The following is a 144,179-nucleotide window of genomic DNA, read 5'->3' on the forward strand; positions in this document are numbered from 1 at the left end:
CCCCAAGCCTGACCCTCACCACCTTCCACGCAGTGCCACCAGTCTGATGTTCACTGCCGTCCACACACCACACCCTGCCTGAACCTCACTACCGTCCACACACCGCCCCCAGACTGACCCTCACTCCCGTCCACACGCCTCTTCCAGCCTGACCCTCACCGCCATCCACACAGTGCCCCGAGCCTGTCCCTCAAATCCGTCCACACACCGCGCTCAGCCTGACCCTCACCGCCGTCCACATACCGCCCCCAGCCTGATTCTCATTGCCTTACACACACCGCACCCAGCCTGACCCTCACTGTCGGCCACACACCAACCGCGGAGTGACACTCACCGCCGTCCACTTACAGCCCGCAGTTTGACCCGAACTGCTGCCCACATACTGACCCCAGCCTCGCCCTCACCACCTTCCACACATTGCCCCCGTCTATTTTTCCCCGCCGTCCACACACCACTCCCAGCCTGACTCTCTCCAACGCCACGCACCGCCACCAGCCTGACCCTCAGCAATGTCCACACACCGCCCCCAGCCTGACCCTCACTGCTGTCCACACGCCACCTCAGTCTATTTTTCCCTGCCGTCCCAACACAGCCCTGAGCCTGACCCTCACCGACGTCCTGAAACAACCCCCTGCCTGACCCTCAATGCCGTCCACACACCGCGCACAACCTGACCTTCACCATTGCCCCCACACCGCCTGCCGCCTGACCCACACTGCCGTTCACACACCGCCCCCATTCTGACTCTCACCAACGTCCACGAACCGCCCCCAGCCGGACCATCGCCGATGTCCATACACCGCCCCCACCCTGACCATCATCGACGTCCACGCACCGTTCCCAGCCTGGCCGTCATCGACATCCACGCACCACCCGCGGCATGACCATCAGCGACGTCCACGCACTGTCCCCAGCCTGACCCCCACCGATGTGCACGCACCGCCCCCGTCTGGCCCTTCCCGACGTCCACGCATCGTCCCCAGTCTGACTCTCGCCGGCATCCACGCACTGTCCTCAATCTGACTGTGAACGATGTCCACTCGCCGCCCACAGTCTGATCCTCTCCGCCGCCAACATTCCGCCCGCAGCGTGACCCTCACTGGATTCCGCATACCTCCCTCAGCCTGACCTTCACCAAAGTAATGCACTGCCCAAACCTGACCCTCACTGCCGTGAGCACTCCGCCCCAGCCTGACCCTCATTGCCATCAACACATCGTCTCCAGCCTGACCCTCACCGACATACACGCACTGCCACCAACCTGACCATCACCCATGTCCACACTCTGCCCCCAGCCTGACCCTCACCACCCGCCACACACTGCCCCCAACCAGACCCTCACCGCTGTCCACACACTGCCCCAGACTATTTTTCTCCGCCGTCCAAACACCTTCCCCAGACTGACTCTCTCCGACGTCCAAACACCTTCCCCAGACTGACTCTCTCCGACGTCCATACACCACCTCCAGACTGACCCTCAGCGATGTCCACATACTGCCCCGAGCCTGACCCACACCGACATCCTCACACCACCTCCTGCCTGACCATCAACGCCGACCACACACCACCCCCAGCCTGACCCTCACCGCCATTCACACACCGACCCCAATCTGACCCCCACTGCCATCCGCACACCGCCCCCAACCTCACCCTCATTGGCGTCAACACATCGCCCCCAGCCTGACCTTCGCTGATGTGCACGCACTGCCCCAGCCTGAATCTCAACACCGTCTATACACCGTGCCCAGCCTATCCCTCACCGCCGTTCACAAAACGCCACCAGCTTGACCCTCAACACCGTACACACACCGCCCCCAGCCTGACCCTCTTCGCCATACACACACCGCACCCAGCCTGATCCTCACCGCCGTCCAACACCATCCCTTGAGTGATCCTAACCGCCGTTCACACTCCATTCTGACCCTCACCGACGTCCACACACCACCCTCAGCCTGACCCTCACCGATGTCCACACACTGTCCCCAGCCTGACCCACACTGCCGTCTGCACAATGTCCCGGTCTAATCTACACTGCCGTCCACGCACCACCCCCAGCCTGACTCTCGCTGCCGTCCACGCACCACCCCCAACCTGACTATCACTGACGTCCACACACCACCCCCAGCCTGACCCTCAGTGACGTCCACAAACTGCCCCCAGCCTGACCCACACTGCCGTCAACACACTGCCCCCAGCCTGACCGTCACCATTGCCCACACTGCCGTCAAAACACGCCCATAGACTGGTGTCACTGACGTCCACACAATACCCCCAGCCTGACCCTCAGTGACGTCCACAAACTGCCCACAGCCTGACCCACACTGCCGTCAACACACTGCCCCCAGCCTGACCGTCACCATTGCCCACACTGCCGTCAAAACACGCCCATAGACTGGTGTCACTGACGTTCACGGACCCACCCGCCTTGCGAGCATCGACGTCCACACACCGCCCGCAGCCTGACCATCACCGCCATTCACGCATTGTCCCCAGTCTGACCCTCACCAATGTGCACGCACCGACCACAGGCTGACCCTCCCCGCTGTCCACGCACCGCCGCGAGCCTGGCCCTCACTGACATCCATGCACTGTCCCCAATCCGACACTCACCGACCTCCAAGCACTGTCCCCAATCTGACACTCACCGACATCCAAGCACTGTCCCCAATCTGACCCTCACTGACATCCAAGCACTGTCCCCAATCTGACCCTCACTGACATCCAAGCACTGTCCCCAATCTGACTGTCACTGACCTTCACACTCCGTCCCCAGTCTGACTCCCATCGCCGTCAAAAAACGCCCCAGTCTGACACTCAAATCCGTGCGCTCACCACGCCCAGCCTGCCCCTCACAACCGTCCACACAACATCCCCAGTGATATCCTCACCTCCGTCCACTAATCCCCCACAGTCTGACCCTCACTGCCATCCACATACCGTCCCCAGCCTGACCCTAACTGCTGTCCACACCGCCCCCAGCCTGACCCTCACCGACGTTCATGCACCGTCCCTATTCCGACACTCTCCGTTGTCCACACACCGTCCCCAGTCTGACTCTCGCCGGCATCCACGCACTGTCCTCAATCTGACTGTGAACGATGTCCACTCGCCGCCCACAGTCTGATCCTCTCCGCCGCCAACATTCCACCCGCAGCGTGACCCTCACTGGATTCCGCATACCTCCCTCAGCCTGACCTTCACCAAAGTAATGCACTGCCCAAACCTGACCCTCACTGCCGTGAGCACTCCGCCCCAGCCTGACCCTCATTGCCATCAACACATCGTCTCCAGCCTGACCCTCACCGACATACACGCACTGCCACCAACCTGACCATCACCCATGTCCACACTCTGCCCCCAGCCTGACCCTCACCACCCGCCACACACTGCCCCCAACCAGACCCTCACCGCTGTCCACACACTGCCCCAGACTATTTTTCTCCGCCGTCCAAACACCTTCCCCAGACTGACTCTCTCCGACGTCCATACACCGCCTCCAGACTGACCCTCAGCGATGTCCACATACTGCCCCGAGCCTGACCCACACCGACATCCTCACACCACCCCCTGCCTGACCATCAACGCCGACCACACACCACCCCCAGCCTGACCCTCACCGCCATTCACACACCGATCCCAATCTGACCCCCACTGCCATCCGCACACCGCCCCCAACCTCACCCTCATTGGCGTCAACACACCGCCCCCAGCCTGACCTTCACTGACGTGCATGCACTGCCCCCAGCCTGAACCTCAACATCGTCTACACACCGTACCCAGGCTGTCCCTCACCGCCGTTCACAAAACGCCACCAGCCTGACCCTCAACACCGTACACACACCGCCTCCAGCCTGACCCTCTTCGCCATACACACACCGCACCCAGGCTGATCCTCACCGCCGTCCACACACCATCCCTTGAGTGACCTTCACCGCCGTTCACACACCACCCTCAGCCTGACCCTCACCGATGTCCAACACTGTCCCCAGCCTGACACACACTGCCGTCTGCACAATGTCACGGTCTAATCTACACTGCCGTCCACGCACCACCCCCAGCCTGACTCTCACTGCCGTCCATGCATCACCCCCAGCCTGACTCTTACTGACGTCCACACATCGCCCCCAGCCTGACCCTAACTGCTGTCCACACCGCCCCCAGCCTGACCCTCATCGACGTTCATGCACCGTCCCTATTCCGACACCCTCTGTTGTCCACACACCGCCCCCAGCCTGACCCTCAGTGACGTCCACAAACTGCCCCCAGCCTGACCCACACTGCCGTCAACACACTGCCCCCAGCCTGACCGTCACCATTCCCCCACACTGCCGTGAAAACAACGCCCATAGACTGGTGTCACTGACGTTCACGGACCTACCCGCCTTGCGATCATCGACGTCCACACACCGCCCGCAGCCTGACCATCACCGCCATTCACGCATTGTCCCCAGTCTGACCCTCACCAATGTGCACGCACCGACCACAGGCTGACCCTCCTAGCTGTCCACGCACCGCCGCGAGCCTGGCCCTCACTGACATCCATGCACCGTCCCCAATCTGACACTCACTGACATCCAAGCACTGTCCCCAATCTGACCCTCACTGACATCCAAGCACTGTCCCCAATCTGACTGTCACTGACCTTCACACTCCGTCCCCAGTCTGACTCCCATCGCCGTCAAAAAACGCCCCTGTCTGACACTCAAATCCGTGCGCTCACCACGCCCAGCCTGCCCCTCACAACCGTCCACACAACATCCCCAGTGATATCCTCACCTCCGTCCACTAATCCCCCACAGTCTGACCCTCACTGCCATCCACATACCGTCCCCAGCCTGACCCTAACTGCTGTCCACACCGCCCCCAGCCTGACCCTCACCGACGTTCATGCACCGTCCCTATTCCGACACTCTCCGTTGTCCACACACCGTCCCCAGTCTGACTCTCACCGACGTCCATGCACCGTCGCCAGTCTGACTCACACCGACATACATGCACTGTCCCCAATCTGACCCTCATTGACGTCCACGCTCTGTCCCCAATCTGACCCTCACCGACGTCCATACTCTGTCCCCAGTCTGACTCCCATCGCCGTCCAAGAACGCCCCACTCTGACCCTCAAATCCGTCCATAAACTAAGCCCAGCCTGACCTTCAACGCCAGCCACACAACATCCCCAGGGAGATCCTCACCCCCGTCCACTATCCGCCCGCATTCTGACCCTCACTGCCGTCCACACACCGCCCCCAGCATGACCATCACTGACGTCCATGCGCCGCCCCCAGCCTGACCCTCAATGACATGCTTGCACCGCCCTCAGCCTGACCCTCTCTGCCGCCCACGCACTGTCCCCAGCCTGGCCCTTCCCGATGTCCACGCACCGTCCCCAATCTGACACTCACCAACGTCCACCCACCGTCCCCAGTCAGAATCTCACCGGCATCCACGCAGTGTCCTCAATCTGACTTTGAACGACGTCCACTCGCCGCCCACAGTCTGATCCTCTCCGCCGCCAACATACTGCCCGCAGCGTGACCCTCACTGGATTCCGCACACGGACCTCAGCCTGACCCTCACCGAAGTGCATGCACTGCCCCAACCTGGCCCTCAGTGCCGTCCACACAACATCCCCAGGGAGATCCTCACCTCTGTCCACTAATCGCCCCCAGTCTGACCCTCACTGCCGTCCACACACCGCCCTCTCCCTACCCTCACCGCCATACACACACCGTCCCCAGCCTAACCCTCACTGCCGTCCACACACCGCACCCAGCCTGACCCTCACCGCCATCCACACACCAACCCTAGAATGACCCTCACTGCCGTCCACTTGCTGCCCGCAGTTTGACCCTAACTGCTGTCTACACACCGCCCACAGCCTGATACTCGCCACCCTCCACACACTGTCCCCAGCCTGACCCTCACCGACGTCCACACTCCGTCCCAGTCTATTTCTCCCCGCCGTCCACACACTACCCCCAGCCTGACTCTCTCTGACGTCCACACACCGCCCCCAGCCTGACCTCACCGACGTCCACACACCGCCCAAAGCCTGACTTTCACTGACATCTGCACAGCGCCCCAGCCTGACCCTCACCACCGTCCACGCAGTGCCCCCAGTCTGATGTTCAACATCGTCCACACACCACACCCCGCCTGACCCTCACTACCGTCCACACAACTCCCCCAGCCTGACTCTCTCCAACGTCCACATACCGCCCTCAGCCTGACCCTCAGCAATGTCCACATACTGCCCAGAGCCTGACCCACACCGACGTCCTCACACCACCCCCTGCCTGACCATCAACGCCGACCAAACTCCGACCCCAATCTGACCCTCACTGCAATCCGCACACCGCCCCCAGCTTCACCCTCATTGGCGTCAACACACCGTCCCAGGCCTGACCTTCACTGACGTGCATGCACTGTCCCCAACCTGAACCTCACCACCGTTTACACAGCGTACCCAGCCTGTCCCTCACCGCCGTTCACAAAACGCCACCAACCTGACCCTCAACACCGTACACACAACATCCCCAGCCTGGCACTCTTCGCCGTACACTCTTCGCCTGACCCTCACTGCCGTCCACACACCATCGTCTGATTGACCCTAACCGCCATACACACACCGCTCCCATTCTGACCCTCACCGACGTCCACAAACCGCCCCCAGCCTGACCCTCACCGACGTCCACACACCACCCCCAGCCTGACCCTCACCGACGTCCACACACCGCCCCCAGCCTGACCCTCACCGACGTCCACACACTACCCCCAGCCTGACCCACACTGCCATCCGCACAATGCCCCGGTCTAATCTTCACTGCCGTCCACGCACCACCCACAGCCTGACTCTCACTGACGTCCACACACCGCTCCCAGCCTGACCCGCAGTGACGTCCACCAATGTCGCCAGCCTGATCATCAACGCCGTACGCACACTGCCCCCAGCCTGACCCTCAGTGACATCCACACACCACTCCCAGCCTGACCCATACTGCCGTCAACACACCGCCCCCAGCCTGACCGTCACCATTGCCCCACACCGCTGTCCAAAAACCGCCCCCAGACCGCTCTCACTGACGTACCTGTTCCCCCGCCTGACCATCATCGACGTCCATGCACCGTCCCAGCCTGACCCTCACCAATGTGCATGCACCGCCCAGAGCCTGACCCTCCCCTCTGTCCATGCACCGCCCCCAGCCTGGCCCTCACCAACGTCCATGCACCATCCCCAATCTGACACTCACCGACGTCCAAGCCACCGTCCCCAGTCTGACTCTCACTGACGTCCACACTCCGTCCCCAGTCTGACTCCCATCGCCGTCCAAGAACACCCCACTCTGACCCTCACATCCATCCATGCACCACGCCCAGCCTGACCCTCAACTCCCTCCACGAACCGCCTGAAGCCTAACCCTCACTGCTATCCACACACTGCCCCCAGCCTGACCCTCACCGCCAACCACACACCAACCCTAGAATGACCATCACCGCCGTCCACTTACTGTCGGCAGTTTGACCCTAACTGCTATCCACACCGCCCACAGCCTGACACTCGCCACCCTCCACACACTGTCCCCAGCTGGACCCTCACCGCCGTCCATACTCTGCCCCAGTCTGTTTCTCCCCGCCGTCCACACACTACCCCCAGCCTGTCTCTCTGACGTCCACACACTGCCCCCAGCCTGACCCTCTGCGACGTCCACACACAACCCCGAGCCTGACTCTCACCGACGACCTCACACCACCCCTTGCCTAACCCTCAACGCCGTCCACACACCGCCCCAAGCGTGACCCTCACTGCCATCCACACACTGCGCACAGCCTAACCATCACCATTGCCCCACACCGCCTGCAGCCTGACCCACACCGCCGTCCTCACACCACCCTCTGCCTGATCCTCAACGCAGTCCACACACCACCCTCAGCTTGACCCTGACCAACGTTACACACTGCCCCGAGCCTGACCCACACCACCGTTGAACTCCACCCCCAGCCTGTCGCTCACCGTGATCCACGAAACGCCCCGAGCCTGTCCCTGAACTCCGTCCACACACCGCGCCCAGCCAGACCCTCACTGCCTTCCTCTCACAACTCCCAGCCTGACCCTCACATGCATCCACACACCTCCCACAGTCTGACCGTCACCGTTGCACCCACACCGCCCCCACGCTAACCCACACGGCAATCCGCATACCGCCCCCAGCCTGACCATCATTGCTGTCCACACACCGCCCCCAGCCTGACCCTCACCACCGTCCAAGCAGCGCCACCAGTCTGATGTTCACCACCGCCCCCAACTTAAACCTCACTCCCGTCCATACACCACCCCCAGCCTGACCCTCACTGCCGTCCACATACTGCCCGGCGTTTGACCCGAACTGCTGTCCACACACCTTCCCCAGCCTCACCCTCACCATCCTCCACACACTGCCCCCAACCAGATCCTCACCGCCGTCCACAGACCGCCCCAGTCTATTTTTCCCTGCCGTCCACACACCAGCCCCAGTCTGACCCTCAGCGATGTCCACACACCGCCCTGAGCCTGACCCTCACCGATGTCCTCACACCACCCCCTGCCTGACCCTCAATGCCGTCCACACACCGCCCCCAGCCTGACCCTCACTGCCATCCACACACTGGGCACAGCCTGACATTCACCGTTGCCCCCACACCGCCTGCCGCCTGACCCACACCGCTGTCCACACACCACCACCCCATTCTGACTCTCACTGATGTCCATGCACCGCCCCCAGCCAGAACATCACCGACGTCCACGCACCGACCCAGCCGGACCATCACCGACATCCACGCATCGCCTACAGACTGACCCTCAATGACATGCATGCACCGCCCCAGCCTGACCCTCACCACCGTCCAAGCAGCGCCACCAGTCTGATGGTCACCACCGTCTACACACCACACCCCGCCTGACCCTCACTACGGTCCACACACCGCCCCCAACCTAAACCTCACTCCAGTCCACACACCTCCTCCAGCCTGACCCTCACTGCCATCCACACAATGCCCGGAGCCTGTCCTTCAAATCCGTCCATACACCACCCCCAGCCTGACCCTCACTGCCGTCCACATACTGCCTGGATTTTGACCCGAACTGCTGTCCACACACCTTCTCCAGCCCTACCCTCACCATCCTCCACACACTGCGCCCAACCAGATCCTCACCGCCGTCCACAGACCGCCCCAGTCTATTTTTCCCTGCCGTCCACACACCAGCCCCAGTCTGACCCTCAGCGATGTCCACACACCGCCCTGAGCCTGACCCTCACCGATGTCCTCACACCACCCCCTGCCTGACCCTCAATGCCGTCCACACACCGCGCCCAGCCTGACCCTCACTGCCATCCACACACTGGGCACAGCCTGACATTCACCGTTGCCCCCACACCGCCTGCCGCCTGACCCACACCGCTGTCCACACACCACCCCCCCATTCTGACTCTCACCGACGTCCATGCACCGCCCCCAGCCAGAACATCACCGACGTCCACGCACCGACCCAGCCGGACCATCACCGACATCCACGCATCGCCGACAGACTGACCCTCAATGACATGCATGCACCGCCCCCAGCCTGACCCTCACCACTGTCCATACACCACCCTACCCTGACCATCATCGATGTCCACACACCGCACCCAGCCTGGCGCTCACCTACGTCCACGCACCACCCCCAGCATGATCATCACAATGTCCACGCACTGCCCCCAGCCTGACCCTCAATGACTTGAATGCACCGCCCCCAGCCTGATCCTCTCTGCCGCCCACGCACAGTCCCCAGCCTGACCCTCACCAATGTGCACGCACCGCCCCAGCCTGGCCCTCCACGACGTCTACGCACCGTCCCCAGTCTGACAGTCACCAAGGTCCACGCACCGCCCCCAGCCAGAACATCACCGACGTCCACGCATCGCCCACAGCCTGACCCTCAATGACATGCATGCACCGCCCCCAGCCTGACCGTCAACACACTGCTCCCAGGCTGACTCGCAATGACGTTCAATACCGCCCCAGCCCGACCCTCACTGCTGTTCACACTCCTCCCCCAGCCTGACCCTCACTGTCGTCCACACACTGCCCCCAGTCTGACCGTCAACGTTGCCCCCACACCCCTCTGCCTAACCCATGCCACCGTGCACACACCGACCCCAGCCTGACTCTCATCACCACCCATGCACCAGCCCCAGTCTGAACCTCACAGAAGTCCACACACGGCCCCCAGCCTGACCTTCACTCCAGTCCACACACCGCCCCTAGACTGACCCTCACTGCCATCAACACACCATCCCCAGCCTGACCCTCACCACCGTCCACACACCGCCCCCAGCCTGATGCTCTTTGCCATTCACACACCACCCCAGCCTGACCCTCATAAACGTTCACACACCGCCCCTACCCTGTCCCACACCGCCGTCCACACACCGCCCCAGTCAAATCTTCAACGACATCCGCACACCACCCCAGTCTGACTCTCACCGACGTCCACTCACCATTCCCAGCCTGACACTCAGAGATGTCCACACACCTGCCCCATCCTTACCCTCACTGACATTAACACTCCGTCCCCAGTCTGATGGTCACCGCCGTCCACACACTGTCCCCAGTCTGACCCTCACTACTGTCCACACACGACCCCAACCTGACCCTCATCGCCGTCCATGCACCGCCCACAGCCTGACCCTCACCAACATCCACACACTGCCCCCAGCCTGATGCTCTCAGCCATCCACACAACGCCCCAGCCTGACCCTCACTGACCACACGCATCGTCCCCAGCGTGACCATCACCGACTTCCACGCTGCACCCCCAGTCTCACCCTCACTGCCGGCCATACACCACCCCCAGCCTGACCCTCACCAATGTCCACGCATTGTCCCCAGAGTGACTCTCACTGATATCCAAACACAACATCCCCTGCCTGCCCCTCACTGCCGTCTACACACCACCGCCAGCCTGACCCTCACCGCTGTCCACACACTGCCCGCAGGCGGGCCCTCAACCTTTCCCCCCGACCGACTGCAACCTGACCCACACTGCTGCCCACACACCGCCCCCAGCCTGAACGTCACTGTTGCCGCCACACTACCCCAGCCTAACCCACACCGCCGTTGACACACCGCCACCAGTCTGATTCTGACTGACGTCCACGCACGGTCCCCAGCCTGACCATCACCGACTTCCACGCAGCACCCCCAGTCTGAACCTCACTGCCGGCCACACACCGCCCCCAGCCTGACCCTCATTGCCATCAACACAACGCCCTCAGCCAGACCATAACTGCCATCCACACACCACCCCCAGCCTGAACATCACTGCCGTCCTCACACTGCCCCCAGCCTGACCCTCACTGCCGTCCACACACGACCCCAGCCTGGCCCTCGTCGCCGTCCATGCATCGCCCACAGCCTGACCCTCACCACCATCCACACACTGCCCCCAGCCTGATGCTCTCAGCCATCCACACTACGCCCCAGCCTGATTTTCACTGACGTCCACACACCGCCCCCAACCTGACCCACACCACCATCCACACACTGCCCACTGCCCCCAGCCTGACCCTCACCGCTGTCCACACACTGCCCGCAGACGGATCCTCACCTTTCGCCCCCACCGCCTGCAACCTGACCTATACTGCTGCCCCACACACCGCCCCCAGCCGGAACGTCACTGTTGCCCCCACACTACCCCCAGCCTAACCCACACTACCGTAGACACACTGCCACCAGTCTGACTCTCACTGACGTCCAAGCACGGTCCCCTGCCTGACCATCACCGACTTCCACGCAGCACCCCCAGTCTGACCCTCACTGCAGGCCATACACCGCCCCCAACCTGACCCTCACCGATGTCCACGTACTGTCCCTAGTGTGACCCTCACTGATGTCCACTTACTGTCCCCTGCCTGCCCCTCACTGCCATCCACACACCCGCCAGCCTGACCCTCACTGCTGTCCACGCTTCGCCCCCAGCCTTGCCCTCACTCCCTTCCACACACTGCCCCCACTCTGACCATCACCGCCATCCAAAAACGCCCCATACTGTCTCTCACCGCCGACCGCAAACCGAGCCCAGCCTGACCCTCACCGCCGTCCACACACCACCCCCAGCCTGACCTTCACCACCATCCACACCGCCCCAGTCTGATGTTCACCGCCATCCACACACCACCCCCAGCCTGACCCTCACCACCGTCCACACCCCCCCCAGCCTGATTCTCTCAGTCATCCACACAATGCTCGAAACCTGACCCTCACCGTCATCCACACATCTTCACCAGTCTGATTCTCTCAGCCATCTACACACCGTTCAAAGCCTGACCCTCACAATCATCCACTCACCACCCCTATTCTGACCCATACCACCGTCCACATACCGCTCCCAGGCTGACTCGCAACGACATTCAACTTTGCCCCAGCCTCATCGCTGCCCACACTCCATCCACAGCCTGACCTTCACCGCTGTCAACACAATGCCCCAAGACTGATCCTCACCGCCATTCACACACCGACACAAGCCGGACTCTCACCTCCGTCCACACATCATCCCCATCCCGATCCAAACAACTATACACACACCGCTCCCAGGCTGACTAACAACGCCGTTCAACACCGTCCCCAGCCTGACCCTCACCGACATCCATACATCGCACACAGTCTGACCATCACCGTTGCCCCAACACCGCCCCCAGACAAACTCTCACCGACGTCCACGGACCACCCACAGACTGACCCTCACTGCCCACAGACTGACCCTCACCGCCGTCCACACAACGACCACAGACTGACCCTAACTGATGTGCACCCACTGCCACCAAACTGACCCTCACCACCGTCCACACACCGCCCCCAGCCTGACCGTCATTGCCGTCAACACACCGCCCCCAGCCTGACCCTCACCGACGTGCACGCACTGCCCCCATTTTGACCTTCACCAACGTCTACATTCCGTCTCCAGCCTGATCCTCACCGCCATCCACAGACCGGCCCCTGCCTGATCTTCACTGCCGTACACACACTGCACCCAGCCTGACACTCACCGCCATCCACACACATTCCCCACAGTGACCCTCACCGCTGTCCACTAACCGCCCCCAAGACTGCCCTTCACTGCCGTCCACACACCAACCCCAGCCTGACCCTCACTGACGTCCACACACCGCCCCCAGCCTGACCCTCACCGACGTCTACACACTAACCCAAGCCTGACCCTCACCAACGTCCACATACCGCCCCCAGCCTGACCCTCACCGACGTCTGCACACGGCCCCCAGCCTGACCCTCACCGACGTCTGCACACTACCCCAAGCCTGACCCTCACCGACGTCCACAAACCGCCCCAGTCTAATCTTCAGTGACGTCTGCACAACATCCCCAGCCTGAGTCTCACCGACGCCCACACACCATCCCCAGCCTGACGCTCACCGATGTCCACACACCGCCCACTGCATGACCCTCACAGACGTCCACACACCGCTCCGAGTCTGATGTTCACCGCGGTCCACAAACGACTCCTAGCCTGACCCACACCACCATCCACACACTGCCCCAGTCTGACTCTCACCAATGTCCATGCACCACCCCCAGCCTGACCAACAACGACTTCCACGCACCGCCCCCAGCCTGACCCTGACCGGCATACATTCACCGCCCCCAGCCTGACCATCACTGCCACCCACTCACCGTCCCAAGCCTGACCCTTTCTGCCGTCCACGCAACGTCCACAGCCTGGCCCTCACCGATGTCCACGCACTGTCCCCAATCTGACCCTCACTGACGTCCACGCACTGTCCCCAATCTGACCCTCACTGACGTCCACACACCGTCCCCAATCTGACTCCCACAGGCGTCCACGCACCGCTCCCAGCCAGAACCTCACCACCGTCCACACACACTGCCCCCACCCTGACTCACAAAACCTTTCAACACTGCCCCCAGCCTGACCCTCACCACTGTCCACACACCGCCCCCAGCCTTACTCACAAAGCCTTTCAACACTGCCCCCAGCCTGACCCTCACCAGCGGCCACACACTGCGCCACATCTGAGCCTCACAGCTATCCACAAAACGCCCCCAGATTACCATCACCGTTGCTCCAACAACGGATCGAGCCTGACCCTCACCAATGTCCACGCACCGCCTCAGTCTGACTTTCGCCGACGTCCGCACACTGCCCCCAGCCTGACACTCACCAATGTTGACACACCGACCCCAGCCTGACCCTCACCGCCATCCACTCACCAACCCCATCGTGACCCATACCACTGTCCACACACTGCTCTCAGGCTGACTCGCAACGACGTTCAATACCGCCCCAGCCTGACCCTCACCACTGCCCACACTCCACCCCCAGCCTGACCCTCACCACCGTCCACACACTGTCCCAAACCTGATTCTCACTGCCATCCACCCACCCACCCAAGCTTGACTCTCACCTCCATCCAGACACCACCCTGATCCTGACCCATATCAACGTCCCCACACCACCTCCAGCCTGTCCAATACCACCATGCACACACCGCCCCAAGCCTCACTCCTAACACCATTCAACACCGCACCCAGCCTGTCCCTTACGGCCGTCCACACACCGCCCCCCAGCCTGACTCGAAAAGCTGTTCAACACCACCCCCAGCCTGACGCTCGATGCCATCCACACACAGCCCCCAGCCTGACCCTCACCGCACCACACATACCGTCCCCAGCCTGAAACCTAACGCTGGCCATACACCGTCCCCAGCCTGACACTCACTGCTGTCCACACACCGCCCACAAACTGACTCTCACTGCTGTCCACACATCATCCCCAGGCTGACAATCACCACCTTTCAAATACCACCCCCAGCTTGTCCCTCACCGCCGTCCACACACCATCCCCAGACAGACCCTCACCGCTATTCATGCACTGACCCAACCTGACCCTCACTGTCAACCACACACCGCACCCAGCCTGACCCTCAGCGCACCCCACATACCGCCCCCAGCCTGACCCTCACCACCGTCCAATACTGTCCCAACATGACCCTCACCCCCTTCCGCACACCATCCCCAGCCTGTCCCATATCACCATGCACACACTGCCACCATCCTGACTCCCAACTCCATTCAACACCGCCCCAGCCTGTCCCTTACGGCTGTCCACACACCGCACCCAGACTGGGCCTCACTGCCGTCCACACATCGCATTCAGACTGGGCCTCACCAGTATCCAACACTCTCCCGAGCCTGTCCCTCAGCACCGTGCACACACCGCCCTCAGCCTGACCCTAACCAAAGTCCAAAACATCCCTCCCAGCCTGACCCTCAACGCCATCCACACACCGCCCCAGTCTGTCCCTCACCGTCGTTCACACACCACCCCCAACCTGAACCTCACCAAACCCCACATACCGCCCCCAGCCCGCCCCTCACCACCGTCCACAAACCGCCCGCAGCCTGACACTCACTTCTGTTCAACACTGCTCCCAGCCTGACCCTCACCGCCGTCCGCTCGCCACCCATAGCCTGTACCTCACTGTACCCCAAATACTGCCCCCAGCCTGACCCTCACTGCCGTCTACACACAATCCCCAGCCTGATATTCACTGCTGTTGAGACACCACCCCCTGCCTGACCCTCACCGCCGTTTACACACCGCCCCCAGCCTGACCCTCACTGGTGTTCAGCACTGCTCCCAGCCTGAGCCGAACTAAGTCCACACAACAACCCCAGCCTGACCCTCACCGCCGTCCACACATCACCCTCAGGCTGACCCTCATCAGCTTTCAAAGACCGCCCCCAGCCTGTCCCTCACCGCCGTCCACACACCACCCCAAGTCTGACCCTCACCGCTATTCACGCACCGTCCCAAGCCCGAGGCTCACTGCCGTCCACACACCGCACCCAACCTGACCCTCAGTGCACCGCACATACCACCCCAAGCCTGAACCTCACCACTGTCCACACACTGCCCCCAATCTGACCCTCACCACCTTCCAGCGCTAAGCCCAGCCTGAACATCACTGCTGGACATATACTGTCCCCAGCCTGAAACATAACGCCGTCCATACACCGATCCCAGCTGACCCTCACCGCTGTACAATACCGCCCCCAGTCTGACCCTCATTGCCGTCCCCACACCACCCCCAGCCTGACCGCCACCGCCGTCCACACGCCAACCCAGCCTGAACCTCTGCCATCCATACACCGCCCCAAGCCTGACCCTCCCCGCCGTCCATGGACCACCCCCAGCCTGACCCTTACCGCCATCCACACACCAACCCCAGCCTGACCCGCACCGCCACCCAATACCGTTCCAACCTGACGGTCAACGCCGTCCACACACCGGCCCAAGCCTAACACTCACCACCGTCCATGCACTGCCCCTAGCCTGACCCTCACCGCCATCCAACATGGCCCCCATCCTGATCGTCAATTACGTCTACACACCACCCCCAGCTTGACCCACACCATCGTCCACACATCGCCCCCAGCCAGACCCTCACTTCTGCCCCAAACCTGACCCACACCGCCAGCCGCACACCTCCACCAGACTGACACTCACAGCTATCCAACACCGCCGCCCGCCCTACCCTTACCGCCGCCCACGCACCACCCCCAGACTGATCCTCAATGGTGTACACTATCATACCAACCTGACTGCATACTGTCCGCATACTGTCCCCAGCCTGGCCCTCACGCCATCCACACACCGCCCCTAATCTGATCCTCACCGCCGTCCAGCACTGCCCCAAACCTGACCCTCACTGCCGCCCACAACCTGATCGTCACCGCTGTCCAGCATCGGCCCCAGCTTGACCTTCACTGCCGTCCTCACATCGCCCTCAGCCTGAATCTCACCGCACCACACATCCTATCCCCAGCCTGAAACTTAATGCTGCCCATACACCGCCCCCAGCCTGACTCTCACCACCGTCCAATACTGTCCCAACCTGACCCTCACCACCTTCCCCACACCGCCCCCAGCTTGACCCTCAACGCCGTCCACTATCATACCAACCAGACACTCACTGCCGTCCACACACCACCCCCAACCTGACCCATGCCACTGTTCACACGCAGCCTCCAGCCTGACACCCAGTGCCATTCAACATCGTCCCCAGCCTCACCTACACCAGCATCCACACTCCGCCCCCAGCCTGACTCGTAAAGCTGTTCAATACCGCCCCCAGCCTGACACTCAACGCTGTACACACACCGCCCACAGCCTGACATTCACGGCCGTCCACAACCGCCCCCAGCCTGACACATTCCGCCGTTCACCCACCATCCCCTGACCCTCACTGCCATTCAACACTTCCCCCAGCATGACCCACAACGCCGTCCAATACAAGCCTAGCTTGAACCTCACTGCCGTCCACACACTGCCCCCAGTCTGACCCTCGCTGCCATTCACCCACCACCCCCAGCTTGACCCTCACCGCCATTCAACATCGCCCCAGCATGACCCTAAACGCCGTCCAATACCACCCCAGCTTGACCCTCACTGTCGTCCACACACGTCCCCAGCCTGACCCTCTCCGCCGTTCACCCACCACCCCCCGCCTGACCCTCACCGCCATTCAACACCGCCCCAGCATGACCCTCAACGCCGTCTAATACCACCCCAGCTTGACCCTCACTGTCGTCCACACACGTCCCCAGCCTGACCCTCTCCGCCGTTCAACACCGCCCCAGCATGACCCTCAACGCTGTCCAATACCACCCCAGCTTGACCCTCACTGCCGTCCACACACTGCCCCCAGTCAGACCCTCACTGCCGCTCACACACTGCACCAAGCCTGACCCCCGCCGCCATACAACACCGACCCCTACCTGACCCTCACCGCTGCGAAAAAACCGCCGCCAGCCTGACCCTCCCTGCCGTTCAACACCACCTCCAGCATGACCCTCACTGCCGTCCACTCACTGCTCCCAGCCCGACCTTCATTACCATCCGCACACCGTCCCCAGCGTGACCACTACCGCCTCCCACACACCATCCCCAACCTGACACCGCCACAGCCTTACCTTTACTGCTGTTCAACGTTGGCCCAAACCTGACCCTTATTGCTGTCCGCACACCACCCCCAGCCTGACCCTCACGGCCATCCACACACTGCCCACAGCCTGACCGTCACCGCCATCCACACACTGCCCACAACCTGACCCTCACAGCCAACCACACACCGCCCACAGCCTGACCCTCACCGACGTCCACACACTACCCACAGCCTGACCCTCACCACACCCCATACCACCGTCCATACACCGTCTCCAGCCTGAACCTCACTAACATCCACACACCACCCACAGCCTGACCCTCACCGACGTCCATACACTGCGCACAGCCTGACCCTCCCTGCACCCCATACCGCCGTCCACAGACCGCCCCAGCCTGAACCTCAATAACGTCCACACACCGCCCCCAGCCTGACCCTCACCACCATCCACACATCGGCCCCAGCCTGACATTCACCGACATCCACACACTGCCCATAACCTGACTCTCACCGCATCCCACACACTGCCCCGAGCCTGACCCTCACTGCTGTCCACGCACTGCCCTCAACCTGACCCTCACTGCTGTCCAGAACTGCCCCTAGCCTCACCTTCACTACCGTCCACAAACTGGCCCCAGCCTGACCCTCACCGCCGTCCAATACCATCCCAGCATGATCCTTACTGCTATCCCCATACAGTCCCCTCCTGACCTTCACCTCTGCCCACACACCGCCCCCGGCCTGATCCTCACTCTCCCCGCGCACCTCCCCCAGCCTGACCCTCACCGGCCCCCCTCTCCCTCTCTCTTGACCCCTCACCCTCCTACACCCACTCTCGCTCTGTCGCTACCACCCCACCATTTCGCCCCTCTGTATCTCTCTCTATCTCTCTGTCTCTCGCTCTGGACCCAACCCTCTAGCTCACTCACTCTCTCTCGAGTCACTGTCGCCTCATCTCCCTCTCTCTCCTCCCTCTCTCTCTTGTTCTTGTCCCCTATCTCTCTCTCTCTCTCTCTTGCAGCCATCTACCTCCCTCTCTTGCCCCCTCTATCGTTTTGTCTCTCAACCTCATCCCTCTCTCCTCTCTCTCTCTCTTTTACTCAGCTCCACTCTTTCTCTCGCTCAGCATCTCTCTCTCTCTCTGCTGCTCTGCCCTCTGTCACTCTCTCTCTCTCCTCGTCTCTCTCTCTCTCTATCTCCCACTCTCACCTTCTCTCTCTCGCTCCCTCGCTCTCATCCTCTGTCGCTCCAGCCACCCTCTTCGTTCCCCCTCTCTCTCTTTCGACAACCCTCTCACTCAGCCTTCTCTACTTCTCACCCCTCCTTTCTCTTTCCATCTCTCCATCTCTCTCCCACTCGCGCTCTCTCTCTCTCTCTCACTGTTTCGCTCACTCACGCGCGCCCTCCATCTATCTCTCTCTCTATATATATATATTGCTCTCGCCGACTCTCTCCTCTCCCCTTTTTCTCTGTCTCCCATTTCTTTTCTCCCTCCCTCCCTCTCATTCACTGTCTGTCTCTCTCTCTCTTTCTGTCTCGCTTTCTCTTGCCACTGCACTCTCGCTGTCAACCCCCTCTCTCCCGACCCCTCTCTCACGCACCTCACTCTCCCGCCCCCTCTCTGTCAAAGCCTTCATCTCTCTCTCGTCTTCTCACCATGCGTCTCTCTCTCTCTCGCCCTCGCGCTCTCTCTCCGCCCATCACACACACTCTATCGAGCTCCTTCTCTTTCTTGCCCTCACTCTCTTTCTTGCCTTCTCTCTCTCTCTCTCTTCCATCTTCCTACCTCTCTCTCTCTCTCTCTCATCCCCTTTCCCTCTCCCTCGCCCTCACTCTCTCACCCCCTCTATCTGTCTTTTGCTTCCCTCTCTCTCTGGAACCCTCTTTCGCTCTCTTTTGCTCCCTCACCCTCGCGTCCCCCTCAATCTCTCTTGCCCATCCCTCTTTCTTGTTCTCTTACCACCTCACTCTCCCACTCCTTCTTTCTCTCACGCCTCTCTCCTTGCCCCTCCTTCTCTCTCTCTTGCCCTCCTCTCGCTCACACCCTCTCTCTCACCTCTATGTCTCTCTCGTCCCGTCTTTCTCTCTCTCTATTACCTTATCACTCTCTCACACACTCTAACTCTCTCTTGCCAACTCGCTGTCGCCCTCTCTCTCTCACTCGCCCTCTCTCTCTCACTCGCCTTTTCACTCACTCTCTCACTCTTTCCCTTGCCTCTTTCTTTCTTTCGTTGTTTCTTTATTTGGTTCTTTTTTCTTTCGTTCTTTCATTTATTCTTCCTTTCGTTCTTCCTTCCTTCCTTCCCTTTTTTATTCTCTTTTCTTTTTTGTGTTCTCTTTTCTTTTTCTTTTCTTCTCTTTTCTTTTCTTTACGCTCTCTCGCTCTTCGCCCCCCTCTCTCTCTCTCTCGACTCTCTCTCTCTTTCTCGACCCTCTCTCTCCCTCGACCCTATCTCTCGGGCCTCCTCTATCTCTCTCTTGACCCCTCATTCTCTTTATCTCTTCCTTCTCTCCTCTACTCTCTTTTTCTCGCCTCCCTATCTCTCTCGTTCCCTTTCTCTCTCCTTGTCCCTCTCTCTCCTCTCTGTCTCACTCTCTCTCGTCTCTGTCTCTCTTTATCTCCTCCCCTGTCTGTCTCTCTCTCTCCCACCCTCACTCTATATCTCTCCCTTGTTGCCTCTCTCTCTCCCCGCTCCTTCTCCCTCTCCACATTCTCTAACTCTCCTACCCTCTCCATCGGTGTCTCTCTCTCTCCCCACCTCGCTGCGTTTCTCTCTGCCTGAATCTCTCTCCCTCCTGTTCCTCCCTCCCTCTCCGACACACACTGTCTCCCTGATCCTTCCTTCTCCCTCTGACCCAGAGACTGGGTGGGGGACGGTTGGTGGTGAGGCTGCGTGTGGGGGGTGAGGGTGGGGGTGAGAGGATAGAGATATGTCGGAGGTAAGAGGAGGGGAAAATGGGGTAGAGACGGAATTGCGGGAGGGAGGCAGAGACGGCAGATTGAGGGGGAAGGAGCGAGGAAAGGATGGAGGCAGATGAAGAAACAGGGGTTGGGGTGTGTGTGTGAGAGAGAGAGGGGGAGTGAAAGGGAGAGGTGGCGAGAAAGAGTGAGTGTGCAGAAAGAGAGAGAGAGGGAGAGAAGTGATGAGAAAGAGTAGGGGAGTGGAAATCAGGAGGCCAGGCTGCACTGGGGGGACAGAGGGAGTTACACCCACCTCCTGAGGTCAGGGCGTGGTCCCCTCCCCTTGTCTGAGGACCAGGCCTTGAGGCTGAGTCTGTCTCTCTCCTGCTCAGCTTCTCCAACACAAAGATACACAAAAACATCGGTCACTCTGCTGATCGGCACACTTTAATGAACATTTTTATTGTTTACAAATGGAAGTGATGGATACAGTCAGTTGGATGGTGCCTTTTCTCATTGAGTTGTGAAAGGTTCCCTCCATCCTCCCTGTGGGATATGGATGGACAAACCAGCGTTACCCTCAGTCTGTTACCATAGCAACAGGCTGCTCCATCGCTGAAACGCTGAACTGAAATGAGAAAATCCCGGATGGATTGATTAATGAGGGAATTTGATTGATGGATGGATTTGGGTGAAGGGATCTTTAAGCACATTCTTCAGCTGCTGCCTAAACTTTGTCTGGGTCACGACATAAATTGCAGTGTTTGTGCAGCAACTGAGGAGCTGCAGCATGAAGCCCAATTCCCGTACAAAGTAATGGAGAAACACAGACTGATGCCCAATCCAATACATCCGGTACCATATAGTATACATCATTAACGTTGACCATAACAGGATGAAATTGGACGAGATTACAAACAGTAAAATGATGGATTTTTTTCGGTTTCTCATTTCTGTGTCAGACTGTGCGTCCCCATTGGTGTGAGCGCAGAGTCTCCTGCGGGCTCTGCTGGTCACTAAAATGTGTCTGACGGTGAAAACATTGAGCAGCAGAATCAGGAGAAATGGGACACACGGGGTTAGAATGTGATGGAGGAACTCGATTGTGCCCCAGACACTGGACAATCGAACAGCTTCTGTTACCTCACAAAACCAGGGGGCGTTCACCAGCCAATACCGAGCCGTGAGCATAAAATACCAGAAAATGTTCTTTAAACAGCTCAGCACAGTCACTGCTCCCAGAACCACAGCCGCCGTTTTCTCACTGCAATATTTACTTTTCAGCTTCTGGCAACAAATGGCCACAAACCGATCAAAGGTGAAAGTGACGGTGAACCAGACAGAGCAGTCAGTGGCTGCATAAAGCAGGACGGCGTGGATATTACATACACGGACGTAGTACTTCAGGAAATAAAACTGTTCCTCATAAACAAGGGGAATGTGTCTAAGTATCAGGTCGAGGATAATGACCAGGAGATCCGCCGCTGCCATGGCCCCCAGGTAACGTCTGACACATGGAGACAATCCACAATCTTTATAAAGCAGGACGTAGATGGTCACTACGTTAACTGTGAGGAAGGAAAACAAACCCATTACCATTAGCCTGGAGGCAAAGGGACCCGTTTGATTGGGGACCCAGTGAGATTTTCAAATATGTCCCTGTATTCATGGATTTATTAAAATAATTGGAGCTGGAATAACAAATGGGAAGGTCTGAATTACTGACAAAAATGTGAAATAAACCACAAGAAACCCTCCCTCTCCAAACACACAGACGCAACCGTAAGGACAGATGGTTTCTGGAACATTCCCACACACTGGATCACTCGAGAGCAGACACAGGTCACTCCTTCCCAGTTCCTAATATGGAGGGTGGAATCGTTGCTGTCCTGAAGGATTCTCTCTCAGTTTCCTGAAGACAAACGGAGTTTGGATTTTCTGTATTTTGGTCTAAATTATGGTCGATCCTATGTCGTGAAGAAATGTGAACGCAGAGAAAACGTATTCACCCCTTCTGCGAGCTGAGGGGCCTTCGAAACAGTGTCTCCTTCTCCCTGGAACAGCATCTCTTCCCTCGGGATCTTATCGTTTGTTCAATTCACTGACATCCGGCCGTTCACAAACAACGTCAGGGACAGAACGTTCCGGGGAATTTCAGTTATAGAATCTTGGGGACAGAACGATCCGGGGAATGTCAGTTATAGAATGTTGGGGACAGAACGATCCGGGGAACTCCTTGACCCCTCCCCCCAACCCACCCCACCAACATGATAAACTGTGCCTGGACACACTGTAAAATTAATGGAGTGAGAGACAGAGGGACAAATCACAGGAATGGGAACTAAAGGCATTGCCAGATTAGCTGAAATGGCTCGATATACCACATTCTCAATCCACCTCACAGAACCAGCCCAGACACCATCAACCCAGAGGAGATATCTGTTCGCCGTGGTTCACTGTGCAGACCAGGCCAGTGTACTGCTCAGTACAACCCACCAATCTGTCCAGTTTAATCCATTGCACTGGTCAATATAATCCAGGAATATGTCCAGATTAAAACACAGCACAGATCATACCAGGGCACTTATCTTCAAACGCAGACTAGACATCTGTCCAGTACGGGAAGCCGGGATAGAAACAGAAATGCTGCAGATGCTGAAATCCAAAGTAGACAGGCAGGAAGCTGGGAGAACACAGCAAGCCAGGGCAGCATCAGGAGGTGGAGAAGTTGACGTTTCGGGTGTAACTGGGATAGAGACAGAAATGCTGCAAGAATCCTGAAGGAGGGCTGCACACAAAAAAAAAATAACAAATTATGCACCTGCTGATGCTGCCTGGGTTGCGTTGTTCCAACAGCAAGTATTCAGCAGGGGAATCAGTGCAACCCACACCCTGCATTGATCTATAAACCCGGGCTAGATATCTGTCCAGCACGGGGAGCTGTGCAGACCGCAGCAGTGCATCGATCTATAAACTCGGACGAGATATCTGTCCAGCACTGGGGGCTATGCAGACCACCGCAGGGCATTAATGTGTGAAAATGAAACAAATATCCATTCAGCATGGGAGCAGCAGAGACTGCATCAACCAGAGAGTCTGACCAGCATAGCGAACTGTGCAGTGATCACTGGTGAATTAATCTGTAAACCAGGAACAGTTACCCTCCCAGCATGTAGAACTGTGTACTCCACCCCAGTGCATTGATCTGTAAACCAGGAGCAGTTACCACCCAGCATGTAGGACTGTCTACGCCACCCCAGTGCATTGATCCGTAAATCAGGAGCGGTTACCCTCTCAGCATTTAGGGCTGTGTACATCCCCCCAGTGCATTGATCTGTAAACCAGGAGCAGTTACCCTCCCAGCATGTCGGACTGTGTGCACTACCCCAGTGCATTGATCTGTAACCCTGGAGCAGTTATTCTCCCAGCATGGAAGACTGTGTACACCACCCCAATGCATTGATCTGTAAACCAGGAGCAGTTACCCTCCCAGCATGTAGGACTGTGTACACCACCCCAGTGCATTGATCTGTAAACCAGGAGCAGTTACCCTCCCAGCATGGAGGACTTTGTACACCACCCCAATACATTGATCTGTAGCACTGTGATAGATCGCTGCCCAGCGTGGGGAAACCTGCAGCCCATGCTGGGAGTGACAGGTTGTGCAACTCCCACCCATTTCAGCTTTATATCTCCACTGTGTCATGACAAGGGGGTGCTGTGGGTGTGAACATCACTGCCAGAGAGAGATGGCGGTGCAATCAGGTTAAGTATCACCACATGGGATGGGTTTGATGTATAGACAGAGAAGGGTAGACTGAGAGACAGTGTCATGGAAGGATGTGTTCGCAGATTTCAGAATGCTGAAATGTGGACACTTTAATAGCATCCTGTGACATGAGCCAGTCTTCCCAGGAAAGATGGGTAAAAGGGATATTGGTGTGAGGTCAGATATGCATTCGTTTTGCATCTTTGTAACTGGAAGTGGTTTCAACAGAATCTATGACTCATTGGGCTGAATCTAACAATAATTTGTCTCAGTGACATTTTTACTGAGTGTGACAGAGGGATTGTCTGCAAGAGGCTGAGCTAATTTCCTGGTACTATTTATCGAACTCACCTCATCAACTACTCAGCCCACCCCATCGTGTCCCTCTCATTCAATGCCAGCCCGATTCTCCCACCCATCATGGCTGGAGGTACTCACCATCGCCCGGATACCCCTGGATATTCCGTGATCCTTGGCACTGGCGCCAGCTTTAACAAGCCAATGGGCACATGGTTGAGCTTTCTCTTTTACGAGCTTCACTGCAGTTTATCCTGAGCATGGCAGATATGGGGCAATTACACCATGGGCACGGAGGTCCTGGTGGATAGGCTAATACAGAGGGGGACCATTCTCTTCCCAGTGAGGGCCGCACCACCAGACCCACCGAGCATGGTCTGACCTCCCCACCCAGCTCAGTGCAGTATCTGCGGTCTGAAGAAATGTCCAGTAATACAGAAAAAGCATCAATTACGTTCCCCTCTCTGTCAGGATAAGGGTCACTGTATTCTCTCTGCTCCCTCACACTCACTGTATATCTGTTATGAGACCTATCCCCGAACAAGGCTCATGCTCGACCACTCTCATTGCCGCATGCAGAACTTTCTCTCTCTCCCCCTCTCTAACCCTCTCTCTCTGCCCCTCTACCTCTCCTTCCCTCCACTACACCCCCCACACTAATAACACTACATTGATACAACACTGTGGACTGACTCCCTCCGGACACCTCACCATGTCCCCCCCTCCCCACCTTCCTTCTCTCTCTCTCTCCCCCTCTCTCCCTCCCTCTCTCTCTCTGTCTCTGTCACCCCGTCCACTTTACCCCCCCCCACATTAATAACACTGCATGGATACAACACTGTGCACTGACTCCTTCCGGACACCTTACCATGACCCCGTCCACCACCTACACCAGCACTAACAGCAGGGCCACCCACTCCCACCCTCAGTCCCTCCGTCTCTTCTTCCCATTCCAGGAGAAAGAGCCTGGAATAGGACAGGAAGTGCCAAGCCAGGTTGTGGAGTGCCCGATATTCATTCCCTTATACCCCCTTCCCCCGCCATGTGGGGAGGACCCTGGTACGAGCCGGAGAGGACCGGGATGCCTCGTGTAGAAATTCTGAAGCATCCACGTCCCACCGACCGAGTCAGGAGCAATGTTCAGTGAAGGATAATTCTCACTTTAAACCCACTGGCAGCTCCGTTTCCCCTCGGCACAACTTAGAAGCCGTGGCCCTGATGCCATCTCCCTTTTGTGTCGAGCTGGCACAAATGGAATCCCCCCCGGTCTCGGTGGGCAGGAGGGTGGGCTCACAACACATCATCACCACCACCTCCCAGGAAGGGAGCACGGTGACGCCCTCCTATACCTCCCGCTGTAAACAGCTCAGCTCCTGAAACTAATCTGCTCTCCTCACTTGTCCTGACATCTTCAACAATCTGTGCTCATATACACCCAGGACCCTCTCCTCCTGTACCCCCATTATAATGGCACAGCCTGTTTTATATTGTCGTTCATTGTTTTTCCGATCAAAGTGCATCACCTTACACAGCTCTGCATTGATCCACAACTGCCATACACCTGAACACTACACCAACGTGTGATTGTCCTGTTAGAGTTCCACACTGTCCTCTACAATTCTTCCGGGTTTGGTGCCATCTACAAACACTAGAATTGTCATAGCATCACAGTCGCCATGAAACAACTGAAATCCTGCCATACTCACGACTGTGAGAAAGTGAAATACTGATATATTCCCACGGACGGAGTCGAATAATGACGTGTTGTCAATGGAGCAACAAAAGTCCTGACACACACCAGACGGAGCGAATGAAATATTGACAAACCACAAAGCAAGAGAAATCCGGATAGATTCCACTTATCTATATTCATCAGGGTATAATGTGATGAAGTTGAAAGCAAGTACTGTACCTTTAAGAGAGGGTGAATGCTGTTCTGAACTGAGAGCTTACAAGCACCTGTGATATGAGAGGTTGGCAGACCCAGAAACAGTATATTGCTATAGAGCTGGAGTCAGGTAATAAGCAGTTAAGAGAAAGGGGGCCTCAGAGTTGTGAAAAATTCATGTAAAATATTCACTTTCAGAGTTAAAAAATAAATTGATGTTTTTTATTTAAACAGTGGAATTTGGAAGTTCTCTGTCACTCATATTTTAACACTTTACGAGGCGAATTGAGCATTTCTTTATGTTTAGTTTAAATTACCAGGTGAGCTTCACGCAGTGCCCGAACAATTGCTGTGTGTGTATCTGTGTGGGGCAGATAAGCAGTCTCTGTGGTGTTTAAAGTGATGCAATGCCACGCTCTGCTGGCCACCACACGTCACTGCGCAGGCATTGGCAGAGGGTGAAAACCAACAGGGATTCATTCAGAGAGGGGGAGGGAGAGGGCAGCTGCTCACAGCACCATCCAAACTGATGTCTTATCCATGTACTGATCTAAATGCCCTTTAAATGTTGTAATTGTCCCTTTTTTCACCACTTCCTCTGGAAGTTCATTCTACTCCCAAGTCAGCGTCTGTCTAAAGTAATTACCTCTAATGACTTTTGTAAACATTTCTCCTCTGACCTTAAAATATCTCTCAGTCTTGAACCCTCGACTCTAGGGAAAAGATATTGGCCCTTCAGCTTTTCTGGACCCCTCATGATGTTATAAACCTCCGTAACGTCAAACCCTCAATCTCATACTCCCCAGTGAAAAAAAGTCCCAGCCTACCCAGCCTCCCCTTATAGCTCACTCCCTCCATTCCCAGCAAAATCTAGGTTAATCTCTTCTGAACCCTCTCCAACTTAATAATATCAAAGTCAATAGTATCAAAGTGAATAGCGACGGTATTTTCTAAGGTTAGGGAAGACCAAAACTAGAGGGCATAGTTTTAAAGCGAGTGGAGAAAAAATTACATGTGACCTCAGGAGCAACGTTTTTACATAAAGGTTGGTGTGAATACAGAATGAGCAGGAAGGATGATTAGAGTGGACCCAGTATTCCAGAAGAGGCCTCACCAATATCCTGTATACCCTCAACATGACATCCAAATTTCGATATTGAAAAATCTGACCAATGAAGACAAGTGCGCTAAATATCTTCTTAACCACACTATGTATATGAGATGCAAATTTTAATTAATTATATCTAACGGCCTAGGTCTCCTTTCTACAACACTGCCAATGGCCCTACTTTTAATTGAATAGGTCCTGCTGTTGTTTGATATACCAAATCCAATACCTCACATTAATCCAAATTAAACTCCATCTGCCACCCCTCAGCGTAGTGAGTGATATTATTGCCTCCTCACTCACTCTCTTCAATTTTCAAATACCCTCACCCTCTCCACGAAGCCTGCACACTCTGGCCTTGATTTTCACAAAGACCCTGAGCTTGGTTTGCCTTGTGTGGTTAGGGGGTGGTGGGACAGATTGCAGACACAGTCAGTGGGGAGGAGAGGCTGGACAGTAATCAGCAGCCTGGTATCATTTTATGGTTTTAGGAAGAGGTCAGTCGCACATGTTATTGGTGTTTGGGGGCAGAAATTATGGTCTTTCTTTGTCTTTGGTGTTTCGTAATAAATATCTATTTAAGACCCGTCATTGTGCAGAGTGTGTCTGCAGGATTAATTTCCGTAATATTGCAGACTGCAGACATTACCAGTTAACGATGCTTATGGTTTATCTCGATGGCCCAGTACGTGAACTCAACATCTGACAATTGAAACAAATACCTTGCATTCGTTTAACAATGAAAAACATTTTGTGTAGTTCAGTAATGTTAACCAGATTTTAAGAAATCCCATACCGAGCTGGAAGCTGGCACATAAAGTGTGACCCAAAGTCTGGGAATAGGTTAGATCTTGTGGCATGGGCAGTACCCGTGGTGCTGAGCCAGAACCCTGGATTTGATTCCAAATCCTAAACTTCTGTGGTAGTGTCCCTAGCTCTGGACCAAACGGTCTGAATTCAAGTCCTGCCTGTGTGGAGATGGATCAGCATGTCAGAACAGTCTGATGAACAGACACACAGAGGAATCATGTTGCAGCTTTACAGAGTATTGCTGAGTGGTGCTAGTGTCCCTATCTCCGGACACAAAGTTTCAGGTACAAATCCCACAGAGATGCTTCATAATACGTCTAGACAAATTGATGAAAATGGTGTTAGAATTGAGTCTTGATGGCGAAGGAAGAGGTGTCAGTATTGAATTTCTGAATTTAGGCCCAGGGAAGAATGACAGCACAGCCATTCGTTCTGGTTGAAATCACATTTCGCAACAATAGAGGTTTATCAAATCATAACAGCCATGGATAGGGTGAATAGTCAAGGTTCCTTCCCAGGGTAGGGGGTCCAAACGCAGAGGCCATTGGTTGAAAGAGAGAGAGGGGAAGGATTTGGAAGAGGCCGAAGCGGCACCATTTCACGCAGAGGAATGAGTTATCAGAGGGAGTGGTGGAAGCTGGTCCAATTACAGCATTTGAAAGGCATCTGGATGCTGACAGATCTGCTGAGTTGTTGCAGTAATTTCTGCATTTGTTAAAAAAATAAGGTTGCTTCATTTTAACGCAGGTGCTTTGAATGCATAAACATTTAAACATTTTTATATGATGCAGGGACATATAAACACATGTCAAATTGACTATTTTCTGCTAAGGAAAAAGCAGCAACGATGTACCTACATGGAGCAGGGAATTTGTTGTAGACATAGTTTGGACAACGTTCAAGGAAACCTGATATGGTCCAGTTTGGGCGAGGATGATATGATTGTGTGACTCAACTCAAAGAGGAAGAAAATGCAATCTGCCCGAGAAGGAGTGGCCTATACTGCACTCTCTCTCCCTCATTGTTTCTCATCACAGCAATGTATGCAACCTAAATAAAAAGTGTGCATGAATAGTCTGAATAGTTACAGACTGTTTCCCAAGATAAGGAGTCCAAAGTAAGAGGGCATAGTTTGAAGGTAAGAGAGGAATAATTTAGAAGGGACATGAGGGGCAAATGTTTCATGCAGAGTGTGTTGTGTGTACAGAAGGTGCTGTCAGAGGAAGTGACGAAGGGGGTACAATTGCACATTTAAGAAGTGTCTGAAAGACGAGGGATACTGGCCACATGCTAGCAAATGGGACTAGATAAGATTTGGTTATCTGTCCGAGTGGATAAATTGGACTAACGGGTCTATTTCCATGCTGCATGGCTCTCTGATTCTATAAGAGGGTTGAGAAGGAATTGTGAAATGACCTTTCAAGTCAGAATTCTCTTCACTGGAAGTTTATGGTGCTTCTATGTTCACATTGATTCAAGGCCGAGTTAGTTAAACACATGACAGGGAATTGCATCACGGATAATAGGATACAGACACGAAAGTAAGGCTGAGACCACAACCTGATCAGCTACAATCTTAATGCCGGGTGGAGAAGGGTCAAAGTGTCTAATGACCCACTCCTGCACTTTATTTACATGTTTTTGCGTTCCATTTAGCCCCTCAAACCTGCTAGATAGGAGCAGTTGGAGGCTACTTACTGCTATCACCTGGTGCACAGAAACAGGGAAGACCATTCAGCCCCTCAGTATTGTCACACATGGTTTGAGGTGATTTGCGAAGTCTAATTTGAATACCCAGGCTAGGTATGAAAGAGGACCCTTATCTCTCTTTACAGAGCTTCCCCTCACTGCAACTTGTGCTTCGTTTGTTTGTCATGTTGTAGACCCAGATTAATGTGAATACAGCCCCCATACCTCACCCAGAGATCGTTCACATTGCTGACTGCAACATTCAATAACAGACCTTCCAGGAAAATAACACCCACTAACCGTCCAATAACAGAATGTGAGAACAGTAGAAACAGGGCAGGACGCTCATCCCCCTGAAGCCTGCCTTGCCCTTCACTAAGAGCATGGCTGATCTGCTCTAGGTCCGAAATCCTCTTCAATATCCACATCTTCATAAGCCCTTAACTCTGTCAGGTCAAATCCATCTACACCTTCTTTAAATACTTTGTCATCTAGCTCTCCTAACCTGATGGAAAAGCAAATTGCAGACATTCAATACCCTCTGTTTGAAATAAGCACTCCCTGCTCCTAAACCATGACCTATAGCTATGAACATATGATTGAACACGAAGTTTCAGATAACACTGACTGGTATCAAGGCAGTGTTTGACTGAGGATGACATCAAGGCGTTAAAAAAATTGGATTTGTTTGGGAATCAGCGTAAATACCCCACTGGTTGGAGTCAATCACAGCAAAATGTTTGTGGTGTGTGGATATCTATTATCTCAGTCCAGGGACATCTCTGTGGGAGATCCACAGGTTAGCTTCCTCTTCACAAACATCTTCAGCTGCTTCGTCAATGTCATTCCCCCAACATAAGATCAGAAGAGGGGATGTTTCTTGAAGAGTATTCAATGTTCACAATAATGTGTCCCCCCGTCGGCTCCTGAAGCAGTCTGTGTCCATGTGCAGCGAGACCTGGGAAACATTCAGGCTTGTGTTGTCTAAGTATATGTAGCATTCATGTAACAGCACTGGGAGATGCTGCTTAATTCCACACGAAACGGAGGGACTCATTCAGCATCACGAGCTCACTTCACAGCCACATGAGGAAGCCATTCAGTCCATTGAAACTACTGAACAAAAAGGTGGATTGCCCATTCAGACCCTCCTGCCTATACACAGGAAGCAAGGAGTCCACTGTTGTGGACCAGGCCAGAGCCCCTTAAAAATATTTTGAGGTGGTCGTTTAAACTCAACCATTATGTTATTCTAAAGGCAAATATAACAACTGGTTCAGATGTAATGTGATTGGTAAAACTACTCGATGTTAAACAAAACAGTTTATTTGAGCACTGTCATTAATATATAATCAAAGAAAGAGAAAATTAGAACAACATGATTCAAAAATACTAAACAGAATAGTAGATACAATCTTATTACTAACTAACTGTACCAATATAGTCAGATCCCATAAACACAACCACTTGGCAAAAAAAAGCAAATTCTCTCATACAGTTCTCCAGGAGGGGGAAGAAAGAGCAGCATCCAGTAAAGAAAACGGTCAGAGAGAGTATTAGCCAGGAGATAGTCACTGAAGTCTGTGGAGACCCCAATAGTTTCTGATGCTATTGAGAAACCAAAACCCAGATATCCTAATCTGTGAGAGCTGGCCACACCCACTCAGGCTGCATTAAAATAAACACAAGGCCTCCCTCGCTGTTTACTCGGAGGCCTTAACTAACCATTTTGGTAACGATCGTTGAATCTGTCTCTTAAAAGAAACCAGTACAAAATAACTTCTGAAAGCTACAGCATCATCACACTTGTCAGCACATCGAGTTAGTAAAAGAACCAGGGATAACTCAGTCAAGCCATTAGCCCTGTCCAATCGGACGAGGAAGAAGCAATTCAGCCCCTTGAGTCCATTATACAGGATCAGGAGAAGGCCATTCTGCCCTTTGAGTCACTTACACAGTAAAAGGAGGAAGACATTCAGCCCTTTAAGTAACTAACAGAGGAACAGGAGGAGGCCATTCAGTCATATACACAGGGACAGCAGGAGGACATTCTACCCCATGAGTCACTTACGCAGGGACAGCAGGAGGAGACCATTCAGACCCTCAATGCTCTTACATAGAGATAGAATGAGGTAATCAATGCTGATTCCTGATGAAAAGCTTATGCCCGAAACATCGATTCTCCAGGACCCTCGTATGTTGCGTGACCTGCTGTGCTTTTCCAGCATCAGACGCCCGCCTCTGATTTCCAGCATCTGCAGTCCTTACTGTCTCCGAATTGATGCTCTAACATGATGAACAAGTGGAGCCGAGGCTGCACAGACTGCTCCATGTTGTTCCAGGTGGCTCCGTTGCTTATGATACCCACGTGGGACTTTCACATGGTTATCGTGCAATGAAGAGGGAAGCGAACACTTTGTGTGAAATCTCAAGGAGGAACCTTTCATTTCCGAGAAGACAGCATGGTGTTCTCTATGGAGGGCAGAAGCTGGTGGGAATGCCTACCTGTTTCAGAAAGAAGGTATTGTGGCTGCTGTTGGGGATTGTGAACAATATGACGATCAGTGCAGGGTCACACACTGACTGCTTATTAATGTGGGGAGAGTTAATTAAGGTTTTGAAACAATTAGGAAAGCCATATTAGACTGATGAATGGACTCTCTTGTTCATGTTGATCTTGTCGAGTGCATGTCTTGTGCAGTGTAATTTGTTTGCCTTATGCTCTACATGTCTATTTTCACCCTACGATCTGTCTGGCCATGCTTACTATGATCTGCCTCCACTACTCATAAATAAAGTGTTTCCATGTACTGATGTATACATAACAATAAATCAAACCAATTAAACCTGGGTAAAGTATGGAATTTCTTACTCAATCAATGTCTCTTCTGGAAATAAGTGATCGCAACCGTCTCTATTCTCTCACAGCTCTACAGATTAAACACTCAGTTTCTTCCCTCTCATTTCATTGTACAAACATCTGTGTCTGGGGAAAGGAGATTATTCCTTACAAAGGAGATCAAATCCGTAGATATTGCCCCAAATACTCTCTCGGCAAGGATTCATAATTGTAGGAACATGGCTTAATTAGATTCTTGAATAAGTAGATATAGAGAGCAGTAGACATCGTCTATATAGATTTCAGTAAGGCCTTTGATTAGTTCCACATGATAGGCTGCTCTGGAAGATTCTATTGCACAGAATGCAGTGGGAGCAGGCAAATCGGATACATAATTCGTTTGGTGTTAGGAAGGAGAGAGTAATAGTGGAAGGATGCTTGTAGGACTGGAATCCTGTACCTTTTTTATTCATTCTCTGGATGAGGGCATTGCTGGATAGGCAGCATTTATTGCCCATCTTAATTGCCCACAGGGCAGATAAGGGTCAAGCACATTGTTGTGAGTCTGGAGTCACATAGAGGCCAGACCAGGTAAGGATGGAAATTTCCTTACCTGAAGGATATTACTGAACTAGCGGAGAATCTCAGGCGTTAGTGCTGGGCCCATTACTGTTTGTTATTTCTTATCAATGATTGGAATGAAATTGTAACAAGCATGATGATTAAATTTACAGATGACACTAAAATATTCAGTATCGTGGACAGTGAGGAAGGTTATCAAAAAATACAACAAGACCCTGATCAAATGGGGAAGTGGGCCCAGAACTGGCAAATGTAGTTTAACATCGATAAGTGTGAGGTCTTGCATTTTGGAAAGTCAAATCAAGGTACGTGTTTCATGGTGAATGGGAGGACATTAAGGCGGGTTCTGGACAGAGAAACTTTGAAGTTCAGGTTCACGGTTCTCTGAAATTGGAGTCACAGGTGGACAGAAGGCTTTGGCACACTGGCCTTCATCAGTCAGGGCATTACGTATAGAAGTTGGGAAGTTATGTTGCAGATATACAAGGCTTTGGCGAGGCCACACTTGATAGTATTGCTTTCAGTTTTTGTCACTTTGTTAGAGGAAGGATGTTATTAAACTGGAAAGAATGCAGAAGAAACTTACAAGGATGTTGCCACAACCCATTGGTCTGATTAAAGGGAGAGTTTGGACATTCTCGGACTTCTTCATTAGAGCAGAAGAGACTGAATGGGGAACTTATAGAGGTATATAAGATCATGAGGGGCATGGGTATGGTGAATGCTCTCAGTCATTTTCCAAGGTTTAGAGAATCTAGGACGAGAGGACATCAGTTTAAGGTTAGATGGAAGGGAAAAAAAGAACCTGAGGGGCAAAGCTTTTACACAGAGGCTGGTACGCAGATAGAAAGAGCTGCTAGCGGATGCGTTTGAGGGGGGTACATACATTAACAACATTTAAAATGCATTCGGACAAATAAATGGATAGGAATGGACTCAAAGGATATGGACCAAGTGCAAGGAAATGGGGTTATTGTGGATGGACATTTACAACGTGGAAGTCGAAACCCTCTGTTAATTAAAGCAAACACCCAGAAAAGCTCGCTTTGCTGCGCAATTTCTCATAATATGAGTAACAAAAATTCTGACATTCCACTATTTAAAGAAAAATAACAATTTAATTTCTTAACTTTAATAGTGATCACTAACAGCAACTATTCACAAATACAATACCCCTTTTCTTAACTGCTGACTATTTGACTTCAACTCAAAAATAAATGCTGTTCCTATAACCCACCTATGAAAAATTATATTCACTTAATCTAAAGATCACACAGTCTCTGTCTCCTCTGCTGTCTCACTCTTCCAGCTGCTGATATCCATGTGTCATCTTCCTTTTTTTTAACAGCAACTAGGTTTTACATGAAACGGTATCTTTGGTAGAGAGTGTCTTAGATGGCCAGTTACACTCCTGCTCTACAGCAGTTGCTCTGCGGTCCAATAGCAGTTACTCTCCGTCTAGTGTTCAAACTGCCAGATGCATATACTCCCCATGACACATTAAATTCTCATAATTTGATTGGTTTCCACGTGTAAAAACAATGATATTCAAATTCCATTGGCATCTGGTATCCTGGGCATTATTTAAACTAATTGTTATCACATTAGCAACCAAAACCCCGGTATCCATTTACCAACCAATTGTTACATTTGGGAAAACCTGGCAGCTCTGGCTATATATTATATTCAGCAAACCCGTTCTATCTTAAAGTGACCAGACATGCTTTCAGCTACTTAATACCTCACCCCTTCAGGGAAAAAGAAATGAAGCCATCTTTTAATTCTGATGCTTCATTTCTTTTCCTGTAATTCTAAATCCCAAAACTACGAAATGCAAAAGTAATTAATCGAACTTATACTTTTCATATTAATTCTACACACATATGTAACATTGGAATATGTCAAACGTTGTCGTTGAGCGGCACGATGGCACAGTGGTTAGCACTGTTGCCACACAGCGCCAGCGGCAAAGGTTCAATCCCCACCTCAGGCGACTGACTATGTGGCGTTTGCACATTCTCCCTGTGTCTGCTTGGGTTTCTTCCGGGTGCTCTAGTTTCCTCCCGGAGTCCAAAACAATTTGCAGGTTAGATAAATTGGCCGTTGTGTTAGAGACCGGGATAAATGTAGTGGAATGAGTCTGGGTGGATTGCGCTTCGGTGTGGACTTGTTGGGCCGAAGGGCATATTTCCACACACTAATCTTATCTGCACGTTTTCCTTTAAGTCTGCGATAACACGTCTGCTGTCACAATTTTACAGCCTACAAAATGTGTATTCTGGCAGTTAAAAGTGGGTAACATAAGACTCGAATGAAATATTCTCATATTTAATCTTTAAATCTTGTAAAAAATGCAAAATGATTTGTCACATATTGGCGGGCCAGTACCAATCTCACTAATCCCTTTTCAATAGTGGAGCATTTTCTTTCCTGTGGGTGTTCGTTTTTTTTTTTACAAGTAGCCAATTGACCATTCCATTCCATTATCATGATCCTGCATCAATACATCTCCAACCCCTAGATCGCTAGCAACAATCGCAATTTTGAAGCGTTTCAAAATATTTGGTGTCGCTAAAACTGATGTGATGGTTAATGCTGCTTCTGAATTCTCAAATGCCTGCTGGAACTGTTCTATACACCAAAATTTTGTGTCCTTTTTTTTAGTAAATCTATCAGTGGTTCCACGACGCTGCTGAAGTTTGGAACAAACTTCCAATGGAAAAAACACAGTCCCAAAATATCTAAACCCTTCTTTCATCGAGGATGGTTGTGGAAATATCTAAAAGCCCTTCGTCTTTGTGTTCCATGAGGTCAACCTTCCATGTCCAATGTATTGTCTCAAGAACGTCACTTCTGCTTTCACAAATTCTGTTTTCTTTTCATTTATTATCAGTTTTCTTTCTTGTAATCGTTCAATGAGCTCTGCCAACTATAACATGCTAAAGATCACTGCATCTAACAGATAAACTGCGCAATTTGTTAATCTGGCCACAAATCGGTTCCCGAGTCTTTGGAATGTGGCTGGTGCGTTATTCATTCCAAAGAGCATCACTTTGAATTGGTGTAGCCCTTTTAAGGTTACAAACTTCTCTGATAAATTTGCTTGCCAATAACCATGCGTAAGTCCAACTTTGTGATGTGTGTGGCTTGTCAAACTTTAGGTATGTAGTCTTTGAATATTGGTATTGGATAGGATCTGATTTTGTTTTTGGGTTGACGTTCTGATAGTCCACACAAAATCACTGAGCCCCATCAGGTTTAGCAACTAACAGAATCAGCGTACTCCACTCGCTCTGACTCGGTTCAAAGATATCTTCGTTGAGCATCGCATCCACTTCCTTCTGGGCCTCGGTGGCTTTGTGAGGATTAAGCCTGCAGGAGTGTTGTTTATCAGAACAGCATTCACTACTTCCACCCCACACACAAAAGCGTAAGTCCTACCATCATGGTTCTGCAAATGTCCTCATACTGCTGCAATGAACAATCAATGGGCTCATTGTTCTTGCAACAGACAGGTCGCTATCCTATCCCACCCCTCAAGGACTTCCTTGTTATTAAAAGTATTTTGAGGCACATCTGTATTGATTCCTCACTCTGCGGGGCAGTAACTAACAGCTGTTTCCCGAGTTCCCTGTCTCTATATTAGTAAGATTACAACATATTCACATGACATACCTGCTACCTTTTTTTATATCCAGCATCTTTACCAGATAGTTTGCCTGAATATACTTTTTTCTTCATATCGAAGCGGGCACTAAACCCGGCTTTGAATGGATTTCCTACCATTGGTGGCATCCCCACGAAAAAAAAACATCAACGTCATAGATTTTACCTGCCACTTTCTTCATTCTATGTTTTGCCGTCTTCAGGTGCTGTTTAGCTAACTGACATACTCTATTTAATCTCTCCCTCACCTCAGATACATAATCTAAGTGTGAGATCTCCGACCTCCGTCCTGTTAATTGCTCTTTAATTAATTCCAAAAGATCTTTCACTTCATATCCGTATATTAACTCAAACGGAGTAAACTGAGTAGATTCGTTTGGGGCATCTCTAATGGCAAACAATTTAATGGGACACTTTAATCCCAATCATTTGGCCAATCCTGACTGTACGCTGTTAACATGGTCTTCAGCATCTGATGCTAACTTGCCTCTGCTCCCTGCGATTCAGGATGGGACGCACTTGATTTGAAATGCTGTATGCCTAAGCTATCCATGATTTACTTCAACAGCTGAGCGGTACAACGATTCCCTTGGACTGATGGAAACTCTCTGGGTAGCCTGTACTGAGTAAAGAAAGCTACCAACCCCTCCATCACCCTTGTTACCTTAATATTATGTAATGAAATTGCCTCTGGTAATCTGACAGACACATCCATGATGGTCAGCAAATATTGGTTTCCACTTTTATTTTAGAAAGGGGGCCTACACCACGAATCAGAACCCTCGCGAAAGGTCTGTCAAACGCAGGAATTGGCAACAAATGTTCTGGGTTTAGTCCTGCCTGTTGCCTACTTACCATTCGGTATGTATGACACATACGGTAAAAAAATAAACACGTCCTTATCCATTCCAGGCCAATAGAACTGCTTTTGTACCTTAGCCTGAGTCTTCAAGGTGACCTCCTGCAGGTATAGCGAGATGACCTTCTGCAGGTAGGTCATGTGATACCCATAACACTTCCTGTCTGTATGCGACCGTCAACATAATCTAGTTAACTTTGGCCCATTTCTCCTCTGCACTAACCAGCCGTGGTCTCTATTTTTGTTTAGGATTCTATCTTTAAGTTGCTAACGCTCGACAATATATTCTGATTCCTTTTCTGTTTATGCATCAATTTATGTAAATTTCTGTTGTAAGGCCATTAGCTTTTCAGGACTAAACACCTCTGCCTGACCCTCTGCCTGTTCAGGTTTTTCCTGCATCATTACATGAAACAGCGGGCCAGCAAATTACACTTCCGCTCCTTTGTCTTTCTCTTTAAGTTTTTGCTTCTTGCTTTAACCTATGACAGTAAGACCTTGTTATTTCACCAAATTTCCTGGGTATTTGTCTTTTAACTTCTCGATTTCCTGGTCGTCTTTTGACTACTCCACCACATAAGATGTCACTCCCACCTTGGATCCTGCTAAATTGTTCTCAAGAATAAAACGGTATTTCTGAAACTGACGGTCTGTCACTCATTCCCACTGTCACGTTCCCCATCCTGATTTGGATCTCCAACTCGATCTTACACAGGGGAGTACTACATTTCTGTTCCCATTTCACAAATGATCACTCTCTTAGATGACATGTCAGAAAGAGTGGAAATACTTTCATCACTTACTTTTAGAGGCTCAGAGAATATGAGGATTACAGATGCTGGAGATCACAGTTGAAAGGTGTGGCGCTGGAAAAGCACAGCAGGTCAGGAGCAGCCCAGGAGCAGGGGAATCCATGTTTCAGGCATAATCCCTTCATAAGGCAACTGGGGGATGGGGAAATGGGATCTGAGACATACATAGATGGGTGGGGGTGGAGCTGGGCAGAAGGTAGCTTGGAAAGCAATAGGTAGATGCAGGTGGGGGGTGATGGTGAGAGTTCAGAGGGCAGGGTGAAGCGGATAGGTGGTATGATAGCTGGGACCCTCCAACCACACGGCATAAATGTCTACGTCACCAGTTTCCAATTCTCACCTCTCCCAACCTCTTTCCGGATCCAACCCTTCAACTCAGCATTGCCCTCTTCAACTCTCCTGACTGTCCACCTTCCTTCCCACATGTCCACTCCACCCTCCTCTCCCGCCTATCACAATCACTCACACCTTAATTTTCCTATTGCCTTCCCACTGACCTGCCTCCCAGCCTCACCTCTTCCCTCCTATTTATCTTTTACCCCCTTCTCCCCCCTCCCCTCCACTTTCCAGATCAAGGGCTTGTGCCTGATATGTCGATGGTCAGATGCTCCCTGACCTGTTGTGCATTTCCAGCGCCACACTTTTCGAATATTAGAGACTGAGCAGATCCCGTATCTCTCAAAATTATATACCATGTTGTCTTTCTCTCCCTGTTCTTTCTGAGTAAACTTTACCGACAGAGGTGAATTCTTTATAGAAATCAGGTGCTAACTCCATACCCAGCCCCTGCCTAGGCTGTGCACTCTCCTGTAGCTCCTCAACTTTGCTTGGGGTTTCCTTTACTACTTCCACTAATGACACTGACTTAGGCTCTTTTACCACATCTTTTCACAACGTGCCTTTCTTCAACGACTAGCACTGTTTCTTTGTATTATGGCAGTGAAGAGATCTTTTCTCAATGCCGTTCTTCAACCACATTCACTGTAATTCTATGTGTTCCACTCTGGTGTTGTGAAAACACCTGAGGCTTTTCACCTCCTTTCAACCTCTTGGCCTTCTTTATTAACCAAAAGTAAACTATTCCCAGTGTGCTCTTAATATTTGTTTTGTAGAGTAGGATCTTCCCTTCTCCCAATTTCTATCCCTCACAGGAGTGAGATCCTATTGGATGTAAATTGAAGCTCATCCACCAATGCGTATTTACCTGCCATCTCTGCCACTCTTCTCACTTCTTGAACTTCCTGTTCACTCGCTTGAACTCTGATCATTTCAGGAAGGGAGTGTTTAAATTCCTCCAACAGAATGAGCTGTCTCAGAGCCTTATATGTCTTGTCTATTTTTCAGGCCCATGCCCATCTATCAAAACGTCTATGTTTAACTCTTTCAAACTCAACATAATTCTGACCTGGTTCCATCATTATGTTTCTGAACCCCTCTCTATATACTTCTGGTACCAATTCATTGACATTCAAAATAGTCTGTTTGACATCTGCATAACCTCTTGACCCCTCATCGGACAGCGCTGCACATACCTCACGAGCTCTGCCTACCAGCTTAGTCTGAACTAGCATTACCCACATGTTCTCTGACCACTCCATCCATCTATTCAATTTTTCAAATGAAGTAACAAAGGCAACCGCATTTTACTTCACAAAATATGGCAATGTTTTAACATAGTTATATATATCAGTGTGTGTATCCCTACCTTCTATTTTAATCTCTATCCTGTTAACTTGACTTTGTTGACTAATTCGCAACTTCTCAAGTGCAAATTCTCTCTTTCTTTTTCCTCTCTCTCTCTCTTTCTATTTTACCTCTCTTTCTCTTTCTTCTCTCTTTCTTTTTGTCTCACTTTTTAATCTTCTAACTCCAGTTACTGCATTTTCAATCCTTTCTTTTTTCTAACTCTACTGCACTCACTGTCAGTTTCTCCGGTACACCAAAGTGCTTGACCAACTCCATTGCAATTTCAGCTTTCCTTTTGTCCCTGGTTAAACCCAATTTTAACATATTTGCTAATTCTAAATATACGCCCTTCCTCTGTGTTTCGAAACTTTCTTGGCAAATTGGAAATCATTTTGAAACCCCAGAACCTCTTTAGCAATGTTAAGACCAATTTCTCTCACTTTTCATTTAATCATCCACAAGTAACCAAAATTAAACATATTTTCTGACCTACGTTTTATTTAAAGATCTCTGACGATAATGGCCAAGTGTTGGAATCTGCTGAGACGTTTTTTTTTTACCCCTAATCTGTTCACATCCAATCAAATTCTGAATGACAAGCCTCCAAACTGTTATGACATCGATGTCGAACCCCTCTGTTAATAAACACCAAACATCAAAAAAACTTACCCCGCCTAGTAATCTGTTAAAACATGAGTGACAGAGAACTCCCAAATTCCACCATTGAAAGAAAAATAACAATATATTTTATGAACCCGAATAGTGAAAACTAAACAACAACTATTCACAAGTTCAACATCCCCTTTTCTTAACTGCTTACTATCTGACTACAACACTAAAAAAAATGCTGTTCCATTAACCAACTTATTAAACGTTACGTTAACTTAATCTCAACACCGCTGTGTGTCTGTCTTCCCCGCTGTCTTCAGTCTTCCAGCTGCTGATCTCCCTGGGTCACCTTCTTTCTGATTTTTTATACTGTAAGTAGGGTTTACATGAAAAAAAGTATATTGGATAGAATGTTTTTTTCCTAATTTGAGACCAAGATGTTAGATGGCCAGTGAGCTTTCCCACTAATTTTGAAAATACCAGATTTATATACTTCCCATGACACATTAAATTCTCATAGCTTGATTGGGTTCCAGGTATTAAAACAATAAACTTCAGCTTCCAGTGGTTTCTGGTATCCTGGACATGATCAAAATTAATTGGTTACATTCGAAAGTAAGTTTTGGCATCACAAGTAAGAGTCGTAGCACTCTCTTTAATGGATGTGATAGATTGGGGGCATTCTTCTTTCTGGCCATGTATGTTAGATAACTACCTCGTTTATCAGCATACTCAAATAATCACTGTTTCGCAAAGGAGATTTCCCTCTTTGCTCTCTGGGTGAGCCCAGCATTCAAAGTAGCCCTGAGGGCTGTAATCTGCTGCAACTTGGTTACAGACGGTCTGGCAAGGTATACTGTTTCAGCTGCATTCAGGCAAGCCTTAAGCATATGCAGCTGCTCTGCCTTCTTCCGCTTCTGCGACGCCGAGTAAGAAATAATCAAACTCCTCGCATAGGCATTGGCAGTCTCCCAGAGCACCGATGGATTACTAGCCATACCCAAATTAATGTCCCAAAAAAGTTTAAATACCCCCAAAAAATATTCAATAAACTTGCTCTCCTTCAGGAAGAAAGGGGCCATGCGCCAGTTTCGTGAGCCTGCCCCATCACCACCGAACTTAACCTTCATGTATACTGCTGCACGATCAGAAATGGCTGTCTTCACAATTCTGCAGGACAGCACAGAATTCGAAAAGGTCAACAGGGTAAAAAATTCCAATCCTCGAAAAATACTTACGTGGCTGAGAGACAAAGGTGAAGTCCCTCTCCTCAGAGTGGGGACAACTCCACACAGACACCAACCCCCGCTCCCTGTTCAGGTCGACCAATTGCATGGATTGCGGTGACATACCCGCAAGACCCCGAGGCATTATGTCCACTTCGGTGTTAATAAGTCGGTTAAAGTCTCTTACTATTACTGCATGACGTGCCCCAAAGGCCAGCAACCTGGAAAGGGCATCTGTTAAAAATTCGAGGAAATGTGCCGGGGGCAGCATACATTCATATTCCCATACATATCTCCAAGTATAAAAGCTTTAAGACTTATAAACCACCCATATTCATCCTTAATTTTGTCTCACGGATGAAATGGAAGATACCTCTTGTTGAGTTAGTAACACCTCTGTTTTTCGAATGAAAGAATAAGAAAAAAATCACACGTCTGAACACTCAGATCGGTGAGGAGAGAAGGTGGAGTGAAGCAAGGGCTGCCGGGAAGGTAAGGGTTTAAGTTATATTTGGGCAATGTCTAAACCCGAGATACTACACGTGTAGTATCACCCTCCCGCCCCCATCCTCGAATCGGAAGAAGAAGACTCAGTAAGCCATGGCTTTTATTTTTTTCTTTATCTTGCTTTTTCTTATATTTAAGTGCATTGTTTGTGTTTAGTTAGTTCATATAAAGCTAAGCTTACAATGCCAGGCGACCTCAGACCCGGGGCATGTGCCTCTTGCTTGATGTCGGAGCTTAGAAACATGTCTGACATTCCTGACTCTTTCACTTGCCAGAAGCATGTCCAGCTGCAGCTCTCGTTTGACCACATGACGGCTCTTGAGCTGCGGATGGATTCACTGTGGAGCATCCGCGATGCTGAGGAGGTAGTGGATAGCATGCTTAGTGAACTGGTCACACCGCAGGCTAGACAGTGAGACAGTAAATGGGTGACCAAAAGACAGAAAAACAGTAGGAAGGCAGTGTAGGTGTCCCCTGCGGTCATCTCCCTCCAAAACAGGTGTCCCATTTTGGAAACTGTTGTGGAGGTGGCTCACCAGGAGAGGGCAACAGTTATCAAAAGCATGGCACCGTGTCGGGCACTGCTGTTCAGAAGGGTGGGAAAAAGACTCGTAGGACCATAGTCAGAGGCGATTCTATTGTGAGGGGAGTAGATAGGCGGTTCAGTGGCCGAAAAAGGAACTCCCACATAGTATGTTGCCTCAGAGGTGTTCGTGTCAGAGGGGGCTATACAACTCTGCATGCTGGGAGGGCAACTGCTCCTGGTTTACCGATCAATGCAATGGGGTGGTGTGCACAGCTCTACATGTTAAGAGGGTAACTGCTCCTGGTTTACAGGTGCTCCTGGTGCTCCTGATTGGCTGCAGAGCATTCTAAAAGGGGAGGTTGAACAGCCAGTTGTCTTGGTGCATCTATGTACCAACGAAATAAGTAGAAAGCGAGATGAGGTCCTGAAAGAAGAATTCAGGGAGCTCGGAGAGAAGTTAAAAAGAAGGTCCTCAAAGGTAGTGATCTCGGGATTACTAGCAGTGCCACGTGCAAGCCAGCTTAGAAATAAAAAAAAGGCAGGATGAACATGTGGCTTGAAAGATGGTTTAGGAGGGAGGGGTCAGATGTTTTGGACATTGGGACCGGTACTGGGGAAGGTGGGACTATTACAAAAGGGACGGTCTACATCTGAACCAGACCAAAACCAATGTCCATGGGGGAGTTTTTGCTACTGCTTTTGGGGAGTTTTTAAACAAATGTGGCAGGGGGCTGGGACCCAGAAGAGACAACACGTAGGCAGTGAGGTGGAGACTGGAGACTGTTAGAATTATGAAGATAGCATTCATAAAGGGAAGTGTAGGCTGAGAGCAGATGAGCGCAAAAACATAGTGGCCTGAAATGCACCTACTTTAACGCAAGGAGTATGGTGTGTAAGGCAGATGAACTTATGGCTTGGATTGGCGCCTGAGTGTATGATGTTATTGCAATCACAGAGACTTGGCTGAAGGAAGAGCGTGGCGATTGGCAATTAAATGTTTCAAGATATACAATAGAACAATAGAACAATACAGCACAGAACAGGCCCTTCGGCCCACGATGTTGTGCCGAACTTCTAACCTAGATTAAGTACCCATCCATGTACCTATCCAAATGCCGCTTAAAGGTCGCCAATGATTCCGACTCTACCACTCCCACGGGCAGCGCATTCCATGCCCCCACCACTCTCTGGGTAAAGAACCCACCCCTGACATCTCCCCTATACCTTCCACCCTTCACCTTAAATTTATGTCCCCTTGTAACACTCTGTTGTACCCGGGGAAAAAGTTTCTGACTGTCTACTCTATCTATTCCTCTGATCATCTTATAAACCTCTATCAAGTCACCCCTCATCCTTCGCCGTTCCAACGAGAAAAGGCCGAGAACTCTCAACCTATCCTCGTACGACTTCCTCTCCATTCCAGGCAACATCCTGGTAAATCTTCTCTGCACCCTCTCCAAAGCTTCCACATCTTTCCTAAAGTGAGGCGACCAGAACTGCACACAGTACTCCAACTGTGGCCTAACCAAAGTCCTGTATAGCTGCAACATCACTTCACGACTCTTGAATTCAATCCCTCTGCTAATGAACGATAATACTCCATAGGCCTTCTTACAAACTCTATCCACCTGAGTGGCAACCTTCAAAGATCTATGTACATAGACCCCAAGATCCCTCTGTTCCTCCACCTGACTAAGAACCCTACCATTAACCCTGTATTCCGCATTCTTATTTGTTCTTCCAAAATGGACAACCTCACACTTGGCAGGGTTGAACTCCATCTGCCACTCCTCAGCCCAGCTCTGCATCATATCTAAGTCCCTCTGCAGCCGACAACAGCCCTCCTCACTGTCCACAACTCCACCTATCTTCGTATCATCTGCAAATTTACTGACCCACCCTTAGACTCCCTCATCTAAGTCATTAATAAAAATTACAAACAGCAGAGGACCCAGAACTGATCCCTGCGGAACTCCACTTGTAACTGGGCTCCAGGCTGAATATTTACCATCTACCACCACTCTCTGCCTTCGACCAGTTAGCCAGTTTTCTATCCAATTGGCCAAATTTCCCTCTATCCCATGCCTCCTGACTTTCCGCATAAGCCTACCATGGGGAACCTTATCAAATGCCTTACTAAACTCCATGTACACTACATCCACTGCTCTTCCCTCATCCACATGCTTGGTCACCTCCTCGAAGAATTCAATAAGACTTGTAAGGCAAGACCTACCCTTCACAAATCCGTGCTGGCTGTCCCTAATCAAGCAGTGTCTTTCCAGATACTCATAAATCCTATCCCTCAGTACCCTTTCCATCACTTTGCCTACCACAGAAGTAAGACTAACAGGCCTGTCATTCCCGGGGTTATCCCTATTCCCTTTTTTGAACAGGGGCACAACATTCGCTACTCTCCAGTCCCCTGGTACCACCCCCGTTGCCAGTGAAGACGAGAAGATCATTGCCAACGGTACTGCAATTTCCTCTCTTGCTTCCCACATAATCCTAGGATATATCCCGTCAGGCCCGGGGGACTTGTCTATCCTCAAGTTGTTCAAAATGTCCAACACATCTTCCTTCCTAACAGGTATCTCTTCTAGCTTACCAGTCCATTTCACACTCTCCTCTTCTACAATACGGTCCCTCTCGTAGAAGCTACAGACAGGATAGGGAGGGACTTAAAAGAGGTTGTGGAGTTGCATTGCCTGTCAAGGGACTATATCACGGCTGTGCTAAAGGAGCAAACTATGGAGGTCTTGGTTAGTGAAGCATTGTCGGTAGAGCTGAGAAATAAGAAGGGTGCAGTACACTGTTGGGTTTGTCTTACAGATCTCCCAACAGTGAACGTGTGTTAGAAGAACAAATAGGTAAACAGATTATGAAAAGATGCAATAGGGTAGTGGTGATGGGAGATTTTAATTTTCCCAACATTGACAGGAATACGCTTAACGTCAGAAGTGTGGATGGGATAGAATTTGTAAGAAGCGTCTAGGAGAATTTTCTAGAGCAGTATGTCAATAGTCCAATGAGGGAAAGGGCCATATTGGACCTGGTACTGGGGAACGAGCCAGGACATGTTGTAGAAATTGCAGTGTGAGATTTTTTGGGAACAGTGACCACAATTCTGTAAGCTTCAGAATACTCGTAGATAAAGATGAGAATGGTCTTAACAGAAGATTACTAAACTGGGCCAAGGCTAATTATATCAAAATTAGGCAGAGCTCGAAAATGTGGATTGGACACAACTATGTGAAGGGAAGTCCAAATTTGAGATATGGGAGGCTTTCATAGATAGGTTAAAGATAGTGCAGGATAGGCATGTCCCGTTGAAGGCAAAGGATAGGAAGGGCAAGATTCATGAACCGTGGATGACAGGAGAAATTGTACGACGAGCCATGAGGAAAAGAGAAGCATACATAAGGTCTATGCAGCTAACAACAGAACGGGCCCTGGCAAACAAGGAGCGACACGGTGGCGCAGTGGATAGGACTTCTGTCTTACAGCACCAGGATTCCAGGTTCGGTTCTAGCCTTGGGCAACTGTCTGTGTAGAGTTGGTGCATTCTCCCCGTGCCTGCCTGGGTTTCCTCAGGGTGCTCCGGTTTCCTCTCGCGGTCTAAAGATGTGCGGGTTAGATGAATTGGTCATGCTAAATTTCCCATAGTGTTAGGTGCATCAGTCAGAGGGAAATGCGTCTGGGTGGGTTACTCGTCAGAGGGTCGGTGTGAACTTGTTGTTTCCGCGCTGCAGGGCATCAAATCTCAAGAATATCGGAAGTGTAGGGCCAGTCTTTAACGAGGAATCAAGCGGGCTAAAACGGGTCATGAAATACCTTTAGCGAGCAGAATTAAGGAGAATCCTAAAGCATTTTATTCTTGTTTAAGAAGCAAGCGAGTAGGTAGTGAAAGGATTGGTCCACTAAAGGATAACGAAGGAAGGCTGTGTCGAACCTGACAGAATGGGTGAGATTCTGAATGATTACTTTGCATCAGTGTTCACCGAGGAGAGGGACATGATGAATCTTGAGATTAGAGATAGAAGATTGATTAGTCTGGATCCCGTTAACACAAGTATGGAAGGTGTGTTGGGTAGGCTAGAGGTTATTAAGGTGGACAAAACCCCGGGACCGGGTGGGGTCTATCCCAGGTTGCTGAGGGACGTGAGAGAGGAAATAGCTGGGGTCCAGTCAGATATCTTTGTGGCATCCTTAAATACAGATGAGATGCCAGAAGACTGGAGTGTAGCTCATGTTGTCCCCCTGTACAAGAATGGCAGTAGGGATACTCCGGGTAACCACAGACCAGTGAGCCTGATGTCAGTAGTGGGAAAGTTGCTGAAGAAGATACTGAGGGATAGGATCTATTTATATTTTGAAAAAAATGGGCTTATCAGTGATAGACAACATGGATTTGTGCGGGGGAGATCGTGCCTTATCAATGTAATACAGTTTTTCGGGGAAGTGACCAAGTTGATAGTTGAAGGACGGGCTGTTGATGTCATATACATGAAATTTAGTAAGGCATTTGATAAGTTTCTTCATGGTAGACTAATGGAGAAAGTGAAGACATATAGAGTGCAAGGTGTTCTTGCTAGGTGGATAAAGAACTGGTTGAGCAACAGGAGACAGAAAGTGGTAGTTGAAGAGAGTTTCTTGAAATGGAGAAAGGTGACCAGTGGTGTTCCACAGGGATCAGTATTGGTGCTGCTGTTGTTTGTAATATACATAAATAATCTGGGAGAGGGCACTGTTGAAATGATCAGCAATTTTGCAAATGACACGAAGATTGGTGGAGTGGGAGAAAGCATAAGGGACTGTCAGAGAATACAGGGGGATATAGATAGACTGGAGAGCTGGGTGGAAAAGTGGCAGATGGATTTCAATCCAGACAAATGTGAGGTGATACATTGAGGCAAGACTAATTCTAAAGCGAATTATACAATGAACGGAAAAGCCTTGGGAAAAGTTGATGGGCGGTGAGATCTGGGAGTGCAGGTCCATTGTACCCTGAAGGTGGCTGCACAGGTGAACAGAGTGGTCAAGAAGGCATATAGTATGCTTGTCTTCATTGGACGGTGTAGACAATAGATAATAGACAATAGCTGCAGGAGTAGGCCATTCAGCCCTTCAAGCCTGCACCGCCATTAAATATAATCATGGCTGATCATTCCGAATCAGTATCTGGTCCCTGCCTTATCTCCATAACCCTTGATTCCACTATCTTTGAGAGCTCTATCCAACTCTTTCTGAAATGAATCCAGAGAGTGGGCCTCCACTGCCCTCTGGGGCAGAGCATTCCACACAGCCACCACTCTCTGGGAGAAGAAGTTTCTCCTGAGCTCTGTCCTAAATGGTCTACCCCATATTTTTAAGCTGTGTCCTCTGGTTCGGCACTCACCCATCAGTGGAAAAATGTTTCCTACTGCCAGAGTGTCCAATCCTTTCATAATCTTATACGTCTCAATCAGATCCCCTCTCAGTCTTCTAAACTCAAGGGTATACAAGCCCAGTCGGTTCAGTCTTTCAGTGTAAGGTAATCCTGCCATTCCAGGAATTGACCTCGTGAATCTACGCTGCATTCCCTCAATAGCCATAATGTCTTTTCTCAAATTTGGAGACCAGAACTGCACACAGTACTCCAGGTGTGGTCTCACCAGGGCCCTGTACAGCTGCAGAAGCACCTCTTTGCTTCTATATTCAATTCCTCTTGTAATGAAGGCCAGCATGCTATTAGCCTCCTTCACTACCTGCTGTACCTGCATGCTTGCCTTCATTGACTGGTGTACAAGAACACCCAGATCTCTCTGTACTGCCCCTTTATATAAATTGATTTCATTGAGGTAGTAGTCTGCCTTCCTGTTTTTGCCACCAATGTGGATAACCATACATTTATCCACATTAAACTGCATCTGCCATGCATCTGCCCACTCACTTAACTTGTCCAGGTCACCCTGTAATCTCCTAACATCCTCATCAGATTTCACCCTGCCACCCAGCTTTGTATCATCAGCAAATTTGCTAATGTTATTGCTGATACCATCTTCTATATCATTAACATATATTGTAAAAAGCTGCAGTCCCAGCACGGATCTCTGCGGTACCCTCCTGGTCATTGCCTGCCATTCCGAAAAGGAGCCGTTTATCACCTCCCTATGTTTCCTATTAGCCAAGCAATTTTCAATCCAATCTAGTACTTTACCCCCAATACCATGCGCTCTGACAGTGACATGGTATGGGCTGGTGTTGAATGCGAGTGTTCCTCTGAGAGTGGCATGGTATGGGCTGGCGTAGCCCAGAGTGTCTCTCATTGACAGTGACATGGTGTGGCATGGTGTAAACCATAGTGAGCCCCTGACAGTGACATGGTGTGGGCTGGTGTAACCCGGGCGTCCCTCTGACAATGCTATGGTGTGGGCTGGTGTAAATCAGGCTGTTCCTCTGACAGTGACATGGTGTGGGCTGGTGAAAATAGGAGTGTCCCCCTGACAGTGTCATGGTGTGTGATGGTGCAACCCGGAGGGACCCCTGTCAGTGACATGGTGTGGGCTTGGTTAGCCTGGAGTGTCCCTCTGAAAAAGGCATGGTGTGGGCTGGTGTAAACCAGGGTGTCGCTTTAACAGTGACACAGTGTGGGCTGGTGCAGCCAGGGTTGTCGCTCTGATATTGACATGGTGTGGCATGGTGTAGCCCGGAGTGACCCCTGACAGTGACATGGTGTGGGTTGGTGAATCCCAGAGTGTCCCTGTGATAGTGACATGGTGTGGGCTGATGTAGCCTGCAGAGTGCCCATGGCAATGAGATGGTGTGAGCTGGTGGATTCTGGAGAGTGTCCCTGAAAATGACATGGTGTGGGCTGGTGCAGCCCGGAGTGTCGCTCTGACAGTGACATGGTATGGGCTGGTGTAACCCGGAGTGTCCCTCTGACAATGGTATGGTGTGGGCTGGTGTAAACCAGGCTGTTCCTCTGACATTGACATGGTGTGTGCTGGTGAAAACAGGAGTGTCCCCCTGACAGTGTCATGCTGTGTGCTGGTGCAGCCTGGAGGGACCCCTGTCAGTGACATGGTGTGCGCTGGGTTAGCCTGGAGTGTCCCTCTGACATTGACATGGTGTGGGCTGGTGAAAACAGGAGTGTACCCTTGACAGTGTCATGGTGTGTGCTGGTGCAGCCAGGGGTGTCCCTCTGACATTGACATGGTGTGGACTGGTGTAGTCCGGAATGACCCTTGACAGTGACATGGTGTGGGTTGGTGATTCTCGGTGTGTACCCCTGACATTGACATGGTGTGGGCTGGTATAGCGCAGAGTGTCCCCTTGACAGTGACATGGTGTGGGCTGGTGTAGCCCGGTGTGATCCACTGACAGTGACATGGTGTGGGCTGGTCTACCCGGAGCGTACCCCTGATTATGACATGATGTGGGCCTGTGTAATGCAGAGTATCCCTCTGACAGTGATATGGTGTGGGGTGGTGTAGCCCGGATGTCCCTCTGACAGTGAAATGGCGTGGTCAGGTGTAACCTGGAATGTCCCTCCGACATTGTCATGGTGTGGGCTGGTATAATCGGAGGTGTTCCTCTGACCCTGACATGATGTGGGCTGGTGAAAACAGGAATGTCCCCATGACAGTGGCATGGTGTGGGCTCGTGTAACCCACAGTGTCCCTCTGACAGTGACATGGTGTGGGCTGATGTAGCCCGGAGTGTCCCACTGACAGTGACATGCTGTGGGCTTATGTAGTCCGGGGTTTCCCCCTTACAGTGACATGGTATGGTCTGGAGTAGCCCCAAGTGTCCCCCTGACAGTGGCATGGTCTGCTGGTGCAAACCGGAATGTCTCCCTAACAGTGATATGGTGTTGGCTGGTGCAGCACGGAGTGTCTCCCTGATGGTAACATTGTTTGGGCTGATGTAGCCCGGAGTGACCCCCTTAGAGTGACATGGTGTGGTCTAGAGTAGCCCCAAGTGTCCTCCTGACCGTGCCATGCTGTGCTGGTGTAACCCAGAGTGTCTCCCTGACAGTGACATGGTGTGGGCTGGTGAAGCACGGAGTGTCCCCTGACAGTGACATGGAGTGGGCTGGTGTATCCCGGAATGTCTCCCTTCCAGTGACATGGTATGGACTGATGTAGCCAGGAGTATCTCCCTGAGAGTGTCATGGTGTGGGCTGGTGTATCCCGGAGTGTCCCCCTGACATTCACATGGTGTGGGCTGGTGTAGCCCGGAGTGTCCCCCTGAGAGTGACATGCTGTGGGTTGGTGTAGCCCGGAATGTCCCTTGAGAGTGACATGATGGTGGCCGCTGTAGTTTGGAGTGTCCCCCTGACAGTGACGTGATGGGAGCTTGTGTAACCCGGAGTGTCCTCCTGACAGTGACGTGGGGTGCTCTGGAGTAGCTCGGACTGTCTCCCTAACAATTACATGATACAGTATGGTGTAGCCCGGAGTGTCCCCCTGAGAGTGATATGGTGTGGGCTGGTGTAGTCCGGAGTGTTTCCCTGACAGTTATATGGTGTGGGCTGCTGTAGCGCAGAGTGTCGCCCTGAGAGTGACATGGTGAGGGCTGGTGTAACCCGGAGTGCCCGCTGACAGTGACATGTTGTGGGCTGACGTAGACTTGAGTGTCTCCCTTACAGTGACATGGTGCCGTCTGGAGTAGCCTGGAGTGTCCCCTGATAGTGACATGGTTGTGCTGGTGCAACCTGGAATGTCTCCCTGACAGTGATATGGTGTTGGCTGGTGTACGCCAGAGTGCCCGCTAGCAGTGACATGGTGTGGGCTGGTGTAACCCGGAGTGTCCCCTGACAGTGACATGGTGTGGGCTGCTGCAGCCAGGAGTATCTCCCTGACAGTGACATCGTGTGGGCTGGTATATCCCGGAGTGTCTCCCTGACCGTGACATGGTGTGGGTTTGTGTAGCCCGGAGTATCCCCTGAGAGTGACATGGTGTGGGATGGAGTAGCCCGAAGTGTCCCCCTGACAATGACATAGTGTGGGTTGGTGTAGCCCAGAGTGTCCCCCTGATACTGACATGGGTTGCTCTGGAGTAGCTCGGAGGGTCCCTCTGACAGTAACATCTTTTGGGCTGGTGTAGCCCGTAGTGTCTCCCTGACAGTGACATGGTGTGGGCTGATGTAACCCAGAGTGTCCTCTGACAGTGACATGATGTGAGCTGGTGTAACCCGGAGTGTCCTCCTGACAGAAACATGGTATGGGCTGGTGTTGTTCGGAGTATCACCCTGCGAGTGACATTTTATGGGCTAGTGTAGCCCGGAGTGTCGCCCTGAGAGTGACATGATGTAGGCTGGTGTAACCCGGAGTGTCCTGTTGACAGTGACATGATGTGAGCTGCTGGAGCCGGGAGTGTTCCCTGATAGTGATATGGTGTGGGCTGGTGTAACCCGGAGTGTCCCCTGATAGTGATATGGTGTGGGCTGGTGTAACCCGGAGTGTCCCCTGATAGTGATATGGTGTGGGCTGGTGTAACCCGGAATGCCTCCTGACAGAAACATGGTATGGGCTGGTGTGGCTCGGAGTATCCTCCTGTGAGTGACAAGTTATGGGCTAGTGTAGCCCGGAGTGTCCCTCTAACCGTGACATGGTGTGTGTTGGTGTAACCTGGCGTACTACCCAGACAGTGACATGGTGTGAGCTGGTGTGGCCCAGAGCGTTGCACTGAGAATGACATGTTGTGGGCTGGTGTAGCGTGGAGTGTCCCCCTGACCATGGCATGGTGTGGGCTGGTGTATGCCAGAGTGTCCCGCTGACAGTGACGTGGTGTGGACTTGCGTAACCCGGAGTGTACTCCTGGCAGTGGTGTGGTGTGGACTAGTGTCATCCGGAGTGTCCCCCTGACAGTGACATGGTGTGGGCTGGTGTAAGCCGGAGCGTTCTCCTGACAGTGGCATTGTATGGGCAAGTGTAGCCCGGAGTTTCCCACTGACAGTATCATGGTATGGGCTGGTGTAGCCCAGAGTGTCGCCCTGTGAGTGACATAGCTTAGGCTGATGTAACCTGGAGTGTCCTCCTGACAGTGACATGGTGTGGACTGGTGTCACCCGGAGTGTCTTCTTCACAGTGACATGGTGTGGGCTGGTGTTGCCCGGAGTGTCCTCTTGACGGTTACATGATGTGAGCTGGTGTAGCCGGGCCTGTCCCCTGACAGTGACTTGGTGGGGGCTGATGTAGCCCGGAGTGTCGACCTGAGAGTGACATGGTGTGGGCTGGTGTAACCCGGAGTGTCCTCGTGACAGTAAACTGGTATGGGCTGGTGTTGCCCAGAGTGTCCCCCTGAGAGTGACATGTTATGGGCTGGTGTAGCCTGGAGCGTCCCCCTGACTATGACATCCTGTGATCTGGAGGAGCCCGGAGTGTCCCCCTGATGGTGAAATAGTGTGGGCTGGTATAACCCGAAGTGTCCTACTGACAGTGACATGGTGTGGCCTGGTGTAGCCTGGAGAGTCCCTCTGAGAGTGACATGGTGTGGGCTGATGTAACCCGGAGTGTACACCTGGCAGTGACATGATGTGAGCGGGTGTAACCCGAGTGTCCCCCTGACAGTGACAAGGTGTGGGCTGATGTAGCCCGGTGTGTAGCCCTGAGAGTGAGATGGTGTGCGCTGGTGTAACCCGGAGTGTCCTCCTGACAGAAACATGGTATAAACTTGTAGTGCTCGGAGTGTCCCCCTGACCGTGACATATTATATGCTGGTGTAGCCCGGAGTGTCCCCCTGACAGTGACATGGCGTGGACTGGTGTAGCCCAGACTGTCACTCTGTGAGTGTGGGCTTTTGTAACGCTGAGTGTCGTCCTGAGAGTGACATGGGGGATGTTAAGTAGCCCGGAGTGTCCTCCTGATAGTGAAACGATGTGGGCTGGTGTTGCCAGGTGTGTCCTCTTGACGGTTACAAGATTTAAGCTGGTGTAGTCGGGTCTGTCCCCCTGACAGTGACATGGTGTGAATTGCATAACCCGGAGTGTCCTCCTGACAGTAACATGGTATGGGCTGGTGTTGCCCTTCTTCAGGAAGGGCTTATGCCAGAAACGTCGATTCTCCTGTTCCCTGGATGCTGCCTGACCTGCTGCGCTTTTCCAGCAACACATTTTCAGCTCTGATCTCCAGCATCTGCAGACCTCACTTTCTCCTCAATGACATGGTGTGGGCTGGTGTAGCCCTGTGTGTCGCCGTGACAGTGACATGGTGTGGGCTAGTGTAGCCCGGTGTGTCCCCATGACAGTGTCATGGTTTGGGCTGGTGTCGCCCAGAGAGTCCCTTGACAGTTACATGGTGTGGTCTGGTGTAACACGGAGTGTGAGCTGGAAATGTGTTGCTGGAAAAGCGCAGCAGGTCAGGCAGCATCCAGGGAACAGGAGAATCGACGTTTCGGGCATAAGCCCTTCTTCAGGAATGAGGAAAGTTTGTCCAGCAGGCTAAGATAAAAGGTAGGGAGGAGGGACTTGGGGTAGGGGCGTCGGAAATGTGATAGGTGGAAAGAGGTCAAGGTGAGGGTGATAGGTCAGACTGGGGTGGGGGCGGAGAGGTCGGGAAGAAGATTGCAGGTTAGGAAGGCGGTGCTGAATTCGATGGATTTGACTGAGACAGGGTGGGGGGAGGGGAAATGAGGAAACTGGTGAAATCCGAGTTCATCCCTTGTGGTTGGAGGGTTCCTAGGCGGAAGATGAGGCGTTCTTCCTCCAACCGTCGTTTTGTTGTGGTCTGACGATGGAGGAGTCCAAAGACCTGCATATCCTTGGTGGAGTGGGAGGGGGAATTGAAATGTTGAGCTACAGGGTGGTTGGGTTGGTTGGTCCGGGTGTCCCAGAGGTGTTCTCTGAAACGCTCCGCAAGTAGCCGGCCTGTCTCCCCAATATAGAGGAGGCCACATCGGGTGCAGAGGATGCAGTAGATGATGTGTGTGGAGGTGCAGGTGAATCTGTGGCGGATATGGAAGTTTCCTTTGGGGCCTTGGAGGGAGGTGAGGGAGGAGGTGTGGGCGCAAGTCTTGCACCTCCTGCGGTTGCAGGGGAAGGTGCCGGGAGTGGAGGTTGGGTTGGTGGGGTGTGTGGATCTGACGAGGGAGTCACGGAGGGAGTGGTCTTTACGGAATGCTGATAGGGGAGGGGAGGGAAATATATCCTTGGTGGTGGGGTCCGTTTGGAGGTAGCGGAAATGACGGCGGATTATGCGCTGTACATGGAGGTTGGTGGGGTGGTAGGTGAGGACCAGTGGGGTTCTGTCCTGGTGGCGGTTGGAGGGGCGGGGCTCAAGCGCGGAGGAGCGGGAAGTGGAAGACATGCGGTGGAGGGCATCGTCGACCACGTCGGGGGGGAAATTGCGGTCCTTGAAGAAGGAAACCACCTGGGTTGTGCGTTTTTGGAACTGGTCCTCCTGGGAGCAGATGCGGCGGTGTCGAAGGAATTGGGAGAATGGGATGGCGTTTTTACAGGGGACAGGATGGGAGGAGGTGTAGTCTAGGTAGCTGTGGGAGTCGGTCGGTTTGTAGTAGATGTCCGTGTTGATTCGGTCGCCTGAGATAGAGATAGAAAGGTCGAGGAAGGGGAGGGAGGAATCTGAGACTGTCCAGGTGAATTTGAGTTCGGGGTGGAAGGTGTTGGTGAAGTGGATGAACTGTTCAACCTCCTCGTGGGAGCACGAGGCGGCGCCGATACAGTCATCGATGTAGCGGAGGAAAAGGTGGGGGGTGAGGCCAGTGTAGTTGCGGAAGATGGATTGTTCCACATATCCTACGAAGAGGCAGGCATAGCTGGGGCCCATGCGGGTGCCCATGGCTACTCCTTTCGTTTGGAGGAAGTGGGAGGATTGGAAAGAGAAGTTGTTCAGAGTGAGGACCAGTTCAGTCAGTCGAAGGAGGGTGTCAGTGGAAGGGTACTGGTCGGTACGGCGGGAAAGAAAGAAGCGGAGGGCTTTGAGTCCTTCGTGATAGGGGATGGAGGTGTACAGGGACTGGATGTCCATGGTGAAAATAAGGCGTTGTGGACCGGGGAAGCGAAAATCATGGAGCAGGTGGAGGGCATGGGTGGTGTCCCGAACGTAGGTGGGGAGTTCTTGGACTAAGGGGGACAGGACGGTGTCAAGGTATGCGGAGATGAGTTCGGTGGGGCAGGAGCAGGCGGAGACAATGGGTCGGCCGGGGCAGTCAGGTTTGTGGATTTTGGGCAGGAGATAGAAGCGGGAGGTGCGGGGTTGTGGGACTATGAGGTTGGAGGCGGTGGATGGGAGATCCCCCGATGTGATGAGGTTATGGACAGTCTGGGAGATGATGGTTAATATCGCCAACTGCCGGCACGATATTAACCGCCACCTGAACTCCCCCACCCCTCTCACCCATTCCAACCTCTCACCCTCGGAACGCGCAGCCCTCCACTCACTCCGTTGCCTGACCTGCTGCGCTTTTCCAGCAACACATTTCCAGCTCTGATCTCCAGCATCTGCAGACCTCACTTTCTCCTCAAAGGTAACACGGAGTGTGCCCCTGACAGGGACTTGGTGTGGGTTGGTGTAACCTGGAGTGTCGCCCTGACAGTGACACGGTGTGGGCTGGTGTAAACCAGTGTGTATCCCTGACAGTGACATGGTGTGGGCTGCTGTAGCCAGACGTGCCCCCCTGACAGTGACAGTTTTTGGGCTAGTGTAGCCCGGAGTGTCACCCTAACAGTGTCATGGCGTGAGCTGGTTTAACCCGGAGTGTCGTGCTGACAGTGACATGGTTTGTTATGTGTATCCCGGAGTGTCCCCCTCACAGCGACATGGTGTGGCCTGATGTAACCCGGAGTGTTCCCCTGAGAGTGACATGGCGTGGGCTGGTGTAACCTGGATTATCGTACTGACAGTGACATGGTGTTGTAGGTATATCCCGGTGTGTCCCACTGAGAGTGACATGGTGCGAGCTGGTGTAGCCTGGTGTCCCACTAACAGTGACATTGCATGTGCTGGGGTAACCTGGAGTGTCCCCCTAACAGTGACGTGGTGTGGGCTGGTGAAAGCCGTCGTGTCCCCCTAACAGTGACATGATGCGAGCTGGTGTCGCCCGGACTGTCCCCCTGGCAGTGACATGGTGTTGTGCTGTTATAGCCTCGGATGTCCTATTGAAATTCACATAGTGTTGGCTGCTGTAGCGCCGTGTTTCCCACTGACAGTCACATGGTGTGGGCTGTTGTAACCCGGAGTGTTCCCCCTAACAGTGACGTGATGCGAGCTGCTGTCGCCCGGAGAGTCCCCCTGACAGTGACCTGATGTGGGGTGGTATAACCCGGAGTGTCCCGCTGAGAGTGACATAGTGTGGGTGGTGTAACCCGGAGTGTCCCGCTGAGAGTGACATGGTGAGGGCTGGTGTAACCCGGTGTGTCCCGCTGACAGTGACATGGTGTGGGGTGGTATAACCCGGAGTGTCCCGCTGACAGTGACATGGTGTGGGGTGGTTTAACCCGGTGTGTCCCGCTCAGAGTGACATGGTGAGGGCTGGTGTAACCCGGTGTGTCCCGCTGAGAGTGACATGGTGTGGGGTGGTATAATCCGGTGTGTCCCGCTGAGAGTGACATGGTGTGGGGTGGTATAACCCGGTGTGTCACTCTGACAGTGACATGGTGTGGGGTGGTATAACCCGGTGTGTCACTCTGACAGTGACATGGTGTGGGGTGGTATAACCCGGTGTGTCACTCTGACAGTGACATGGTGTGGGGTGGTATAACCCGGAGTGTCCCGCTGAGAGTGACATGGTGAGGGCTGGTGTAACCCGGTGTGTCCCGCTGACAGTGACATGGTGTGGGCTGCTGTAGCGCCGTGTTTCCCTCTGACAGTCACATGGTGTGGGCTGCTGTAGCCCCAGATGACCCACTGACAGTCACATGGTGTGGGCTGGTATAGGTCCGGTCTGTACCCTGACTATGACATGGTGTGGGCTTGTGTAGCCCGGAGTGTCCCTCTGACAGTGACATGGCATGGGCTGGTGTAGCCCGGACTGTTCCTCTGGCATTGATTCGGTCTGGGTGGTGTCGTCCGTATATAGACTGTAGCAATGGAGAAAGAAAAAGTGAATGCATTTTTAGTTTTCTTTTTGTGTATTTTAAGTAAAGTTGAATGGCGCCTGTGCTCTGCAACTGTACATATTTTATATTGTATTTTATGTTGACCATAAATGAACAAATAAAAATAATCGCAAACAATACGACAAAGAAGCACCCACACACTGACAGGCACAGTCGTTTCTTTAAAACGGAGATAGATACATTTTTCAGTAATAAGGTGACCAATGGTCAGTAGGAGAAAGCTCGTGAATATTTCAGCGGTGATCAACTAGCACAGCAGACTTTGTGTTCCAGTGGATTAATTCTCTTCATTTTCCAATCCTCTTAATATCTTGTGTTGTCTGATATTGCCTTCCTGCGTGTTCAGTGGAGGTTGAATTTGGTAGGCATTTCTTTGAAGGAAGTTAATGGAAAGGTGGACAGGTTATAGGGGTTGTAGGTTTGATGTCTTCTCCTAATTGTTGTAACCTTACGTTCCAAAAGAGTGGTGATTGGTTTGAGGTGAACAGACTTTCAGAATAAGGCATTCCCACTTCCGACTGAGATAAAGATGGCCCTTTCTGTTTATGGTTGTGCGATCCATGGTGTTCTCATTCCTAATGTGCAGTGAGGACTGGGTTACTGAAAACATTCAAGACTGGGTTCCAGATGGTTTTGATGAACAGGAAAACAGACAGGAAAGGGATAATCAGCCACACTTACATAAACGATAAGCATTCGGAATGGTGCAGCAGGCTCAAAGGGCTGAATGGCCACCGGCTGCTCCTAACTCATGTGTTCCTCTCTCACGCAACCCAGCAACGCTTTTACAGCGGAAGAGGAAGATCCCATTCAGCTAGTCAGGATCGGTACATCGAGATAGCAGAAGGGCATTCTGCCCTTCTCCAGAGCCACATAGAAATAGGATGAAATCATTCGGCCCCTTGAGGACATTACACGGTACAGGATGAGGTCATGCAACCATTTGAGGCTACTTCACAGGAACAGGGGATCCTTCTGAAACTATCAGCAAATAGAAAGCAGTAAATAAATAGCATTTGTTTTCAGGTTGGAAAGCTGTAAATTGGTGAAGTGCCTGTGGGGTCAGTGTGAGGTCATCAAGTATTTCCAAGCTATGTCAATGCTTTTGGATGAAGGGACTCACTGGATTGACGCTCAGAACCAAGATAATTGCCAAGTGTTGGTAGAAAGTCTGCAATGTGATACAGACAGGGTACGTCAGTGTGCAAACTTTCATCAGAAACAGTATTTCGTTCGTCATGAGAAGGTTGTGACAGAAGGATAAACAACAGTAATCTACTTAACTGGAGTGTCATTGAATCATAGAGTGACCGAGCATGAGAACTGCCCACATTTGAACCATATCGCTCTAAACTCTTCCCATCTATTTACCTTTTCATTTTTTTTACATGTTGCTAGTGTATCTGCCTCACCCACTCTCTCTGGCAACCCATTCCATTCCAAAAACACTCTCTGCATGACGAGTTGACTCCTCAGGTCTTCTTAAATCTGCACCTTCTCACCTTAAACCTATGCTCTGTAGTTTTCAATGCCTCATTGCTGGGAAATGACTATCTGCATTCATCCTATCCATGTCCCTCGTGATATTACACATCTCCAGAAGGTCACCCCCTCATTCTCCTACATTCTAAGGGATGATATCCGAACCTGGCCCACCCCTCTCTATAAATGAGGCCTATTACTCCTGACAATATCCTTGTCAAACTTCTTTGCACTCTCTTCAGGTTAACACGTTGACCAAAACTGTACACAAGTGTGGCCTCACCAATGACTTATAGAATGGTAGCATAATGTGCCAACTCCTACATTCAATGTCAAGAATGATGAAGGTCAGCATGCTAAATGCCTTCTTCACCACCCTGTCTACACGTGATGCCACTTTTAATGAAATATGGACTTGTGGTCCTGTGTGCCACAACACTCCTCAGAACCTAACCACTTACTGTCTAATTCCTATCTTTGTTTTACTTTCCAAAACGTAACACTTCACACTTTTCTGTACTGAATTGCAGTTGCCAATCTTCAGATCAGTTCCTCATCAGATGAAAATCATTCTATAATTTCTGATAATGTTCATTGCTATCAAAAATACCTTCTAATTTTGTACCATCTGTAAATGTAGTAACCTTCTTGAGAGTACTTGGAGTATGTTGTGCAGTTTTGGGCCGCATATCTCAGAACAATGTGCTGGCCTTGGAACGTGTTCAAAGGAGTTTCACGAGAATGGTCCCAGGAATGAAAAACTTAACATATGAGGAACCTGTGAAGACTCTGGATCTATACACAATGGATTTTAGAAGGATGAAGGGAGATCTAATTGAAACATACTGAATACTGAATAGTCTGGACAGAATGAATGTTGTGAAGATGTTCCCATTTGTAGGAGAGACTAGAACCCGAAGGCACAGCCTTCGAGTAAAAGGAACAGCTTTTAGAATGGAGATAAAGAGAAACGTCTTCAGCCAGAAAGTGGGGAATCCATGGAATTCAATGCCACAGAAGGCTGTGGAGGCCAGGTTACTGAGTATATATAAGACTGAGATGGACAGGTTTTTGATTGTCAAGGGGGTCAAGGGTTATGGCGAGAAAGCAGAAGAATGGGGTTGAGAAACTTAACAGCCATGACTGAATCGTGGAGCAGACTCGATGGGCTGAATATTTCAATTTCTGCTCCTATGCCTTATGGTCCTCATCATACCTTGTACATTCACATTCAGGTCATTTATATAAATAACAAATAACAAAGGTCTCAGCACCGACACCTTTGGCACACCATTAGCCACACCAGGCCTTCAGTCTGAGAAGTAATATTCAATCATCACCCTCTGCTTCCTACCATGGAGTCAAACTTTGGATCTAATTAGCTAGCTCTCTCTGGATCCCATGTCACCTAAACACACTGACTAACCTGCCGCATGGGACCTTGACAAAAGTCTTACTAAAGTCCATATACAGATCATCCATTGGCCTACCTTATCTATTCTCGCGGTTACCTCATTGAAACACTTTAAAAGATTTGTCAGACATGAGTTCCCGCACACAAATCAATGCTGATTATTCCTAATCAGACCTTGAATTTCCAAATGTTGCTTCATCCTGTCTCTCATTATCCACTCCAATAACTTGCCTAACACTGATATTACACTCACTGACCAAGAGCTCCCTGGTTTGTCTTTGCTACATTTCTTAAGCAATGGAACCTCTCCAGTTTAAACATGAAGCAAAAATCTCTGCAAGGGCCTCTACAATTTCATCACTGGCCTCCCATAACATCCGAGGATGGACATGTTCTTACCCAGAGGACGTATTCACCTTATTGTGCTTTAAGGTAGCAAATACCTCCACTCTGGTAACATGTATGTGGACCAAAACATTCCCACTTGTTTCCCTTATTTCCTTAGTATGCATGACTTTCTCTTTAGTAAACATGGAGGAGAAATATTCATTAAACAATTCCCCCACATCCTGGTGATTCCACACAAGGACGACCATGCTGATCGTTAAGGGGACCAATTCTCTCCCGAGCCACGCTTCAACACTTAATGTAGTTAGAGAACCTCTTGGGGTTATATTTAACCTTTTCTGAGATATCCATCGCATGCCCTTGTTCTGGGCTTCTGATTCCCATCTTAAGGATACTTCTACACTGTGTATAGTCATCTAAGGGTTGACTTGAGCACGATATCTTAACCCCAATGTATACCTTCTTGATTTTCCTTATCAGAGCCTCAATACTCCTTGCCATCCAGGGATCAGGTCCCCCCTTAACAACCGTCTTTCGAATGAAAATAATCCTAATTTATTTAAACTCTCTTCATGGCTGGCACCCTCCATACCAGGCAACATTATGGTGAACCTCCTCTCACCCTCTCCAAAGCATTCACATAGTTTGGCTAATGTGGCGACCAGACTGTATGCAGTATTCCAAATGTGGCTGAACTAAAGTCTTATACAGCTGTAACATGATCCGCCAGCTCTTATATTAAATACCCCATCCAATGAAGGAAAGCAAGCCGTATGCCTTCTTGACCACTCTGCTGATCTGGCTTGCTACCTTCAGGGAACAATGGACCTGAACACCTGGATATCTTTGTACATCAATTTTCCCCAGGACGTTTCCATTTACTGTATAGTTCGCTCTTGAATTGGATCTTGCAAAATGTGTCCCTTTCACTGTCTGCTACTCCACCACTCTTATTGTCCTACTTTGTCCTTGAGTGGGTCCACGCTTTCTCTAGTCATCCTCTTGCTCTTGATATATGAACAAAAAGCGTTGAGGTTTTCCTTAATCCTACTCGCTAAAGATATCTCATGACCCCTTTTAGCCCTCCTGATTCCTCATTTCAGATTGGTTCTACACTCACAATATTCGTCTAAGGCTTCCTCTGTCTTCATTCGCCCAGACATTATGTGCACATCCTTTTTCCGCTTAGCTAGTCTCACAATATCACTTGCCACCCATGGTTTCCTAACCTTGCTATTTCTATCCATCATTTTCACAGGAACATATCTCTCCTGAACACTAATTAACCTCTCTACAAAAGCCTCCCACATATCAAATGTGGATTTCCCTTGAAACAGCTATTCCCGAACTACGTTTCCAAGCTCCTGCCGAATTTTGATGTAGTTGGCCTTCCTCCAGTGTAACACTCTTTCTTTAGGACCACTCTCATCTTTGTCCATGACTATTGTAAAATTAATGGAATTGTGATCATTATTCCCAAAGCAATGCTCCATCTAGACCTCTAACAATAAGTGAATTCCTGTCTATGTTGGGAAAATTAAAGTCTCCTATCACCACCATCCTGTTGCTCCTACATCTTTCTGTGATCTATCTGCATATTCGTACCTCTGTCTCATGCTCGGTGTTGGGAGGCCTGTAGTCCAATCCCAGCATTGTTACCGCACTCTTTCTATTTCTGAGCTCTGCCCACATTGCCTCACTGCTCGAATCTTCCATGTTGCACTCCTTCAGCACAGCTGTGATATGTTCTTTGGCCAGTAACGCTTCTCTTCCACCCCCTTTACCTTCCTATCTACCCCGCCTGAAACATTAATGTCCTGGAGTATTTAATTGCCAATCACGACCTTCCCTCAACCAAGTCTCAGTAATAGCAATAACATTACATTCCCAGTACTATTCCAAACCCTAAGTTCATCTGCCTTATCTGCTGTACTTCGTGCATTAAAACTGCCAGTCCCTCTGTGTTCATTCTCCGCTTCTTGCTTCCTCTTCCCCTCAGCCAAGCTGATTTCATCATCGAGTTCCTTCGGCTTTAGTTACTACCTCCTTTCTGTTCACCAACCTCCTCACTTGTTTTCCGATCCCCTGCCACATTAGTTTAAACCTCCTCAACAGCGTTAGCAAAAGCACCCCCTAGGACATTTGCTCCAGTCCTACCCAGATGTAGACCGTCCAATTTGTAATTGTCCCACCTCCCCCAGAACCGGTCGCAATATCCCAAATATCTGGACCCCTCCCTCCTGCCCTATCTCTCAATCCACACATTCTTCCTGATTATTCGATCATTCCTATTCTGACTAGCACTTGACACCGGTAGCAATCCTGATATTACTACCTCTGAGGTCCTATTTTTTAAACTTGGTTCCTAACTCCCTCAATTCTTCTTTTATGACCTCAATCCGACGGCACATTAATTTGGGGAGAGTTCATTGACGCATATAATGTATTAGGAATACTATAATAGACTGACGAATGGGCTATTTAACTCCAAATAATGTTGATCTTTTTCATGTTGATCGTGTTTTTGAATGTCCTGCGCATTGTAACCTGTACGTCTTACTCCGTCCAAGTTTATTTTTCACCCCTTAATCTGGGTGTCCTTGCTTACTGTCATCTGCCTGTACTGCTCGCAAATATAGCTTTCACTGGACTTAGGCACATGTGACAATAAATCTAATAAGTTAATTATTTCTCACCCAGCAGTGTCTCTTTTGCAAATATGTGATCGTCGATAACCCTCACGTTTCAACATAATCATCCTTCCTTGTCTCATAGCACCACAGATTAAATACTCAGTTCCATAACTGTCTCCTCATGGTGTCTTCATCTCATGGGTTAGACTGGTAATATTGTTTGAGCTGTGTCTGTGTTAATGAGATCATGCCTTACAAAGGAGATCATACCTGTTCACAACGCCCCAAATACTCTCTCACGAAGGCCCTACAAATACAGGAAGACGGCTTTACTTATGCACTTGAATCATATTACAATGAAGAGCAACATACCATATAAGATGCTCAATACTTAACGCCCTTGGAGGTGCTTTTTTTGTGATTCACGATCAAAGACATTCAGGTCCTTTTGAAAAACAACACTTCTCAACCTTGTACCATTTCATCAATGCAAAATGAGATACATGCTGTTTAATTCTCGCATCCAAATCATTTCTATGCCTTGCAAATTGTTGTGGTTCAAACACCGAAACATGTGATATTTCATGAGTAACTACCTTCGGTACATACAGTGCAAGAAGCTCAGTATTGCTTCCACTAACCGATCCTCAATCCATGTGGTGTATCCAGCTTCCCCGTCCGCAACTTATCAATGTACTCTAACTTTCTTCGATCACTTGTTAGCAACAATGTAAAAAAACATTCTGCAAATTCAAGTACGCCACTCTCACTGGTTCCCTTTTGTGGATGCATCAACTAATACAAACTCCACAGGTTTCCCAACGATGATTTCCGGTTTCTAAATCTAAGCTGACTCTACCAAGTCACACCATGATTTCCCAAGTGTCGAGTTATAAAATTTCTCGCAGAAGGTTCTAATATTTTTCTCAGACGTGACAGCAACGTACACGTTCTTTTTTGTTTCCCCCACCACTCCGGTTTTAAATATTTAGGATTGCAATAGCTACTTTCCCGTCTGCAGGAACCATAATTTCCAGAGTTTAAAGAATTTTGAAAGCTAATCAATACTTCTTCCTTGTCATTATAACATTTAAAAGACATTTGGATACGTACATGAAAAGGAAAGGTTTGGAGGGATATGGGCCAAGTGCGGGCAGGTGGGACTAAGTTAGTTTGGATTGGAATAGTCAACATGGACTGGTTAGACCGAAGGGCCTGTTTCTGTCCTGTATGACTCTATAACTCTTTCACTTGCTGTATTGCCACTTCCCTGAAAACTCTGGGATGGAACTCATTTGGTGCAGTAACTTGCCAACCTTCAATTTACTTAGTGTTTATGTAGTCGAATCAAGCACGGTTTCTTATTTTCACCGGTCAGTCTGTCCCATAGTATTTCTGGAAGATTTTCTGTAACTTCCGTTGTTGAGACAGCATGAAGGTATTACCCTCAGCAGGAGGCAGAGATGCTCCGTCACTGTGTGAATAAATTGGAACAATGCAATTGGGAGATGTTGGACGTGACACCCACTCCTGCTCAGAAAGTTCTAGAATCAAAACAATTCAATGAACTGTCACTTCCTGATCACTGACAGCATAGTCCTCTCTCTCGTGCGAAGTTACAGGTTATGCTGAAACAGATGATACAAAGCTGTGACCAACTCATTTTAAAATCAAACTGACTTCACACCTTGCACCTGGTTTAGGACAGGTCGAGGGTAGAAAAAGTTTGCAATCAAAATATGTGTAACAAGAAGAGTTGCCAGAAGAGAATTGTAACTGGAAAGGTGCGGATGATGGTTTATTCAGAAACAGGGATGAGGCAGAGTGGGGATATTGTGAAGGTGGGAGTGGACAGGGTTTGTGGTAGACGGAATTTGAGATAGAAATCAGCTCAGGACAATATGGGGTAATCGTGGTTTTGAACACTTTTGTTTCTCCTCAGATGTTTGTAAGTGAAGGATATAAAATTCATGGAATAGAAATGGAGTTTGTGATTGAAAGCGAAGACAGTAGTTTGGATCTTTGCCAAATATACATTACAGAGAAAACAAGGACATTCACAACAGGTTAGAGAATTAGTAAATGGGCAGAGATAGGCTCACCAGGAACACTAACAATAGCGAGGATAGGATAGTAACCTGCCTGAATAATCATCAGTACACTGCGCCATTGAGATGTTGTTACTAAAGTGAAGTCTCCTCCACCACAATAACTTTCAATATAAAAACTGTCTCTGGGTATAACTGCCCAGAACATACACAAGAAATACGGATTTCGCTGGATTTTACTCTCAGAGCTCTTTCAGTTAATTGTTTATCATTTCACAATGCAATTAAGTAATTTGCTTGTAATGATGCAAACATCTTACTGCAGTTTGTATGCCTTTTTAAAGTTTTTTTAGCCTTAGCCCAAAAGTAAATGTTCTGTTTAAAATTGACCTGTTTATTGGGATTCAAGGGTCAGACACAATTTGTATTTTTCATGGGTTAAGAAACAGAAAGGAATAGAAGACAGCGGCTGTGGAGACTGGTGAAGGGTAAAGTGACATCCCCCCAATCCCCAATGTCTTCTTGACAGACAGAATAAAATAAAATGTGTAGTGGGCGGCACGGTGGCACAGTGGTTAGCACTGCTGCCTCGCAGCGCCAGAGACCCGGGTTCAATTCCCGACTCAGGCGACTGACTGTGTGGAGTTTGCACGTTCTCCCCGTGTCTGCGTGGGTTTCCTCCGGGGGCTCCGGTTTCCTCCCACAGTCCAAAGATGTGCAAGTCAGGTGAATTGGCCATGCTAAATTGCCCGTAGTGTTAGGTAAAGGGGTAAATGTAGGGGTATGGGTGGGTTACGCTTCGGCGGGTCGGTGTGGACTTGTTGGGCCGAAGGGCCTGTTTCCACATTGTAAGTAATCTAATCTAAAATGTAGAGAATGACACAGAATATATTCAGAATAAGGAATGACTAGTGACAGTGTAAACAAATCAGGATAATTTGAAATGGAATGACCGAACAATGATTGGTGTGTGTGTGTGTGTGTGTGTGTGTGTAGATTGATAAGATTGTTCAGATGTGTGCAACATAAGCAGAATGAACAAGAGAGACATAGTTAACAAACATGATGAATGCGATGTACAAAATTTATAAAACATTAATATGTTTCTTCAGCTGATATGTAATGTTGCCCTTCTCTCAACGTACCCTCTGCCTCGTGCCCCTTTCTTGCATTCCCAGACCTAATCTCTAATTCTTATCACGATGTATGTCATAAATCCCTGCTTCGGGTGTTCCAATTTATTTCAGTTAATCTATTTTCTATCGGGAAACATATTCATTCGCCTGCTGGGTTCTGTCGACAGCTGATGCCTGTCTTATTTATGGAGATAAAAGTTCTGGCATCAGAGCCAGCATTTCAACATATTAAACTGTTGCACATACTCTTTACAAAGGACCACAGCACACAGGAATTGTCAAACCAAATACAGAAGTACATCTACTTCTATCAATCATGTAGACTTCTCTATTTTTACATCTCCATGTCTATATTCACTCTCTCTCTCTCTCTTTTGATCTAGTTAATAACTCTTCCAATTGTTCTTCGTGCTCATGTCTCAAATCTCCCTCCTTAAGTTTACATCTGTTGCTCACTTTTGGATGAGATGTCTTATAATTGAGTAATGTAACTAAAAAGAAATGAGGGAGGAGTTGGCCAGAGTTAATTGGAAGGGGAGCTGAGCACGGGAATATGGTGAAGCAGCAATGACAGGAGTTTCTGGAGATAATTCAGCTGCACCTCAAAAATTCAAGTAAGAAGAAAGATATTCAGCGGAAGACAAGGCAGCTGTGAGTGATAACGAACTCAGGGACAGCATATGAAGCCTACTAATTCCGGCATAGACAACTAATAACGGCAAATTGGAGGAGAGGGTGAAATATGATATTACGCTTGTTAATCATATAAAACAACATTGAAAGATTTTTATATATAACAAGGAAGGCAGGGAGTAAAGAACAAACAAAGAACTGTTGGAAAATGAAGCTTGAATAGTTACAGGAAGCAATGGAACGGCAGAGGAATTGAACAGATACTTCGCATCAGTCCTCACGGTGGAAGACACCAGCAAAATACCAGAACTTCAAGACAGTCAGGGGATAGTGGTGAGTATAGTGACCACGAGAAAGGAGAAGGTGCTGGGGAAGGTGAAGTTGGATCAATCACCGAGACCAGTCGGACAACACCCCGTCGTTCTAAAGAGATATCGAAGGTGATTGTGGAGGCATTGCTGGTGAGCTTTCAGGAAACTTTGGAGTGAGGGAGGACTGGTAAATGTAACCTCCCAGTTTACGGAGAGAGGTACACAGAAGTCAGGAAATTATAAATGGCCAGGCAAGTTGAAACTGTTTGTAGAATGACTTAATGGATCCTCAGATTTATGAATAGATGTGTGGAATGTAAAAACAAGGAAGTTGTGACGTATATTGGACGTGGTGTGATTAAGCTACAGCATAACAAGAGTTACATTTTCAATGCTATTGTGAACAGCAGACCTGAAAATACGGTTGAAACAAAGGAAATCAGTTCGAAGGAGACAGGAACATACGTGACAAAGAGACTGCTTCCTTGATCCTGTAGTGGGAATGTTGAGATAAGCTTGTCAGTAAACAGACTAAACTAAATGTATAAAAAGCACAATAAAATCTGTTGCTGCGGAGGTCTCAACGTGCAACTATGTCGCCAATACAAATGAAGCTGAAAAAGCACAGCAGGTCAGACAGCATCCTCGGAACAGGAAAGTCAATGTATCAGGTTGAAAGACCTCATCAAGATTGGGGAGGGGAAAGGGGAACCGGGGAGTAAATAGAGGGAGGGGCGTGGGGTTAGTGGAAGGGTAGGTGGGATGGTGATAAGGGTTGCAAGTAGGGGAATATTGTGATTGGTCAGTGGGAAGGGATAAGCAAATATGCAAATGGAAGATGGACAGCTTAGGTCAAATCAGGGAAGGTGAACATGCAATAAGGCTGTGGTTGGAGAGGTCTTGAAGCCAGTGAAGTCAATATTAAGACCATTGAACTGTAAGCTCTCCAGCTGAAAGATCAGCTTGTGTTCCCCAGTTGCTGTTTTGCCTCACTCTGACGGTAGAGGAGGCCAAGGATGGACCTGTCGATGGATGAGTGGGGTGGGGATGGGTGGAGTAATTGAAATGAATGGCAACTGGAATGTAGGGTTGGTTAAAGCGTGCAGACAGCAAATGCTCCATGAATATGTCCCTGAATCTCTCTTTGGTCTACACCACATAGAGGACACCACATCGGGAATTGGAGACGAGCTCGGTGGGCCAGGATCAGGCTCTGTGTGGGGCATCAATGCTCTGCATGCAACAATCAATCCGACTTTCCAGTTCCCATCCATTTTAATTCCCCCTCCCACTCGTCAGGTGACATGCCCATCCATAGCCTGTCCATTGTCAGGGAGCACCACCTGAGAGTTTACCTTTGAAGCTGATAGCCCAATTGCCTCAATGTTGACTGCAGCAGCTTCAAAATCCCTCCACCTGCAGCCTTATCCCATGTCCCTTCTCCCTGATCAGACACACCTGTCCATCTTCTCATTCGCATATCCGCTCCACCCTTCCCACTGACCAATCACAGTAACCTCATACCTGCATGTACCTACCACCACCATACATACCCTTCGCCCTTCCATATCCCATCACTACATTTCTGGGCTCCCCTTCCCCTCGCCAGTCCTGATGGAAGGTCCAAGATCAAAATATTGCCTTTGTTTCTGTCTGGTCTGCTGTGTTTATCCAGCTCCAGGTTTATTAACTCTGGCCTCCCGCACCTGTAGTACTTACTCTCTCCAAGTTGTGGAACAATGTAGTCTACATATAAGAAGAAATACATTTATACATTTGAAAAGATCGCTGACTCATTCATCAATTCTTAACAACCCAATACACACCTTCCAGATGAAGCACCATTTCACTTATACTCTTTCAATCCGATCTCCTGTCATTGCTGCTCACACTGCAATATCCTTCACATTGGCGAGACTAACCAGAACACTTCCACTCTGTCTGTGGTAATAACCCTGGCTCTCTCCTTGCTTCGTTTTTCATTAACTTACCTTGCTCTCATGCTGACATTTAAACCCTGGGCTGCTGCAATGTTCCAATGAAACACAGCCCATCTCGATTAACATCTCACTTTGCACTTTGTTACATTGCAGCCTGAAGGAGTTGTAATTAAATCCCATACTTCCACAGCCTGACCCCATTATTCCTTCTCCTAGTCTCCCAATGACATTACCCTGTTTGTGAATCATTTGTCTTGCACTCAATTAAGGAAACCATTTCCCCCTTCACAATGTAATTGATATTGATTTCGCATTTGATACGCTTTTACCACAACCAAAGTCCATTCGTCAGTGGCATTTCGCCTCCACACATTCTGTTTCCCATCACCCCTCCTCTACCTTTGTCAAGGGATTAAAAAGCTCATTTTCCAATCCTTTTCTATTCTGAAGAAGAGTAACATTGGACTTGAAATGCTAACTCTGTTTCTCTGTCTTCGTAGATGCTGCCAGATCTGCTGCGTTTCTCCAGAAATTAACAAAACACATTTTCAATAAAGCAAATAACTATGGATACTGGAAATATGAAACCAGAACGAAAAAAGAAACTGTGAGTCTTGAAGAACGATCACTGGACCCAAACGATTAAGTCCACTTTCACTCAACTCCAGCAATTTCTGTTTTTCAAGACGTTTCAAAGATGTGTGTCAACATTGCTCAAACCCCCTGTTTAACATGGAGCGCCATATACCAGGAAGTGAATGATAACACAAGATGCACATATTCATTGGTTCTGAAACTACATGAGGCTGGCATCACTGACACTTACGGAGCTCTTACTCTCAGTCAGGGAGAGAAACAGAGGGATATGCATTCAATCTAATCACAGAAGGTAGCACATACTGGAAAGGCAAGTATTCAGATGAATATGTTAAAGTGTGTTGAAGAATTGTAAGTGTGACACCATGAAGAAACCCTCGGTGCAATGCGAATATAAAATTGGACGTGTACCATATCAGAAACCAGAATAGGTCACTGAGTGCAGGGCTGATGGGTGAATAGGTCTCGGTGTGAACTGGGGGACAGGCAGCAGGACTGCATTGGAGATATTGCAGCTCAAACCATGTGGTGCTGTAAACCACAGCAACAACATAAGCAGAATTATATAAAACTATAATATGTAACTTCATGCCCGGGATAATCCCTCAGTCTACCATTATCAGTAAGCTGATCTATGGTTCAATGACGAGTGTGGGTAAACATGCCAGGGTCAAAACCATGTGAACCAAAAACTGATGGGAAACAATAAAGCTACCGCACTTGACTGGTTACATTCCAAACTGCAGAACCGACATCTGATAGGGCACAATGATCCCAAGACTAACAGATCAGATCGAAGCTATGCAGTCCTGCCACATCTAGTCATAAATGGATAAAGCAACTCACTGCAGGAGAGTGTCATACACATGTTCCCATCCTAAATAATGGAACAGACCTGCACATCAGTGGAAAAGACAATGATGTAGTATTCACACCGTACTCAGCCAGAAGTGGTGAGACTATGATCCACTTCACGTCATCAGGATGCCCACAGATGGCAGTTTTCAAACAATCTCATTCGCACTATGTGACATGAAGAAAGATCTGAACATAGTAGATACGACAAAGACAACGTACAACAAATCATGTCCCTCGAGAAGCTGTTTCATTCAAGTTCCAAATCTGATATCTATCTGCAATGTGGAAAATTACTATGACAAGCCCCTTAAGAGGAGAATAATTATAGTATGACCAATATCACTCCCTCAATTCCATCACGACAGTCAAATGGGTGGGAGTTCTTTTTGGCATAGCTGTCAAGCAGCACAAAAATTACCTGTTCAGTGTGATTTCCGATAGCTCCCCATGTGCAGATGGTGCTGTTGTGGGAATGTCACTGGATTACTAATCCAGACCAGGCTAATGCTCTGGCAGCGGGTGGAAGTAAAAAGCAATTAACAAAATGTCGAGATCTAAAATTTGGTGTCAGTAACAGTGACCTTGAAGCCAATGTCGATTGTAAACACCAATTTGCTTCCCAAATGTACGTTCAGGAAGTGAATCTCCCGTGCTTCCCTGGTCTGGCTTCAAAGTGACTCCAGACACACAGACATGTGGTAAACTCTTCAATGGTCTCTGAAACAGCCAAACAAGACCATCAATTGTATCAAATTACTTCGAGGTCTTAAAGGATAACCCGGACAGAAGAGCTGGCACCAGCCTCGTTATCAGAAAAGGGAATGGGAAACACAGTCCTGTCGACCCTGCAATGACCTCCTTCCTAACATCTGAGAGATTGTGACAACATTGACACAGTTTTCCCACAGACTGCACAGAAACATCTTGATAGGAGTAGGTCATTCAACACAGTGAGCCTTCTCATCAAGGCCGAGAAACCCCTCATTGAATTTCTCCTACAGCAGACTGAGATATATTGCAATTTGTTCCGTCAACCAAATGTTTGAGACGTTTGCGAATAGCTGGGACCCAAAAACATATTCCTAAGATACTCCACGAACCTTCATCTCCAATAAAAGGATCCTTTTATTCCAGTGTTTCCGGTCCAACGGCTCCTTTGCTGGAGCTTGTACACTCTCACCTGCTTCTTTTTCCTTATTTTCTCCCCCACTTTTCTCTCTGTAATTTAGTGGCCTCAAAATGGACCTCGGGTTTGGTCCTCAAGCTGAGCCCAGTGCGGAGGAGAGTGAGTCCTTACTTACTTCTCCGTAGCAAGCACAGTATGTGGAATTGGCAACTGCTACATCAGCAGAGTCAACGTGGATGAGATAGGGCCTAGCAGCAAAAGGTGATGTCTGAGGATTGGAGACTTGTTGCTGATTGGATCCTGCACTGGTGGTGATGAAGCGGATAGTGGAAGGCCATCGTGGTAACATAGATGAGTGGGTCTATCAGTAAGAGACATGTCTCTGACATTGGAATGGTCTGACACAGTGGGCAATGAGCCGGTAATGGAGGAGTATCTGCCCAGTGGCAAAGATGGTGCCTGAGGATCAGCATCTTCAATGTTGCTGAGGTCTGGTGTAGATGGTGATGTAGCTACCATCGAGGGATTGGGTTGCAGGGGTGGTCCATGGTGAGGAGCTGGCTCACAACCCATCAACTCTCTTCAAGCTGTATCCTCTGTCTATTCCATTTTCTTCAATTATTCAAAATGTCACCACTTTGTGGCAACACGTGAAAGCTTTTCGCTGTATTTTGTTGTATTTATCCTGTAAAATACACCTGCTCATAAAATCAAAATCAAAAAACTTTTACGCACTCTTTTCTGCCAGCTGTTCCATTCTGAAACCATGTCCAAATATTCGCTACAATCCCATAAGATTCCAATCCCAGCAAAAATCTTTCTGAAAATCTCCCTCGTAATCTTCTCCTTCTGAATCACCTCTCCCTCAGCCTTTTCTGATCCAAAGTAAACAACCCAAGCTTACCAAGCCTCTCTCCATAGCTGATATTCTCCATCCCAGGTTACATCCTGGTGAATCTGCTCTTCACCCGTCCACTACAATTACATCCTTCCTGTAATCAGGTTCCCAGAACTACACACAGTATTCCATCTTGGCCTAACCATAGACTTGTATAGCTCTGACAATGTAAATGTTGGTGAATGAAGGCTGTGCCTACGATTCCCTCTGCCTTCTTAACAAACCTATTAACCTCAGTCAAAAAGTGTGTTGCTGGAAAAGCACAGCAGATCAGCCAGCATCCGAGAAGCAGGAACGTCGATGTTTCGCGAATAAGCTCTTCATCAGGAATGTGGCCATTATTCCTTAATGAAAAGCTTATGCTCGAAACGTCGACTCTCCTGTTCTTTGGATTCTACCTGGCCGACTCCTTTTCCAGAACCACACTTCGTGATTCTGATCTCAAACATCTGCAATCCTCACTTTTTCCCTAACTTGTTAACCTGTGCAGTCACATGCAGGGATCTGTAGAGAAACACCCTCTGAGCTTCCCAGTGTGCTGCCGTTCATTGCATACCCCTATTTTTGTTTCCTTCTTCCAAAGTACATCACCTCATATTTATCAGGATTACTTTCCATCTGACCATTCCATCTGTATACATCTGTAACATAAGGCCTTCTTCTTCACTGCCAACCACCCGGCTAATCTTTGTGTCAAACACAAACTTAATTATCACACTCCCCAACAGCACCCCCACCCACACGCACACACACACATTCACATCTAGATCATTTATAAATGGCACAAATAATAAGGGACAGAACACTGATCCCTGTGGTACACCAGCAGACTCTGGTCTCCTGTTACACAAACAGCCTTCCACCACCACCCTCTGTCTCTTGCCACAAAGATTTTTGTTTTGATGTAACACACTAAGTTACCCTTGATTCATGACTATTTTTAATAACCAGTTTCCCACATGGGGCTTTGTCAATGGCCTTGTTGAATAACCATATAAACAACATGCTCGAAACTAAACAATAAATTTCATTCAGAGTGGCTTCCCCGATGACGTCATGCTGACTATCCCTGATCAAACCTTGCTTCTCGAAATGAAGATCAATTTTCTCCTTTCCTATTTTCTCCAATACTTGGCCTAACACTGATCTACTACTGACTGGTCTACAATTCCGCGGTCTATTTCCACCATCTTCCCATAAAGTGGGACCAAATTAGTTGTCCTCCAGTCATCAGGCATCTCCAACTTCCCTGTGGCCAGATTCGACTTAAATATTTCAGTCAGGGCCTTTTGTCCTTTCCCCCAGACAGATGATACTGCTCTAAACTGAGTGGGAACCTTATAACAGATTGGTAAAGTTTTGTTGCTACTGTACACTATCCTAGTGAGATCACATCTGGAGTCTGGTGTACACATTTAGTCTCTTCACTGTAGAAAGGATATTATTATATTGGAAGCAGCTCAGAGATGGTTCCCTCAACTGATTCCTTCAATGAAGGTGTTAACTTACAAGAAAAGGATAATTAGGTTGATCCAATACCCATTGGAGTTTATGAGAATGAAAGATGATCATATTTTTACATAGAGCACTGGAAGGAGTCAGCAAAAGAAGACAATTACACAGCCAATAGAGGAATCGATTCCACTTCTCCAGCCTGTTACACAGGAACAGCAGAAGGATATTCAAGCCATCGAACCTATTACGCCAGAACAGGATGAGGCTATTCAGCCCCTGGAGTCTGATATACAGTTACAGGAGGAGACCAATCAGCTCCTCGATCCTTTAACAGAGTGCAGCACCAGTATACTGTTATACAGCAATAGGATCAGTCCATTCAGCCTCCTCAAGTCTGTAACACAGGAACTGGAAGATACTGGAAGAGGTCATTCAGCATGAGAATCAGAGAAGGGGATAAAATTATTTGAGACTTGTTGTGGAAAAGAAGAGTTCATTCACACATGTATCTGTTATATGGCAAACTGTTGGGAATTAAAGGAAATTGTGAGAATCCAGTATTAATTAATTAACAACAGGGGATTTGCAAAGTCAAAATGGAATATATCAGAATCAACATTGTCTTTTAAAGAATTTATTTGTTCTAGTTCTTTAAATATGTGACAGGCAAAGTAGGCAATAGGGATTCTGGAGGCATAAAGTATCTGGAATTTGAGAAAACATTGATTAAAGCGCTGCACAAAAGATTAAGCTGAAAAATAAGGGGACATGGATTTCGGAGGAAGTTATTAGCTTGGATAGAGGGCTAGTGAGCCAACAAAATACAGAGAGATGGAATAGTTGTTTCGTTTAATGGTTGGCACCTTTTGGGATTCTATCAAGTTCAGACCACATGACCCGACTATTTCACATCTTTGTATTACTTGGATGAGGAGATAGAAAACACGACAGCCACATTTTCAGCTGATACTAAAACAGGTGGCAAAGTACAGGATGCAATGATGATGTAGAAAATTTACAAATGGAAATGAACAGTTTAGATGAATGGGCCAACATCGTGCAGATAAAATTTAATGTGGATCATTACGGGATTATCCATTTCGATCAGAGGAATCGAACTTGTTTTGGAAATGGAAAGCAACTTCAGAGTGCTTATGTGCAGAGGGATCGGGGTGCACTTGTGCATATCACAGAAGACTCACATGCAGTTAAAGCAGGGAATGAGAAAGGCAAGTACAATTTCAGCACTTACTTCTAACCGAATCGAATGTAAAGGAAGGGAAGAATTGCTGCATTTCTGCAAGGTATTAGTGAGACTATAACTGGCGTACTGTGTACACTTCTCGCGCCCTGACTGCAGACGGATGTGGTTACAATGAAGGCAGTTCAGAACAAATTCATTAGATTGATTCCAGAGATGCATTGGTCTTTTGAAGAGCGTTTGAGCAGTTCAAGCCTATACACTCTGGGTTTAGAAGAATGAGAGGAGACCTTATTGAGGTCTGGAGGATGTTAAAATTGATTGACAATGACGGTGTGGAGTGGATATTTCCTCATGTGGGGCAAACTAGAACAAGAGATCATAGTTTTAGGATTAGGCCGAACAGATTTAAAACAGGAGTGAGGAGAACTTACTTCTCACAAAGGCTTGTGAATCTGTGTAATTCACTGTCCCGAGTGCAGTGAATGCTGGGACATTGGGAGAGGGAGAGCGGCAAGAATGTGGGACTGAGGCCACATTGACGTCAGCCATGACTGCATTGAATGGCGGAGCAGGCCCGCAGGACTGGATTGCCGACTGAAGCTCCTCGTTCTTATTCAGTCCTTCAACTGTGGAAACCGGAATGGGGGAGAACTGGTTATCAAGCAGCAAGCAGACACTCCGGATAAATCAGTCTCAATCAACTCGACAAAGTGTAGTGAGTGGAGTCACAATGTGACCAGCGCTGATTACTCAGCTCTTTACAATCTATATCAATGATCAGGAGGAGTTGAACAGATGTACTGCTACTAAGTTTGGTGATGACACTAAGTTGGCAAGAAATTACGTTATCAAGAGAATGCGGACAGTCTCAAAATTGATATAGACAGGTAAAGTCAATGAATAATAGTTTACCAGGTGGAATATAACTGAATATGCAACCTGCAATCTGTTTCAGGAAGTTTGAAACGCAGTATGATCCTGTAATGGAGATGGATTACAGGGCTGAGTGAAACAGTGTGTTCTGGAGGTTTCACTCTGGCCCGTTCAGACCTGGGAAGTGTTGATCCATCTGATGTTCACAGTGGCACCTATGCTGTCAGTACAAACGGAATGTTTTAATGCAGTTGGTGGGTGGTGCGGAGTGCTGAGGGGGAGGGTGTTTCAACCGTGTACAAAGTGCCTTTATCTGAGATTCCATCCTTTCTTTCCAAATGGACATCCGAGGACTATGAGAATGGCTGTTTCTGAATGAAGAGGCTGTGGCTGCACAGTACATCATGTGGGCATTCACCAACATAATGTACTGTGCATGGGCACACTGCAACATTAATGAGGTGAGAGTTCCATCAGTTCCTCTAGCTCTCTTCATTGACATGGGACCCCACACAGCTATGTACACCATCGGGAATCCCATGATACTAGGAAAACAAGAATACACGCTGCTGAGGAGAAAACGTTCACCTCATCCATCACATATATCCTCCATCACAGAACGGTGACACTGATGCTGAGATACTGGGAGATGATAGATATGTCACCCACTCCTGCCTGGAACGTTCCGGATCATAGAAGCTGAATAAAGCAGTGACCCTAACAGCCACTGGCAGCACCGTCCTCCCCCTGGTGTGAAGATGCAGGTCGTGTTGAAAGAGTTAACACCTCTGTGACCAGCTCCTTGTTCAGACATGGTCCCCTCACACTCTGCTCCTGGGTTAAGTGTCCCTTGGGAAGCTGGTCTTGGAAAACCCGGAGAGGATACAGCAGATCTCTTTCCCCATACACACTCACTCCGTGGTTTCAGAGCTTCCCCTCTCTGCAGCCTCTGCTACATTTTTTTGTTGGTGTTACACAACCAGATGCTATAAATGCAGTACCCATGTTCCATCCAGATTTGGATCACAAAATACTCAGGTGTCCCTGAATGTCTGAGGCAGCTCACAGCTCAACCTCCTGCAAACTATCCCCAGCATCTCCACTAACTTTTCAATAACAGGACACAAACAGAAGCCCCTCCGCTGCACGTGTTATGGACCAGACCAGCCCCCCTCAACATATTATCCTTTTTTTAAACATAGATGTGAACTGGGTGCTCCAGATGTGTTGTGACTGGTCAACACTCTCCACATTAAGCAAAATGCATCCAATTCAAACGCTCAAATTAAAACACAATCAAAGAGAAGAACAAATGGGGAGAGCTTGTCTACTGGAACACTTACGCAAACAATAGATACATTACCTTCTACTAATTAACTGTTCTAATACAGGAACATCCTATAAAGATGCCTCTTGACAAAAAGGTAAATTCATACACAAATCTTACGTGCAGTTCTCCAATCCAGGAGGAAGAAACTTCAAGAGAGTTTTCAGAAGGAAGAGCAGATTGGGATCACGTATTGAAACTTCCAACCCTTCTGTGATCACCAGCAGCTTTTGAGTGCTGCAACTAAAAACAAAACGAGAAGACCTGTTCTGCGAGGGCTGGCCACTGCCCTTCTATTGTTAACACCGTTTTAATAAAACCTAAAGGCCTCCTCAGTTATTTACTTCTGCCATTCCCAGGCGGCAGTTCGGCATGTATGTCTTTAAGACCTCTGTTAAAAAAAAACACGAGAAAATTACCTTTTTAAAGTGACAGTATAGTCATACTCACGCTTTGAAAAAAATTGAACCATCAATATACAACGATAGGCTCATTTTAAATCCCTTATTCTTATTGTTACAGTGAACTGCAATACATATATATTGCATTGACACTAAACATGCAAACATTCACAACTCCATTCTATTTCAGTCAGTTTACTTCAGTCACAAAACGCCTCCGTCTTTCTTCATCCAAGTCTTGACACCATATCAGCAAGTACGGTTTCTCTTCCTGTCACCTGTATAACTTCTACATTGAATGGCAACAACAATAAATGCTATCTGAACAGCCTGGAAGTTTTCTCCTTAAATTTCTCCAAAAATATTTAGGTGTTATGATCAGTATTTCGATTTGTCTCAGACAAGTTGTTTGCAACTTAAATACTGAAATGTTGTAATGCCAACACCAAGCTCAAGGCCTTCTTCCCAATTGTGAAATATTTCTGTTGATGGTTTCAACGACACGTTACATAATTGAGCAATCATCGCTCCAATCATCCTTCTGAATGACATATCTCCTCATGTCTCAGCTTAAAAGGTTTACATGTTTATGTACGTCTTAATGCTGTAACCTTAAATGTACGTTTAACCAGGGATGCTAGTTTAGATTCCTAAAACGCTGTCTGTGGGCTTCTGGCCCAAGCGCATATACACTTCAGATATGTTTCTTCACCGCCTCATTCTGGTCAGATTCCTCCTCTGATAATGATACAAATACCTCACTCCTTATATCTACCAGCTTTGTTTGGATCAACGAAATTGATATGGTCATTGGTCAGTGCATTGGTTTAGCCACTTTCTCAAATGAAATTAAAAAGGCTTTCGCATCCTTCTCATCAAATGTAGACAATGCCTGCATGTATTTAACCAGATCCACATCAGACCTTGGGCGGCACGGTGGCACAGTGGTTAGCACTGCTGCCTCACAGCGCCAGAGACCCGGGTTCAATTCCCGCCTCAGGCGACTGACTGTGTGGAGTTTGCACATTCTCCCCGTGTCTGCGTGGGTTTCCTCCGGGTGCTCCGGTTTCCTCCCACAGTCCAAAGATGTGCGGGTCAGGTGAATTGGCCATGCTAAATTGCCCATAGTGTTAGGTTAAAGGGGTAAATGTAGGGGTATGGGTGGGTTGCGCTTCGGCGGGTCGGTGTGGACTTGTTGGGCCGAAGGGCCTGTTTCCACACTGTAAGTAATCTAATCTAATCTAAAAAAAAACCTTTGGCTACCATAGGTTTGCTCCTCCTCACTATCCTCCCGTGTCAGCCTACCATCTACCTTCACCTCTGCCTTCTAAGTCGACTTTCCTGTCAAATTGTTAACTTTTGACGTTGAAAGTCTCCCTCTTTCTACTTTTCTTCTTTTTTCCTGTCTTTCTTCTTCCTCTCCTTTTCTTTTAATTCTACGTTTAATCATATTTCAAACTGTTTCAATTCCTATTAGTGTTCAAGCTGCTTCATCTGCAATTGAATTCTACCCATTTCCAAAGATTCTGATGGTGTTTCCACAAAAATTAAAATGCCAAGCTAAAGCTGTATCATCTCTCCTTTTCTCACAGAGGGTTATTGTGGATTGATGGGACAAATGGCCTATTTCCACACTGTAGGAATTAACGTTCTGAACCCAATTTGGAATTACCGATTTCGAATCAGGCAAGAGTGCCCAGTTTGCTATGGATCAGACCAGACAGCCTTAAAATACTTTAAGATGGTAGCCTGGACGCTAACCTTGTCTTATAGTAAAGGTAGATTATGAAATGGGTGTTCCAGATGTGATTCGGCTGGTCAAAGCACACAGGTTAAAAGAAAACATAATTTATTTAAGCACTCTAATAAAAACACATACAAAAAAGAAGAGGGATGTGGATTAACTTAACTACTGGGAATCTTAACAGAATAATAGATACAGTACCTTCTACTAATGGACTGTTCCAATGTACTAACATCCCATAAACTCATCCCTTGGCAAAAAGACACGTCCAAAGTCAGTCAGTCTTGCATGCAGTTCTCCAATCCAGGAGGAAACAGCATCAAGACAGATTTCAGAGAGAATAGCAGCTCGGGATCATTTGCTGAAGCATCCAACCCTGCTCCCACCCCAGGCACCTGGTGATTGTTACAACTCAGAAAAAATGGAAAGCCTGATCTGTGCGAGCTGACCATTGTTATCACGATTTAAAACTAAATCCTAAAAGCATCCTACGTTATTTACTTCAGCAGGTCGCAGTGGGAATTTCGACCATTAAGATCTCCCTTTAAAGAAAAGGAGCAAATAACCTTTCTAAAGTGACAGCATTGTCAGAGATGTAAGACTCCTGGTCCTTTAAAATAATACTCAAGGGGCTTCCTCGTGTTACTGACCACACGATCAACTCAGAGGGACAAACACAGACGTCATACGTTCAGTGGACAGGCACAGATCATCTTTCAAAGACGTGAGTCAATAATACTGAAACCCCTATCCAACATGGAGCACCACATGGGACATACCGGGAAGTATGTGATCCTCACAAAGCGCAGCCCTCCACTCCCTCCACTCCAACCCCAACCTCACCATCAAACCGGCAGACAAGGGAGGCGCAGTGGTAATTTGGCGCCTGGATCTTTACACCGCTGAAGCAAGACGCCAACTCACGGAGACCTCCTCCTACTGCCCCCTTGACCATGACCCCACCTCCCACCACCAAATCATCATTTCCCAGACCATCCATAACCTCATCATGTCAGGGGATCTCCCATCCACCGCCTCCAACCTCATAGTCCCACAACCCCGCACTGCCCGTTTCTACATCCTTCCCAAAATCCACAAACCCGACTGCCCCGACCGATCCATTGTCTCAGTCTGCTCCTGCCCCACCGAACTCATCCCTGCATACCTCGACACTGTCCTGTCCCCCTTAGTCCAAGAGCACCCCACCTACATTCGGAACACCTCCCACGCCTTCCACCTCCTCCAAGATTTTTGCTTCCCCGGTCCCCAACGCTTTATCTTCACGATGGACATCGAGTCCGTATACACTTCCATCCGCCATCACGAAGGCCTCCAAGCCATCAGCTTCTTCCTCTCCCGCCGACCTAACCAGTACTCTTCCACTGATGCCCTCCTTCGACTGACTGAACTGGTCCTCACTCTTAACAACTTCTCCTTCCAATCCTCCCAGTTCTTCCAAACCAAAGGAGGAGCCATGGGCACCTGCATGGGCCCCAGCTATGCCTGCCTCTTCGTTGGATATGTGGAACAGTCCATCTTCTGCAGCTACACTGTCACCAACACCCACCTTTTCCTCCGCTACATTGATGATTGTATTGGCGCTAACTCGTGCTCCCATGAGGAGGCTGAACAGTGCAGCCACTTTACTAACACCTTCAGCCCCGACCTTAAATTTACCTGGACCGTCTCAGAATCCACTCTCCCCTTCCGAGACCTCTCCATTTCTATCTCGGGCATTCGACTCAACACAGATATTTACTACAAACCGACCGACTCCCACAGCTAACTAGATTACACCTCCTCCCACCCTGCCCCCTAAAAAAACAACATCCCATTCTCCCAATTCCTTCGCCTCCACCGCATCTGCTCCCAGGAGGACCAATTCCACTACAGAACAGCCCAAATGGCCTCCTTCTTCAAAGACCGCAATTTCACCTCTGACGTGGTCGACGATACTCTCCACCGCATCTCGTCCACTTCCCGCACCTCCGCCCTTGAACCCCGCCCCTCCAATCGCCACCAGTACAGAACTCCACTGGTTCTCGCTTTCCACCCCACCAGATACATCGTATCATCCTCCGTTATTTCCACCACCTCCAAACAGACCCGACCACCAAGGATATATTTCCCTCCCTACACCTATCAGTGTTCTGGAGAGACCACTCCCTCTGCGACTCCCTCGTCAGGTCTTCCCCACCAACCCAAGGTCCACTCCCGGCACCTTCCCCTGAAACCGCAAGAAGTGCAAACCCTGCGCCCACACCTCCCCCTCAGCTCCCACTAAGGCCCCAGTGGATCCTTCCATATCCATCGCAAATTCACCTGCACCTCCACACACATCATTTGCTGTATCCACTGCAGCCGATGTGGTCTCCTCTACTTTGGGGAGACAGGCCGCCTACTTGCGGAACATTTCAGGGAAAACCTCTGAGACAGCCGCACCAACCAACCCAACCGTCCCGTGGATGAACACTTTAACCCCGCCTTCCACTCCACCAAGGACATGCTTTGTCTCCTCTAGCGCCAGACCCCGGCCACACGACGCTGGGAGGAAAAGAGCCTCATCTTCCGCCTAGGAACCTCCAACCACACAGGATGAATGTTGAATTCTCCAGCTTCCTCATTTCCACTCTCCCCACCTTATCTCAGTCCCAACCACCGGATTCAGCATCGCCCTCTTGAGCTGCAATCTTCTTCCCGACCTCACCACCCCAACCCCCTCTCCGGCCTATCACCCTCACCCTCACTTCCTTGGGATCACCAATCTCGGGATTCATAGCAGAGGCAGTTATGCAAAGATTAGAATAAACAGTCCTACCACAAATTCAACCCAAACCCTGGGTCAGATATGTCGATGACACGTTCGTAATCATTAAAAACAAGGAAATAGAAAAAACACACCGGATCATCAACGCCACACTCACAGGAATCGGATTCACGAGAGAAGAAGAAAAGGATAGCCAACTCCCATTCCTAGACGTGATGGTACAGAGAACACAGAACGGAGAATTCACCACAAGGGTATACAGGAAAGCCACACACACAGACCAAGTCCTAAACTATGAAAGTAACCACCCCAACACACACGAACGAAGCTGCATCAGGACACTATTCAAAAGGACCACAACACACTGCAGTACACCAGAACTGCAACCAGAAGAAATGGAACACCTATACAAGGTATTCGCCAAAAACGGATACCCGCGCAACTTCATTAACAGATGCCTAAGAGAAAGACCACGGAACGAGGACATACCACAACCAAAAGGACTAGCCACACTACCATACATCAAGAGCATCTCGAAACTGACAGCCAGACTACTGCGACCCCTAGGACTCATAACGGCACACAAACCAACAGCTACGCTCAGACAACAACTCACCAGAACGAAGGACCCGATACCCAACATGAGCAAGACGAATGTAGTGTACAAAATACCATGCAAGGACTGCACTAAACACTATATAGGACAAACAGGAAGACAGCTAACAATCCGCATACATGAACATCAACGAGCCACGAAACGACACGACCAGCTATCCTTAGTAGCCACACACACAGACAACAAGCAACATGAATTCGTCTGGGACAACACTACTATCATAGGGCAAGCCAGACAGAGAACAGCCAGGGAATTCCTAGAGGCATGGCATTCATCCACAAACTCCATCAACAAACACATCGACCTGGACTCAATATACTGGCCACTACAGCGGACAGCTGAAACTGACAACCGGAAGCGGCAGGGACAGACCATTATAAACACTGGAGGAAACATCAAAGAAGCGCTTCGCAAGAGGCTCCCAAGCACTGTAGAGCTGTGTCCATCACACCAGTGCATTGATCTGTAAACAAGGTGCAGTTACCCAGCCAGCATGTAGGACTGTGTACACTACCCTAGGGCACTCAGTAACACTGTGTTACATCAATGACCTGCTTGGGTAAACTTGTAGGAGAAAGTGAGGTCTGCAGATGCTGGAGATCAAAGTTGAAACTTTATTGCTGGAACAGCACAGCAGGTCAGGCAGCATCCAGGGAACAGGAGATTCGACGTTTCGGGCACAGGCCCTTCTTCAGGAATGAGCAGAGAGTGTTCAGCAGGAGAAGATAAAAGGTAGGGAGGAGGGACTTGGAGGAGGGGAGTTGGAAATGTGATAGGTGGAAAGAGGTCAAGGTGAGGGTGTTAGGTCGGAGTAGGATGGAGGCGGAGAGGTCAAGAAGAAGACTGCAGGTCAGGAAGGCGGTGCCGGGCTGGAGGGATCCGGCTGAGACAAGGTGGGGGGAGGGGGGATGAAGAAACTGGTGAAGTCCAAGTTCATCCCCTGCGGTTGGAGGGTTCCCAGTCGGAAGATAAGACGCTCCTCCTCCGACCGTCGGGTTGTTGTGGTTTGGCGGTGGATGAGCCAAACCACAACAACCCGACGGTCGGAGGAGGAGCGTCTTATCTTCCGACTGGGAACCCTCCAACCGCAGGGGATGAACTTGGACTTCACCAGTTTCTTCATCCCCCCTCCCCCCACCTTGTCTCAGCCGGATCCCTCCAGCCCGGCACCGCCTTCCTGACCTGCAGTCTTCTTCTTGACCTCTCCGCCTCCATCCTACTCCGACCTATCACCCTCACCTTGACCTCTTTCCACCTATCACATTTCCAACTCCCCTCCTCCAAGTCCCTCCTCCCTACCTTTTATCTTCTCCTGCTGAACACTCTCTGCTCATTCCTGAAGAAGGGCCTGTGCCCGAAACGTCGAATCTCCTGTTCCCTGGATGCTGCCTGACCTGCTGTGCTGTTCCAGCAATAAAGTTTCAACTTTGGGTAAACTTGTAGCCCATTCTGGAACTGACAGGATGTGCAGCTCCCATGCATTTACAACTCCATATCTCCATTGTGCCATGACAAGGGGGTGCTGTGGGTCTGAACATCACCGCCAGAGAGAGAGACGGCGGGCGAATCAGTTTAAATACCAACAAAAAAAGGATTTTGGGAAAAAGAGAAAGGGAGATGAGACAATTTCATGGAAAATCACAGGTTTCATAATGCTGAAATGAAGATATTTCCACATAACCCTGCAACATGAGCCAATATTCTCAGGAATGAATTGTGAATGGGATATTGGAGTGAGTTCAAAGATGGAGTTTTGGATGAACATTTGTCCTGCAGCTTTGTGACTAGGAGCGAAGTCATCAGATTCTTCACCTCATTGGGCTGAATCTAACAATAATTTGTCTCAGTTACATTTTCATTGAGTGTGACAGGGATCGTCTGCACGAGGCCGAACTAGATTCCTGGTGCTATCTTATCGAACTCACCTCATTAACTACCCTCCACCCCATGGTGTCCCTCTCTTTCAATGCCAGCCGATTCTCCCAACCATCATGTTTGGAGGTGCTAAATATTGCTCGGATGCCCTGGAAATTTTATGATCCCGGGCACTGGTGCCAGCTTTAAAAGGCCAATAGGCACACGGTTGAGCTTTGTCAGTTCAGAGCTGCTCTGCACAGTTTACCCTGAGCATGGCAGATATGGAGAAATTACACCACGATTTGCCGAAAGCAGCACGAAGATCCTGGTGGATGGCCTAGTAGAGAGGGGGGCCATTCTCTTCCCAGAGTGGGCCACACCACCAGACCCACCGCGCATGGTCTGACCTCACCACCCAGCTCAGTGCAGTGTCTGCGGTCTGAAGAAATGTCCTGCAATCCTGGGCAAGCATCAATAACCTTCCCCACTCTGTCAGGATAAGTGTCACTGTATTCTCTCTGCTCCCTCACATTCACTGTATATCTGTTATAGCACCGACCTCTGAACAAGGTTCATGCTCCACCACTCTTACAACTCTCTCTCTCTCTCGCTCTCTCTCTCTCTCGCTTTCACAACACCCCCACACAATGATAGAATGTTGTGGATAATGCCGATTATGGAATATTCCAGATAAGGTTCCAAATAATTCCCAATTTCAGGCAATTTTCAATGCCCCTGTATACACCAAAAAAGGGGAAGGAGTTGATATGTACGTTTTTTCTTTTCAGATCAATACAATTCGAATCCATCGTGAGGCTCTACAGTCATACAAACGTGTTCTAGCATTTAATAAGATCGTGGTTGATCTGATAGTTTTCTCAGCTCCATTTAACAGGAATTTTCAGTCATTCAACCCCCTGGTTTCCTGTCAGTGAGCACTTTTATCCTGGTTTTCTCCAAGCGCGTGTTTGAGGGTATTTCCCAATGGAACGGACTCTCCTAACAATATATTCCATTAGCTTTATACATTTAGGTAATGATAAGCACATTTTACATAGGCCAATCAAAAATATGCACTTATATTATTTTATAGATATCCAATCACAATTAGTAATTCTGTTTATTTCACTTGTCTCACCTTGTTGTATTCACCCAAAGGCTGCTTCTAAACACTGCTTTCTTTATAAAACATAATTTCCAGCAGATAACATTTTTGTCCTCATCCGTTATCTTGACCGTTATCTGAATTGTACCTTTTTCCTTGTTATGCAAGTTTCTCTTGCGCTTTGTCTGTGCCTGTTTCTGTCTGTAACAGCTATACTTTCTCCCACTCAGTTGGCTGGACGGCTGGTTTGTGATGCAGAGGGAGGCCAACAAGGCAGGTTCAATTCCCCACACTGATAGAGATTCCCATGAAGGGGACGCTCTCTCACCCTCAACCCATCACCTGAGGTGTGGTGAACCCCAGGTTAAACCACACGAGTAGTCTCGCTAATGGCAGAAGAGCTGCATGGTCCTTTGGGACATTATCCTATCACTGTTAGTATTTTAAAATTTTATCTATATCATCATTTCGTTTTGCATTATATTCCTGGTTGTTCTGGAGCAGTGTGATCATTTCCCCCACACTGTGCATTCCTGCCCATTCCCCGATAATCCTAGATTCTGTTGTTATTTATGAACCTTCTGTCTGTGCCTCAAAAGTATTCAATATCTCTGCCTCCAATACTCTGTGGGGAAGAGAGTTCCAAAGACTCACAACACTGAGAAAGCAATTTAATCTCAACTGCGTGTGAGCTTTTTTGTCTCCTTAACTGAGCAAGGAGATAATTGCATTGGAAGCTTTTCAGAGATGTTTCACTTCACGTATTCCTTGGGGTGAAGGGCTGATATTATCGAGGCTTTAACAGGTTACTCTTGGAATTAGAGATGATCTGATACAAAAACTTGACGACAGTGCATCAGGTAGATACCCACTGGGTTTTTATATATCCAAACTTGTTGCCGTTGTCATTGATCGTCGACAATGTGGAAACAAGACACTCTGCCCATCGAGTCTACACTGACTCACCGAACAGCATCCCACCCAGTCCTGTCCCCTGACTCTATTCATGTAACCCTGTATTTCCCATGGCAACCCACCTAACCTACACATCCCTGGGCACTATGGGCAATCTAGCATGGCCAATCCACTCTAAGCTCCTCATCCTTGTGGGAGGAAACCCACACAGACGTTTGGAGAATGTTCATATTTCACATAGAAGGTTGTCCGAGGTTCGAATAGAACACAGCTCCTTGGTGATTGAGGCAGCAGTGTTAACCACAGATCCACCATACTCCTCCATTAGTTCTATTAGTTAGTTGTGGCTCAGTAAAGATATCTGCCTTGGTCTGACTTGCTCCTGTCATTGACGCAGTCTGAGACCTTTATCATCAGCCATATCACCAACCTGGTTACATTTAAAATTTGTTGCAAGGTTTGTGAAGGTTTGTAGCTCAAGTTAAGGTTTAGGGTGTAGGTTTGCTCGTTGAGCTGTAGGTTTGATATCCAGATTTTTCATTACCTAGATAGGTAACATCATCAGTGACGACCTCCAAGTGAAGCGAAGCTGTTGTCTTCTGCTTTCTCTTTATATCTTTCTCCTAGATGGGTTTCCTGGGGTTTGTGGTGATGTCATTTCCTATTCAGTTTCTGAGGGGTTGATAGATGGTATCTAGATATATGTGTTTGTTTATGGCATTGTGGTTGGAGTGCCAGGCCTCGAGGAATTCTCTGGTATGTCTTTGCTTAGCCTGTCCCAGGATAGATGTGTTGTCCCAGTCGAAATGATTTTTTTTTCATCCGTGTATAGGGCTATGAGGGAGAGAGGGTCGTGTCTTTTTGTGGCTAGCTGGTGTTCGTGTATCCTGGTGTCTAACTTTCTTCCTGTTTGTCCTATGTTGTGTTTGTAGTCGACCTTGCATGGAATTTTGTAGATGACGTTGGTAAAAAAATGTGTTGTGAGCAATGGAGGAATGGGACTAGAAAAGGAAACAGTGACACACTCCAACCTCAGTCAGAATAGACATGAGGAGAAATTCTCCAAGTGGGAATTCATTCAAGTGGGAATTCTCTTTCGCAGAAGTTTGTGGTCATTTTATCTTTATATTATATCGAGGCTGGTTTCATCTGATTTTCCATAGACAGGTCAGTCAGGACTAATGCTGCATGGAGACAAAAGTGTAGCTGGGACCACAAGAGGTGAGCCACGACCTTACTTACTGGTGGAGTAGTGTCAAAGGGCCGACTGGTCTACTTGTGTCCGTCAGCCCTATGTTCTGATGTTCCATTCAGCCCTCCAGATTTGCTACACAGGAGCAGGTCAAGGCCACTTCGCTGGTTAGGTGTATTTTTGGAAATGTACTTGGAAAATCCAGGCTGAATCAGGAAGTGAGCCCCACCACCCAATCCCTTTTTCCAGGTTCCCCCTCTCTGTAATTCTCTGGGTTAAGGAATTCCAGACTTTCACTATCTTCTGAAAGAAGACATTTATTTGCATTCAGTTTGAAATCGATATCCCTTATTCTGTATCAATATCCCTGAGTTCGAGACTCTGCCCTGGGGTCGAAAAACATGCGCAAAATCTACCTTGTCAAGACCCGTCTTTGTCTTGTATGTCACATTAATATCACCCTCATTCATTTCAAACACAATGAATAATCGTCTCACCATTTTAGATGTTCTCAATAATTCAACCCTTTCATCCCAGGAACCCGCCTAATGAACAAAACTAGTTGCTTTCTGCACCAGCATGCTGACGTTATGATTCATACGCAGGAACACTCCAATCCCTTTGTACTGCTCCTTTTTTGGGAATCTTCCTCATTAAATAAAAACCTGCGTTTTGGTTCTCTGTGTCATTCCCAAACTCGGATGTATATTGTACTCAGCTCCCGCCATCAAGCTATCAGTGTAGATTGTAAACAAGTGAAGCCGTTGGACTGATGTTTGTGTAAATCCAGTAGTTATGTCTTTGTCATAAGGTTCGATTAATCCTGAATCTCCGATTTCTATGTGTTAACCAACCGTCATCCCATGCTAATACGTTACCCGTCATTCTATGAGCTTCTATCCTGTGTAAGAACCTTTATTTTGTGATACCTTGTGGAAAATCTCTGGAAAGTCTCGTGTCTACCATTCCCCCTTCATCACGTCCGCACGTTGCATTCTCAGGGATCTCCAGACAAACGTTGCATGACTTTACAGGCAAAATATAGTTTCACTTTCACAAAACCATGCTATTTCTTCGTCACCTGATTATGCACTTAGAAAACTAATGCCTACGAATAAACCTGTTGGATTATAACCTGGAGGTGTATGATTTTTAACCTTATCATTTGTGGTAATCATAGACGTACAACTGTGAATATGGAGGGGGTGGGGAGAGAGTGATAAATAAATTTGTGTTTGACACAACAAATGGCCGAGTGTTTGGCAGTGAGGAGGAAGGTGTTAAGTATAGACTGTAAATAACTCTTGCCATCGGACTGATATTTGTTGTACTCCAGTTATTTTTACTCCAGTACATTTTATCACAAACATCAATTCATCCTGACTCTCGAATTTCGATGTGTTAACTAACCATCATCCCATGCTAATATATTACCAGTCATATTATGGGCTTCCTCCTTGTGTAAGAACCTTTATCTTGGAACACCTTGCGGAAAATCTCTGGAAAGCCTCGTGTCTAACAGTTCCCTTTATCAAGTCTGCTTGTTACATTCTCAATGATCTGCAAAAAGACTTTGCATGATTTTACTGGGCAAAATATAGTTTCCCTTTCACAAAACCACACTGACTCTGCGTGAAACTTTTCTAACTGCCCTGCAATTCCTTTCTAAATAACAGACTCTTGCAGATTCCCAGCAATAATGGTGAGGCTAAATGGTTCCTGCATTCGTCTCGCTCCTTTCTTGAAGACAGTTGCCACATTGGAGATTCTTCAGTTTGGCAGGAACTCTCCTGTAACCCTGCTATATTACACACATTTCCACCAGTCACTCTGTACTCACTTCTTTTAAAACCAGCTATGAATTACTGCGGACCTGCCTACCCTTAGTGTTATCTGTTTGTTTAAAAGCGTGTTCCTTTTGTTAGAGCCAGTTCAAGAACTTCCCGCCTATTACCATCTTGTTTATATTACTGAAATACTTACAGTGCCTTCTCCTGTGAGGAATAATGTAAAATACTGGTGTAAATTATCTGCCTGTCCCCCGTAGCCAGTTTCCCAGTCACACTCTCCAAATTTCCTTAATATACTTTCCTCACTTCCTTTCTTCCAAAGGTCACACACTCATCTTGAACTCTCTTCATATATTCGGAATAGCTCGAGATGCTTGTTTTTATATTTCTTGCCAATTTACTTACATCATGACTTTTCTTCCCTTTCTCTCACTTTCTATATTCATACAGGCATATCACACACAAACAGACCATTTGATTCAACTTGTCCATGCGGACCAAGTTTCCCAAAGTAAACGAGTCCCATTTGCTTGCACGTGCCCCATATGCCTCTAAACATTTCTGATTCATATGCTTGTCCAAATGTCTTTGTAATGTTTTAGCTGTACTTGCATCTACCACAATTCCTCTGGCAGCTCATTCCAGACACACATCATTCTCTGTGAGAAAACATTGGCCATTTGTCACTTTTAAATCTTCCCCCTTTGACCTGAACGCTATGTACTCATGTTTGAACTCCCCTATCCTGTGGAAAAGACCTTGGTAATTCACCGTATCCATGCCTCTCATGATTGTATAAACTTCTATAATGTAACCCCCCCAGCCTCCTACAATCCACTTGATACTAATCTCAAGAACAAGCATTTAAAGGGAAGCTCTGCAAATTTGAAACAGTATTCAAAACGACAAGTAAGCAATCTTCATACTGTGGTTTGTTTTTCTCCATGTTACAATACTAAGGCAGCATGAAACTCTTACTAGTGCCAATAAGAAATCAAACACCTGAATTTGCTTGTCTAAAGTGGGTGATGATCTCGACAGTGAAAACGTATCTCTGGCCAGATCTGTGTCAGAAACAAAATTATAATACCACACGGACAGCATGCAGTTGCCTTCAGCAGAGTGAGATGAAGGCTGAGTATACACTTGGAAATTTTAATTAACTGTGAATTCAGTGCGAAGGGGGAGAGGTGTTATCTATAAGTTTTACAACAAGACGGAAACTTCCTGGAATGAGATGTGAGTGGGAGGTGTAAAATGGCATAAATGGAGAGCCCGAGCCGCACTGAGACCAGAGGCAAAGTGGCTACACAAAACGCAGCTTTGTACTAGCGCAGAGAATGTAGACTTGATCAAAAGGCTTCGGTTGAAGTGGGTAGGGACCATAAGGTGAGAGGGAAAGCTGGAATCAGGAAGGGGAGCCTCGTAGGGAAGAGGATGGAACAGCTATGGAAGGGGTTTCTGGCAGTAATTCAGGAAGCACAGCTGAAAGTCATGCCTAGTTTTGCTAATAGTACCTGAAATAAACATCCTAAAGCTGGCCTTACATAAAACGCATCAAATTGTGATTGAATAGTATCCTTGATAGCTTTTGCCAACCATGTATGGTTCATCTCCTTATCGAGTCCTTCGTTTTGAACAGAAACAATAAGTTCTGAGCATTATGGGATATCTGTGTGAATATCTGTCCATATATACCCACTGATCTTCCTCTGGGTCTATATCCACGCCCCACGCTTGAGATCAGTTCTGAGGCAGAAATCCTCAATTTACATGCCTGGTTTTTGTTCAATTATTCAGGGGGAGCTTATGCATGTGGCTGAACACATGGAAAATGAAGGCTGAATCCATTCTCCCAGTTTCTCCGTCTCTGTTGTTTCTGTTCAATGATGTCACATTCCAGTGAGCAGCCTCTGGCGTGACCTCCTTTTCCTTCAAACCAGAAATCCCCTAACTCCGGTGGACAGGGCCTTCAGCTGTGAATATCCCATCTCCCGAAGCATCACCCTCACTCCGTCCCCTCCTTCCCAGAACAATGATAGACCTCCCCTTGTCCTCACTTCCTATTGCACTCGAATCCACATTCACAGAATCATCCTCCACCGCTTCCACCTCCTCAGTGGGACTGCACCATCAAACACATCTTCCGCTCCCGTCCAATGTCAGTATCTCACAGGGACCATCCCCTCTGTGACACCCTCTGTGACACCCTCCATCATCCTGAACACTTTCCCACTTCCCAATTACACCTTCCCATGCAAATGCAGAAACTGCAACACTTGCCCATTCACCTCTTCCCTTCTCACTTTCCAAGGCCCCAAACACACCTCCCAGATGAAGCAGCATTTCATTTGCACACTTTCAATCCAGTGTCCTGTCATTGCTGCTCACAGTGCAGTCTCCTTTACACTGGGGAGATCAAACAGACTGCATTGAGGAAAACTCCCGCTCTAGAGGAGTAATCCTGACCGTTTCACTGCTTCCCATTTCAATAATCTGCCTTGCTTTCATGCTAACATTTCAGTCATGAGTTGCTGTAGTGTCTCAATGAAGCATAACCCAAGCTTGAGTAACATCTCACCTTACACTTTGGTACTTTAGAGCCTGTAGGCGTTAGTATTCAATTCCATAACTTCACAGCCTAAACACCATTACGGCTGTTCTATAATTTTCATGCATTTTCCCTCCTGGCCTCCCTATGACCTTGTGTGTTTATGCCTTCTTTAGTTTGCACTCAATAGAGAGAAACCCTTTCCCCATTCATATCTTAAGTTAAAGCAATTTCACATCGTCTGCTCGTTCACCACTGCTAAAAGCCCATTTTATCTTTTTGCCATGCCCTCTTTTCCCCGCCATCCACCCCCTCACCTCTGTCAAGGGATTAAAAAGCCCAATTTCCAATCCTTTTCAGTTCTGAAGAATTGTCACACGAGTCTTATAACGCTAACTCTGTTTCTCTGTCTCTGCAGATGCTGCCACACCTGTTGAGTTTCGCCAGAAATGAATAGGCACTGAATAAATTTTCAATTAAACAAATAACTATGGATACTGGAAATAAAAGTGCAAATATAACGGGAAAAACTGGGAGATTTGTAGAAGGGTCACTGGACCTGGAATATCAACTTTACAGTCATTCAACAATATGTTGCCAGACCTGGTTAATTTCTTCAGCAATTTCTGTTTTTGAACAAGTTCCACAGACGTGTGTCAAAATTGCTCGAACGCCCTGTCCTACATGAAGCACTGTACACCGGGAAGTGGACAATAACACAAGGTGCACACGTTCATTGGCTCTGAAACAACATAAGTCTGGGATCACTGACACTACAAAGCTCTTACTCATGGCCAGGGAGAGTGAAAGACACTCATATCAAACACAGATGATGATATTATGGGAATGGAAAAAAAAATCAGGTGAATATGTTAAAGGGTTTAAGAGAGGTAATAAATCGGAGAGAATGACATTAACGAGAGACCGTCAACGGAATTAGAATATGGAAATGGAAGTGGTACCACAGCAGAAACCAGAGTAGGTCACAGAGTACGGGCTGATGTGTGAATGAGTCTCGGTGTGAATTGGGGGACAGTCAGTAGAATTGAATTGCAGATATTGCAACTCAAAAGGGGCATTCATGTGGTTCTGTAGGCCACAGCTGCAGCAGAATTATATTCAATCATAATCTGTAACTTTTCCCTCAGGATAATCCCCCAGACTACAATTACCGTCAAGATGATCTATGGTTCAGTGACGAGTGGGTGAACATGCCAGGGTCAAAACCATGTGTAGCTAAAGCTAGTGACAAACCAAAGTCCTGTACAGTTACAGTGACACACCCTTATTCCTCTACACAAATCCTTCTAAAATGAAGGATCTTCCTAACTGCTTTTTCTTCCACAACGAAGCAATCACAGAAGCATAGACTCTGTTCCGTCAAAAAAAAAACAGCATGATCTACATTAGTCCTACTTTCTTTATTAAGATCCATAGCCATGAATGTTATGATACTTCAAGTGTTGGTCCAATTATTATTTAACGGTTGTGAGGTTTCCTGGCACAACTACCCTGTCAGGAAGTTTATTCCTGACCCCAACACCCTCTGGGTGAAAAGCAACCTTCAAATCCTCTCTAAACCACGAACCCTTCACTTTAAAAGTCTGCCTCTTCTTCTTGGTCCTTTGACTAAAAGGAAGAGCTACCGTCTATCCACTCTGTCCATGCTCCTCGTAATCTTATCCTTCTGAACCACGTCCCCTCAGCCTTCTCTGCTCCAAAGTAAACAACCTGAGTTTATCCAGCCTCTCTCCATAGCTGATATGCTCCATTCCAGGGAACATCCTGGTGAATTTTCACTGCACCCCTCCAGTGCAATCACATATTTCCTGTAATATGGCTCGCAGAACTGTACACAGTATTCCATCTTGGTCTACCCACAATCCTGTATAACTCTTACAATCTATGTCTCGATTAATAAAAGCTATGTTAACAGTCGCATGTGACTTCTTAACTAACCTTTTACCCTGTCCTGTCCCATTCAGGAATTTGTGGTGAAGCACCGTCTGAGCTTCCTAGTGTGCTACCATTCATTGAGTACTCCCCTGTCTCGTTCCTTCCTCCAAAGTGCATTACTTCATATTTATCAGGGTGACATTCCATCTGCCATTGATCCACCCATCTGACCATTCCATCTGTATCTTCCTTTAACATAAGACCTTCCTCCTCACTGGCAACCACCCGGCCAATCATTGTATCAACACTTATTCATCGCACTCCCCACAACCCGCCACATTCACATGTATATCATTTATGAATACCACAAATAATCAAGGACACAGCACTGATCCTTGTGGTACACCAGGGGACACTGGTCTCCAGACACACAAATAGCCTTCTCCCACCACCCTTTGTCTCCTGCCACTAAAACAATTTGAATGCCAATTACCAAGTTACCATTGATTCCATGGGATTGTGCTTTCTTTATCAGTTTCCCCCGGCCTTGTCAAAGGCCTGGCTGAAAAACCATATAAATGACTCTCCGAAGTAAATCAATAAAATTCGTTCGGTATGACTTCCCTCTGATGACTTCACGCTGACGATCCCTGATCAAACATTGAACAGAATGAGTCCAATCAGCCACTCATGGCTCTTACACAGCAATTGGAGCAGATCATTTACAGCTTTTTGCCTGTATTACAGGAATTGAAAGAGAATGTGCGAGTTATAGAAAGGGAAGAACTTAGAATAACCAATTTCACTAGGGAATGGAAAATATTGGGAAAATTATTGGGAATTAAGGCAAATTATTAGAATCTGGCATGAAAGAATTCATAACGGGAAATGTTCAAAGTCAATCCACGATCCATCACAGTTAAAATGATTTTATTAAGGGTAAATCATGTTTGAATGATTTGACTAACACTTAAAAAAATGTGACAAGCAAGGTGGATAAAGGGGATCCTGTAGATGTATTATATCTGGATTCAAAGTTTGGGAGAAGATTTGTAGCTCGGGGCTCGTTGTTGTGGTTCTGTTCGCCAAGCTGGGAATTTGTGTTGCAGACGTTTCGTCCCCTGTCTAGGTGACATCCTCAGTGCTTTGGAGCCTCCTCTGAAGCACTTCTGTGATGTTTCCTCTGGCATTTATAGTGATTTGTATCTGCCGCAGATACAAATCACTATAAATGCCGGAGGAAACATGACAGAAACGCTTCACAGGAGGCTCCCAAACACTGCGGATGTCACCTGGACAGGGGACGAAACGTCAACAACACAAATTCGCAGATCGGCGAACAGAACCACAACATTATATCTGGATTTCCAGAAGCAATTGCAAAACGTGACTCATAAAAGATGAATATGCAAGACAAGAGCACATTGTGTTAGGAAAAAAAGTGCTCGGAGAGAGGATTGGCAAACTATTAAAAGCCATGATGTGAAGGTGCTGGTTTTGGACTGAGTTGGACAAGGATAAAATCCAAACGGCACCAGATTATAGTCCAATAGCTTTACTAGAAAACACTTGCTTTTGTGAGCTGCTTCTTCAACAGGTGTTAGGGAGAGAGGAAGAACTTAGAGACAGGATTTATAAGGAAAAGATCAAAGGGTGTACAACTCATGCGCTTCAATTGAACACACCTAAGATGGCTCTTAAACCTTTAATCAATTAGAATGGAGAGATAGGTTTTGCTTGATTAATATGCAAGTTTCCACTTTGCTTTCATGTCGTTGCCTAGAGATACCTTCAGGTATTATCGATGAAAAGGAGTTGACCCCTCCAGTCAGACAATGTATTTTAGGCGTGAGGTCTTATTTGGGGTCTGTCTGTTTCTTCACCTGGGATCAGAGCGGGTTCATTTCCAAAGTAGGAGGTGATAAATACAACATTGCCCAATTGTCTACAAATTGTATGTTTTTGGAACAAAATAGATTATAAATGCAAATATAAATGTGCAAGTGCAAATTCACCCCACAAATTCATATGTATACGCATGCGTGTGTGTTTGTATGTGGGCGTCTGCATGTGTGTGTTGGTGCGTATGAAAGAGGGAGGGGGTGTGTTTGTGTGAAGGTTAGAGAGAGAGAGACAGTATGTGTATGCGAGAGAGAGTGAGGGGCAGTGTATGTGTGAGTGTAGAAGGAAGAGAGAGGGTATGTGTATGCATGCGTGCGATACAGCGGAATATGTATGTGTGCATGTGATAGAAGGGGAGTGTGACTATGTCCATGGGGCAGACAGGGAGAGTGTACTTCGGTGTGTGTAAGGGGGAGAGTGTGTGCTTGTCCAGGCTAAGACCCAGACAGATACGACAGATTCTTTTCCCCAAATACACTCACTCCGTGGTTTCAGAGCATCCCCTCTCTGCAGCCTCTGCTCCATTTGTTGTTCATGTTGCAGAACCAGATGCTGTAACTACAGTTCCCATGCTCTGTTCAGAATTGGGTCACCAAATCCTCAGGTCTCCCTGAATGTCTGAGGCTGCTCACAGCACAACCTCCAGCAAACCATCCCCAAACCAAACTTTTCAATAGCAGGAGTCAGTCAGAAGTTCCCCGTTGCAAGTGTTTAAAGAAGCCAGCCTAGACCCTAACGTTTCCTTATTTTAAATGTAGACATGAATTGGATGATCCAGATGTGTTGTGACTAGTCCAACCACTCATCTTTGAGCAAATTGTGATCCAATCAAACGCTCTAGTTAAAACACAATCAAAGAGAAGAACAATTGGGGATAGCTTCTCTATTGGAACACTTGTGCAAACAATATGTATAGTGTCTTCTACTAATTAACTGTGCTAATACAGGAACATGCCATAAACATCCACCTTGGCGAAAACGTAAATTCAAACACAAAATCTTACGTGCAGTTCTCCAGTCAAGGAGCAAGCGCTTCAAGGGAGTTTTCAGAGAGAATAGCAGCTGGGAATCATGTATTGAAACATCCAACCCATCTAGGACCCGTAGCAGCTTCTGAATGCTGCAGCTAAAAACAAAACGAGAAAACCTGGTGTGGGAGAGCTGGCCAGTGCCGTGTCATTATTACCACTGTTTTAATAAAATCTAAAAGCCTCCTCAGCTATTTACTTTAGCCGCTTTCAGGTGGCAGTTCGGCTTCTCTGCCTCTAAGACCTCTCCTCAAAAAAACCTCAAGAGAAAATAATCTTTTAGAACGACAGTATTGTCACAACTCCCCCTTTGAAAAAAATAAACCATCAACATACAAAGACGGCCTCATTTTAAACCCTTTATTCCCACTGTTTTAGTAGACTACAATACATATATATTGCATTGACACTAAGCACGCAAAGATTCACAACTCCATTCTATTTCAGTCAGTTTCCTCCGGCCACAGAACACCTCCGTCTTTCTTCATCCAAGTCTTGACAACGTTTTAGCAAGAACGGTTTGTGGTCCTGTCATCTGTATAACTTCCAAATTGAATGCCAACAATAATAACTATATCTGAACAGATTATTAGTTTTCTCCCTAAATTTCTCCAAAGCCTTTAAGAACGTACCTCGATGCCAATGGTCTTTTTGCAGCAGAGAGCGGCGGGTGCTGGGCGGAAGTGAAGTTGGAGCGCAAAGCCGGTTGGGAAGGTAAGTGATTGTTATTTGAGTGGGAGTGTTCTAGACCACAGATCCTACAAAGTAGGGCCCCCTCTAACCTAAATTAAAAGTCCACAGACTTGCCCCAAAATGAGGGTCCAAGGAAGTTCCTGTGGAGTGAAGAGTGAGGCTTTAACTCAGGGGTCTTTGACAAGGAGGTTGACTGACGCGACAGTTGAAGAGGGTGAAGACATGACTGCCCAGCTGGTTCAGTGTACTACGTGCTTGATGTGGCAGGTCAACGACTCTGGTGTGTCTGGCTCGTATAAGTGTGGAAAGTGTATGCACGTTCAGCTACTGACAGAGCATATTGCAGCACTGATGAAAGAACTCGAGGACCTTAGGCTCATCCGAGAGAACGAGATCTTTCTGGACAAGACCTTCAGCGAGGTTATGACACCGACCATACCAGAAGAGAGCAGAAGTGAACAGACGATGAGGAAAGCAGAGAGGAGACAGGTGCAAGAGACCCCGGGGGAAGTATCTGTCAGGAACAAGCAGAATCTTTTGGAAACACTACAGGCAGATGACACTGCCAGTCCGCGAGGCAGCCAGGTCTCTCAATCAACAGTTGACGTAAAGGCAAAGCGGAAGAGTCAGACATCGCACAGAGCCGTGGTAATAGGGGACTCCATAATGAGAGGAACTGACCGGGGTTTTTGTGGCAGCATGCGGGACTTTAGGATGGCGTGTTACCTTCCTAGTGCCAGTGTTAAAGACATCACTGACAGAGTGCAGGAAATCCTCAAGGAAGAAGGTGAAGAGCCAGAGGTGGTGGTACATGTCGGCACAAATGATGTCGGGAAGAAGAGGAGGAACGTACTACAGTGGGACTTCGGAGAACTAGGAAGAAGGCTGAAAAGCAGGACGTCCAGGGTGGTTATCTCCGGTTTGCTTCCAGTTCCTCGGGCTGGTGAGGCCAGAAACAGGGAGATAATGGGCTTGAACGTGTGGCTGGGGAACTGGTGCAAGAAGCAAGGATTTAAATTCTTGGATCACTGGGGTATGTTTTGTGGTAAGCTTAAATTATACAAGGTTGACGATTTGCCCCTTAAGAGGTTGGGGACCAGCATTCTGGCAGGCAGGTTTGCTACAGCAACACATTTGCATTTAAACTAAGTAGCGGGGGGAGGGGACAAACTGGATGTTTAAGAAGAAAATTGAAGGGAGAGTTAGAACAAGGGAAGTCACGAAAGACAAGTGTATCAATGAAGCAGAAAACTCAAAAAGGGATCATGCTGTAAGGTTGAGTGAAATAGGAGTTTATTGGGAGGGTGAGGGCAGTAACAATTTTAAAATACTGTACATGAATGCACAAAGCATTAGATATAAGATGGATGAGCTTGAGGCTCTTTTGGAAATTGGCAGATACGATATTTTGGGGATAACTGTGACGTGGTTTCAAGTGGACAGGGCCTGGGAAATGAATATTCAAGGCTACACGTGCTATCGTAAGGACAGACTGATGGGCAGAGGAGATGGGATGGCCATGTTGGTAAGGGATGATATTCAGTTCCTTGAGCGGGGGTCCTAGAATCAGTAGATGTAGAGTCAGTATGGATAGAGCTGAGAAATTGTAAGGGTAAATAGACCCTCTTGGGAGTTATCTACAGGCCCCCAAACAGTAGTCAGGATGTCGGATGTAAGTTGAATCAGGAGCTGAAATTAGCCTGTCGCAAAGATGTTACTACAGTTGTTATGGGGGATTTCAACATGCAGGTTGACTGGGAGAATCAGGATGGTATTGGACCTCAAGAAAGAGACTTTGTGGAGTGCCTCCGAGATGGATTATTAGAACAGCTGGTGCTGGAGCCTACCAGGGAGAAAGCAATTCTGGATCTGGTGTTGTGCAACGAACCAGAATTGGTCAGGGACCTCGAAGTGAAGGAGCTATTGGGAAGAAGTGACCATAATACAATAAGCTTCAATCTGCAATTTGAAAGGGAGAAGGTACAATCGGAAGTGACATTTCAAGTGAATAACGGGAACTATAGAGCTATGAGGGAGGAGCTGGGCAAAGTTCAATGGTGCAATACCTTAGCAGGGATGACAGTGGAGGAACAATAGCAGATATCTCTGTGTATAATGCAGAAGTTGCAGGATCAGTGCATTCCAAAAAGGAAAAAAAAAGATCCTAGGAGGAGGCATGGGTGGCCGTGGCTGACGAAGGAAGTTAAGAATCATATAAAGTTAAAAGAGAAAAGATATGACATAGCAAAGATAATTGGGAAAACGGAGGACTGGGAAGCTTTTCAAGAACAACAGAGGTTTACTAAGAAGGAAATACGCAGAGAAAAAATGAGGTACGAAGGTAAACTGGCCAAAAACATAAAGGAGGATAGTAAAAGCTTTTTTAGGTATGTAAAAGGCAAAAAAAATGGTTAAGACTAAAATTGTGCCCTTGAAGACAGAAACGGGAATATATTACGGGGAACAAAGAAATGGCGGAAGAATTGAATTGGTACTTCAGATTTGTGTTCACTGGAGAAGACACAGACAATCGCCCAGAGGTAACAGTGGCTGAAGGACTTGAACTGAAGGGAATTTATATTTGCCAGGAATTGGTGTTGGAAAAACTGTTAGATCTGATACGTCCCCGAGGCCTGATGGTCTACAACCCAGGGTACTGAAGGAGGTGGCTCGAGAAATCGTGGATGTGTTGGTGATTATTTTCCAGAGTTCGATAGATTCGGGATCAGTTCCTGCGGATTGGAGGGTGGCTAATGTTGTACCACTTTTTAAGAAAGGTGGGAGAGAGAAAATAGGAAATTATAGATCTGTTAGTCTGACCTCAATGGTGGGAAAGATGCTGGAGTCTATTATAAAGGATGAAATTACGACACACCTGGATAGTAGTAACAGGACAGGTCAGAGTCAGCATGGATTTATGAAGTGGAAGTCATGCTTGACTAATCTCCTGGAATTTTTTGAGGATGTAACTCTGAAGATGGATGAGGGAGATCCAGTAGATATAGTGTACTTGGACTTTCAAAAAGCGTTTGATAAAGTCACACATAGGAGTTTAGTGAGAAAAATTAGGGCGCATGGTATTGGGGCAAAATACTAACTTGGATTGAAAGTTGGTTGGCTGACAGGAAACAAAGAGTAGTGACAAACGGCGCCATTTCAGAATGGCAGGCAGTGACCAATGGGGTACTGCAGGGATCAGTGCTGGGACTGCAGCTTTTTACAATATATATTAATGATATAGAAGATGGTATTAGTAATAACATTAGCAAATTTGCTGATGATACAGAGCTGGGTGACAGGGTGAAATGTGAGGTGGATGTTAGGAGAATACAGGGTGACCTGGACAGGTTAGGTGAGTGATCAGATGCATGGCAGATGCAGTTTAATGTGGATAAATGTATGGTTATCCACTTTGGAAGAACAGGAAGGCAGATTACTACCTAAATGGTACCAATTTAGGTAAAGGGGCAATACAAAGAGATCTGGGTGTTCTTGTACACCAGTCAATGAAGGGAAGCATGCAGGTACAGCAGGTAGTGAAGAAGGCTAATAGCATGCTGGCCTTCATAACAAGAGGGATTGAGTATAGAAGCAAAGAGGTTCTTCTGCAGCTGCACAGGGCCCTCGTGAGACCACACCTAGAGTACTGTGTCCAGTTCTGTTCTCCAAATTTGAGGAAAGATATTCTGGCTATTAAGGGAGTACAGCGGAGGTTCATAAGGTCAATTCCTGGAATGGCGCGACGACCCTACGCTGAAAGACTAGAGCGACTGGGCGTGTATACCCTTGAATTTAGAAGACTGAGAGGGGATCTGATTGATACTTATAAGATTATTAAAAGATTGGACACTCTGGAGGCAGGAAACATGTTTCCACTGATGGGTGAGTGCCGAACCAGAGGACATAGCTTAAAAATACTGGGTAGACCATTTAGGACAGAGATGAGGAAAAACATGTTCACCCAGAGAGTGGTGGCTGTGTGGAATGCTCTGCCCTAGAGGGCAGTGGAGGTCCAGTCTCTGGATTCATTTAAGAAAGAGTTGGATAGAGCTCTCAAGGATAGTGGAATCAAGGGTTATGGAGATAAAACAGGAACAGGATACTGATTAAGGATGATCAGCCATGATCATATTGAATGGCAGTGCAGGCTCGAAGGGTAGAATGGCCTACTCCTGCACCTATTGTCTATTGTCTGTTGTCTATTGTTATGATCGCATATAGATTTGTCTCAGGCACGTTGTTTGCAAGTTAAATTCTGAGTTGTTCTAACGCCAACACTTGGCTCAATGCCTTCTTTCCAATTGTGAAATATTTCTGTGGATGGTTTTACCGGACACTTCAACCACACGTTAAATAATGGAGAACTTCGCATCTCTCTGATAGTCCTTCTCAACGACATGTCTCCTCATGTCGCAACTTAAAGGATTGACATGTTTCTGTATCTCTCAATGCTGTAACCCCTTTACCTGCTGCTCCTGGCCTATGTCAGTAAACCTTACTCTCACAGGAATACGTTTTAAGAAGATCTTGCACATTCTTCTCAATCCCTCACAGAACCCAAACTTTGATTTATGGACCAACTCATCTTCATCATCATCATCCATTGCAGCTTCTAATCTTTCCCTTTTTAATCTCTGCTCTTTCACACGAGTTCTCACGACTGTAGGAAGTGAATCTTTGAACTCCTCCCAAGTAAGAATCTCTCTAAGAGTGTCATAGGTTGCTCTCTTTTTAATATCCTTACCCACTTTTCAGAATTACTGTGTTTGATTCTTTCAAACTTGATGTACATTTAACCAGAGTCCCTTTTTTAGATTCCTGAAACACTGTCAGTAGGCTTCTGGCACAAGCTCATATACACTTCAGATGGCTTTCTTCACCTCCTCATACTGGCCAGATACCTCCTCCGATTGGGATGCAAATACCTCACTCCTTATACCTACCAGTTTTGTTTGTATCAACTAAATACACGTGGTCAGTGGCCACTGCATTCATTTAGCAACTTTCTCAAATGAAAATAAAAAGTATTCTATATCCTTCTCGTCAAATGTAGACAATGGCTGGATGTATTTAAACAGATCCCCATCAGACCTTACGCTACCATAATGTTGCTCATCCTCACTATCCTCCTCATTCAGCCTACCGTCTACCTTCATGTCCACCATGCTATGTCGAATTTCCTCTCAAATTGTTAACTTTTGAAGTTCAAACTCTCTCTTTTTCAGCTTTTCTTCTTTTCTCTTTCTCTTTCATTTTTCTCTCATTTTCTTTTAATTCTACGTTTAATCGTATTTCAAACTGTCTCAATTCCTTTTTGCAATTGAATTCCAGCCATTTCCAAAGATTCTGATGGTGTTTCCACTAAAATTTAAATGCCAAGCTATAGCTGTAATTATCTCTGCTTTTCTCACGGAAAAACACAAACTCAACTCCCACTTTTCTGTTAATTCTAACAGCTTTGCCTTGCTCACCTTTTGGAAAATCTCCAAGTTCACTTCTTCCACACCTGGAGAACTCTTCGAGACAGAATGAACGATTACTACACAAAGCACTTTTCAAACTAACCGAATTCAACACCCAGAACAAAGGACGCTAACAACTACCAAACGCTGCCTTTGAGCCCAACATTTTCCCTGTGCATATTCTCCCCGTCCCTACGTAGGTTTACTCTGGGTGCTCAGTTTTCCTCCCACAGCCCAAAGATATGCAGGTTAGGTGAATTGGCCATGTTAAATTGCCAGTACTGTTCATAGATCTGTAGTTTAGTTACATGCATCAGGGGTAAATATGGAATAATTGGATAGATGAATGAGTCTGGGTGGCTTACTCCTCGGAGGGTTGGTTCGGACTTGTTGGGCCAAATGGCCTGTTTCTGCACTGTAGGGATTCTAAACCTGAAACCAATTTGGAATTATCGATTTCAAAATGGACGAAATGGACCAGGCTGCCTTAAAATACTAAAATATGGTAGCCTGGATGCCAACCTTGTCTTATTGCAAACGTAGATATAAAATGGGTGTTCCAGATGTGATACGGGTGGTCAAACCACTCAACATTAAGCAAAACGCAACTTATTTAAACACTCTAATAAAAACACATTCAAAAGGAAGAGGAGTTTAGAATATTTTAGCTACTGGAAATCGTAACAGAATAATAGATAGAGTTCCTTCCACCAATGGATTGTTCGAATGTACGAACATCCCATCAACTTCACAAAAAGACGCATCCAAGGCCATTCAGTCTCGAATGCAATTCGCCAATCCAGGAGGAAACAACATCAAGGCTGATTTCAGAGAAAATAGCAGCTGGGGATCATTCACTGAAAGATCGAACCCTTCTCCCACTCCAGGTAAAGGAGCAAATAACCTTTTCTAAAGTGACAGCATTGTCAGAGATGTTACGTGCCTGGTCCTTTATAATAATACTCAAGAAGCTTCCTTGTGTTGCTGACCACACGAACAGCTTTAGTGGACAGCCACAGATCAAGTTTCAAAGACGTGAGTCAAAGCTACTGAAACCCCTATCCAACCAGGTGCACCACTTGGGATACGCCAGGGACTGAACAACAGCCTGATACAAACCCCCTCCCCCCGCGAACATGGAACATCACATGGGACACAGCGAAAAGTGAACAACAGCCCGACACACACCACTCCCCCGTCCATGGAACTCTACATGGGACACACTGGAAGTGAACAGCAGCCTGAGACACGCAATTTCATTGTTTCTGAGCTTCACAATGCCAGCACTCGAGACACTAGGGAGCAGAAAAGCAAGGCCAGGGAAAGATACAGTGGGACAGTGAGTTTCAAATTAAAGACAGAAACAGACAGTTAATTAATTGAGAACATATTGTGGAAATATGGAGAAAAGGATTGGGTACTGTGACGAACTGGAGGATTGAACTTTTAGAGAGCAACATTACATGAATGAGAACATTGATTAGAAGTATTTTCTGATAAGCTGAAGTGGTTTGTTTGAGAGAAATACACCAGTAGGAAACTAGGTGAAATATCAACAACTGGCAATGATTTGGATAATCAACATAGAGAAACTGAGGGAAGGTTCATGGACAGATGAGTTACAGTTTTTGAGAATGTTAAATAAAGGCATTTTCTAGACACAATAGTGATAGAGATGAGCGTGCACATCAATATCAGATGAATGGGATTTTGGTGTGAGTTCGAATCAGATTTGTCTCTGCAGGTTTCAACCCGAGAGTGTCAGCAGCAGATTGTTGTCATCATTAAGTCTGCATTTCACAGCTACAGGTTCACGCAGCAGATAAGTTAAGCCACTGAAGTATGTTCTGGAGCAGTAAGTATGTAAAGTTAATAACGGTCAGGGCATGGTGTCAGGAATCAGCTCATGGCCAAAGGGATCACCAATGTTGTGATTCGTTTGTGTCAAACACCACCTGCAAGTTCCCCTCCAAGCCAGTCACTACCCTGACTTGGAATTATACCGGTGTTCCTTCACAGTCGTTGGGTCAGAATCCTGGAATGCACTCCCTAACGTCATTGTGGGTCGACCCACAGAATGGACTGCAGCGATTCAAGAAGGCAGTTCACAACCACCTTCTCAAGAGCAACTAGGAATAGCGTATTACTGCTGGCCAGTCAACGTCCCAGAAATGAATAAGAAAAAGATATTAGCCATGGATGGGATGGAGTCCCAGGAAGGAAAATGAGTTTGTAATCATAATAGAGGGCAATGATCTCCACATTCCCAATATTTAAATAACAAGGACAGAGAGACAATGGTTCACATCTGAGAGTGAGTAGGTCATTATAGAGACCCATGAGTAACACTGGCAGAAGCACAGCGGGAGACAGTAATTGAACAAATTCCCTGAAGCAGTCAGTAGTGGTCTGCAGAGTGACTATCTGAATTCAGAGTCTCACCATGAACAATAATAGTGGCAGGAAGTGAAGACTATATGAAAGAACAGTAATGCAGTGAGAATCTTTTTCCACGTATGGAGTCAGCTATTACAAGGGGGCATAGCTTTAAATTAAGGGGGGGGGGGGTAGGTATAGGACAGATGTTAGGGATAGGTTCTTTACTCAGCGAGTCGTGAGTTCGTGGAATGCCCTGCCAGTAGCAGTGGTGGACTCTCCATCATTATGGGCATTTAAGCGGGCATTGGATAGGCATATGGAGGATAGTGGGCTAGTGTAGGTTAGGTGGGCTTGGATCGGCGCAACATCGAGGGCCGAAGGGCCTGTACTGCGCTGTATTCTTCTATGTTCTATGTTCTATGTTCTATGTTCTATGTTCTATGCAGTCATAACTGGTTGATAGAAAAACATATCTGGACGATGAGACGACCAGCGACCAACGATGGACAGGAGAGGATAATAAAAATTTTGAATAATGTGAAGAGCAGAATGGATCCGCCATGAGAATGACAACCAATCATAATATATAGAAAGAGACAAAACATAATCGGATAAACCCCTATCCGTTGTTGGAACATTCTAGTCTAATGTTCCCAGATTCTGATCCATTGTTGGAATATTCCAGTCTATTGTTCGCAGATTATGATCTCTCCCCCACTTCTCCATCATGAGCTGCTGATCCCTGTTAGTGCTGTCAGTGATGCTTCCGCTCATACTATGGGATAACATATTGAACAGTGCTCATTTATAATTAAAATATGGGAGGTCACCACTGAGATAATTAGAATCCATGGAGACTGATATTAATCACAGTCACCGAACAAGCAAGCAAAGTTAAACTCTTCCTTACATAACATTTCATATCGTAATGAAAAGGAATATTTACTCACCCACGATGGAATGGATGAGGGTGACTGAAGGACGGACTTTAAATCTTTCCTTTTTAAAAACGTTTTCGTTCTATGTGGGATTATCGCCAGAGCAGGGCTGCATTTGTCCCAGTCTGTTTATAAAGTAGACAGGATCAAATAACAGACCAGCTGCATAAAATGTCTGGTGGGGAAATTTCTGGATACATTAACTCAAGGGGGAAATGAGGATTGAAGATGCTAGAGGTCAGATTTGAGAATGTGGTGCTGGAAAAGCACAGCCGGTCAGGCAGCATCAGAAGAGCATCGACATTTCTTGTGTAAGACCTTCATCAGGAATGAGGCTTGTGTCCCAGTTGTACTGAGAGATACCTGGGAAGGGGATGGGGTTGGGGAAGGTAGCTGAGAATGTGATAGGTAGATGAAGTTGGGTTTGGAGTGATATGTCGGAGAGGAGGGTGGGACAGATAGACGGGAAGGACGATGGGAAGCAGGACAGGTCATGGCGGTGGTGCTGATTTGGAAGGTTGGATCTGGGAAAAGGTGGGGTAGGGGCAATGAGAAAATTGGTGAACTCCACATTGATCCCATGTGGTTGCAGGGTCCCAAGGCAGAAAATGAGTCTTTCTTCCTACAGGCGTTGGGTGGTTAAAGGTTGGCGGATGAGGCCCAGGACCTGCAAGTCCATGGCCGAATTGAAGGGGGAATTAAAGTATTCAGCCACGAGGTGGTGGGGTTGATTGGTGCGGGTGTCCCAGAGATGTTGTCTGAAGTGTTCCGGACATTGGCGTCCAATCTCCCCAATGTCAAGAAGCAACACATACTGTAGCCGACGTGAAGGCAAAACTCCAAAGGATGTGGAAGGATCCTTCGGGGTCTTGGACGGAGGTGAGGGAGGAGGTGAGGGTGCCGGTTTTCCAATTCTTGCGGTACAGGGGAAGGTGCCAGGAGTGGAGGGTCAGTTTGTGGTTGGCGTGGACTGACAAAGGAGTCACGCCGTGAATGTTTTCTTTGGAACACAGATCGGGGTGGGGAGAGAAATATATACCTGGTGGTGGGGTTTGTTTGTAGGTGGCGCAAATGGGGGAGGATAATGCTTTGTATCTGGAGATTTGGTGGGGTAGAAGGTGAGGAAAAGGAGTATTATTTCCCTGTTGCATTGCAAAGGGTGGGATTCGAAGGCGGAGATGAGATGCTCTGGATGGCATCATCGACCATGGGGAAGGGGAAATTGCTGTCTTGAAGAAGGAGGCCATTTGGGATTTACAATGAGTTCAGAGTGTGGTGCTGGAAAAGCACAGCAGGGCCGGCAGCATCCGAGAAGCAGGAAAAATCGACGTTTTGGGCAAAAGCCCTTCATCAGGATTCGGTATTTTTCCTGAAAAATCGATTCTCCTGCTCCTCGGATGCTGCCTGACCTGCTGTGCTTTTCCAGCACCACACTCTTGACTCTAATCTCCCGCATCTGCAATACTCACTTTCGCCTATACGCTCGGTTCAGCCACTTCTGAAATATTGCCTTTTATTCTGTTGTCACTGCTATAGGAAAGATGTTGTTTAACTTGAAAGCGTGCAGAAAAGATTTCCAATATTGGCAGTGTTGGGTAGTGTCGTGGTGGCAGTGATATTGAGCTACACGGTGAGTGTGAATGGGCTGGGGCTATGTTCCCTGAGCGTTGGTTCTGAGGAGTGACCTTACTGTGTTTATCACAGTGAATCCCGATGCTCCAGGGTGAGCAAGCCAAAGGCCAGAGAAATAGGCAGAACATTTATTCACATGGAAACTGGACAAGTACTCATGGTACAACAACTTGCTGAATGATTGAGGTGGACTGAAGAATGGGACTGGTAGGAGTTGTCAGAATGTGGAGGTCCAATCACATGATTAAGAACAAAAATAAAGGCATTGCCATATCAACTGAAATGCTTAGCTATACCACATGCTCAATCCACTTCACAGAATCAGACCAGGCACCATAACCCCATAGGAGATATGTGTTCAGCATGGAATACTGCACAGACCAGGCTAGTGTACTGCTGAACACCACGCTGGAATCAGTCCAGAGTGGAACACTGTGCAGACCTCAGCAGTGCATTGATCTATAAACCCAGATGAGACATGTGTTCAGCAGGGAGCACCGTGCAGACCAGACTGGTGTTCTGTACAATAGAACCCACAATCTACCCAGAGTGGAAAGGTATGCAGACCACAGCAGTGCATTGATTTATAAACCCAGATGAGATATATAAACAGGTTGTGTTCATCATCCCAGTGCAATGCTCAGTAACATTGTGTGAAATCACTGCCCAACATATGGAAGCTTGCAGCTCATGCTGGAAGTGACAGGATGTGCAGCTCCCATCCATTTACAGCTCCAAATCTCCATTGTGCCATGACGCAGGGGTGCTGTGGGTGTGAACATCACTGCCAGAGAGAGATGGTGAGGGAATCAGTTTAGGTATCAACAAGAAGGAGGGGTTTTGGGAATAGACATAGGGGGAGGCTGAGAGACAATGTCATGGAAGGAGGTGTTTCCAGGTTCCAGAATGGTGAAATTTCAACAGTATCCTGCAACATTAGCCAGTGTTTCCAAGAATGATAGGTGAACAGGGTATTGGTGTGAGTTAAGATGATGGAGAGTATAAGATGAGAATTTGTTCTGCGACTTTCTAACTGGGAGTAGGGTCAGCAGAGTCTTCAACTCATTGGGTTGCATCTAACAATAACTTGTCTCAGTAACATTTTCATTGAGTGTGACGGAAGCATTGTTTGTATGAGACTGAGCTAGTTTCCCGGTGCCTTATTATCAAACTCACCTCATTAACCACCCACCCCAACCCAGAGTCCCTCTCATTCAATACCAGCACGATTCTCCCGCCCATCATGGCTGGAGGTACTCACGAACGCCAACATGACCCTAGATATTCCGTGATTCCAGGCACTCGTGCCATCTTTAAAAGGCCAATGGGCACACGGTTGACATTTCACAGTTCGGAGCTGCCCTGCACAGTTTACCCTAAACACGGCAGGTAAGGGGCAATTACACCACGGTTTGTCAACAGAGTCGCGGAGATCCTGGTGAATGAGCTAGTACGGGGGGTGGGGGGGGGGTGGTGCACTCTCTTCCCAGAGTAGGCCACAATACTACACCCATTGATCATGGTCCGAGCTCACCACCCAGCTCAGTCCAGTATCTGCGGTCTGAAGAAGTGTCTAGCAATACAGAACAAGCATCAATAACCATCCCCCCCAGGATAAAGCTCACTATATTCTCCCTGCTCCCTCACACTCACTGTATATCTGTTATCGCACTTAATCACAAACAAGACTCATGCTTCATCACTCCCACTGCTGCAGGCAACACCTTGCCTCTCTCTTTCTCTCTCCCATAGAGTCATAGGAACATAGATATATACGGCATGGAAACAGACCCTTCGGCCCAACCCGTCCATGCTGACCAGATATCCCAACCCAATCTTGTCCCACCTGCCAGCACCCTTTCCATATCCCTCCAAACCCTTCCTATTCATATACCCATCCAAATGCCTCTTAAATGTTGCAATTGTACCAGTCTCCACCACTTCCTCTGGCAGCTCTTTCCATACACGTACCACCCTCTGTGTGAAAAAGGTGCCCCTTCGGTCATTTTTATGTCTTTCCCCTCTCACCCTTAACCTATGTCCTCTCATTCTGGCCTCCCCCACCCCAGGAAACATACCTTGCCTATTTATCCTATCCATGCCCCTCATAATTTTGTAAACCTCTATAAGGTCACCCCTCAATCTCCGATGCTCCAGGAAAAACAGCCCCAGCCTGTTAAGCCTCTCTCTATAGCTCAAATCCTCCAAACCAGGCAACATCCGTGTAATTTTTTTCTGAACTGTTTCAAGTTTCACAACATCGTTCCGATAGGAAGGAGACCAGAATTGTATGCAATATTCCAACAGTGGTCTAACCAAAGTCTTGCACAGCTGCAACATGGCCTCCCACCTCCTCTACCCAATACTCTGTCCAATAAAGGAAATCATACCAAACGCCTTCTTCACTATCCTATCGACCTGCGACTCCACTTTCAAGGAGCTATGAAACTACACTCCAAAGTCTCTTTGTTCAGCAAAACTCCCTCGGACCTTAACCTTAAGTATATAAGTCCTGCTAAGATTTGCTTTCCCAAAATGCAGCACCTCGCATTTATCTGAATTAAACTCCATCTGCCACTTCTCAGCCGTTGGCCCATCTAGTTCAGATCCTGTTGTAATCTGAGGTAACACTCTTCGCTGTCCACTACACCTCCAATTTTGGTGTCATCTGCAAACTTACTAACTGCATCTCTTATGCTCGCATCCAAATCATTTATGTAAATGACAAAAAGTAGAGGACCCAGCACTGATCCTTGTGATACTTCACTGTTCACAGGCCTGCAGTCTGAAAAACAAACCTCCACCACCACCCTCTGTCTTCTACCTTTGAGCCAGTTCTGTACCCAAATGGCTAGTTCTCCCTGTATTCCATGAGATCTAACCTTGCTGATCGGTCTCCCATGGGGAATCTTGTCGAACGCCTTACTGAAGTCTATATAGATCACATCTACTGCTCTGCCCTCACCAATCCTCTTTGTTACTTCTTCAAAAAATTCAATACTTTGTGGGACATGATTTCCCACGCACAAAGCCTTGTTGACTATCCTTAATCAGTCCTTGCCTTTCCAAACACATGTACATCCTGTCCCTCAGGATTCCCTCCTACAACTTGCCCACCCCATGAGGTCAGGCTCACCGTTCTATAGTTCCCTGGCATGTCTTTACCGCTCTTCTTTAACAGTTGCACCACCAATCTTCCGGCACCTCACCTGTGCCTATCGATGATACAAATGTCTCAGCAAGAGCCCCAGCAATCACTTCTCTGGCTTCCCATAGAGTTCTCGGGTACACCTGATCAGGTCCTGGGGATTTATCCACCTTTACCCGTTTCAAGATATCCAGTACTTCCTTCTCTGTAATCTGGATATTTTGCAAGATGCTTCCTTCTTTTTCTTAACCAAACCCTCTATTTCTTTAGTCATCCAGCATTCCATATACCTACCAGCCTTTCCTTTCACCCTGACAGGAATATACTTTCTCTGGATTCTTGTCATCTAATTTCTGAAGGCCTCTCATTTTCCAGCCAAGCTGGTCCAAATGGAATGCCCACAGTCTCAGTGGGTAAGAGGGTGGGCTCACAACACATCGTCTCCAGCACCTCCCAGAAAGGGTGCACGGAGAATGCCTCCTACACCTCCTCCTGTAAACAGCTCAGATACTGAAACTAATCTGTGATATTTCCTGCTCTCCCCACTTGTCATGACATCTTCAATAATATGCATTTACATACACGCAGCGCTCTCTGCTCCAACAGCCCTTTTTAATGGGACAGAAGGTTATATATTGATTTTCAGAGTTATTCCTTCCAAGTTGATACACATCAGACAGAATAATTGAAATATTGACAAGATTACCATGGATCAAGAGAAATACTAATAGGCACTCCGTGTCTGCATTAGCTTCTGTGTATTAATGAGTGTCTCTCAGTCTCTGTATTAGTGTGTGTCTATCAGTGTGTATCAATGTGGAGCGAGTCTGACAGTGTCCATTTTGCTTAAAGTGACGTAATATCCCCCTGACATGAGACCGAAGAATGGTCCTTTCATTTCTGTCCACAGATGCTGTCAGACCTGTTGCGCTTTCTGTTGCTGTCAGTCTCTGCTGACCTCCACACCCCACTGTATAGTAGGGGTGTAGGGAGAAAATCGTCAGGGATTCTTTTAGTGTTGTTAAACAAAGAGACCTTGGAGTGCAGGTTCATAACACTTTGAAAGTGGATTTGCATGCATACAGGATAGTGAAGAAGATGTTTGTAATGCTTGTCGTTTTTGGACAGTGCATTGAATGTAGGAGTTGAACGGTAATTTTGTGGCTGTACTGGAAATTGGTTAGGACACTATTGAATACTTCGTGCAATTGCGGTCTTGCTCTTTGAGGAAGGATGTGTGAAGCCTGAAATGATTCAGAAAAGATTTAAAATCATATTGCCAGGGTTGGATGTTTGAGATTTATAGACAGGCTGAATATGCCGGGGTTATTTTCCCTGGAGCATCAGCGGTTGAGAGGTGATCATAGAGGTTCATATATTCACAAGTGGAATAGATAGTGTCAATAGCCAAGGTCTTTTCCCCAGGGTAGCACTTTCCAAAGCTAGAGGATATAGGTTGAAGGTCAGAGGCGAAAGACTTAAAAGGGATCTAAGGGACAATGCTATCAAAGAGAGGGTTTTTTACATGTAACGAGCTACCAGAGGAAGTTGTGGGGTCAGGGACAATTACAACACTTAAAAGGCATCTGGATGGACACATGAATTGCAAGTGTTTAGGGGGATATGGGCCAAATGCTGGCAAATGGAACTACATTAATTTAGGGCACCTGTTTGGCACTGTCGAGTTGGATAGAAGGGTCTGTTTCCATGATGGACAGCTCTACGACACTCTATCCTCTGCAAAACTTTCTCCTGTCATCTTAAAATTATCCCTTATATTGAAATCCACCACTCTAAGGAAATGACAACTGCCATTCAACATTATCTATACCCCTCATTGTTTTATAAACTTCTATCAGGTCGATCAGGTCTCAAACGTCTATACTGCAATGGAACAGGTCTCCGTCCATCAAGCATGTCCTTATAACGTAAACACTCCATTCCAAGATAAAACGTGATAAATCTTATCTGAACCCTCTCCAGTTTAATATTATCATCAATGTAACAGCACTGCACACAGTAGTTCAGGAGAGACCTCACATGTGTTCAGCACAACCTAAAGATAATGTACCAGCTCCTGTAATCGAAGGTCTGAGCAATGAAGGTCAGCAAGCCAAAAGCCATCATGACCATCCTTCCGACACATGATGCACACTTCAAAGAAATATATCAGAACCCCTAGATCTGTCTGTTCTACAACGCTACCAATTGCTCAACATTTAATTGTGTATGTTCTCTCCTTGTTTGTTTCACCAATTTGTGATACATTGATTTATTGAAATTAAACTCCATTTGCCACTCCTCAGCCCAGTGAGTGAAAATACTGGGGAAGAAAGGCTGGACAGCAAACAGCTGACTAGGACCATTTCGTGGTTTTATGAAGAGGGCACTCACACGTTACAGGCGGGAATGAGTGATTAGTGTTTTTGTTCCAGAAAGTATGCTCTTTCTTCGTCTCTGGTGTTCAGTAATAAATATCTATTCCAGATCCTATATAGTGCAAATTGTGTCTGTACATGTCTTTCCCTCATATTGCAGATGTCAGGTAAAAGCCACTTAAGGTGGAAATCATAGTCAAGCAATTAAAGATTTCCATAATTTATCTCGAAGGCAAAGCACATGAACTCAATATCCTCTAATTGAGGTGGGTACCTTTAATCTGTTTAACAATGTGATTCTTTTAACTGTGTAATTCAGTAAAGTTAACCAAACCACATCGAGCTGAAAGTTGACATTCAAAATGTGACCCAAAATCTGGGCATGGTTTCAGTCTTGTGTAGTGGGTAACGCCCATGCCTCTGAGCCAGAGCTCTGGGTTATATTCCAATACTTGTACTTGCGTGGTATTGTCTCTCACTCTGGGCCAGAAGGTCTGGATTCAAGTCCTGTCTGCCAAGGAGGTATGTCACAGTATTTAAAAACAGGCTGATGAACAAACACACAGGAGAATAATGTTGCAGCTTTAGGGATTGTTGAGAAGTGGTGGTTGTGCCCCTACCTCTGAGCCGAAAAGTCTAGATAAAAATCCCACAGAGGTGTTTCATAATGTGGCTGAACACGTTGGTAAAATAATTTTAGAATTGTGGAGCGATGAAGAAGGAAGAGGAGTCAGTATTGAATTTCAGAGTTTGGGCCCAGGTTTACTGAAAACACAGCCATTCGTGTTGATTGGCGTCAAATGTGTGCATTCTATTCGTTTATAAAATCATGAAGACCATGGATAGGGTGAATAGTCAGGGTCTTTACCCCAGTGTAGGGAAGTCCACAACTAGTGGACATAGAATTAAGGTGAGATGGACAAGATTTAAATGGGGCCTAAGGGGACCATTTTCATACAGAAGGTGGTTAGTGTATGCAGTGAGCTGCCGGAAAAAGTGGTGGAGGATGGTACAATTACAACGTTTAAAACGCATCTAGATGGGGTCATGAATTGGAATGGTTTAGAGGGATATGGTACAAATGCTGAAAATGAAACTAAGTTAATTTACGACATCTGTTTGGCAAGAATGAGTTTGATTGAAGGGTCCTTTTCTGTGCTGTACATTTCTATGATTCATTGATCCTATTACAAAATTATCTCTTTGTAATGTTATGTAACCTTCTTCACTTTCCACAATATAACTAAACTTGGTGTCATCTGTAAACTTGCTCGACATACATTATATAATTCTCATCTAAGTCACTAATATAAATGACAACCAAAAGTGGATCCAGCACCAATCCCTGTGGAACGCCGCTCGTCATGGGCCTCCTGTCCGAAAGACAAGCATCCTCCACCACCCTCTGCCTCCTGCCAACAAGCTGAAACACTCACACGCATACAGACATAGAGACAGAGATACAGTTCTGTCTTTAAGACGGAGATGGATACGTTTTAATTTATAAGGGGATCAAGGTTACAGTGAGAAGGTAGGATAATGTTTTTGAGAAACCTTTCAGCCATGATTGAAAGCAGATCATACTTGATGGACCAGACAGTCTAGTTCTGCACCAATTTCATACGCTGTATGGTTTACGCTATCAGAAATGTCTACCCAAGAGAAGAGAGGAGGCTGAATTTGATAAATACTTTACTGAACAGAGTCAGTAGGAATATGGGATAGGTTTGAGGGGCTGAATGGACTATGTCTTTCCTATTGGTTGTGCCCTCAGTTTTAAAATGGGGAGCTGACTGGCTGTGAGGTTCATTCACTTTTAAATTTCGAGGTTCTACTATTTAAGATTGAGATAAGGATGTTCTGATCTCCTTAGCGTTGAGCTGTCCGTGGTATTCTCATCCCCAGGAAACAGTGAAGACTGGGCCATATAGTCATAGAGTCCGAGATATATGCAGCACGGAAACAGACCTTTTGGTCCAACTCAACCATGCTGACGACATATCCCAACTCAATCTAGTCCCACCTGTCATATCCCTCCAAACACCTCCTATTCATATTCACATCCAGGTGCCTTTTAAATGTTGCAATTGAATCAGCCTCCACCACTTCCTCTGGCAGCTCATTCATACACATTCCACCCTCTGCATGAAAAAGTTGCCCGTTAGGTCTCTTTTATATATTTCCCCTTTCACCCTAAACCTATGCCCTCTAATTATGGACTCCCTTACCTCAGGGAAAATACCTTGCCTATTTACCATATCCATGTTCCTCATGATTTTATAAACCTCTATAAGGTCTCCTCTCAAAGACAGTCGCTTATTTTAATGCGTAGTGGGTACAGCAATTTTAAACACAACAGCCAAAAATAAAACTAATAATGGAGATTATTGGTTGTTTTGTTAAGGGGACGCATGTTCATCAGGCTAATGGGAACTCTTCCCCCCTCCTCAGTGTCTGAAGATCATAATTGAGCACATGACTGACATTGCAGATGGTTCTATCATTGCATCAGAAAGACAGCATTTTTGACCAGATAGCGATTCCCCCAAATGTTAGTCTATATTCTATGCTCATCTTTTAAACCCTCAGGGATCTGGATCATTAACAGTACGACCTCCACCTGATCATCTGACCACAAATGGCCTGAATTGAGGATCACTGAAATCAGAAACAAACCGACGATCAGCTACACAGCATAAGGAGGCCATGGAACCTTTCTAGGTTTTAAACAGGAACAGGAAAGCCCTGGTCCGCTCCCAGGAAATACAGAGTCGAGATAATTACTTATTTTCAGGTTGGAAAGCTGTAACTAGTGGAATTCCTCAGGAATCAGTGTGAGGTCATCAACAGTTTACAATGATTTGGATGACAGAGCTGAATGGATTGGAGCTCAGTTTGTTCATACACCAGGATAGTCATTCAGAAAGATTTCATGTGGAGGCAGAACATCTGAAATGGAATACAGACAGGGAAGGGCAGAGCGTCTGCCGTGGGATACAGACAGGGGAGGGCAGAGCGTCTGCCATGGGATACAGACAGGGAAGGGCAGAAAGTAAATCTTCGCCAAAAAAAAGCAGTACAATGTTTGCGATGGGAAGTTTCTGTTTGTGAAGAAGCATCAAACTATCGTAAATTACATAACTGGAGGCAGAATGCAGAACTCTGTGGTACAAAGGGATTCGTGTGTCGTGCTACATAAATCACATGAAGCTAGTCTGTACAGGCAGCACGTGACTGGAAAATTAAATGAAATTATACTTTTTCTTGCAAAGAGAATTGGGGCTGATCTTCAGGATGTTTTACTGCATCTGTACAGGCCGTTGCTGAGATCACATCTGACGTACTGTCCATGGTTGTAATTCCACTGAAGTGAAAAACAAATTGCTTTTGAAATGTTTCAAAGGTGTTTCTCTTTACTTGTTATTGCGATGAAGGCATTGAACGATTCAAAGTTTAGGCCTGAGAATGAGAAGTGCTCTTAATAACCATATAATGTTTTGAGCTGGTGAATACCTGATGAATATTTTATCTTCTATGGGAGAATAAGACCGGGGAGTTAATTTAAGAATAAGATGCATTCATTAAAATGCAGATATTGTGAAGATATTACAAGTTGTATTATAAAAGTATATGAGAACATATAAACACATCTTCGAAACTAGTGGCATTGTTTGTTCCGAAAGAAATGGCTGGGTGTCCAACAGTAACAGTGATGTACCTACATGGAGCAGGGAATGTGCTGGAGTCCTACAGTTCAGACACTGTTCAAACAGACTTCATTTGGTTCATTTTGGAGCCGGATATCGTTATTGTGTGATTCAACTCAGAGAGGGAGAAAATGCATCCGTCCTGAGAAGGAACAGCCTGTTGCTCCCTCTCTCCTCTCTGTGTTCCTCTTCCCAGCAATGTGTGTGAGCTGAAAACTCCTCCGTCATCTTTACCATTCATGGAGGATTCCTGTCGAGGTTTGATTGGAATCGCCCCACTGCCTGAAGTAAAGGCAATCCAACTAAATCCACCTGTTCCCGGAAGTGATCCCATTACCAGTAGCTTGTAAGAGCAGAACAGCTATATAAGCTGAATGATATTTGGAACTATCCATCATGTTTCCTTTCGTCATGAGTTCAATTAATATTTGGGCACAGTTCTTTCAAGTTAACGCTCTGACGAGATTATATTTTACAGTTTGTCATCAAACGTGTGCATGTGTCAGTATTTTTAGAGAGGGGAACATTGGCGCGCAGATTTGCAATAGTCAAGCTTTTTGCCATTCATCTTTCCATCCTAGTTTGAGTAACTTTGTTTCGGTCATAAACCTGTTAATTTGAGCAGATTAAAGAATTCTGCCTGACTTGTTCCTAATCCTCACACAGTCTGAGACCTATATTATTGACCATATCACCAACCCGGTTACATTAACATTTGCAATGAGCAGCGGAAGCATGGGACGAGGAAAGTGAATAATGCCCTGAACTATAGATCAGTGAGCCTGAAGTCATTGGTGACCATGTTGTTGGAGAGCATTGAGAGCAGCAGGATTTATATGTATTTGCAAATGCAACAACTGATGAAGGATAATCAACATGGCTTTGTGCATGGGAAATCATTTCTAACAAAGTTGATTGCAGTTTGTGAAGAGGTGACAAAGAGGATTGGTGATGGCAGTGTGGTAGACGCTGTCCATATAGACTTCAGCAAGGCATTCAACATGAGTCCACATGGCAGACACGTTAGTAAGGTTAGGTCATAAATAGATACAAGATAAGCTAGCCAAATGACTACAAAATTAGAGTGAAGGTAGAGACAGAGGGTGGTAGAGGACTGCTTTTCAGACTGGGGGCCTATGACCAGTAATGTGCCACAAGGAGCCATGCTGAATCCACTGCTTTTCATTATTTATATAAATGATTTGAATGTGAACATTTGCCTGTTTATTATGTTTACATATGACATTAAAATTGGAAGTGCAGTGACACTTCCTCAGAGTCCAATGAGACCTTGATCAGATGGGCCAATGGGCCAAGGATTGAACAGATGGAGATAAATTTAGATAAATGTGAAGTATTGCATTTTGGTAAGGTAAAATAGGGCAGGACATATGCAATTAATGGTGAGGTCCTGGGGAGCGTTGTTGAACAAAAGGGCGCAGGATCACAGATTCTTGAAAATGATGTCGCAGGTAGATAGGGTGTTGAAAGAGGGGTTTGGTATGCTTGCCTTTATTGATCAGTGCATTGACTATGCGAGTTGGGAGATCGTGTTGGGACTGGGAAGACTGTTGGTGAGGCCAGATATAGAATACTGTGTTTAATTCAGTTCTCTCTGCTACAGGTAGGATGTTGTTCAACTTGAGAGGGTGCAGAAAAGATGTACAAGGATATTGCCGGGCATGGAGGGATTAGGCTGCAGGGAGAGGCTGGACAGACTGGGGCTTGTTTACTCTGGAACATTGGAGGCTGAGGCGTGACATTATAGAGGTTTATAAAATCACGAGGAACATGGATAATCTGAATAGCCAAAGTCTTTTTGTTCCCACGTTAGAGAAGTCCAAAGCTATATGACAAAGGCTTAAGGTGAGAGGAGAAAGATAGTAAAGGGTCAATGCTTTCATGCAGGTTGTGGTGTGTGTATGGAATGCGCTCTCAGAGAAAGCGATAGAGGCTGGTACAGTTACAATATTTAAAAGGCATCTGGATATGCATATTAATGGGAAGGATTTAGAGGAATATAGGTCTAATGCTGGAAAATAGGACCAGCTCAGATTGGGATGTCTGAATTATGTGGACAGGTCTCTGTGCTGCATGACACTGTAAGGGAGATGAGGAGAAATTCTAAAAGGAGCATTTGAGTGGGAATTCTCTTCTCCAGAGGTATGTGGTGCCTCTTTGTTCATATTTATCCAAAGCTGAGTTAGTTAAATATTTGACAGAGAAGTGAGTCACAGATGATAGGATACAGAGAGGAAAGTGGGGCTGAGACCACAACCTGATCAGCTACAACCTGAGTGCCTTGTGGAGAAGGTTCATAGTGTCTAACGATCTAACTCTGCTCCTGTTCTGACGTGCCATTCAGACCCTGCAACTTGCTAGACAGGTGCAGTTTGTGGCCACTTACTGCTATAGCTCCCTACCTCCCTGGAATAGAGAATTCCTGGCATTCGCCATCCCCTGTTTGAAGAAATCACTGCCCGCTCCTACAGGTTGCCCTATTGATATGAGCAATAGAGGTGAATACAAGGTCTTAGCAAAGAGCGAATGCCCCTGATATCAAGGCAGTATTTAACTGAGGATGACATCAAGGAGCCTGAGAAAATTTCACTTCATCAGAATCCATTGCAAACTCTCCAGTGTTTGGAGTCATCCACAGCACAATGGAACGTGTTTATCATCGGTGGGAATCAATCATCTCAGCCGTGGGACAGCTCTGCAGGGAATCCTCAGGGTAGCCACCTCAGCCCAGGCATCCCCAGTTTTTCAGCAGGGAATCCCTGAATATTCAGAAAGCTTCGTCATCCTTGACCTCCTGATTCAGTCTGTGTCCATATGCAACAAGACTGAGACAACGTTCAAGCCTGTGCTGTTAAACTGTCGGCAACATTCGTGAAACAGCGCTGCACGTTTCCACAGTAAACGGAGGAGTTCACTCACTACCTCAATCTGTCTTCACAGGAATATGGGAAAGTCAATCAGCCCATCAAAACTACTGGACAAGAAGAGGGACAGCCTATTCAGTCCCTCCTGCCGTTACACAGGAAGACAAGGAGTCTGCTCACGCCCACACATGACTTACACGGGATCAGAAAGTGAACATTTCACACATGGAGTCAATTCCAAAGGAACAGGAAGAGGGCATTCAAATTCTCAAGTCACGAACACTGGAACAGGAAAGTGTCAGAGATGCTTCAGCATAACAAACAAATGGAGCAGTAACTGCACAGATGCACTGTTCCATGGTATTCCTCGTGGCTTCATTATTCGTAGTGCATCAGGGTTATGTTAGCATGCTTTTCTGGCAGTGGGAATGAAGCCATTTTTTAACGAGTCTCAAAGGCATCTTGCGTTGCTGAGAGAGAAGACCTATGTTCTCTCTGGAATTCAGAAGCTGGTGTGGAATGGCTAACTGTTTCAGAATGAAGGTATTGTGGCTGCTGACAGGATTATGGAAAATGTAATGTTGAGTGGTGGATCACGCGGTAATTGTGCATTACAGTGTTCAGAGTTCATTCATAGCCTGTAACTCTCTGTAAATCGAAATGAGGTCTATGCACTGGCACGCAAACAATTGGGAATCGAGCATCCTATGGAAAGTACGAAAATTCTCACTTTATCAATGGCTGCTTTGGACAAAATGACTGTCCGTCCATAACCGTCAAGTTTCATCTTCGTATTCTCTCACAGTGCTCCAGGTTAACCACATAGTTAGCGCTCTCTCTCCTGATGGTACCATCATGCCAGGCTTCAGTCTGGTGAAACTCCTTTGCACTGTCTCGGTGACGTGGCGATCATTATTTATGAAGTAGACTCAGTCTGTACATAATATCCAAATTCTCTTTCAACAAAACACTACCATTGAGTAAGGTATATTTATTGTGGTACTCGAGTATTTTGCATGAAAGACCAGATATCATTTTCAGTTATAATTACTTACTGTCCCATCTGAATTCTGTTAGTGACTTATAACCAAGGACACCCAGGTCCTCTTCAACAACAGAACTCCCCAACCTCTCACCATTTAATAAACTTAAAAGAGAATCATTTTATTTGTTGTTCCCATTCAATCATGTTATACCTTGCGAACAGCTATTGCCCAAGCACTGATCCTTCTGATACCCCACAAGCCTTCCACCCAGAGAAAAACACTACTCTCTTCATTTTGCCGTTGTCCAATTTTTGATCCATTCTGTGTGTTTCACCCCTACCTACCCATGGACTCCAACATTTCCCACACACCAGTATTCAACAGTCTCAAACATTTTCTGAAAAATCAAGCCCTCTACACCCACTGGTTGTCAATTTTCTATATCACAACGGACAAGCTCCACAAACTACAGCAGGTTTATCAAAGATCCTTTCCCTTTCCTGAATCTAGGCTGACTCTACGAAATCATATCATTATTTTCCAAGTGTCTAGTTGTCACATCCCTTATAAAAGGTTACAATGTTTTTCTCACAGCTGACATCAAGCTATTTAGTTTTTTCTGTTTGCCCTCTCCGTCCTGTTTTAAATGTTTAGGTTTACAATAGCTGTTTTCCAGGATCCTTTCCAGAATCGCACCAGGTTTGACGAATTGTCCGTAATTTTTTCACTAGCTCTGTTGCCACCTCCTCAATATTCGGGATGTAGCTCATCAGTTCTAGCAACATACCAATCTTCAATTCGATTAGATTTTCAAAGATATAGTCTTCATTAATTCTACTTTCGTGCAGCCCCTCATTTTCACCAGGGCCCCTGTTCCCTAGTATTTCTGAAAGTTAGTTTCTGCACCTTCTTCTGTGGAGACACAACCAATGTATTCCTCTCAGCAGGCAGATGGCTTCTGTCAGCTAGTGATATATCGGAGGACTGCACTTCGGATATGTCGCTCACTCCTGCCTGGAAAGTTCCAGACTCAATCCAATACACTTCATGGTGTTGGATATGTCACCCGCTCTGCCTGGAAAGTTCCAGAATCAATCCAGTTCACTTCATGGTGAGTGTCAGCACAGTCCTGTCCCTGGTGTGTGTTTGAAGGAGGGGACCACCTCAATTTTGAATGACGCTGGTTTCACATTTTGCACTTGGATTGGGTCCAGCTTTGACGAATGTTCCTGGAAATTCCTGGGAGGATCATGCAGTGCCCTGTGTACAGAGCTTCCCTTCTGTGTAGCCACGACTCCATGTGTTTACCATGGACCCAGAACACTCTGTAAATGCAGTGCTCATATCTCGTCCAGAGTGGGGTCATCATACCCTTGGCTCTCTCTGAATGGACGCAGCAGCTGATAATACAAACCCGTGAAAAACGTCAACAGAACATCCCTTTACTCTGTAATGACAGCAACAAGTCACATTTTCACACACATGGTGCACCGATTCCGTGTTGAAAATGTTTCTGTTCTTAGCGGAAAAAGAACAGTTACACCTCTGCATAGCCCGACAGTTACAATTCCCTTCTCCAAAAAATATCAGTTGACAATGTGGCATTCCGCTTCTTTGTATCTCAGCAACTTTTAGGGCGGCACCAGTATTGCCGATTGAGTTGATCATCACAGTCACAGGAGAAAGACAGATGGAATATAACTCAATGTAAACAGGGACACATCTAAATTTACATGATATTCAGGAATATGGGAAAAGGGGATATTTTAGAATAAACTCCCGTGTTACTTTCTTTTTGGTTCATCATCAGCAGTTCCTATGTTTGCTTTTCATTTCTCTCTCTCTCTCTCTCTCTTTCTCGCTGGACATTTCTACATCCATTCAACTAACCTCCCCCTCACACATTCGACCATTCCTGATATAAATAACATTACTTCCCAGTTGCGTTCAGTTGTGATATAATGTCACTAGATTCCAAACTTTATCTGTTTTTCTCCTGACAGAGGCTGCCATACTTGCTGAGATTCTCCAATATTTTCAGACGCTGGAGAATTTTATTTCAGATCTCCATCATCCGCAGTTCCTTGGTTTATTTCACCTTTAATTCTGTTGTTTCACGAGATGTCAGCATCACTGGAAACGCCAGAATTTGTCATCCATCACTAGTTGTGGTTGACTGCGAGACCATTTTACAAGACAATATGGAGCCAACCTTTTTTGTCACACTTGGTTTCTTTACCAAAGGTTATCAGTGAAATAATAAAACAAATCCTGATGGTTTATTGTTGCCGTTTGTAAAATGAGGTTTCTTTCCAATTGTTGCCATTTGAATTTAAGTTCTATCATTGGTTCTGGTAGAATTTGAAACAATGCATTTTGAGTCATAACACGGCCAGTGACATTATTATTTTGATATGAGGTCCCTATTATGAAATAACTGGAGAGACAAGTGCAAGGTTGTAGTAAAAATATTTGTAACTGGAAGAGTGGTCAGAAAAGAGGGCAGATGATAGCTTATTTTGCAACAGCACTGAGGCACAGCAGGAGACTGGGGATATTATAGTGGTGGGTGTAGACAGGGTTGATAAAAGAGAGAATATAGAGACATAAAACATTTCAGGGCAAAAGGAAAACCCAAGGGTCTGAACAGAAATTTTTTTTTAGATTAGATTAGATTACTTACAGTGTGGAAACAGGCCCTTCGGCCCAACAAGTCCACACCGACCCGCCGAAGCGTAACCCACGCATACCCCTACATTTACCCCTTTTACCTAACACTACGGGCAATTTAGCATGGCCAATTCACCTGACTTGCACATCTTTGGAGTGTGGGAGGAAACCGGAGCACCCGGAGGAAACCCACGCAGACACGGGGAGAATGTGCAAACTCCACACAGTCAGTCGCCTGAGGCGGGAATTGAACCCGGGTCTCTGGCGCTGCGAGGCAGCAGTGCTAACCACTGTGCCACCGTGCCGCCCACCGTGCCGCCCACTTGTTCCTTCTTAGATGTTTATGAGTGAGGATTCGGAAATTGATAGAAATGAAGTGGAATTTGTGACTGAAGATAACAAGTTATGTATTTGTTAAATATAAATAACAGAAATATCAATAACCTTCACCATCGCTAATAGAATTGACAGAGATAGGCTTACCAGGAACACCAATAATAGCGAGGATAGGATGGCAACCTGCCTGAATAATCATCAGTACGGCTCGTATCCGCAACTCTAACTATGCCCAATCCTGAGATGGCAAGTATAGACCCAAGGATAAACGACTGTCCATTGTTGGAACATTCCAGTCTAATGCTGTCAGATTCTGATCCATTGTTGGAACATTCAAATCTGTTGTTCTAAGATTCTCTTCCTCTCCCTGTAGCTGCTGAGCCCAATCATCTTGAGGATGACGCTGCCGCTGATACTATGGAATAACAGGTTGAAGGAAGCCCCTTACTAATAGAAGAGGGAAACCCTTCAATGACACAGTTAGTATCCACGGAGACTAACATCAATCACAGTCACTGTACAAACAGCTCCAGCTTACTCTTTCACTACAATCCTTATACGTCACAATAATACTTGGTCTGGTTGGGATGTTGATATCGCTGACTATTGGGCTAATAGCATCATCTCCACTTGTAAGGTTAGAGGTGAGGCAGAGAGATGATGCTTTCTATTCACTGGCTCGATGATCCTAGTGTGGTTTGGCAGGGTCGGAATTGTTGGGCTCCCAGGGCCGGCTGTTTCTGATAAACAGGCCTGCTGCATCCTTTTGTTTTATTTATTTATATTTAACTTTGACATTTATCTTACCATCATTTAACGGCTTAGGTGGGGTTAGACATTTCTGAGAGGCTCCTACAGTTCCATAAACAGTGTAGATACAGTCCATTCCTTGTGGTCCTTGCAGTTGCGGCCTAGTCCTGAGGAGTGACGGTCAAGCTGTCACAGAACCAGGATTCTTCGTTTTACCTTTTCCCAGTTATTGCTGGGGTCTCAGCAGGATTGTAAGGCTGGAAATCTCTCCCAGCTGCTACACTCTCTCTGAGATTTCTCTCAGAATTGTCTTTTGATGTTCTTTCCTCCTGGATTGGAGAACTGCATGTGAGACAATCTGTTTCCTGAATTTGTTCTTTGACAAGTGTGTGTTTATAGGATGTTGCCATGTTGGAACAGTTATTGTTTAGTAGTTATTTAATCTATTACTCTGATTTTTTTGTGTTTTGTCGACAGTGGTTGAATGAATTGTGTTTTGCTTAACGTCGAATATTTTAACCAAGTGAATTGCATCTGAAAGACAGCAACTCACATTTTTATTTAAAATAAGAAAATGTTCCGGTCAAGACTAACTACATCATATATTTTGAGATGTGTCTGTTCAGTTGCATAACAAAAAACACAGATATTCACGTTTTAATTGGTTAATTACTTAAGGAACAACATGTTGCAGAAACACAGGATTGGACAGCGGAATTCGCCATGCTGGAGGTGTGATAACTCTATCAGGAATTATATCGCATAGTTAATCCAACTCACAGATCCAGCCCAGACCGTATAAGCCCAGATGAGATATCTACTCAACATGGAGCACTGTGCAGATCAGGTTCAGTACAACCCAGCATTCAGTCCAGGATGGAATATAGCACAGGTCTCTCCAGTCCACTAGCTATCTGTCCAACACATGGAGCAGTACAGTACACACTGATGCATTGATTCAGAAACACTGATGAAACGGTCTGTCCAGCATTGGGTGATATGCAGCCCACACCAAAGTCTTGCTCTATAGATGTGGACAAGGCATCTGTTCAGTATGGAGAACTTTGTAGTGAATTGATCTGTAAACCTGGAACAATTACCATCAAAGCAGCTGTTTTCACTACCCCAGTACATTGCTCAGTAACACTGTGTTACATTACTGCCCAGAGTCAGGAAACTTGCATCCCATGCTGGAATTGACAGGATGTGCTACTCCCATCCATTTCCAGCCCCATATGTCCATTGTGCCATGACAAGGGGGTACTGTGGGTGTGAACATCACTGCCAGATAGAGATGGCGGGGAATCAATTTAAATATCAACAAACAAAATAATTTGGGGGAAAAAAGGGAAAGGGAGATTGAGAGACAATTTCATGGAAGATCACAGGTTTCAGAATGCTGAAATGAAGATATTTTGACAGCATTCTGCAACGTGAGCCAGTATTCCCAAGAATGATGGGTCAATGGGATATTGGTGTGAGTTCGGATGATGGAAAGTTCTGGGTGAGCATTTGTTCTTCAGCTTTGTAACTGGGAGTGGAGTCAGCAGATTCTTCAGCTCATTGGGCAGAAACTAATAATAATTTATCTCAGTGCCATTTTGACTGAGTGTGACTGAGGGATTTTTTTTGTACGAGGCGGAGTTAGTTTCCTGGTGCTATCTTATCGAACTCACCTCATTAACTACCCACCCCACCCCACGGTGTCCCTATCATTCAATGCCAGCCTAATTCTCCAAACCTTCATGGCTGGAGGTAAATATGATCGCTTGGATGTCACATGGATAGTATGTGATCCCTGACACTGGTACCATCTTTAAAAGTCCAATTGGCAAATGGTTGAGCTTTCTCAGTTTGGAGATGCCCTGCACAGTGCTGGCAGCTCACCACCCAGCTCAGTGCAGGATCTGCGGTCTGATGAAATGTCCAACAATACAGGACAGGCATCAATAACCTTCCCCATTCTGCCAGGATAAGGATCACCGTCTTCTCTCTGCTCCCACACGCTACTGAAATCTGTTATAGCATCTACCCCCGAACAATGTTCACCACTCTCACGGCTGCACGCAGTGCCTTTCCTCTTTCACTCTTTCTATCTCGCCTTTCCAATACCCTCACACGGTGATAGAACATTGTGGAGAATGTCGATTATGGGATTTTCCAGAAAATGTTCCAAGTAATGTCCGTTTTCAGGAAAATGTAAATGCACCAGTATGTAACATATAAAGGGAAGGAGTAGAGATGTATGTTATTCAAACCACACACAATTAAAATCCATTATGAGGCCAATCAAACCTTCAAATGTGCTCTAGCATATAATAAGATTGCGTCTTATTTGATGGTTTTCTCAGCTCCATGTCATAGCAACTTTCAGTTATTCAACCCCCTGGGTTCCTGTCAGTGACCAGATGACACTCAGGCACTTTTACCCGGTTTTCTTCAAGCGCCTTTTTGAGGGCATTTTCCACGGGGACGGACATTCCAAACAATATATTCCATCAGTTGTATACTTTTATGTAATGATAACCTAATTTTACACAGACTGACCAATATCTACACTTATTTTATGGTTATTGGTAAGCAATAATAATTAGTATTCTGGTTATTTCACTTGTCTCACCTTATTTTATTCAGCCAAAGACAGCTTCTAAATACTTGTCTCGTTATAAAATACAATATCGAGCCGAGAACATTTTTATCCTCAGCCGTTATCTTGACTGTTATCTGAATTGTACCTTTTCCCCTTGTTATGAAAGTTTCTATTGTCCTTTGTGTGTGACTGTTTCTGTCTGTAACAGTTACACAGTCTCCCACTCATTTGGCTGGATGGCTGGTTTGTGAAGCAGAGGGAGGACACCAGCGCAGGTTCAATTCCCCCACACTGACAGAGGTTACCATGAAGAGGACGCTCTCTCAGCCTCACCCCAACACCTTAGGTCTGCTGACCCTCATGTTGAATCACCACGAGTGGTCTCTCTCTCATGACAGAGCAGCCCCATGGTCCTTTGGAACCATATTCTATCACTTTTGCATTCATTTTTTTATATACGTTAACATTTGTTTTGCATTATGTTCCTGGGTGTTTTGGGTCAGTGTCATTTTGTACTACTGCCAGCATTTCCCCCACACTGCACATTCCTGCCCCATAATCCTTGACTCCATTATTATTTGAGGCACAGACCTTCTGTCTGTGCCTCAAAAATATTCAATATCTCTGCCTCCAATGCTCTGCGGGAATAGATTTCCAAAGACTCACAACACTGAGAAAATAATAAATTACCTCATCTGGGGTGTGAGGTTGTTTTGTTTTGTCTCCTTACCTGAGAAAAGATATAATTACATTGGAAGCAGTTCAGAGATGTTTCACTTCACGTATTCTAGGGATGAAGGGCTTATATTATAGACATGATTTGGAGATGCCGGTGTTTGACTGGGGTGTACAAAGTTAAAGATCAGACAACACCAGGTTATAGTCCAACAGGTTTAATTGGAAGCACACTAGCTTTCGGAGCGACGCTCCTTCATCAGATGATAGTGGAGGGCTCGATTGTAACACAGAATTTATAGCAGACATTTACAGTGGGATGTAACTGAAATTATACATTGAAACATTGATTGTCTGTTAAGCCTTTCATCTATTAGAATACAGTGACAGTTTCACTTCTTTCATGTGTAAATTACAAAACCTTTTTTTTTGAAGTTGCAGTCTCGGGTTAGCTGTTAACAATGGTGATAGCCAGACAATATGTTGAACGTGATGTCTAACTATCACCATTGTTAACAGCTAACCGGAGAATGAAACTTCAAAAAAAAAAAAGGTTTTGTGATTTACACATGAAAGAAGTGAGACTATCACTGTATTCTATTAGATGAAAGGCTTAACAGACAATCAATGTTTCAATAATTTCAGTTACATCACACTGTAGATTTCTGCTATAAATTCTGTGTTACGATCGAGCCCTCCAATATCACCCGATGAATGAGAGTCGCTCCGAAAGCTAGTGTGCTTCCAATTAAACCTGTTGGACTATAACCTGGTGTTGTGTGATTTTTAACTTTATATTATAGAGGCTTTAACAGATTATTCTTGGAATGAGAGGTGATCTCATTGAAATATGTAAGACCTTGAGGAGCATGGATCAGGTAGATAACCACTGGGTGTTTATCTAGTCCAAACTTGTCATTGTTGTAGAACCTCTACAGTGTAGAAGCAGGACATTCTGTCCATTGAGTCCACACTGGCCAACTGAACGGCATCTCACCCAGACCTATCCTCCTACCTAACCATGTAATCCTGCATTTTCCATGACTAAACCACCTAACCTACACATCTCTGAGCACTAAGGGCAATTGAGCATGGCCAATTAACTCTAACCTGCACATCTTTGGATTGTGGGAAGAAATGGATCACCTGGAGGAGACACACACAGACACGGGGAGAATTGAAGGTTGCAATTGAACCCAGCTCCTTGGTGATATGAGGCATCAGTGCTAACCGCAGATCCACCATGCGCATCCGTTATTTCTATTAGTTATATATGGCTGACTAAAGAAATCTGCCTGACTTGTTCCGATCACTGAACCTGACCCAGTCTGAGACCTTTATCATCGGCCATACCTCCAACCTGGTTACATTTAAATTTGTTGCAAACAGTGGAGGAGTGGTACTAGAAAAGTTAACAGTGGCACCCTCCAACCACAGTCAAAACCGGAGTGAGGAGAATTCACAAAGTGGGCATTTATTCAAGTGGGAATTCTCTTTCCCAGAAGTTTGGGATGGCTGAATCTTTATATTATATCGAGGTTGGCTTCGTCTGATTTTCCATAGACAGATGAATCAGGGATAATGGTGCTTGGAGAGAAAGGTGCAGCTGAGAGCACAATGAGATGAATCATAGCCTACTTTACTGGTGGAGTAGTGTCAAAGGGCCGAATGGCCCACTCGTGTCCCTCAGCCCTGTATTCTGATGTTCCATTCAGCCCTTCGGACTTGCTACACAGGGGCAGATCGAGGTCACTCCAATGGTTAGGTCTTGTTTCGAAAATGTACTTGTCGATTCCAAGCTGGCTCAACTCCAGTTTCCTCCTACCCCCTCGTAACTCTCAACTCGCTAATATGTTCGAAACCAATCCACCCCGTCTGTAAATACATTCAGTGACCAACCTTCCACAACTCTTTGGGTTCGGGAATTCCAGACATTCACTATCTTCTGAAAGATGACATTTCTTTACATCTCAGTTTGAAATCAATATCCATTATTCTGTATCAGTGTCCCGGAGTGAGACACTCTGCTCAGATGTGGAACCACATTCTCAACAAGAACCTTGTCAAGCCCCCTCTGTATCTTGTCCATTTCAGTAATGTCAAGGTTATTCATTTCAAGCACAATGAATAATTGCCTCACCATTTCAGATATACTAAAAAATTCACCCCTTTCATCCCAGAAACCGGCTTAATGTACCAATCTAGTTACTTTCTGCATCAGCATGCAGACGTTATGTTTCATGCACAGGAACACTCCAATCCCTTTGTACTGCTCCTTTGCTGGGACTCCTCTTCATTAAATAACAGCCTGCCTTTTGGTTGTCAGTGTCATCCTCAAACTCGGATGTGTACTGCACTCAGCTCCCTCCTTCAGGCTCTCAGTATAGATGCAAATAACTAAAGCCATTGGACTGATATTGGTGCTACTCCAGTAGATATTTCTTTATCATTAAGATCGATGAATCCTGACTCTCCAATTTCTATGTGCTAACCATCCGTCATCCCATGCTAATATATTATCCATCATACTATGAGTATCAGTCTGGTGGAAGAACCTTTACTTTGTGATACCTTGTGGAAAATCTCTGGAAAGCCTCATGTCTACCAGTTCCCCTTTATCAAGTCCGCTTGTTACATTCTCAGGGATCTCCAGAAAAAAACTTTGCGCGATTTTCCCAGCCAAAATATAGTTTCCCTTTAACAATACCATGCTGACTCTGCCTGACGCTTTTCTAAATGCTCTGTAATTCATTCCTTAATAACAGACTGTCGTAGATTCCGAGCAATAATGTCTAGGCTAAATGGTTCCTACTTTGTGTCTTGCTCCATCCTTGAAAACAGGCGCCATATTGGAGCTTCATGAGTTTCGCTGAAACACTTCTGTAATCCATAGAGTTATGAAATATTTCACACAGTGGAACCAGTCACTCTGTAACCACTTCTTTTAAAACCAATTATAAATTACTGCTGACCTGCTTACCCTTAGTCTTACCTGTTGTTAAAAACATTGTACCTTTTGTTAGAGACAGTCCGAGAACCCTCCGATTACCATTTTCTTGATGATTTTGAAATACGTACAGTGCTTTCTCCTGTGAGGATTGATGTCAAATACTGGTGTAAATTATCTCCCAGTTCCTTGTAGCCACTTCCCCAGTCACACCCTCCGAATGTCCTCAATTTACTTTCCTGACTTTCTTTCTACCAAAACTCACACACTCATCTTCAACATTTTATATGCACACAGAAAAAACTTGTGATGCTTGCTTTTATATTTCTTGCCAATTTATTTACATCATATGTTTTCATCCTTTTACCGTCTATTTGTTGCTTTCTCCCTCGCTTTCTAGATTCATACAGTCATATTGCGCACAAACATTTCAACCAACCTGCCCATGCTGACCCGGTTTTCCAAACTAAACTAGTCTCATCTGATTGCATTTGGTCCACATGCCTCTAAATGCTTCCCATTCATATGTTTGTCCAAATGTCATTTAAATGATGTCACTGTACTTGCATCTAGCAGCTCATCTGGCAGCTCATTCCATACATACACCTCCTCTGCGTGAAAAAGTTGCCGTTTTGTCTCTGTTAAATCTTCCCCTTTTCACCTTAAAGCTGTATCCTATATGGTCGGTCTCCCCTATCGTGTGGAAAAGACCTTGGCAATTCACCCTATCCACGCCTCCCATGATTTTGTTAACTTCCAGAACGTCACCTCTCAACGTCCTGCATTCCATTTGATACTAACTTCAAGAACAAGCATTCACTAATAGCATTGCAAATTTGAAACAATATTAAAAAAAAGGCAGGTAAAGAACACTCAGCCCAAACTTCATACTGTGATTTGTTTTTCTCTATGTTACAATACTAAGGCAGCGTGGAACTCTTACTAGTGTCAATATGACGTCAAGAAAATAAATTCGTTTGTCTAAAGGGGATGATGATCTCTACAGTGAAAAAGTTTCTCTGGCCAGAGCTATGTAAGAAAGGGAATTGTAATACCACACGGTCAGCGTGCAGTTGCCTTTAGCATAGTGAGATGAAGGCTGAGAATACTTTTTGAATTTTGGATTATTCAGTGCAAAGGGGGAGAGGTGTTTACAATAAGGTTTACTCCAAGAAGGAAACTTTCCGGAGTGAGATGTGAGTGGGAGGTGTAAAAGAGCATGAATGGAGAGGCTGAACCACACTGAGACCAGAGGCAATGTGGCAGCATAAACGGAGCTTGATGTTACTGCAGGGAAAAAAACCTTCGAGGAGAAAGTGAGGACTGCAGATGCTGGAGATCAGAGCTGAAAATGTGTTGCTGGAAAAGCGCAGCAGGTCAGGCAGCATCAACTTACGGAACGTTTCAGAGAACACCTCTGGGACACCCGGACAAACCAACCCAAACACCCCGTGGCTCAACACGTCAACTCCCCCTCCCACTCCACCAAGGACATGCAGGTCCTTGGACTCCTCCATCGCCAGACCATAGCAACACGATGGTTGGAGGAAGAGCACCTCATCTTCCGCCTAGGAACCGTCCAACCACAAGAGATGAACTCAGATTTCTCCAGTTTCCTCATTTCCCCTCCCCCCACCTTGTCTCAGTCAAATCCCTTGAACTCAGCACCATCTTCCAAACCTGCAATCTTCTTCCTGACGTCTCCACCCCCACCCCATTCTGGCCTATCACCCTCACCTTGACCTCCTTCCACCTACCGCATTTCCAACGCCCCTCCCCCAAGTCCCTCCTCCCTACCTTTTATCTTAGCCTGCTGGACACACTTTCCTCATTCCTGAAGAAGGGATTATGCCCAAAACGTTGATTCTCCTGTTCCTTGGATGCTGCCTGACCTGCTGCGCTTTTCCAGCAACACATTTTCAGCTACTGCAGGGAAGGTAGACATGATCAAAGAACTTCAGTTGTAGTGGGTAGGGACCATAATGTGAGAGAATGTGCTCTGTAATTGGAGAGGGAGAACCTGGAATCAGAAAGGGGAGTGAAGAAGGGAAAGGGATTGAGCAGCAATGGCAAGGCATTCAAGGCATAATTTAGGAAGCACAATTGAAATTCATGCCTCGCATGTGCTTCTGGTCCTTGAAATAAATGTCCTAAATCTGGGCACACACTAATGCTCGTTAATTTGTGATTGAATAGTATTCTTGAAAGACTTTGTGAAGCACGAGTGGTTCATCTTCTTTCGAGTCCTTCTTTTCGAACACAAATAATAATTTCTGAGTAGTATGGGATATCTGCTTGAATGTCTGCCCATGTGTACCCACTGACCTTCCTCTGGGTGTAATTCCACATCACGACTCAGACCACATGTAAGACAGAAATCATCAATTTAGATGTCTGGTTCAATTCAATCATTCGGCGGAACTTCTGCATATGGCTGAACATATGATCAGTTGAAACTGACTCAATCTCGCAGGTGAAGCAACATTTCACTTGTACTCTTTCAATCCAGTCTCCTGTCATTGCTGCTCACAATGCAGTCTCCTTTATACTGGTTAGACCAAACAGAGACTGCACTGAGGAACATTCCCACTCCGTCTGGAAGAATAACCTTGACTTTCTCACTGCATCCCATTTCCTTGCGCTCATGCTGACATTTCGGTCCTGAGCTGCTGCAATGTTCCAATGAAGCACAACCCAAGCTCGAGTCACACCTCACTGTACAGATTGTACGTTACAGCCCGTAGGAGTTAACATTCATTTCCATAACTTCACAGTCTGAACCCATTATGGCTGTTCTCCATTTTACATACATTCTGCTTCCTGGTGTCCCTATGACCTTGTCTATGTCTTGTTTATATTGCACTCAGTAGAGAGAAAACATTTTTCCCATTCACACTTTAATATACACCCAATCTACATCTGCTTTCTTTCACCACAATCAAAAGCCTCTCCTCTGTGACATTGTACCTCCACATGCTCTGTTTCCCATCATCCCTCATCTACTTTTGTCAAGGGATTAAAACGTCATTTTCAGTTCTGAACAAGGGTCAAGCTGGACTGGCAATACTACCTCTGTTTCGTTTCTCTGTCGCCACAGATGATGCCAGATCTGCTGAGTTTCTCTAGCAATTTCTGGTTTTGAACAGCTTGAAAGACGTGTGTCAAAGTTGCTCAAACGCCCTGTCCAACATGGAGCACCATACACTGGGAAGTGAACAATAAAACAAGATGTACAAATTCATTGGTTCTGAAATTGCATAAGATTGACACTACAAAGTTCTTAATCAAGGCCACGGAGAGAAACAGAGATAAAGAGTTACAATGTTAAAACCGAAAGTTGCACGACGGGATGGAAAAGATTCAGATGAATATTAGAATTGGAATCGTTACCGTGTGGAAACAGGCCCTTCGGCCCAACAAGTCCACACTGATCCTCTGAAGACTAAACCAACCAGACCTATTCCCCTATCCTATATTTACACCATACTAATGAACCTAATCTGCACATTCCTGAACACTATAGGCAGTTCAGCAAGGCCAGTAACCTGCACATTTTTGGATTGTGGGTGGGAACCGGAGCTTGCCGAAAAAAAAACTCACACAGACACAGGGAAAATCTGCAAGATACTTGCCCGAGGATGGAATCGGACCTGGGTCCCAGCGCTGTGAGACAGCAACACGAATCACTGAGCCACGGTGTTGCCCCACAGAAAATATTTAGGCGTTTTCTAAAACACGACAAGTAAGAGGTGCGACATCATGGACAAAATCTCAGAGGAATGAGAATATTAAAATGGAAGTGTTACCACATTAGTAAACAGGGTAGGTCACGGGGTGATGGGTGAATGGGTCTTGGTGTGAACTGGGGGATAGACAGCAGAATTGCACTGCAGGGCAGCGCAAACCTGGAAATTCATGTGGTACTGTAGATCACAGTTGGATAGAAGGAGAATTGTATTCAGTTACAACCGGTAACGTTTTGCCCAGTCTAACCTTTTCCATTATCGGATCAATGTTTCATTGAATAGAATATAGCAATGTCAGAAACATGTGTCCCTAAAACTGATGACAATCCACTTAAAGCTATCACACTGACTACTGTACTTACATTCCAAACAGCAGGACTAATATCTGATAGAGAGGGCAACATGATTACAAAGCAAACATGTCAGATCGAAGCTCTGCAGTCCTGCCACATCCAGTCAGAAATATGGTCGAACCATGGAACAACTAACGAGAGAAAAGGACTCCACAATATTATTTGAAAATAATGTTCATTGGGATTAGGGCGTCGCTGACTAGGTAAGCATTTATTGCCCAGAGCACTGTTAACAGTCAATGACATTGCTGTGTGTCTGGAGTTACATGTGGGATAGAGCAGGTATGGATGGCAGCTTCCTTCCCTAAAGGACATCAATAAACCAAATCGATTTTACCCACAATCAGCAATTCATGACATATCATCATTCGACACTTAATCTCAAACATTTATTGGATTTGAATTCCATCGTGTACTGTAACAGGATTCGAACTCAGGTCACCAGAATATTACTGTAGTTGTGAGACTAACACATCAGCAGCAACAACACTCGGCTATTGCTTTACTATTCCCCGAAAAAAATTGAACCTTCCTGCTCATCAGTGTAAAAGACAATGATGCGGTGTATACACCATCCTCAGCCCAGAAGTGTTGCTTGGATGATACCCACAGAATCACAGATGCCAGTCTTCAAACAATTCGATTCGCTGCACGTGATATGAAGAAACAGCTGAACACAGTAGATACGACAAAGGCGATGGTCCCTGACACCATTCTTGCAAAAGGACTGAAGACTTGTGCTGCACAACAAGCCGTGTCTCTGTGGAAGCTGTTTCATTCCAGCTCCAACTCTGACATTTCCCTGGCAATGCGGAAAGTTACACAAAAGAAGAGAATAATTACAATCTGACCAATTACCACCCCCTCAGTCCCATCACGAGAATCAAATTGGTGGTAATTCCTTTGACAGAGCTGTCGACCAGCACAGAAATAACGTGCACAGGCCACCATGTGGAGACGGTGTTGCCGTGGAAATGCCACTGGATTACTAATCCAGACCAGAATAATGCTCTGGCAGCTGGTGGAAGTTAGATATAATTAATAAAATATCGAGATCTAAAATCTGGTGCCAGTAATATTGACCTTGAAGCGCATGTCCATTGTCAACGCAAATTTCCTTCCGCAATGTCCATTCAGGAAGTGAATCTCCCATGCTTTCCTGGTCGAGACAAAAAGTGACTCCAGACGTACAGACTTGGGGTAAATTATTCAATAGTCTTTGAAGTGGCCATGCAAGGCCGTTATCTCAAACTTCTCCGAGGTCTAAAAGGATAAAAATGAAGTAACACCCTGCACCAGCCTCTGTCTCGGAATAGGGAATAGGAAGCACAGTCCTGTCGACAGTGCAGTGACCTCCTTCCTTACATCTGAGAGCTTATGGCAACATTAACAGAGCTTTCCCACAGACTGCACAGAAACATCGCGAAATGAGTCGGCCTTTCAACAAATTTGGCCTTCCCCACTCTAGGTTTTGGCCAAACAACTTTTCAATTAACTTTTCCCGAACACTATGTACAGTATATCCTTTGAAGTGATCATATATCAGAAAAATATGAAGTAGGAACTTTGGTCAATTTTGCTCGCCCATTCAATATAATAATGGCTGATCCTATACCTCCACACCAAAAGCCTGCTGCAACTTCACCCCTTTAGTGTCTAGAAATCCTTATTTATATTCAGTGCCTTGGTGTACGCAGTCTTAGGTTCACCAGTCTGCGAGTGCAGACATTTATTCTCATCTCATTTCAGAGTGGCTTGCCTGTACCTAATACTGTGACCCTTGTTTTAGATGTCCCAGCCAGTGGAATTATCATCCCTGCTGACAATCTGTTTAACCCTGTCAGAGTTTTATATATTTCACTGAGATCTCCACCCATTTTCCTAAACTCCATGGAATACAGGCCCAGTCGCGTCAAACTCTGCTCCCACAACAAGCCTGTCATCCCAGAGATCAGTCTGGTCATCCTTCGCTGCTCTCCCTCAATATCAGGTTTGTCCCTTGTTAGGTAAGGAGACCAAAACTACACAGAATAAAGCACAATGTTCGAGATGGGAGATCACCAAGTCCCTGTGTAGCTGTAGTAAGACACAACTGGACTCAAATCCCCCGGAAATGAAGGTCAACACCTCATTTATCTTCCTACCTGCTTCTTTTTGCAGCAGTATTGCTTTCTGTGAATGGTGTATAAGGAGATCGAGATCCTTTTCAATAATACAGCTCAGCACTTGGTGGGTTTATGTATACTGGTCAGTGTGCCATTATCAATCCCAGTATTGACTTCTAGCTTCAGAACTCTGCCCTGCATGGACCTTGGAGTTTGGTGAAGAAGTCAACAAAAGTATACACATAAGTATCTTCATGCAGCAACTTTTTTACATTAATTTGAAATGCTACCCAGTTCGTCTATTTTTCCAACCAAATTGCTCAATGTTACGTCTATGCACATTATTCTTCAGCTAACACATATATTACCATTTAGTCCACTTGTCTCCATCACCTTGAAACGTTTTTATATCCTCCCCACCCACTCACAATCTCAGTTTGGTACCATCAGCTGATTTGGAAAGATTACATTTAATACCCATGAACAAATGTTTGATCTGTTTTCTAAATAGATGAGGCCCAAATATCAATTCCTGGATTATCCCGCTCGTCATTGCGTTCTACTGCAAAATATATGGAAAGGCTTATGCGGATTCCCTTTTTCCTGTCAGCTCTCCTATTCTCAACCCATGCCAGTATATTAGGTCTGGCTGTTACACACTGTTATGGGTCAGGACAGACCCCTTCAAATCATTTCAAGGAAGTAGTGCAGACCAATCTTTTGCTCATTGACGTAAGCAAGTGTAAGGCGGATAGTCCAGGAGTGATGCAGCTGGTCAAATCACTTTTTTTAAACAAACCAGAATGTCTTTCCAAGATTACTGAGTGAGACACAAACACAAGAGTAGACAATACACAATAACTTAACCTATCCGAAAACCCAACAGATTATCCCAACTTAATGACGGTGTTCCAAGTAGTTGATATAATCGCCATAAAAACCCCATGGCAAAACTGAAAGGGAAAAAAAATCAAACCCATGTTCTTACAGGAGAGATGTCAGAGAGAGGGAGGAACAACATGGACCTGCTTCTTTGGGTCTGGTAGCTTCACAACTGGTTGCCTGCTTTAAGTAAACAGCCAGACTGCGGAAAATCGGACCAAACAAACCAAAGTAGAGGAGCAGAAATGGGATAACTGGCCCCTCCCCTTTCATAAGAGCAGAAGAACAGAAGAAGTAGGAGCAGGAGGAAGCCGTCTGGTCCTCTGCCATTAAATAACATCATGACTGATCTACTTGTGGGCTCTGATTTACTTTCCTGCGCTCTCACCGTATCCCCTATTTACTTCATTGTTCAAAAAAGTATCTACCTTAGTTTTAGAGACGTTTACTGAAGTATTATCATTTACATAACTGGGCAGGGAATTCCAGAGATTACAAACCTCTGGGTGAAGAGGTTCCTTCTCAATTCAATCCTAAATCTACTTCCTCTAATATTGATGCCATTCCCTCTTGTCCTGGCTTCACTTGCCAGTGGAAACATCTTCTCTCCTTCTATCTTATATACTCCCTGCATAATTTTATATGTTTCTATGAGATAATCCCCTCATTCTTCTAAATTCCAATTAATATACTTCCAGTCTGCTATGTCACACCTCATAAGCCAACCCCCACACCTCTGGAATCATCCGAATAAACCACCTCTGAACCCCTTCCAGGGCCAGTATTGAAGTCACGAGACCAAAACTGCATGCACTACTCCAGGTGTGGCCTCACCAGCACCCTGGACAGCTGCAACATAATCTCCCTGTTTATAACTTCAATCCCTTTAGCAATGAAGGGCAACATTCCATTTGCTTTCCTCAGTAATTGCTGTAACTGCAGACCAACATTCTGTGATTCATGCACATGGGCAGGTCCCTCTGCATAACAGCATGCTGCAACGTTTTACCATTCAAGTAGTAATCCTTTGTACTGGCACTCCCAGCAAAATGGATGACATAACATTTATCAACATTGTATTCCATCTGCCAGACCTTTACCGACTCACTCAAAGTATGCATGTTAATCCATGAAGTCTCACAGTCCTCTGCATGCTTTGCTACGAAACGCATCTTCGTGTCATCTGCAAATCTTGACACACTACACGTTCTCTCCAACTCCAAATCATCTATATAAAATGTGAATAATTGTGGCCCCAACACCGATCTCTTATGCACAACACATTGGTATTGGTTGCCAGCCAGAATAACACACATTACACTCACAATTTGCTTCCTGTTAGTCAAGCAATTCTCTATGCTGATACTTTACCGGTAACACCATTCACTTTTTTCTTATGCAGCAGCTTCTTGTGCGGCAACTAATTGGAGACCTTTTGTAGTTCTAGGTACACCATAGCCACTGGGGTCTCGTTGTCCATTTTGCTCGTATTGTCGCCATGGATTTCCAAAAGACTTGTTAAACATGACATGTTCTTCATGAACTCATGCTGCGTCTGCGCAATGGGACGATTTCTATCGAAATGCCTTGCTATTTCTTCCTTGATAATACACTCAAGCAGTTTCCTCACTACACAGGAAAAGCTAACTGTTCTATAATTCCCCATATTTTGTTTACTTTCCTTTTTAAACAGTAGCGTCACATTTGCTATTTTCCAATCTGCTGGGACTGCCCTGGAGTTCAGCAAATTTTAGCAAATTGTCACAATTGCATTTGCTATTTCTCCTGCTATCTCTTCTAGAACCCTGGGATGCATTCCATCCGGGTGAGGAGACTTGCCTACCCTCAGTTCCGTTAGTTTTCTTAACACTATCTCTTCCATAATAATGATTGTTTCCAAGGTCCTCACCTACCTTCGACTCTTTGTCAATTACTAGTATGCTATTAGTGTCCTCCACTATGATGACAGATACAAAACACCTGTTGAATGCCTCGGCCATTTCGTCATATCCTATAACTAAATGATCCTCCCCATCTTCTGAAGGACCAACATGTACTTGAGACATGCTTTTCCATTTTATATATTTAACCCATATACCATCTTCCGTCTATCTTTATATTCCATACTTGTTTTTTTTTTGCTCTCGTGTTCTGTCATACTTTTCTTTATAGTTCATTTTGTAGCTTTCCGTTGACCTTTAAAATTTTGCCTAATCTTCTAGGTTTCTGCTGTTCTTGGCCACTTCGCATTCCTTCTCTTTCACTTTGATAGCGTCCCTTATTTCCTTAGACACAAATGACAGAGTACCAATTTTCTGAGAGTCTTTCCTTTTCACTGGAATATAATTTCGCCACGGAAACTAAAAATCTCTTTTGAAAATTTTCCACTGCTTGTCAACTCTCCTATCGTGAAGTATTTATTTTGAGGCGACTTTAGCCAACTCCTCCCTCATTGTATTGTAGTCTCTCTTGCTGAAGCACAGGAACCTGTTATTGGATTTTATCTTCCCACTCTTCATCTATATTCTAAATTCAACCATACTATGGTCACTCCTTCACTATAATTATTCTTGTCTCATTGTACATGACCAGACCTACGATACCTTGCTCCTCATTGTGCGTGCGTTTATTTTAGACTTGAAAGTATTCCCAAGTAGTCAAACCCAGACTTTTTGGATTCGCTGCTTTTAGGACATCCTAGAAATATAAAACATGGACAGAATAAATTTGTTAAAGGAGTAGCATTGTCACAACACTCGACTTGGGACTTCTTCAAAAATATTACTGATAATCCAAATTCACTGCAACCATTGCTACGCCATAATTTATTTCCCAGTTTCTCAAATATGATTGGCCTTTAATAAATCGGCAATGACTTTATCTTTGTTCATTACTTTTACATTAATGTAATTTACAAAGTTCCCTGGCAATGCGTCCTTTCTGATAGACTCTTGCATTGTCCAGATTGCTTTTTGGTGTTAAGCAGACTGGGATTCCCTGCCTCCTTTAGAAATACCGGGGTTCCATTTGTTGCCGTCAAATCTGTGAATTCAGCTCCAGAATCATCAAGCTTTTGGAAGAGGATAGACAGAGTATTAATTATTACCTTGGCCACCTCCCTTAGTAATCAATGAGAAGATTAATAGGTCATGGGGAATTATCAGATTTCAGTCAAAATAATTTCTCCAAAACTGTTTATGTACAGATTTGATTCTATTTACTTTGTCTCACTAGATTGATAGGTACTTGGAATTTACTTTTTGAAGTGTTTTCTTTTGTGAAGGCAGAACAGAAGTGGTTGCTTCATAGTCCTGCCATTTCCCTGTTCCCCGTTCACTGGTTTCAGACTGTAAGGAAGCCACAATGATCTTCTTTAACATTTCACCTTGTATACTGTATATTGAGAATCCTTTACATTTCACAGTTGGTATGTACCCTTCATAAACCCATCATTTCCTGTCTTAAGCTTTTCAGTGATTGACTTCCACAGCCATACAATCACAGAAGCATACTCTGTAGAGTCAGAAATACAGTACAATCTACATTAGTCCCACTTTCATACATTAGGCCCATAGATGTGAATGTTAAGACACTTCAAGTGCTTGTCAACGTACCTTTTAACGGGCTGTGATATGACCCACAACAACTGCCCTCTCAAAAAGTGCATTCCAGACACCAACATCCTCTGGGTGAGAAGCCATCCTGAAATCCTTTCCACACCTCAAACCCTTCTTTTGTTCTTGACCCTATGACTAAAAGTGAACCGCTTCTGTCTATTCACCCTGTCCATGCCCTTCGTAATCTTACCTTTCCGAATCACGTTCTCCTCAGTATTCTCTGCTCCAAAGTAAACAACCCGAGCATATCCAGCCTCTCCCCATAGCTGATATGCTCCATTCCAGGGAACATCCTGGTGAATCTCCTCTACGCCAGTTTCAGTGAAATCACATCTTTCCTGTAATGTGGATCCCTGAACTGCACACAGTATTCCATCTTGGCCTAACCAAAGTGCTATCTAGCTCTGTAATCTATACCTCG

The 144,179-nt window shown here is 46.9% G+C and overlaps 1 pseudogene; it reads right to left on the reverse strand.

Moving 5' to 3' along the window:
- Positions 1 to 21,558: 21,558 nt before the first annotated feature.
- LOC148136343 (putative G protein-coupled receptor 139) lies at positions 21,559 to 108,082 on the reverse strand (annotated as a pseudogene).
- Between the last annotated feature and the right edge of the window lie 36,097 nt (positions 108,083 to 144,179).

This window comes from Chiloscyllium plagiosum, unplaced genomic scaffold, assembly GCF_037043375.1.
Source record: "Chiloscyllium plagiosum isolate Xiang-an unplaced genomic scaffold, Cpla_swu_hap1 HiC_scaffold_46, whole genome shotgun sequence".
NCBI lineage: Eukaryota > Metazoa > Chordata > Chondrichthyes > Orectolobiformes > Hemiscylliidae > Chiloscyllium > Chiloscyllium plagiosum.